At 48.1% G+C, this 137,086-nt stretch overlaps 9 protein-coding genes across 35 annotated transcripts; 4 read left to right on the top strand and 5 right to left on the bottom strand.

Moving 5' to 3' along the window:
• Positions 1-21,106: 21,106 nt before the first annotated feature.
• On the bottom strand, positions 21,107-27,811 carry TSACC (TSSK6 activating cochaperone). Of its 3 annotated transcripts, none has more exons than XM_086393329.1 (4): positions 27,467-27,811; positions 26,851-26,910; positions 22,715-22,837; positions 21,107-21,337 (listed from the first exon to the last, which is right to left on the bottom strand). In XM_086393329.1, the coding sequence occupies exons 2-4, from the start codon at positions 26,885-26,887 to the stop codon at positions 21,120-21,122; spliced, it is 378 nt and encodes a 125-aa protein (XP_086249455.1). In that variant the 5' UTR covers positions 26,888-26,910; positions 27,467-27,811; the 3' UTR covers positions 21,107-21,119. The 3 variants fall into 3 exon arrangements, with proteins under 3 accessions (XP_086249455.1, XP_086249457.1, XP_086249454.1); XM_086393331.1 differs by having other exon boundaries at positions 27,748-27,811; XM_086393328.1 differs by having other exon boundaries at positions 27,786-27,811.
• Positions 27,812-28,046: 235 nt separating this feature from the next.
• On the top strand, positions 28,047-42,748 carry CCT3 (chaperonin containing TCP1 subunit 3). Its single transcript, XM_086393324.1, has 14 exons — positions 28,047-28,198; positions 30,197-30,258; positions 30,943-30,993; positions 31,083-31,145; positions 32,188-32,284; positions 35,284-35,401; positions 36,844-37,030; positions 37,664-37,813; positions 38,795-38,927; positions 39,108-39,189; positions 40,262-40,442; positions 41,170-41,415; positions 41,671-41,802; positions 42,415-42,748. Exons 1-14 carry the CDS (start codon positions 28,168-28,170, stop codon positions 42,517-42,519), a joined length of 1,638 nt encoding a protein of 545 aa, XP_086249450.1. The 5' UTR covers positions 28,047-28,167; the 3' UTR covers positions 42,520-42,748.
• A 5,220-nt stretch (positions 42,749-47,968) lies between these two features.
• On the top strand, positions 47,969-50,841 carry GLMP (glycosylated lysosomal membrane protein). 2 transcript variants are annotated; one of them, XM_086393325.1, is made up of 6 exons: positions 47,969-48,103; positions 48,556-48,813; positions 49,019-49,219; positions 49,344-49,562; positions 49,966-50,222; positions 50,336-50,841. In XM_086393325.1, exons 1-6 carry the CDS (start codon positions 47,990-47,992, stop codon positions 50,499-50,501), a joined length of 1,215 nt encoding a protein of 404 aa, XP_086249451.1. In that variant the 5' UTR covers positions 47,969-47,989; the 3' UTR covers positions 50,502-50,841. The 2 variants fall into 2 exon arrangements, with proteins under 2 accessions (XP_086249451.1, XP_086249452.1); XM_086393326.1 differs by lacking the exon at positions 48,556-48,813.
• A 267-nt stretch (positions 50,842-51,108) lies between these two features.
• TMEM79 (transmembrane protein 79) lies at positions 51,109-57,185 on the bottom strand. The gene is made up of 4 exons (XM_086393327.1): positions 57,064-57,185; positions 55,466-56,268; positions 54,996-55,209; positions 51,109-52,095 (listed from the first exon to the last, which is right to left on the bottom strand). Exons 2-4 carry the CDS (start codon positions 56,223-56,225, stop codon positions 51,882-51,884), a joined length of 1,188 nt encoding a protein of 395 aa, XP_086249453.1. The 5' UTR covers positions 56,226-56,268; positions 57,064-57,185; the 3' UTR covers positions 51,109-51,881.
• A 1,693-nt stretch (positions 57,186-58,878) lies between these two features.
• On the top strand, positions 58,879-86,542 carry SMG5 (SMG5 nonsense mediated mRNA decay factor). 5 transcript variants are annotated; one of them, XM_086393296.1, is made up of 23 exons: positions 58,879-59,079; positions 62,629-62,727; positions 63,246-63,369; positions 63,972-64,128; positions 66,000-66,089; positions 67,254-67,343; positions 68,037-68,115; positions 71,901-72,026; positions 72,125-72,193; positions 72,366-72,468; positions 72,654-72,862; positions 73,506-73,643; positions 73,781-74,380; positions 75,869-76,044; positions 77,203-77,278; positions 77,718-77,893; positions 78,934-79,092; positions 81,904-81,963; positions 82,289-82,448; positions 82,846-82,936; positions 83,759-83,833; positions 84,800-84,938; positions 85,118-86,542. In XM_086393296.1, the coding sequence occupies exons 10-23, from the start codon at positions 72,440-72,442 to the stop codon at positions 85,199-85,201; spliced, it is 2,172 nt and encodes a 723-aa protein (XP_086249422.1). In that variant the 5' UTR covers positions 58,879-59,079; positions 62,629-62,727; positions 63,246-63,369; positions 63,972-64,128; positions 66,000-66,089; positions 67,254-67,343; positions 68,037-68,115; positions 71,901-72,026; positions 72,125-72,193; positions 72,366-72,439; the 3' UTR covers positions 85,202-86,542. The 5 variants fall into 5 exon arrangements, with proteins under 5 accessions (XP_086249422.1, XP_086249418.1, XP_086249419.1 ...); XM_086393292.1 differs by lacking the exon at positions 72,366-72,468; XM_086393293.1 differs by lacking the exon at positions 72,366-72,468 and having other exon boundaries at positions 58,879-59,096.
• Positions 86,543-87,566: 1,024 nt separating this feature from the next.
• PAQR6 (progestin and adipoQ receptor family member 6) lies at positions 87,567-92,652 on the top strand. Of its 9 annotated transcripts, none has more exons than XM_086393314.1 (8): positions 87,807-87,891; positions 89,316-89,391; positions 89,836-89,963; positions 90,096-90,301; positions 90,411-90,537; positions 90,917-91,013; positions 91,213-91,363; positions 91,680-92,652. In XM_086393314.1, exons 2-8 carry the CDS (start codon positions 89,341-89,343, stop codon positions 91,952-91,954), a joined length of 1,035 nt encoding a protein of 344 aa, XP_086249440.1. In that variant the 5' UTR covers positions 87,807-87,891; positions 89,316-89,340; the 3' UTR covers positions 91,955-92,652. The 9 variants fall into 9 exon arrangements, with proteins under 9 accessions (XP_086249443.1, XP_086249437.1, XP_086249440.1 ...); XM_086393312.1 differs by having other exon boundaries at positions 89,316-89,439; XM_086393315.1 differs by lacking the exon at positions 87,807-87,891 and adding an exon at positions 88,593-88,708.
• A 114-nt stretch (positions 92,653-92,766) lies between these two features.
• BGLAP (bone gamma-carboxyglutamate protein) lies at positions 92,767-93,937 on the bottom strand. Its single transcript, XM_086393323.1, is given in 5 exon segments — positions 92,767-92,886; positions 92,888-93,005; positions 93,160-93,229; positions 93,430-93,468; positions 93,722-93,937. Coding segments are annotated over 5 exon segments (396 nt in total). The 5' UTR covers positions 93,786-93,937; the 3' UTR covers positions 92,767-92,781.
• Positions 93,938-95,390: 1,453 nt separating this feature from the next.
• Positions 95,391-117,254, bottom strand: PMF1 (polyamine modulated factor 1). The gene is made up of 5 exons (XM_086393321.1): positions 117,062-117,254; positions 100,477-100,582; positions 99,293-99,393; positions 97,636-97,831; positions 95,391-95,897 (listed from the first exon to the last, which is right to left on the bottom strand). The coding sequence occupies exons 1-5, from the start codon at positions 117,220-117,222 to the stop codon at positions 95,844-95,846; spliced, it is 618 nt and encodes a 205-aa protein (XP_086249447.1). The 5' UTR covers positions 117,223-117,254; the 3' UTR covers positions 95,391-95,843.
• Positions 117,255-117,437: 183 nt separating this feature from the next.
• Positions 117,438-134,247, bottom strand: SLC25A44 (solute carrier family 25 member 44). 12 transcript variants are annotated; one of them, XM_086393297.1, is made up of 6 exons: positions 134,106-134,247; positions 133,814-133,938; positions 133,066-133,245; positions 128,527-129,171; positions 123,548-123,675; positions 117,438-120,101 (listed from the first exon to the last, which is right to left on the bottom strand). In XM_086393297.1, exons 2-6 carry the CDS (start codon positions 133,932-133,934, stop codon positions 119,910-119,912), a joined length of 1,266 nt encoding a protein of 421 aa, XP_086249423.1. In that variant the 5' UTR covers positions 133,935-133,938; positions 134,106-134,247; the 3' UTR covers positions 117,438-119,909. The 12 variants fall into 12 exon arrangements, with proteins under 12 accessions (XP_086249423.1, XP_086249430.1, XP_086249425.1 ...); XM_086393304.1 differs by having other exon boundaries at positions 123,548-123,670; XM_086393299.1 differs by having other exon boundaries at positions 133,066-133,197.
• Positions 134,248-137,086: the final 2,839 nt, after the last annotated feature.

The raw sequence follows: 137,086 nt of genomic DNA, 5'->3' as shown, positions 1-137,086 counted from the left end.
AATACCACAAGGGTTGCTGTGAGGATTAACATCCACAAATCATGGGACATGTAGTACGCCTTCAGCAGTATAGTCACAGTTCTGACTCTCGTTCCTAAGGAAACGTGTCAATAAGCTGTAGAGCATTTCTTTCTTTGCCTTGCATTCCTCCTCTTAGTAGTGGTAGGAGAACTTTTCTAACTGCTAGGGACATGGGGAAAACTTTGCTAACAGCTAAGGACATGGGAAAAACTGGCCCTCAGTCCTTAGTTTTAAAAATATAATTGTGTTCCGCTAATTCTCAAGGGCCTGACTGGAGTCCCTTAAGAGAAAAACCAGGGAGAACGTCCCTGGTGGTCCAGTGGTTAGGACTGGGCCCCTTCACTGCAACGGCTGGAGTTCCATCCCTGGTCGGGGAACTAAGATCTCTCAAGCCGTGTGGTACAGGCCAAAAGGAGAGAGAAAATCCAGAAGGGAATCCAGGGTGCAGTGGACTTGCTTCTAGAAATGGGTCACGTGAAGGTGACTGCAGCTAAAGGGAGCAGGGAGATGGGAAGCCACGTCCTTGCCCAGCTTCCCTTCCGCATTTCTCCTAAGGATTCTGCCACCATCACCAAATCAGCCAAAACCACAGCCAGGAAAGCTCAAGTCCTGCCACCTCCCTCTGCCAGAAGCTGTTGTTCAGGCGTCCAGACATCGGACCCTTCTCCCTCTCCTAGGCCAGCCCCATCCCCAAGTGTGAGAGACACTTTGTGATGAATACCTCTCTTCTCTGGAAAGGGAGCAGGTGAGTAGAAATATTCTTCATATACAACCCAGGACAGGACATTGTGAAGGTTGGAAGCACATCTTCTCTGCCCAGGGCCTGGGGAGGCACAGAAGCGGGGAGCAGCCAGAATGGAGGTCATAAGATGAGTGCATAAGGTTTGACAGGAGCTGCAGAAGGGTGATCAGACTGGGCTGTGAGCCCAGGAGAACTCAGCCTCTCTAGTGCACATCTAGCGACATGGCTCCCTGCTCCGAACTCCCTCCTGCAGCCCCGCCAGCGTACCAAGCTCCTGAGGCACAGGAGAGAACGTGAGATCTGAGGCTCTTAACAAAGCAAGGTCATGACCATTCAGCCGTTCATTTCATAGCTGTTTATTGAGCCATGTGTTGCAAGGTCAAGCAGGCCCTGCTTTCAACCCTGAGTCCAGGGCACCAAACAAATAGACGTTGTCCTTGCCCCCCTGGAGCTGCTGTCCTGGTGGAGGAGACACACAACAAACACACGCACAAATAGATACATTAGATGTCATGAGAGGTTTGCTGAAGAAAACAAGGCTGAGCTAGAGGATACAGTGATGGGGGTTACGAGACTGGATCACTAGGGGAGGCTCAAGAGGGATGGAAGGAGTGAGAGGGGATCACATAGACTCCTAGGTGGAGGGAAGAGCAAGTTCACTGCCCCTGGGTTGAGAAGCAGGGAGGGCAGTGTGGCTAGAGGTCAGTGAGTAAGGGGGCAGTGCAGGAGGGTGTGAGGGCCAGCAGGTGGAGGGCTCAAGGCCCTGGTGAGGAGTTTGGACCTTACTATTAAGATAGTGGGGAGCAATTTGAGGGGTCAAGAGCAGAGAAATAACATGACCTGAAGTATTATTTTAAAGGATCCCTCTAGCTGCCTAAGGAGCATGGCTGTAGGTTTAAGCAGTCACAGATGACCAGTCCCAAGGCTACCATTACAATCCAGGCAAGAGCAGACAGTAGCAGTAACAGTGTGGAAAGTAGCAGGTTCTGGAAGTATTTGGAAGGTAGAACTGACAAGGTTTATGATGGATATCTGAGAGAGAAAGGAGTTGCTATGGACTGAAATGTGTGCCCTCAGAGTCACATGTCTGGGACTTCCCTGATGGTCCAGTGGTTAAGAATCTGCCTTGCAACACAGAGGATGTGAGTTCGATCCCTGGTCTTGGAACTAAGGTCCCACACACCTCAACTACTGAGCCCATACGCCACAACTAGAGAGAAGCCAGCTTGCCACGACTAAGACCCAATGCAGCCAAATAATAATAATTAATTTTTAAAAGTCGTACGTCAAAGTGCTAACCCCCATCGTGATAGTATTTGGAGATGGGACCTTTGGGAGGTAGTCAGGTTGAGATGAGGTCATGAGAGTGGTCCCTCATGACGGGATCGGTGCCCTTATAAGAAGAGACACCAGAGAGCTCCCCCAGCCCCCTGCCCCTTTTGCTCTCTTTCACTCTTGCTTGCTCTGCCAAGTTAAGACACAGCAAGAAGGTTGCTGCCAGGAAGAGATGTCTCAGCAGAAACAGACCATGCTGCCAGCACCTTGATCTCAGACTTCCCGCCTCCACAACTGTGAGAAAAGAAAGTTCTGCTGTCGAAGCACCCAGTTTATGGGCTTTTGTTATGCAGCCTGAGCTGACCAATACAGGAGTCAAGGATGGTGCCCAGATGTTTGATCTGAGCCACTGGTGGGCGGCCCATCTCCAGTAGGGAACTGAGAAGACCCCTCCCCGAAGCAGTCTGTCTCTTCCTCCAGGCTGATATTTGCTTTCCAGACTCTGTACTCTAGTCTGGGCTGTTACCAGAACACTCCTTCTTCTACTAAAACAAGACTTCACCTTCAAGGCCCACCTCAAGTATGACTCCCTGCCTTTGGGTCCTGGCTGCGTGCTCTCCACATAGAGTGCTAGATGCCCCACTGGGATTTATACCTCCACCTCTTCTCTGGACTGGGCCAGCAATGTTGACTGAAGGAAGACAGGACTTTGACTCCGCCAGGTGAACCAGTCCCGATGCTGCTGGGAGTTCTTTCTAGATCTCCACCCTTGAGGGCCTGTCCTTCCCTACTGCTTCCTCTGCCTCCTGCTTTCTCTGCCCGGCCCTCCGCCCTGAGACAGCTGGGCAGCCGGTGGTGGAGCTAAGTGAACACAGGGTCCCGCCTCCCTTTCATAGCACCAACACCTTCACCCTAGGGTTGCAGCTCCAGAGCTCATAGCTCAAGCCAGAAGCAGGTTAGCTCCCCTGGAGCGGGAGGCCCACACCATCATCTGCTGGGCGGTGGCAGCGGACAGGAAAGAGGGGCCCCGCGCCGCTGGCTGGGCTGGGCTCCCTGGCCAGCTCTCCGTGCGGTCTCAACCATCGTATCTTCTTGCGTGCTAAGTTGCTTCACGTCCAACTCTCTGCAACCTCATGGACTGTAGCCTGCCAGGTTCCTCTGTCCATGGGGATTCTTCCAGGCAATGCTGGAGTGGTTTGGGTTATCTTATGTTCTTAGATCAATTTGTAAACAATAGTATCTTTCCCACTTATTCACTCAATAAATATTTATCTAAGTATTTCATTTTATTAGCCATTTAAAAATGCAGAGAGCCAGCAGTGTGCCAGGTACTAATCTACGCATTGGTTACACAGCAATAGGAAAAACCATCAAGAACAGGACAAAAAAACCCCTGAGTTTTCATTAATGTGAAGTTCATTAACGTGTTTTAAATTGTATTGTTTTAAAATGTGTCACTACTGGGAATTCTCTGGTGGTCCGGTGGTTAGGACTTGGCGCTTTCACTGCCATGGCTCAGGTTCAATCCCAGATCAGGAAACTAAGACCCCACAAGCCTTGCCACACAGCCAAAAAGATAATAATAAAATGTGCCATTCCTTGAAACTGGTGATTTGACTGCACCAAACTCCTGCCAGTGAAGTGAAGTGAAAGTCACTCAGTTGTGTCCAACTCTTTGCGACTCCATGGACTATACAGTTCATGGAATTCTCTAGGCCAGAATACTGGAGTGGGTAGCCTTTTCTTTCTCCAGCAGATCTTCCTGACCCAGGAATTGAACTGGGGTCTCCTGCATTGCAGGTGGATTCTTTACCAACTGAGGTATCAGGGAAGCCCTAAATTCCTGCCAAGTGGTTTGCAAATATCAGGTGAAAAACCCCAAAAGGCACTGAGTTCAGGAAGGGAGAAACTGGGCTGGTGGGGTGGAGTGTCTTGGGGAATTTGTACCCAGAGAACTCCTCCAGGATTCTGACTCTCCCCTTCTGAACTTTATTTTCCAAGCTCTGGACACACCTGAAGCTCTGGATTCAGTTAGAGCTGTCACATCTGAGATGCGCAATAAACAGAGAGGCAGGTTCAGATGAAACCAGAGGAGGATGGTAAAGGAACTGGGGCTGCTTTATCTGGACAATGGGTGTCTTAGACTCGGGGAGGGGGGTTAACTGCTTCCTGTCTTCACTGTGAAATTGATTTACTAAGGGCTTGGAGCTGAAACTCCAATACTTTGACCACCTCATGCAAAGAGTTGACCCCCATTGGAAAAGACTCTGATGCTGGGAGGGATTGGGGGCAGGAGGAGAAGGGGACGACAGAGGATGAGATGGCTGGATGGCATCACCGACTCAATGGACATGAGTTTGAGTGAACTCCAGGAGTTGGAAATGGACAGGGAGGCCTGGCATGCTGCGATTCATGGGGTCGCAAAGAGTCGGACACGACTTAGCGACTGAACTAGACTGAACTGAAGGGCTTGGAGAAAGCTATAGGAGTCAGACCCAGGTTTAGGTACAAGAGCCTTCTAGCACCCAGACCTGCTGCCCTGGGAGGAGACTGGGCTTCCTGCAGAGGGGCTGGAAGCTGGGTAACTCCTGGCAGGAGAATCATGGACCCAGAGAGTTAGTGGCCAAAAGCACCCTTATCAGAACCACTGCGGGAAAGTTGAAAAGGCTCAGCAGCTGACTGTGAGAGACTGACATGGCAGCACCCACTCCTCATGTGAACCCTGCTGGCCTGGTAGGGACACTGTCCAGTGTCCCTCTGAATCACCTGGGTTGGGGAAGAAACTCTGAAAAAATACTAATGCCTGGCCCCACCCCTGGAGAAGGCAATGGCAACCCACTCTAATACTTTTGCCTGGAAAATCCCATGGATGCAGGAGCCTGGTAGGCTGCAGTCCATGGGGTCGCTAAGAGTCAGACACAACTGAGCTACTTCACTTTCACTTTTCACTTTCATGCATTGGAGAAGGAAATGGCAACCCACTCTGGTGTTCTTGCCTGGAGAATCCCAGGGAAGCCTGGTGGGCTGCCGTCTATGGGGTTGCACAGAGTTGGACACGACTGAAGTAACTTAGCAACAGCAGCAGCAGCAGCCCCCACCCCACAGAGACTTTGGTTTAATAGGTTTGGGTGGAGTCCCAGCACCAGTATTTTTCTTTTATAGTTCTCCAGACAATTTTAATAGGTAGCCAAAGTTGAGGATTGCTGATCTAGACCAGCAGTACTAGCACCCTCTACCAGGGAGCTTGTTAAGAAGGGCAAGCTCTCAGGCCCTGCCCCAGACCTACTGAATCAGAAATTCCTGGAGAGGGGCCTGCAGTATGCAGGGAACAAGCGCTCTGGGTGATTCTGACACATGCTGATGTTTTGGGGAGCTTTCAGGCCTTTTCTAGCTCTAAGAGTCTCAGAACCTCAGGGAAACACAGCTCCATAACGGCTTACTCTCTTCACCAAGGAGGTGAGTTAATAGTTTAACCCGCCTAGAGGACAAACTAGTCAAACCTGAGATCACAGAATGGCTTCACTTCTTTATCACAGTGTCATACTTCATGAAAAATCCAAACCAAAAACTTGACCCATCTTCAGATTTTTTCAGGAAGTGTTCAGTTCAGAAGCAAACAGTGGTCCTTGAATCAGATATACCCATCACCTCCTGTCTCAGAGTATCTACTGCTTCGGTCCTTTAGACCTGACTGCCTGCTTTGTGAGGTCTTTACCTAAGGGACCCTGCCATCTGGTTGGTTTTCATCCCATCTTCAGGAGTCAAGCATCAGTACATAGAGGGAAGGACCTGCCAAGCGAGAGTTGGCCTGACTCGCCCAGAGACAGAAGTGGTGGTAAAGCCAGGATTGAGTAGAAGACCATGCCTGGCACCTCTGGTTCATTTAGGAGCAGCTTTAAAGGGATGGGGAGACCAAACCCCTGAGTCAGAGGAAGCCTACAGCAGAGGGCTTGTTTGCAAAGAGGGAGTGAAGCACTCTGCGCTGGAGGCTCTGGATAAGACCAGAAGGCTGTGAGGGTCCCAGGATTTCCATCCATCAATTCCCCCCAGTGTAGAAGAGGAGGGACCCAGGCTCCTCTCAGAGATTTTTCTCCAGGTCTTTCTCTTGGCTTCAGAGCAATTAGAAAGGCCCAAGAACCCAAAAGGAATCAAGACCTGGAGAGGAAGTAATGGCAAAAATCTAGGATCTCTGGGAAACACAGTCACGTAAGAAGGAAGAGGAACGGTAGTTAGTGAAATCTCAGCCCCACTGAGGGGAAGCCAGGAGGACAAGGGCACAGGAGGAATGCAGCTCAGGCCCACCAGCCAGCTTCCCTCTGCTGTATGCCTCCCTGCAGTTCCCTCTGAGATACTGTCATGAGGACGCCCCACAGGCACTAGCACGTTATAACAGGCACTTGTTCTGTAAATTCTCTGGCCTTCCCTCTTGCTTCCACTAATGCTGTGGTTATGGTTTCACATAAGTTTCAACCAGCTTAGGGCAGGTCCCACCTGACAGTGTCTCCCCTTGGAATCGGCGCCATACCTCCCATTTCTACCCCTGGGGCTTCTTTGCAAGAACCTACAAAAACTCATGAGCTTCCCAGGCGGTGCTAGCCTGCCAATGCAGGAGATGCAGGTTTGATCCCTGGAGAAGATCATTGGGAAGATTGCCTGGAGAAGGGCATGGCAACCCACTCCAGGATTGTTGCCTGGAGAATCCCACGGACAGAGGAGCCTGGTGGGCTACAGTCCATGGGGTCACAAAGAGTTGGACATGACTGAAGTGACTTAGCATGCAAGCACACTCAAAGACTTATGCACATGTAACCGGGAAGCATGGAGGGGAAGCCAGCGGGGAGGTGCTAGGGACTGAATGTTCGTAGCCTCCCAAATTTCAGATTGAAACTCTAAACTGTACCCCCTCAACATGATGGTATTAGGAGGTGGGGCCTCTGGGAGGTGATTTGGTCATGAGGGTGGAAGCCCCATAAATGGGATTAGTGCTCTTATTAAAGGGACCCCAGCAAGCTCTCTCCCCCTACTTTCACCATGTGAGGATACAAGAAGTTGGAAGAAGACCCTCACCAGCACCCAGATTTTAGACGTCCAATCCCCAGAACTGAGAATTCAGTTCAGTTCAGTCTCTCAGTCGTGTCTGACTCTTTGCAATCCCATGGACTGCAGCACACCAGGCTTCCCTGTCCATCACCAACCCCTGGAGCTTACTCAAATTCACGTCCATTGAGTCTGTGATGCCATCCAACCATCTCATCTTCTGTCATTCCCTTCTCCTCCTGCCTTCAATCTTTCCCAGCATTAGGGTCTTCTCCAATGAGTCAGTTCTACGAATCAGGTGACCAAAGTGTTGGAGTTTCAGCTTCAGCATCAGCCCTTCCAATGAATATTCAGGACTAATTTCCTTTATGATTAACTGCTTCGATCTCCTTGCTGTCCAAGGGACTCTCAAGAGTCTTCTCCAGCACTACAGTTCAAAAGCATCAATTCTTTGGTGCTTAGCTTTCTTTATATGAGAATTAAATTTTGGTTATTTATAAGCCATTCAGTCTGTGGTACTTTTTTTTTTTTTTTTTTGGTTTGTTTTTTGTTTCTTATTCAAGTATAACTGACTTACAATATTATATTAGCTTCAGGTGTACAACATAGTGATTTGATTTTTATTTTATTTTGTTTCGTTTGGCCATGCTGTGCGGCTTGCAGGATCTTAGCTCTCGACCAGAGATGGAATCTGGGCGCTCGGCACTGAGATCGTGGAGTCCTAACCACTGGACCACCAGGGAATTCCCTCAATATTTTTATACAATACAAAATGATCATCACTATACTTCTCTGTTATAGCACCCTAGACTGATTCAGATAGGAAGTTAACCATAGTAGGGCACCTGTGTCTAATGGGGGTCAGGAGCCAATAGATACATTTCCCCTTTGCATTTCCTCTAAGTGGGTGGTTCTGAAATCCATTTCATGAGGCTCCTCAAAAGGTCCTGTGAGACTGAGCAAGAGCCATGTGCTATGGTAGCTAACTGAATGATACATCTTTATATCATCTTTTCCCTTCTCTCTTTCACGCCGCTTGCTTTGCATACCATTTCTCTGGATCAAATTCCCAAATAAACTACCTGCATGAAAATATTTGATTCTTGCTTTTGGGAGAAACTGGCTAAAACAATTGGTTCCAGACTAGAATGGGATTTTGGAGCTGTATCACTCTTTAGTCAGATGTCGAAAAGGACTCCATTGCTGGTAATTCCTGGTGTATGATCGCATCAAGATGACTAAGATCCTCAGCTGTGGTGGATTGGGATGTGGTAAAAGGTGAAGTGATAGGCATTTGTGATAGCTATGACCCTTGGGATAGGGGCAACAGTAATTACGAGGATTGGCTGGTTTTCACCTGTTTTGAAAACCTTCAAAAACAGAAAATTATAGGCTCAGGTCAACCAACTAACAACTCAAGGTATACCATGCAAGTCAGAGAGCCTCTAGGAAGACTCTCATCTAAGCTGCAGGGCAGACAGTGAAAAAACCAGATATGGGGTGTAACTGAGGGTAGCACGACAGCAGAGGAGACTGAGTGCATAGCATCAGCAGGTCTCCTATGTCGGAGTCAGGACCCTGAAGGGAAAAGAGTAAGACTAAAAGACCCAGAAGGAGACATCTGGGGATGCAGGAACCTGAGAATTCTGAAACTCCAGGTTGACCTGAACACTCCAGGCCAGCAGAAGCAACCCTCTTCCCTTGCAGATTAGCATCATCATCAAATACTTAAAGGATAATAGGATGGTAGTTTTGTTGAGATTAAGTGATGGATACACAAGAATTCATATATTATTCATTTGTCTGGCTCTTGCAGAAGCCAAGCAGATGAGAATGAGTTACCACAAATTTAACCACATGGTAGCCCCAATCATAGCGGCCACACTGACTGTGGTATCTTCACCAGCCAGCTTCTAGCATCGATATGTGACTGTTGGTCTGGAAAGCGTGTTCTCCATCCTCCTTGGTAAGGATGGGCAAAAGCAAGTGGCCTTTATAGGGGAAGGACAGCAGCACATCATCTCCATCTCGCCACAAGATCATATTAACTCTCCTGCTCTCTAACCAACAGTCTGCAGGAAATCCAATTGTCTTGACACTGCCCAACACATGCCAGTCCACTGGATTGATGATGTACTACTTGGACTTGATCATGAAAGATGGTAAGTGGTTTAGGAAGACCAGAAGATTCAGGTTCTTGGCTGTATAGCTATTAGCAAACTGATGCCCTCTTGGACTTTCGGAGTTTCTCCTTTCCTTTCATTGCTCCTATCCAGGACTGTAACGTGCAGCAAATCATTTCTCTGCCACCAAGGGCTTTTTAGCTAATAGGTATTGCCTAATAATCACGAGGACCAAGTAGCCTCTATGCTCTGTTAGACCCCAAACAATGATGAAGAACTCTCCTTGACATATTCCTCATGTCCACAAGACTACTTATCCATTCACAAATCTTAACTTAGGAATGTATGTCTTGTTTTCAAGCACCTATCCCCATACCCTAGGTTAACTATAATATTATCCCAGTGGCCCCTCTGTTGTGTGGAGTACAGCTGTGAATGCTTCTGGATCATTGCCCACCCAATCCCATTCCCACTGATTTAATCACCACTGATCCGCTGATTATATATGGAGCCTCCTGCTTCATTTTTCAGTCTCAAGATGCCTTCTCAGTTTGGTGGGCACTTTTTATTCCCTCTGTCCTCCAACACTGACACACTGAAGAAACTTTAAGGGATCCAATAATCTGAGGCATGCCAGAACATCTCCTCTGTAAAGGACAAAGAGCTGAATTTGTATCTCCTACCACTATGACCAATCTAGATAACATATTCAAAAGCAGAGACATTACTTTGCCAACAAAGGTCCGTCTAGTCAAGGCTATGGTTTTTCCTGTGGTCATGTGAAAAAAGCTGAGCACCAAAGAATTGATGCTTTTGAACTGTGGTTTTGGAGAAGACTCTTGAGAGTCCTTTGGACTGCAAGGAGATCCAACCAGTCCATCCTAAAGAAGATCAGTCCTGGGTGTTCTTTGGAAGGAATGATGCTGAAGCTGAAACTCTAGTACTTTGGCCACCTCATGTGAAGAGTTGACTCATTGGAAAAGACTCTGATGCTGGGAGGTATTGGGGGCAGGAGGAGAAGGGGACAACAGAGGATGAGATGGCTGGATGGCATCACTGACTTGATGGACATGAGTCTGAGTGAAATCCGGGAGTTGGTGATGGACAGGGAGGCCTGGCGTGCTGCAATTCATGGGGTCGAAAAGAGTCGGACATGACTGAGCAACTGAACTGAACTGAACTGAACTGAACCACTAAGAAGAGTAGTAACTGGCAGAACTCTTTAGATTTTGATGGCAGCCTATTCCACACATGGGAACTTTGCTCCACACCATTTATGAGGTGACTTGAAGGGCTATTAGTTTTGAGTGGGGTTCAAAGCAAGAGAGAGAGAGCTGTACAGCACATCCAGACTGTGATTGAAGCTATCCCATCTCTAAAGCCCCATCACACACACACAAACACAATGAATCCAAAGGAATTTACAGTGGATTAGAATATTGGAGAAGGAAATGGCAACCCACTCCAGTTTTCTTGCCTGGAAAATCCCATGGACAGAGGAGCCTGGCAGGCTACAGTCCATGGGGTCACAAAGAGTTGGACATGACTGAGTGACTTCATGAGCGAATATTATAGAGTCTCTAGAAAACCCCAGTAGAACTGTTAACACAGACTCGAGGTTCTGGAGCAAAATTCTGCCAAATGTGAATGAGAATGACTTGTCATTTGCCAAATGGGCTATAAGGCTTGAGCACAGACCCAGCACTGACTATGGGACATGGAGACTATTCATCTAGAGCTGCTCATCTTGACTGGGCGTTATCAGATCCGTTCAGTCATAAGATGGGGAGGGCACTGCAACAATCCACTGTACGGTGGGGAAGTGCAGATTTGGTATTAGGCCTGAGCAGATCCGAAAGACGCTTGGTAATTAATTACATCAAGTGGTGGTCCAGACTGTCTACGCCCTTTGCTCCAGTGCTTTTTCCCTCAACTCATATCTATGGCCTCACGGAAAACTTTCCAGGACAAACTGACAGAGGAATAAAAACTCAGGTCTGATTTTGAATACATCCTGGATAGTTGATATTAATGTACTTGATACATACTAAAATATTTACAGTGAAATTACATAATATATGCAACTTGTTTAAAATATCACGAGGAGGGGAAAGAATGGGACAGGCCAGGCTTAAGGAGGGAGTGGCCATGGTTAAGCATGAGTTAGGGATAGATGAGAGTTCATATACTATTCTATTTACTTGGGTGTACATTCTAAATTCTCTTTTTTTAAAAAAAATTTATGTATTTTTATTTTTTGGCTGCACTGGGTCTTTGGTGCTTTGTGCAGGCTTTCTCTAGTTGTGGTGAGCAGGGCTTCACTGCAGTGCTGTGGCTTCTTATTGAGGTGGTTTCTCTTGTTGCAGAACACAGGTTCTAGGTGATCGGGCTCAGTAGTTGAGGCTCTTGGGCTTAGTTGCTCTGCTGCATGTGGGATCTTCCCAGATCAGGGATTGAACTATTGTCCCTTGCATTGGCAAGCAGATTCTTATCCACTGTGCCACCAGGGAAGTCCCCTAACTTCTTTGTCAGTCAAAGTTAAGAACAACTCAGTCTGGACCAGAGATGGGTCAGCACGATACACTGAGGTTATCATGATACCCTGGGCTGCTGCTGTATCACAGCCTTGTTCAGGGGTGGTCCTAAAGGACACCAGGCAGGGAAATACACGGAGGGCCAGAGCCTTGAGCATCACACCCAGTTGTTCACTTTATATGGCAGAAGTGGCCTGAGGTTGAGTATACACAGAGTTCTGGACAGTAGTGGTGAATGGCTTGGCGAGTTGATCAGGGGCCTGCAGGAGAAAAACTTGAAAAATCAGAGACAAGGAAGTATGGGAAAGAAAACATTGGTGGAAAAGGATTAGAGTGACTTCTGTTTCCAGTAATCACATTATGTTCCTAATGGTGAAGCAAGGGTTACTTGGCCTTTTTTTTTTTGCCATGTTTCACGCCATGTGGGATCTTGTTTTTGTTTTTAATGTTTATTATTCATTTTGGCTGCACTGGGTCTTAGTTTCAGCACACTGGATCTTCCACCTTTGTTGTGGCTGAGGCATTTGGATCCAGTTTCCTGGACAGAGATTGAACCTGGACACCCTGCATTGGAAGCTCGGAGTTGTACCCACTGGACACCCAGGGATTTCCCGGGCTCTTTCATTCTTGAACGTGTTTTCATCTAAGACTATCTTAGCTTTTCTAATCAAAGCTAAGGAGAGTAGAGTCTGAAAGTAGCTCTTCCTTTCATGGAAGTCTTAACCTTGTGGTGCCCAGAGCTGTGTTCTTTGCCTCTTCATTCCTTAGCTCCTCCAGTTCTGTGGCTTTCAATATCATTAACACACTGATGTCCATAGAATTTTAATCTCCTCCCCACTGCATTCAAGTCATGTATCTACCTGCCTGGCGGACATTTCCACTTAAATATGTAACAGGCATCACAGATTCCACACAGTCAAAACCTTCCTTCTGTATCCACCCCTTTTATTCCTTTCCAGGCTTCTCCATTGCATCATTCCAAGTGTTCAGGTCAAAAATCTAGCATCATCCTTGACTTCTCTTTCTCTCACACATCATACCTTCTATCACCAAATACTGAGAGCTATACCTTCAAAATATGTTCCAACTCCAAACATTTTCACCACCTTTGTAGCTATGACCCTGTTCCAAGCCACCTTCACCTCTTGTCTAGATTATCAAATAGTGTCCTCCTCCTCCCTTTGCCTCTATCAATTTTCAACTCAGCAGCTACAGTCATTCTGTAAAAATATATTTCTGGGATTTCCCTGGTGACCCAGTGGTTTAGAATCCACCTTCCAATGCAGTGGGCTCAAGCTCAGTTCCACTAAGTTTCCACACGTTGTGGGGCAGCTCCAGGGCAACTAAGCCGCGAACGGCAACTAGAGAAGCCCACGTGCTGCAACTACTTCATCTAGAGCCAACGCTTTACAACAGAAGCCCTTGCAGCGCAACTCAGACCCAGCACACCCAAAAAAATAAGGGCATTTCTGACCACATGACTCTTCACAATCCTCCAGTGGTTTCCCATTTCGCTCAGCGTAAAAACCAAAGTCCTGAAAACATCCTGCAGTGCCCTACACGTCGTCTGGGGTTCTCATCCCTCTCTGACCTCACCTCCTTCCACTCTTCCTTGCAGTGATGTCACTGCAACCATTTTGACCTATCTGTTCTCCCAGAATTCCAGGCACTCCTCATAGCCTTTGCACTTTCTGTTCCCTTGGTCTGTAATGTGCTACTCCCATATGGCTCATTCCTTCTCTACCTTCCCATCTCTGCTCAAATGCTACTTTATCAGTAAGACTTCCACTGCCTCCCACAATCTCTCCCTTCCCCTCGTTATACTACACCAAGGGTTTTCACACGCTGATTTCAGGACCCCTTTCCACCCTTAAAAATTGAGGACCCCAAACAGATTTTGTATATATCTTTCAATATTTACCTTGTTAGAAATTAGAACATTTAAAAATATTCATGTATTCATTTGAAAATGAAAGCAACCTCATGTTAACAAATATTTTAATAAAAATATAGTATTCAAAACAAAATTAGTGAGAGCAAGAGCACTATTTACCTTTTTCAGTTCAGTTCAGTCTCTCAGTCGTGTCCGACGCTTTGCAACCCCCATGGACTGCAGCACGCCAGGCCTCCCTGTCCATCAACTCCCAGAGCTCGCTTAAACTCATGTCCATTGAATTGGTGATGCCATCCAACCATCTCATCCTCTGTCATCCCCTTCTCCTCCTGCCTTCAATCTTTCCCAGCATCAGAGTCTTTCCCAATGAGTCAGTTCTCTGCATCAGGTGGCCAAGGTATTGGAGTTTCAGCATCAGCATCAGTCCTTCCAATGAAAACTCAGGATTGATTTCCTTTACAACTGACTGGCTTGATCTCCTTGCAGTCCATGGGACTCTCAAGAGTCTTCTCCAGTACCACAGTTCAAAAGCATCAGTTCATTGGTGCTCAGCTTTTTTTATGGACCAACTCTCCATACATACATACATCAGATATCCATACATGACTACTGGAAAAACCATAACTATGACTAGAAGGACTTCTGTCGGCAAACTAATGTCTCTGCTTTTTAATATGCTGTCCAGGTTGGTCACAGCTTTTCTTCCAAGATGCACGCGTGTGTGTGTGTGAAAGTCGCTCAGTCATGTCCAACTCTTTTTGAGTCTGTGGGGTCGAAACCAGGTCTCCCACATTGCAGGTGGATTCTTTACCAAAGGAGCAAGTGTCTTTTAATTTCATGGCTGCAGTCACCATCTGCAGTGATTTTGGAGCCCAAGAAAATAAAGTCTCACTGTTTCCATTGTTTCCCCATCTATTTGCCACGAAGTGATGGGACCAGATGCCATGATCTTTTTACCTTTTTACCAATCTCTTTAATGTCTGGCTTAATAGAAAAGTAACTGGATTCTCATATCTGTTTCCAATCTGTTGTGATCTCACATTCCTGTCACCTCTGGAAGATCCCACTGTATACTGAGAGAATGAGAATGCAGGCAAATAATGTCTTAGTATTACTTATTACAAAAATTGTCTTGACCTCACAGACCCCCTAAAAGGGTTTTAGGAACACTCAGGAGTCTCTGGTCCCACTTGGAGAACTATACACTATATTTTAATAGTTCTTATTGTCATCCAACATAACTATTTACTTGTTTTCTTACTATCAGTCTCCCTGCACTAAAACGAAAACTCCATGAGGTGGAGAGTTTGTTCTGTCAACCGTTCTATCCAGCTCCAAAATCAATGTCTGCCACAGGCATTGTGAGAGGCACCAGTAAATGAGTGAATGAAGAAATGAAAAAAAAGGAACAACTGTTATCATTTTTAGGATTATCTCATCATGAAGAATGCAGAAATGCTGTAAAACACCTCATTTTTAAAACAATTCCATTGATGAGTCTATCCTAAGTCTGAAGTACCTATCAAACAGATAAAACAATGAACCACTTGTGACCTATTTCATCCACACCCCAAACAAGGTTCTTTTGAGGCAAACCACAAACATCATCTGCATAAGTTTCTGTATGTGTCTTCAAATATACCGATCTTCATTTTCAAAATTTTATGATGAAAATATTCAAAATTACATAAAAGTTTACTTTTTTCCATGAAAACTCATAGATTACCACTACCTAAATTTTATAATAATATTTTATTCTATTTGTCACATAAATATTTTCCCATCCTTCCATCTGTTTTTTTTTTTTTTGGGGATGCATTTCAGAGTGAATTGTAGACATCACTAAACCCTTCTGTATGGACATCATTGCTGCTACTGCTGCTAAGTCACTTCAGTCGTGTCCGACTCTGTGTGACCCGATAGACGGAAGCCCACCAGGCTTCCCCATCCCTGGGATTCTCCAGGCAAGAACACCGGAGTGGGTTGCCATTTCCTTCTCCAATGCATGAAAGTGAAAAGTGAAAGTGAAGTCGCTCAGTCGTGTCCAACTCTTCTCGACCCCATGGACTGCAACCCACCAGGTTCCTCTGTCCATGGGATTTTCCAGGCAAGAGTACTGGAGTGGGGTGCCATTGCCTTCTCCGATGGACATCATTAATTAGAGATTAATATTTGTTTAGTTTCTTTCTTGTTTATTTAATTTTTAAATTTATTTGGCTGCACTGGGTCTTAGCTGCTTAGCTGCATGTAAGATCTTTAGTTGTGGCATGGAACTCTTAATTGCAGCATGCAGAACTTAGTTTCCTGAACAGGGATTGAACCCGTGGTTCCCTGCATTGGAAGCTCAGAGTCTTAACCACTGGACCATCAGGGAAGTCCCTACAGTTTTATCTTTTTAAATTAAAATTTACATCCAATGAAATGCACAAATCTTAAGTGTATCATTTGATAAATTTTGACAAATGCATACACCTGTGTAACCCAACCCTATATCAAAATATAGAGTCATCAAACAGAAAGTTCTCTTTACCCGTTCCCAGTCAATTCTTATTCCCACTCCATCCCCAGAGGCAATTGTTGTTCTTAGGTTTTCTTCCATCGTATATTAATATTACATGTTTTAGAGACTCAAATAAATAAATGGTACAATGTATGCTCTTTGCTGCAAGATGTCTTTCCCTCAGTATAATGTAATGTTTTTGAGATTCGTTCACCTTGTTGCATGTATCAGTAGTTTGTTCCTTTTTATTGCTAAGTAGCAATGGCACCCCACTCCAGTATTCTTGCCTGGAAAATCCCATGGACGGAGGAGCCTGGTAGGCGGCAGTCCATGGAGTCGAGAAGAGTCGTACATGACTGAGTGACTTCACTTTCACTTTTCACTTGCATGCATTGGAGAAGGAAATGGCTACCCACTCCGGTGTTCTTGCCTGGAGAATCCCAGGGACAGGGAAGCTTGGTGGGCTGCCATCTACGGGGTCACACAGAGTCAGACACGACTGAAGCGACAGCAGCAGCAGCAGCACTCTATTGCTTGAATATAACAGTTTATCCTGACTTGTCATTATGAAATGTCACTCTTTATCTCTGGCAGTATAAATTTGTCTTGAAGTCCACACCATCTGATACTAATACAGCCCCTCTAGCTTTCCTCTGCTGTTAGCATTGTAGTTTTTTTTCCTACCCATTTACTTTCACCAAAATATATTTTTACAAGTAAAGTCTGCCTTATTCAGATTGACTCCTGAGTTCTTCCAACAGAATTCTTAAACAGTTTCTTCCTACCTGATACGATAAGATATTCCAGGTCTATCTTGTATTTTTCCTGCCAGAGAACTGGAAATAGTCATTTCTTTAAGGAATTCTGCTTCCTTTAGTTGAAAAAAGTGGCACTTAAAGGCTATATTCTGGGTGCTAGGGGTATTCATTGCTTCAGAGTTGATCAGTTCTGGGGCCTTTTCAGTGAATATGACTTTCTGAGAAAGGTGTAAGCTCAGTGTAGACTCACTTTATTGCATGTGGATGTCCAGTTAACAGTTTAGAAAACACTATCCTTTCTCCATTGTATTGCCTTTACTCCTTTGTCAAGGATCAATTGACTATGTGGGTCCATTTTTGTGTTTTCTCTTCTGTTCCACTGATTTGTCTTTCATCAATACCATACTTGATTAGTGTAGCTTTATATGAAGTCTTGAAGACTTAGTAAGTCTTCCTCATTCTCTCCCCTCCTCCTCCTCCTCCTCCTTCAATAGTATACTGGCTATGCTTAGTCTTTTGCCTCTTCATATAAACTTTAGAGTCAGTTTGTCAGTATTAACAAAGTAATCTGCTGGGATTTTGATTGGGATTGCATTGAATCTATAGACCAAGATGGGAAGAACTGACATCTTAACAAGACTGAGTCTTCTTGAGACTTCTCTGGCAGTCCAGTGGTTAAGAATCTGCACTTCCAATGCAGGGGATGTGGGTTCCATCCCTGGTCAGGGAACTAAGATCCCACATGCCAAAAAAAAAAAAAAAAACAACTCCCAAAACCCAAGATTGAGTCTTCCTATCCACGAACATGGAATACCTTTTCATTAAGCATGATTATAAATTTTTATTGAATATATTTGACAAATAACATTGTGTACATTTGAGGTGTGTGCGGTATGTTTTGTTATGTTACTTTTGATATCTTATGTTACTTTTGATATCTTTATATTTTATACTATGATTGCTATTGTAGTTATACTTACCATATTACATAATTATGGTACAATACTGTTGTCTGTGTTCATTATAGGGTACATCAAGATCAGTAAGGCTTCAGTTTAGTTCAGTTCAGTCACTCAGTCGTGCGCGACTCTTTGTGACCCCATGAATCGCAGCACGCCAGGCCTCCCTGTCCATCACCAACTCCCGGAGTTCACTCAGACTCATGTCCATCGAGTCAGTGATGCCATCCAGCCATCTCATCCTCTGTCTTTCCCTTCACCTCCTGCCCCCAATCCCTCCCAGCATCAGAGTCTTTTCCAATGAGTCAACTCTTCGCATGAGGTGGCCAAAGTACTGGAGTTTCAGCTTTAGCATGATTCCTTCCAAAGAATACCCAGGGCTGATCTCCTTTAGAATGGACTGGTTGGATCTCCTTGCAGTCCAAGGGACTCTCAAGAGTCTTCTCCAACACCACAGTTCAAAAGCATCAATTCTTCGGCGCTCAGCCTTCTTCACAGTCCAACTCTCACATCCATACATGACCACAGGAAAAACCATAGCCTTGACTAGACGGACCTTTGTTGGCAAAGTAATGTCTCTGCTTTTCAATATGCTATCTAGGTTGGTCATAACTTTTCTTCCAAGGAGTAAGCGTCTTTTAATTTCATGGCTGCAGTCACCATCTGCAGTGATTTTGGAGCCCCCCCAAAAAAGTCTGACACTGTTTCCACCATTTCCTCATCTATTTCCCATGAAGTGATGGGACCAGATGCCATGATATTCGTTTTCTGAATGCTGAGCTTTAAGCCAACTTTTTCACTCTCCTCTTTCACTTTCATGAAGAGGCTTTTTAGTTCCTCTTCACTTTCTGCCATAAGGGTGGTGTCATCTGCATATCTGAGGTTATTGATATTTCTCCTGGCAGTCTTGATTCCAGCTTGTGTTTCTTCCAGTCCATTTACTACTTATTGAAAGTTTGTACCCTTAAACAACATCACTTTTTTATCCCTCCACCCCCATCCCCTGATAACTACCATTTTACTTTGTGTTTTTTTAGATCCCATAAATAAATGATATCATACAGTACCTGTCTTTCTCTGACTTCTCTCACTTAGCATAATGTGCTTGAGGTCTATTTATGTTGTCACAAATGGCAAGATATCCTCCTTTCTTATGGCTGAATAATATTCCATTCCATACCACATTCATTTTCTGAAGGGCATTTAGGTTGCTTCCAAATCTTAGTTATTGGGAACACTGCAATAAACATGGGAGTGCACTGCTCTCTTCAAAATACTGTTTTCACTTCCTTTGGGTATATACCCAGTAGCGGAACTGCTGGGTCACATGACGTATCTATTTTTAATTTTTTCAGGAATCTCTCTATTGCTTTCCATAGTCACTGGACCAATTTACATTTCCACCAACAGTGTTTAAAGGTTCCTTTTTCACCCACATCCTCACCAACAACTGTTATCTTTTGTCTTCTTGATGCCATTCTAATGGGAGCATAACTCTTAAAATTTTTAGTGTGAATGGAGAGATCACTGGCTAAGGGAAGAGGGGACCCCATTCAGATCTTACTCAAAAATTGCATTTTAATGAAGATGATGAGATGATGAAATAGACATACTTCCAGACATAACATATCCTTCCTCTTTCCAAGCAGTTGGGTCAAAACTTATGCACAAATGTCAGAGCCTCTTTCTAAAATTACTTTATTTCTCTTTTCTCCACAAATAATAGCTTAATCAAAAATTTTCAATCCCCAACCCCAATTCCTCAAGCTTCACTTCAGCCTTATCCCTGCTGTCTTCCTTTTTTCAACTTTATTTTTAATTGGAGGATAACTACAGTATTGTGATGGTTGATGACATACATCTCTGCTCAGTCTTCCTTATTCATACACAATAAAGAACTCTCTCTGGAAGCAGATTCAAGATGGCACTCACCTTCTCCTGTCAGACCAAGTCATGCACTCATCTCCTTATGCGAGACCATCAAAATCACAACTAGCTGTTGAACAACCACCGAGAGGAGGACACTGGAACCCAACAACGGCAAAGGACTAGGAGTCCCCAGAGAATTTTACTTTGAAGGCCAGCAGGATTTGACTGCAGGACTTTCACAACTGTTAATTGGTTATACCCCAATACAAAATATTAATAAAAAGTTTTTTTTTTAAAAAGAAGTCTCTGAAAAACCATTCAAAGAGTTGAAGCCAATGTGAAATTCTCTTCTCAACCACTGCTTTCTCACTTTCTCATCTCTGAATTCAGGCTTAACTCTCCTTTTATCTTCTCCACATTCCATAGGAAAATAAGCTTCTGGAAAAAGGACCTAGTCTCAGTCTCAAGAATAACTTGCCAACACAAATGTATAAGAAAGCAGTGATCTAATGTGGTCCAAATGACTAAGCCAACCTCTGGTGTCCGCTTCTCAAACACTGAAAACATGTGGCTGGATTTGAACCCCCATGAAAGCTGAACTGATTTCCCAACTTAGAAATTTCAGGATGCTGTCGCTTGGTTCTTCAAGCTCGAGACTAGTCCCTTTCTACAATATAGCTAAGATTTACCCATTGCCTGTCTTTATATCTAAACCCTTTATCCAGACCCTGGTAGTTTCATAGGGGCCTCTCCACTTGCATCCTCCTTCCGCCCCAAAATGTTTTGCCCATTTTGTATCCTTTGCTACCTGAAAGCCTTCAATGGCTTTCCGGCGCTTCAAATAAAACCAGAGCTTCTAACAGTTGTTAGCAGAACAATCCTCCAGGGAAAGCTGCTCTGTTCTCAGCTGCTCCAATTCTGCTTCACATCACATTCTACATTCTGGGGGTAAAATAATCCTCTTTTCCTAATTTTTGATGACTTATTCCCCTACCTCTCGGTTTTTGCCCAAGCTTTCCAACTGACATAGAACTACCTTACTTCATCTGCCCAGGCCATCCAATGTAGCTCCTTCATCAAGTGGCACCACTTCCTCCGGCAAGATTCCACAACTGATCCAGTATCCTACTAACCTTTATCTCTGAACTTCCATTCCCTCTTAGAGTACTGCTAAATTTTACAATGAACTGTCTTTTCTGCTTTGCTAGATAGTAAACTCCCTCCCCACAATTTCTCTCTCTTGTAATATGCATTCCCAAGTGCTTGTACAGCGCTTTGCACTCAGTGAGCACTTAATACGATCTTGCCAACCAACCAACCACATATAGAATATATAAGCCCAGATTCCATCAACGGTTTACTGAGAAGAGAGCAGGGAAAACATACACAATAACTTTGTTCCACAATTCATTTACTGAATTGGGGCAGGTGACTTAACAATAGATTGCGAGATAAGGCTGGGAGAGAAGAGTTCTTGTTTTCTTTCCCAGGAGCCAGTTGTGTCATGGATGCTTGTAAATTTTCCAAAATAGCCATCTGTTGTTGGGCGAGCTGGGTCTGAAGCTGGAGATTGGCATACATACATTCTAGGAGTCCTAGGCATTCCTTGGGCTTGTGGTTAATACCTGAAGGAAGAGCAATGGAGGTGCAAAGGGGACAAAAGAGATTTTATAATTGCACTGAGATGGGAAAGGTTCTACTAAGAAGACCCCTCTAAGCTTTCTGGGCACAACTCAACCCAGATGTAACTATGCTCAACTGTCACCTTCTCTATGAAGCCTACCTGGCCAGCCTATTTGAAACCAATACACTGGAATTTATTATTCACTCCCTTGCTTCACTTTTCCCCTTAGTACTTATGATTATTTGGTTAATTGTTGGCTAATTCCCCCTTCTAGAATGTAAACTCCAGGAAGGCATGGATTTTTGTCTGATTTGTTCACTTGTGTGTCCCCAGCATCTAGAAGGATACCTGTCATGTAAGTGTGCAACAGATATTTGATGAGTGAATGAAATGGTTTGAGATTGAGGCCTAACCTCCCTTTCAAGAGCTCAGGAGATGCCTCAGCCTTCTTCTCTCTGACCTGACACAGTAAGGTCATTAGCAGTGACTCGAAGTTCTTCCTGCTTTCTAACTTCAACGAGTCTTGCTGCACCCATTTTTAATGTTTTTAACTATATTATACACATCCAGCTCTGCCAGTTAACCCCGGCAGTTATTTATACCTTGTATATTCATTGGTCTTGACTTCTTTATTAAACCCTGAGGTCCTCAAACTCAGGAGTTATGACTCTCTAGGAGATCAGTCCTGGGTGTTCATTGGAAGGACTGATGCTGAAGCTGAAACTCCAATACTTTGGCCACCTCATGCAAAGAGTTGACTCATTGGAAAAGACCCTGATGCTGAGACGGATTGGGGGCAGGAGGAGGAGGGGATGACAGAGGATGAGATGGCTGGATGGCATCACCGACTCGATGGACATGAGTTTGAGTGAACTCTGGGAGTTGGTGATGGACAGGGAGGCCTGACGTGCTGCGATTCATGGGGTCACAAAGAGTCGGACACGACTGAGCAACTGAACTGAACTGAACTGAACTGAGTGCTCTGTTTGGCTTCCCACAGGTATGCTAAACTTGCTGATTTTTCTGTGGGAGGATGAATAACTGAAATGCAAAGAAACTAAGCTAATAGTTACTATTTCTTTCCCTAGTCACTTTTTAACTAACATTACTAAACAAGCAATGAAAGTCTTGTTTCAGTCCTTCCAGTCTAATAAAGGCATTAATAAGCAAAACAAACAAACAAATGAACTGGTAAAATCAGGAAGAAAATGAAATCAACAGAACTGAATAATCAACAAACTACCAGCGAAAAATCTAAAGGTGCTTGGACCCAGAAGTCAGCACCAAAATCAATAAAAGAAACCTCTAGCCACCTTGTCCAGAAAACCCTCCCTGCTGCTGAGTCTATTTGGGAAATCCACCCTGCCTCCTTCCTTACCTGACGGCAACTTTGTTGGCAGGATTTTCAGTAAAGTGACTGGTGGGGAACTTGCTTGAAGATTAATAAAGCTGGGGGAGGGTTTGGCTCGACAAAGAGGCACAGTATTACCCTCCTCTTTGGCTGGAACAAAATCAGAGGCAACTAAGTCAGAGTTCATTTTGACTAGGGACAGCCTAATTAGAATCCTGCATCTGGTCTATGAATTCAAAGTGCTGAGGCCCTGGCCTGAATGTCTCCAAAGAAAGTTATATAAGACAAAAAAAGAAACCACAGTGAGACTAAGGGAAACCAAGCAGAGATGGGATAAGCTAAAATCTAATTTGCTTACATTTTACAAGTTCTTATTGATCTGTGCTACATGCTGACTACTGCACTGAATGCTAGAGCATAAACATGACCCAAGACATAGTTTCATAGGTGTTTAATCAGACACTGGTGAAATGGTGATATAGCAACACAGAACATAAACAGTGAGTCTGATAGTCTTGCATGAAAATAAGTCCTTTTATCTTTTAGTTATACTGAAATGTGATCAAATGTAAAAATGAATGTTTTTGAAAGGGCAGGGGAGAGGTATCAACATGAGCACAATAGACAAAGACAACTCCAGGCAGGTGGAGGATATTTCCTAGACCTTGAAAACAGGAAGCTTCGGATAAGTGGAAAAGATAATTCAAGTGGGAGGGAAAAAGATGGTATGAGCAAAGACAAGGATGCAAGAATGTGGCTAGAATGATAAGGAGCCCTAGGAAAGTGGCCAGAATTAGGGTGGGGAGAGTGGGAAAAGCAGGATGGGTCATGGAAGACCCTTTCCAATATAAATCTGAGACTCTCTCAGAAAATCACTGAGCCTTTTTAGGGTTAGAAAATATGATACAATTTTTAATCAATACATTAGGATTAAAATGGGTTGAACATGGAAGTTCTTAATGGGGAAAAATAGATTACCTTTGGCAAAAATAGTTAAGTTAGAAGGAAGTTTTGATTTGTAGGAAGAAAATGACGAGTGTTATAAGAGACATATGTTATTTCTGTCTACTGAGCCACCCTTCCTCTGAGAAGCTACTCGTTCTCCAGATTCTAGGTCATACATACATCAGGCCCCTCTCCCTATTCCAATAGGAATGGACATGTGACCTAATATAGGCCAATCATGGTAGCCTATCCCACTTGGCAACTGGGACTGATCCAAGGGGTAAGCACATGAGGCAAACTGGGCTTGTCATGCCTTGGGACTGATAGGTAGATTCTGTGTCCAGGCTTGCTTTCCTCAATTTGCTCTGCTGGGAAGATGTAAAGCTGGGGTCAATGAAAGCTAGTGAATTTGGCTAGCATGCTTTAAGAAGCAGGTATAAGCAAGAGATTAGAGAGAAGAGACAGTATAAGAGAAAGAGAGATAGATGGGCAGATAGCTACAGGCACTGAATCCTCAGTTCCAGTCCCTGTGGTCCTCATCACTCTTATTCATTCTTATTCTCCAGCTATCTCATCAACCCTCCCAACTGCACAAGCATCTGAATTTCCTTTTTCACTCAAGGAAATCTGAGTTTCAGTAATATCATATTAACATAAATCACATTTTGGACATATTGGATCTGAGATGAGACAAGGCAGCCCAAACGCCTAAAAAACAGCCAAAGAGATGGTACTGAACTCAGGTGAAAGGTCAAACTTCCAGGCCAGACACAAAGAGGTGATGAAGGAGCTGCAAGAATAAATTAGCTCTCCAAGGTCAAAATCTGGGAGAGAAACCTGGACCTCTGGGGAACTCCTTCCCAAAGTTTGCAAGATGAAAAGGAAGTGGCAAAGTAGACTGAGGAGGGCTTCTCTGGTGGTCCAGTGGTTAAGAATCCACCTGCCGAAGAAAGGGACCTGGATTGGATTCCTGGTCCGTGAGTAAGCCCGAGTGCCACAACTACTGAGCCCACGCTCTGGAGCCCAGGAGCTGCAACTACTGAAGCCTGGGCACCCTAGAGTCTGTGCTCTGCAACAGGGGAAGCCACTGCAACGAGAAGCCAATGCAACTAGGGAGTAGCCCCCACTCACCACAGTTAAAGAAAGCCCATGTGCAGCAAGGAAGACCCAGCATGGCCAACAGTAAGTAAATAAATAAAAATCAAAAATAAAAAATCCAAAGAAGAGCAATGGATGGAAAGGCAGACTATCTGGCTCCACGAAAGAATTAAAGGGATCAAGACAGTGGAAATCCACAATTCACTGTCATAATAAGATCAAAGAAGATAGAAAACTCAAATTTACTCATTCATACATAGAAGACATAGCTTAGTGCTTCTATGTATCAACCACTGAAGATGCTACAGTGCATTAAACAGACATGGCTGCTATTCTCAGGAAATGACAGTATTACACTGTAGACAGTGCATTTTCTACTGAACTGTAAGGTTTGAAGAGTACATTACACACAATCCATATTAAAAGAACTATACTGATGACTACACAATGTATAATAGAGGATGAGACTGGGGAGCAGCAAAAGGAAGAACAGACAAAATAAATATAAAAAGTGATCTACATACATTATACATTTCTCATACTGACCCTATGAAGTAGGTAGCCTGTGGAAAATTCTTCAAGAGATGGGAATACCAGACCACCTGATCTGCCTCTTGAGAAATTTGTGTGCAGGTCAGGAAGCAACAGTTAGAACTGGACATGGAACAACAGACTGGTTCCAAAAAGGAAAAGGAGTTCGTCAAGGCTGTATATTGTCACCCTGTTTATTTAACATCATGAGAAACGCTGGACTGGAAGAAACACAAGCTGGAATCAAGATTGCCGGGAGAAATATCAATAACCTCAGATATGCAGATGACACCACCCTTATGGCAGAAAGTGAAGAGGAACTAAAAAGCCTCTTGATGAAAGTGAAAGTGGAGAGTGAAAAAGTTGGCTTAAAGCTCAACATTCAGAAAACGAAGATCATGGCATCTGGTCCTACCACTTCATGGGAAATAGATGGGGAAACAGTGGAAACAGTGTCAGACTTTATTTTTCTGGGCTCCAAAATCACTGCAGATGGTGACTGCAGCCATGAAATTAAAAGACACTCCTTGGAAGGAAAGTTATGACCAACCTAGATAGCATATTCAAAAGCAGAGACATTACTTTGCCAACAAAGGTCTGTCTAGTCAAGGCTATGGTTTTTCCTGTGGTCATGTATGGATGTGAGAGTTGGACTGTGAAGAAGGCTGAGCGCCGAAGAATTGATGCTTTTGAACTGTGGTGTTGGAGAAGACTCTTGAGAGTCCCTTGGACTGCAAGGAGATCCAACCAGTCCATTCTGAAGATCAGCCCTGGGATTTCTTTGGAAGGAATGATGCTAAAGCTGAAACTCCAGTACTTTGGCCATCTCATGCGAAGAGATGACTCATTGGAAAAGACTGTGATGCTGGGAGGGATTGGGGGCAGGAGGAGAAGGGGACGACAGAGGATGAGATGGCTGGATGGCATCACTGACTCGATGGACGTGAGTCTGAGTGAACTCCGGGAGTTGGTGATGGACAGGGAGGCCTGGCATGCTGCGATTCATGGGGTCGCAAAGTCGGACACAAGGGAGCGACTGATCTGATCTTATCTGAAGTTAGGAAATTTGCTTAAGATTTTTCACTGAGGCAGTGCTCGAATTAAATCCAGGCCTATAGATGCCAAAGTCATGTTCTTTACCACTGCACAATATAATCTGTGAAAAGAGCTAGTTCACTTATGTTCACGTTAAGACAGTACAGACCTCTCAGATAATCTATCCCACCTACAATTAAGTGAATAGGCTCTGGAGTCAAATGGTTTCAGGCACTTCCCTGGCCACTAGTGGGACTGTCCCACTCAGTTTGATTATCTGTTCACTCGAGTCAATAGTATGTCTTCTGTCCTAAATATTAAGAGATGCAAAGGAATAATAATACACTTCAACTTATAATTACTGAGTATCTACTATTTAATAGATCCAGTTCTAGGCACTAGGAATACATTTAGTGGGAAATGCATAACAAATACAAATACTTTCCGACTAAGTAACAGGAAAAAACCATACATACAACTAGTTTCATTTCCCCAAAAGCTGGGCAATTAAGGTCTGGTTTTAAGTGAGAGGAAGCAGGGCATCTGACACACACCTCTTCTGTTAGTAGGATGACTAGGAAGCTGCTCCATCTGAACACCCACAGGTGTGGTGCCTGGGGAAAAAAATCATAGTATCTCATGACTGACAACCCATCTTACTGTTTTATTATTAACAATTTAAGTTCTCCCCAGTAGACCTCAGGCTGTTCCAATTTGGAGAGGGAAAAGTGTGAAAGGATGTACTGTCTTAGTTTATGGCGAAATAGAAGTAACTGTTCTTGAATTGTTTTTGGTCTCAGGGCCCTTCCTTTAGTTTGGAAAACAGCTATTTCCTTTTTTTCTGGACAAAACAGTACTTTAACCACGCCTAAACCTTACAAGTCTCCTATGAACAGGCAAATATTCCGTGTTCTCTCGTTTTAATTTCTGTAATATCAGTCCTTTTCTCATTCTGTAGGGTTATTTTAAAACTCGTGCTCTCCAGCAACTCTAATGAACCTGCACTGCAGTTGAGGCGATGAGGAGGGCAAGGGAGGAAATGGGCGTGGAGAAAGAAAATCCTGAGAGCACTACAGGGAACACTTGAAAAAGTCTTTTGGATAGGACAACTCGGGGAAAAACTTAAGCCACCTCCTGGTACCGCTGACAGCCTCAGAATAAAGCATTTACCTAAGAAAGGGAAAGTCCACGCACAGCAACGAGTCAGAGACAATAAACCACAATTCCCAGCGTGCCAGGAAGGATAGTCACCGCTCAGCCCAGCCGGATTGGACTACAACTCCCATTTCCCAGCATCAAACCGGCCAGATCTTCTCTCAACAGCCGGTTTAAATCCCGCCCCTCTATCGCTCGCCGTTGCTAAGGCTGGAACGAAAGCGTGGAAACTGCCACGCCTTTCTTGACCTTCGCGGCCCGAGAGAAGCCTAGACGCCAGAGTTTAATGACCTCACCTGCAGTGTTAATCGAAAGCCTCAACCCCAGCACCCACCCTTGTTGTTGATACACATGCGCAGTGGCGTGCCGGCCAACTGCCGGAGCCTCGGCGCTTGCGCTGAGGTTCGCGCCGCACGCGGCCGGGAGCGGCCACCCTATTGCGCAAGCGCCTGTGCCCTCGCATTTCTATCATCGTGCTTTCTCTATCTAACTTGCCCTGCGTTCTTACGCAGGGGGTGGGGCTAAGAATGTCAATTGGTGTGTTTTCGTGCCGGTCAGTGAGATGCATGCAGTGATTGGTGGTGACTCAGAGAGTAGCGGGTTTAGGTGTGAGCCCCGAGGAGGCAGCGTTTTCTGGGCTTCTCTCTGGTTCTCTCTCTCCAGAAGGTTCTGCCGGTTCCCCCAGCTCTGGGTACCCGGCTCTGCATCGCGCCGCCATGATGGGTCATCGTCCGGTGCTCGTGCTTAGTGAGTTGTGGGGAAGGTTGGGAAGGGACTCCCTTCGCCGCCCTCCCCTTTCGCACTTAACAGCCTTGCCCCAGCCCAATCGCGCCCTGGTTCGGCCGCGGAGCCTTCCAGTCGTTCATTTTGGAAGCCCCTTCTCCCGTTTCCCTCTTTCCTTAACCCATTCCCCTGTCTTCGCAAACGCCAATTGACCTTACCCTCGCCGAACGCGAGGCTCTGTCTTTCCGGGCAGTGACCTCGGAAAGATGCTTCCCACTCGGCGTTCCGTTCTTCACTCCCAACCCTTGCCCCTGCACGCTTCCTTGAGCGATTTTCAGTGTGTAGCTGAATGAATAAATATTTTTTAATTTGGCCTAGCTTTATAATCTTGGTCCATCCTTTAATAGTGGTGTGGTTTCGGCCAAATAAAGATCGAAATAGTTCCATCTTTATTATTAGGGTTAACAGTATTTCCTCGTAGAATTGTGAGGCTTAAATGAGATAAGTAGATACAATTGTTTAAAAGAGGGTCTGGCAAACAGCGAGTTTCCTTGGCCATTTTTTTTTATGATAACTGTTGTCTTGAATTTTCATTTGTTAACCCCTGTTCCTGATGTAACCCTGCTTCTCTCACTGATCATATTATATTAGATGTAATTATCCCTGCAAATGTCTCGTCCGTTGTAATCTTTCCCACTTACGAACTGAGTTTTCCCAAATTTCTTAATTAGTTCTTTTTACCTTCGGGAACATCCCAGATTTCTTATTTACTTATGAGTCCCATTTCACTTGTCTTCCCCTGGTATGTTTCTACCCTGTGTAACTTCTGTACCTCATCCTGCATGATCACTTGACATGCTTGACTAGCCATTTTGCCTTTCTCACCATCTTCTGTGTAAAGAATGCTGTTCCGAGATTTTATCTATTTTCTCTACACCTGGAAAATAACTATTTTAAGACAAGCATTCGCTTAACTCAGAAATAAAAAACTATTTTTTCCTGATGAATCCATCAGAAAGATCCATGCAGGATTTTAGTTAACAATGCCTGAAATAGGGATCTAAATCCAGAGAGTTGTGTTTAGATTTGATGGGACGGGATCGAAAATTTTACAACAAATTGTAAGGAAAATATAATTTGGAGAGAGGAGTGAGAAAAACAATACATTGGTTCAGTTATGGCCATTGGCTTGTCTCTCATTGAAAGGGCCCTAGGGTGAGTTAGTGGTGCATTGTGCAACCTTTCTGAGGTCCGTGTTAATCCTTGGCAGTAGCAGCTGTAACTGATTGTGCTCCCTATTAAAGTATATAGTACACTGTTACTTATGGTAAGTGGGTAACTGAGGCATTCTGATTATATCCAAGCATGAAGTGACCATATCTTGCAAACCCCAATACTTTTGAGTGTGTGTGCTCATTCCACAGCACACTGGGGGTCACTGTCAATAATTTATGCTGGGACTGTGGGTATGGTTCACCATATCCTAGTGTGAGAATGTAAATCCCCAGACTCTTTCCCTTGTTATATAAAGAAGAGATTCATGCTTTTTTAGGGACACCAGCCCTTTGAGAATCTGATACAGCTCAGATTATGAATCCTTGCTGTAAGTACATGAATGTTTGGTTAGAGGGAAAGTGATGACCAAGATTCTGAAGTGAAGCTTTGTGGATTGTTCTTATTATACCAGGAATTGAAGTAAATAAGTAAGTAGCCATAAGTACATGTGTTTATTTTTTAACAGTTTGTTGAGGTATAATTGATATTTAAAGAGTACAAGTCGATAAGCTTTAATCAGTGTATACATTCATGAAACCTGGGTGTGTGTTTATTTTCAAAGATTAGGAAGTAGCTTATATACAGTGGAGCAATACTGGTGTGTCGCCTTTTTTTTTTTTGAAGGATAATTGCTTTACAGAATTTTGTTGTTTTCTGTTGAAACTCAACATGAATCAACCGTAGGTATACGTATATCCCCTCCCTTTTGAATCTCCCTCCCATGCCTTTTGTTTTTATCTGTTTTAGGCCAGAACACAAAGCGTGAATCTGGAAGAAAAGTTCAATCTGGAAACATCAATGCTGCCAAGGTAGCATATTTTTTTAAGTTGTTTATAATAGTTTGCCTGTATTTGTATTTCTGTATTTGTGATTTGGTGGAAGAAAATTTGATTTCCTTTCCTTCAGGACATTTCCCTTTTGGTGGTAAGGAGAAAGAAGCCTTCCCTCTCTGAGATGTATCTAATGGTCTTCTCATATTGTGCATATTATATTGCATGTTTGTGTTTGCCTCCCATACTAGACTGAATTACTTGGGTAAAAGAACTATATTAATTCCCTTTTGTATTCCTAGTACTCACTGTAGATCCTGGATAGGTATATTCAGTAAACATTTGTTGAATGAAAGAATAAAATAGCCCTGGATATAATTTAGCATGAGGTGGAAGCCACTATCATGGAAGGAAGTACAAATATGTGGACTTTCAGTTATCTGTGGACTGCTGGGAAACTGAAGCTGTGAGAGCTATGTCCCTTTTTTTTCCTTGTGAAAAGTTATTTCTTTGCATATCCAGAAAACATTCCCAAAGGGGGAAAGACAAAGAACAGAATCTAGCCATATGACACCCTATACTGAAAGTTAGTTGCAAACCCTACTTTAGAAGTGTCCTTGTTAAAACACTGGCTCTATGAGTTGCCCATGCCCCTCCCCCTAAAACACACAATCACCATCCTCTGGTTTGTGCTTAACGTGTTTTGTATTTTCTTTCCAATAGACTATCGCAGATATCATCCGAACATGTTTGGGACCGAAGTCTATGATGAAGGTAGGCTTATTTCATACTGAAACTTCAGCTACACGTTTTCCCTTTCTGTTTTCTGGGACACTTAAATATAATCTTTGCTTTGGTCCTAGATGCTTTTGGACCCCATGGGAGGCATCGTGATGACCAATGATGGCAATGCCATTCTTCGAGAGGTAGGACTTTTCATTTTGTTTTCTAACGTTTTACAAAAGACACATAAAGAGATAAGGTAAATAATGGTTAGTTTCTTTGGGCTACTTAGAAGTTACCACAGACTGTGTGACTTGAAACAACAGAAATTTATTCTCATGAACTGGAGGCTGGGGGTCCAGACACAGTGTGTCAGAAGTGACACACTCCCTCTGAAGGCTCTACGGAAGTACCCTTCCTCTTCTAGCCTCAGAATCTTGACCACATTCTTTGGCTTATAACCTGTCATTCTGTCATACGGCATTCTCTTGTGTGTCTCTACCATCCCAGTGGTTGGATTTAGAGCCTACCCTGATTTGTCCTATAACCTCGTCTTAACTTGATTTCATCTTCAAAGACCGTATTTCCAAATATGGTTGAATTCACAGTTTCCAGGGAGTGAGGCATCAGCATGTTCTTTCAAAGGCCACAATTCAACCACCACAACGGTGCTCCCAATAAATTAGCTAAAAGATACTGTTCTGTTCTCAAGAAACTTTAATAGTTAAGTTGTCTAATGCGTTCCTCCTCCTTCCCTCTGCCCCACTGCAAAAACTACTTGAAAAAGTGGTTTACTTAGATATCTTGGAGGCCAGTTTTAATCTTTAAATCTGTGATCAAACAATAAAAGGGAGTAAGTGGAAGCAAGAATCTTTAAGAGTTAGGACCAAGCAGAATGGGTTAAGAGGTCTTTGAGTAGTGTTGATTCAATGAATTCTACATTTTTCTTTTTCTAATTATTTATGGCTGGGCTGGGTCTTCATTGCTACACATGGGCTTTCTCTAGTTGCGGTGAGCAGGAGCTACTCTTCATTGCAGCGTGAGGGCTTCTCATTGCCGTGGCTTCTCTTGTTCCCAACTACAAGCTCTAGGGAAGGCGGGCTCAATGGTTGTGGCACACGGGCTTAGTTGCCCTGCAGCATGTGGGATCTTCACGGACCAGGGATCAAACCCATGTCCCCTGCATGGGCGGGCAGATTCTTTAACCACTGGACCACCAGGGTAGCCCTGTACTTTTCTTTTCAGATTCAAGTGCAGCATCCAGCAGCCAAGTCGATGATTGAAATTAGCCGGACACAGGATGAAGAGGTTGGAGATGGGACCACATCAGTAATTATTCTTGGTAAGAAGAGAATGGAAGGTTGATAAGGAAAATTAGATTGAAACATTAGATTTTTGCCAGAGATAATGTCAGTCTTTTTTATATTTTTGCCACACTGCTCAGTATGTGGGCTCTTAGTTCCCTGACCAGGGATCAAACCAGCACTCCCTGCAGTGGAAGTGCAGTCTTAACCAATGTACTACCAGGGAAGTCCCCTGAGTCATATTTTAAGAACATTTTTACTAATCCATTAATTATAACTATTTAAAGAACTTGTTGCTAATTTTCTATGTATTCTTTCCCAACTGAGCATAAAATGTTCATCATGGTAAAGAATAAGTTTTTCAAATGTGTTAGAGTAAATTACAGTCTATTCTCATTACAGTAAATTATTTTCTATAAAGTCACCGCAAACACTGAATTAGTACTAAACCATCGCTCCCGGAGAAGGCAATGGCACCCCACTCCAGTACTCTTGCCTGGAAAATCCCATGGACGGAGGAGCCTGGTAGGCTGCAGTCCATGGGGTCGCTAGGAGTCGGATACGACTGAGCGACTTCACTTTCATGCATTGGAGAAGGAAATGGCAATCCACTCAAGTGTTCTTGCCTGGAGAATCTCAGGGACGGGGGAGCCTGGTGGGCTGCCGTCTATGGGTCACATAGAGTCGGACACGACTGAAGCGACTTAGCAGTAAACCATCACTCCAGGAGGTAATATGGGGTTAGATGCCTTTGAGCCTCTGGTCACATATTTTATCAAGCATAAATATGTGTTTTATGTTTTGTTTTAAAGTGAAGTTGCTCAGTCGTGTCCAACTGTTCATGACTCCGTAGACTGTAGCCCACCAGGCTTCTCCGTCCATGGGGTTTTCCAGGCAAGAATACTGGAGTGGGTTGCCATTTCCTTCTCCAGGGGATCTTCCCCACCCAGGGATTGAACCCAGGTCTCCCGCATTGCAGGGAGATGCTTTACCCGCTGAGCCATTAGGAAAGCTCTGGATGTTGTTTTTAAGTAAACATGGTTTGTTTTAAAGATACTGTATTTAATGTGCATTGTTGACTCATTAACATTGAACTCATGCCCAATATCACTGTAACTCACACCTGAACTAAGCTTATCTAGTAAGTTCATTGTCTTTACAAGGCACATCAGAGCCTTCTTGCACGTGGGAAAAGTAGATAGTACTTAAGGGCTTTCAACAGTGAAATCACCAAGAAAATGCACAAATTTGAGGAAAACTTACCACTAAATATACCACATAAAGGACACTTTTTTACAAGATGAGAGCTGAAACAAGGCAGAGCATTCAGTCTTGCCTGGGAATTGTATGCATTGGGTGCTTTAAATTTTTCATCTCTGCCTCTCTGTGAATGACCATTTAAGTGCAGTAAATACTGATTTTGAGATTACAGACTTTAGTGAGTAGTAAAATAGAGAAATATAGAATCTTAAGACTGAGTCTTAGCTATACATGTTTTAATGGCCTAATCTTTCTGCATTCTGTGGGATCATAAAACATCCATTTGAAAACTTAGCGTGTTGCCTTAGTTTCATAAATTTTAAGTTGATTGTGAAATTTTTATAATAGCATTCATTTTGAAAATATCTGTAGCAACATGAGAATTTTCTGATGGTAATCTTACTGGCTCAGTAATAGAGAATCCTTGGCCACCTCATGCGAAGAGTTGACTCATTGGAAAAGACTCTAATGCTGGGAGGGATTGGGGGCAAGAGGAGAAGGGGATGACAGAGGATGAGATGGCTGGATAGCATCACTGACTTGATGGATGTGAGTCTCAGTAAACTCCGGGAGTTGGTGATGGACAGGGAGGCCTGGTGTGCTACGATGGGGTCGCAAAGAGTCGGACACGACTGAGCGACTGATCTGATCTGATCTGAATAGAGAATCCACCTGCCAGCGCAGGAGGCTGGGATCCCTGGGTTAGGAAGATCCCCTGGAGAAGGATGTAGCAACCCACTCTAGTATTCTTGCGTGGGAAATCCCATTGACAGTGAAACCTGATGGACCATAGTCCATGGTGTTGAAAAAGTTGAATACCAACAACAGCAATCTTAGTTGAATCTTCTGAAGATACTAAATAGGTTAACTATCCATAGGTCTAGGTATTTTAGACATAGCTATTTAAAAAAACACCAAAATATTGCCATTTCTGAAGATAACTTCTATGATACTATTCTGGCTGCTGTTTAACAGCGCATAGTCTTTTCTAAGTTATTAGAGCATCTTTTACAATATTTGATTATATTTTAATATACTTAATAGTCACTTATGAATTCTAAAGTATCAAAATCAAACATTTGAGCTCATGTCAGAGAGTAGATAGGTGAACTTTGACACATTTGTGTACATTTTAAGAATTACTGTCAAAAAAAAAAGAATTAGTGTCAGTGGACCTGATAATATAAGCATTTTGTAAAAGGCCCTTTTTTGACCAAAATTAATGGTGTTTTAGAAGCAAACTTTTGTATGTCAGTGTGTATTTGTATTTCTCTGTGTTTGTGTGTGTTTTAATTAGAATTAAAAGTAAGGACAGTTTTTAAAAGAAAGAGGCATTTTACCAATAATCCTCTTCCAAAGGGTAAGATTTTAATGGGTATTCTCTGGGTGTAGAGTTTTGGTGGGGGGGTTCAGTACCTGCAGTTTGACTACATCTTAGGTATTGAAATAATAAGCAAATCGATTTTCCTTTATGTATTTTTCTTTCTTTTTAGAGTCTTTGGAAAAATATTTACTGTTTAAGAAACTGATAACATAAGTAGTTAGATCACAGAATTAAGTAAACCCTAGGATCGATCTTTAGTCATTTAAAATGTATCTGATTAGTACTTTATTTCAGAGTTGGCTTGTACAGAGTACAAAATTTGAAATAGTGTTGGCATACCTTTGGGGCAGACCTGCTTTAGAAAAAAAGAGCAGGTATTTTAGAAGCTTTAATGAAGTTGTTTTGAAATCCAGATACTTTTTAAGATGTTATGGTATATATATCTTTTTTCAGCTGGGGAGATGCTGTCTGTGGCTGAGCACTTCCTAGAGCAGCAGATGCACCCAACAGTGGTGATCAGTGCTTACCGCAAGGCATTGGACGATATGATCAGCACCCTTAAGAAAATAAGGTATTGGAGGTGGGGACCAGAAGCGGGTGGTGTCGACCAAGGAAGGCCTGAAGACCGATCTGTTCTTAGGTGGTAAAGGAAGGCCGGGCACATCACCAGTAGTTCGTATTATTTTGCAAGGAGAAAGAGGGGAGCAAAATGAAGGGAAGGATAAGGGGAATAAAAGTTTTTAGAAAACGGCCAAGGATCCAGAACAGACAAATAAAAGGAGCTAGGTTCAGTTCTTCAAAACATGCTTTGGTTACATGCAGCCTGCTAGTTTCCATGTTATGCCTTGGGGAATGTATAGTAAGTGAACTAGAGTTTCACTCCAAAGTTATAGATTGTAGTAGGAGAAACAAGGAGTTAGATAACTGTGATTATTGAGGACTTAATATTAAAATATCCTACCATCATGTATGATTATAACTAATCCAGTCAGTACTCTCTGTAATACACAGCATTGTATAGGATAATAGTCAGCTATATTCATTAAAACGAAAAGGATGGTACTGAAAATGCTGTTTGAATCCAGTCTAGTTATCACAGAACTTGCCGTTGGTCTGTGTTTGCTGAGTGCTATAAGGTATAATAAAAAGAATATAAAAATGTGTGACTTCTACTTAAGGGAATGTCAGTTAAATGAGAAGATACAAAATGCAGAACTTTTTTATTAAAACAGTTGTTTAAAAAATAAAACCTATAATCTACTCATATTCTTGGGTTGTTGGATGCACAAGTACCCCGCAGTGTGGAAGCTTTGTATTGTACCGCCTGCTATTAAGAAACAAAGTGCTTGATAACTAGCACTCCTAGAGAATGAGGTGTTTGATTGCAGGTAATTTTATGAAGTAAGCTTTGTAAGAACGTAGAGATACAAAGAATTTATTGAATGTTGGGAGCTGAGTCATTAACATTCTTCTTTTTATCAAGCAATAACTTTTGAAGCTATTGCTTTTTTCTCTAAAATACATGATTCAACAACTATTTGATGATTGCTTATTGTGTGTCTTACACTGTTAATAACAGGGATTTCAGCAGTATGTGAAAATTCGGACAAGATAGTATCCAAGGTCTTCTACAACTTTCAGGATTTTTTAGTTAAGGGATGAAGTTTCAAAGATGAAATATGTCTTGACTCAAGTTGTTAAAGTTATATAGAGTGTATATGGTTGGAGTAGACAGGAAAGAGAATATTGTACTGTAAACTCTTAAGTAAATGTGGAGGGAGCAGATTATTCAGGGATTTGAGACACCTTCCAGGGATGGGTTAATTGTAAGCTTTCTGAAAAGCAGAAGATGGACAAGGTTACTTCTTGATAACACTTTAGTTTCCTATGAAGAAACAAATTTCCACTTCTTCTGCCTGTTGGCCCACTGTTATAGCCATCAAGATGTAGATGAGGGATTTCTTAAATATCCAAGATCCACCTGACCATATTACCCGTTTTTCTTTTCTCCAGTATCCCTGTCGACACCAGTAACCGAGATACGATGCTGAACATCATCAACAGCTCCATTACTACCAAAGTAATCAGTCGGTGGTCTTCTTTGGCTTGCAACATTGCCCTGGATGCTGTCAAAACTGTACAGTTTGAGGAGAACGGCCGGAAAGAGATTGACATCAAGAAATATGCAAGGGTAGAAAAGGTAAACTCTTCAAGTGTGTACTTTGCTTGCGGAGGAAGTAAGTTTAAATCAGAGGAAGATACCTTTGTTATTAGAACCAGGAAGAAGAGTATTTACTACCTGGAAAACAAAAATCTTGAAAAAGAAGGTACTAAAGAGGTATCTGAAATAATTCTGTTAGCTTCACTGCTCTCTCTACCCACGGTTTACAGGGGCAAGGGAAAGCCTTTTTTTTTTTTGTCTGTATTTGTGTGCATATCAGACACTAGGTCAGGAAATAAGGGCTCTACACCATAGCACTAATAAAGCTTTCTCCATCTAAGATTTAAAAGAAGCATTAATAACTTGTGACCAGTAGAGGGAGCCCTATACCTAAAATTCGTGGAACTCTCTTTCAGGAGGTAGAGATATATGCCCCTTTAAATCTTTGTGAATCACTGAACTTCTGTTTCAGCCAACCTTCAAATTGTGTGTCATGGTCTAAGATTGATGTGCTTCCTAGAGAGAAAGAAAGGTGATTGAAGCTGTAGTTGTTTTTGAGGTTTGTGGAAAATTTAGAAATCTGAAATGGTGGTTATTTGGGAAAAATGAATGTCTGAAAAGGAAGTTGAGAAGTGTCTCCTGGTTGTGGATTAAAGTAATTCTTTTGCTCAGATACCTGGGGGCATCATTGAAGACTCGTGTGTTTTACGTGGAGTCATGATTAACAAGGATGTGACCCATCCACGAATGCGACGCTACATCAAGAACCCTCGCATTGTGTTGCTGGATTCTTCTCTGGAGTACAAGAAAGGAGAGAGCCAGGTAAGGGCATCGGCCCTGTTCAGTAAAGTTGATGTAAGACTCTGTTTCTATACCAAGGAGGTAAGAAGTGCTTGGTACATGCCTACTGTGTGACCTTTACAACAACCCTTAAGAGCAAATGATACTGACTTTCATTTTACAGATGAGGGATCTGTAGCTCAGAAAAGTTAGGTTAATTGCTTCAGGAACATACCTTGTATTGGCCAAATCAGAATTTGAACCCAGCTCTGTTTGGCTTCAGAGTATCATGCAACCTTTTCTAATGCATTAGTAGAACATGGAGTAGGAGTTAATTGAGCTTTGAAGTGCTAAAAAATTTCCAAAGGACAGGAAACTCAAGGCTCCATCACACTTGAATAAAAGTAACTGAAGCTTATCAAACGGTGATTGGGAACAAGAATCATTAGAAGTTGGGAGAATTAAGACCCTGAGTTACCCTGCATGCTGACAAGTCAGAGGAAACATTGAACTAAGTGGCTATAGACCTTAGCCAAACTCTCCACTAATTGCATGTGACTTTCCTTCCAGTAAATAACTAAATGGGGTTAAGCTAGATGTAGATGATTCTTGGAGCTAAACTGGTGTACAAAGGTGTTGGATCATGGTTTATTCCAGCTCTTGCTTTCTGGGATACATGAGAGGGCTAAACAGAGGGGTCGGGTGGGAGTGTGTGTGTGTGTGTGTGTGTGTGTGTGTGTGTGTGACTTGCTCGGTCTTGTCCAACTGTGTGTGTGTGTGACTTGCTCGGTCTTGTCCAACTGTGTGTGTGTGTGTGTGTGTGGTGTGTGACTTGCTCGGTCTTGTCCAACTGTTTGCAATCCCGTGGACTGTAGCCCGTTAGGCTCTTCTGTTCGTGGAATTCTCGAGGCAAGACTGGAGTATGTTGCCATTTCCTTCTATACCAGAGGGAGTGTAGTAGTAGCTAAAGAGCTTCACCAGTTCAGAATTTTTAATTCATGGTGACTTTTCTTCACCACATAGACTGACATTGAAATCACACGAGAGGAAGACTTCACTCGAATCCTCCAAATGGAAGAAGAGTACATTCAGCAGCTCTGTGAGGACATTATCCAGCTGAAGCCAGATGTGGTCATCACAGAGAAGGGCATCTCCGGTAGGACTCCATTCATTTTTCCAGACTGCTGTTGTGGTAGAAGAGGATGGGTAATTTTTTTCATCCCATGTTGTCATATACTGAACATAATTGACGGGTGATGGTTAGGGTACATGGAAGATAAAAGCAGTTCAGAACCCGGAATTTCTGGCTTCCAACTTGACATCTCTATTTCCACAGATTTAGCTCAGCACTACCTCATGCGAGCAAATATCACAGCCATCCGCAGAGTCCGGAAGACAGATAATAATCGCATTGCTAGGTGAGTAGGTCAGGTAGAAATAAAATTGTGCTCCTTCCCATGTGTTTTTATTTTGTAGCTTCATAATGTAGTCATCATTATCTGATAAAGCTTAACAGGATACAATCAGCCAAATCATTTACAGGTGGAAATAACCTGGGATTAGCCATCTGCCCTCTTCAGAGGTCCCCCAGAGTAACAATTATCTGCTGCATGAGATTCTGTTGCTCCTAACCAGAAGTGAACAGCTTATGCTTAGACATCTGTGATCACCACCTTGGTATAGGGGTCCATTTCAGAGTCGTCTGTTTTAACTAGCTCAGAATATGATAGAACCAATAATTAACTTGATTGGATCCTCAGTTACTGTAATGCAACCTTAGATTGCATTCACTACTTCAGCATGGATATCTAGGCTTAGGTCCATCTTTTTTTTTCTTTTTTTTTTTAATGTTAAGTCTATCCTAACATCACATAATACGCCATAGATCCAAATGTGATTTTATACTTAAAACGCGATTTTATTCTTAAAACGCTTGCTCTGAAATGGCGCGGGGCATGCATGTGTATATATAGTTGACTCTGCATGCCCATGAGGCGGGGGGGAAGAATGACATAAAAAATTAGCCCTACATTCATTAAAATGGGGTCAGACATATATTTACCTTCCTTCTTGCTTGACCTTTGCTTTGTTTTTAGTGTAGTCCTGTTATTGGCCTTGAGATCTAACTAGGCAATATAGGACAAGTTCAACATAGAAATGACCACTATGTAACGTGCATAAGAACTCATTTGTCCAAATTTTAGGGTCTACTGAATATACTTTGAATTAAACAGTATCTCATTATAGTAATTATCTTAGGTATGTACACTTATAAAACTATATTAGTTTAAGGAAACTTTACCTCTGTATTTGGAAATCTGTTTCACCAGGCAGCCAAGACCTCTCAAGTTCGGTAGAAATGTTACTAGCAATCCACTTTTGCCCTTCCTTTATCCCCCACCACAGACTCTAGGGACCAGGAAGGTGAGTCAAAGTATCTGACATCATCTGGTCTTCTCCCTATCCCCCTCCTCCCCATCTAATCATTAGAGCCTGTGGGGCCCGGATAGTCAGCAGGCCAGAGGAACTGAGAGAAGAAGATGTTGGAACAGGGGCAGGCCTGTTGGAAATCAAGAAAATTGGAGATGAGTACTTTACATTCATCACTGAATGCAAAGACCCCAAGGCCTGCACAATTCTTCTCCGAGGGGCCAGCAAAGAGATTCTCTCGGTGAGTCAGCCTTAGAAGTGTGACTGAATTGAAGTAGGTCATTCCATTTCTTGAGAGTTTCCCAAAGGGCCTAAAATTTTCCTGTTTGCCATTTATAGTTATTCAGTTGTCATCTGAAGCTGCAAATGTTTTTATTTTAAATTGTGGTTAAAATTTTTTTAAATGTAACATTTATTGTCTTAACCATTTTTAAGTGTATTAGTTCAGCAGTGTTAAGTATATTCATATTCTTATGCAACAGATCTTTAGAACTTTTATTTTGAAAAAGTGAGGTGCTATACCCATTAAACTCATCGTTTCCCCATCCCCTAGCAACCATTGTTTTCTTATTTAAGTTGAAATGAATAAATATTACCTTTTTTTTTAATGAGGTTAAATAACTTACGGAATGCACATAGCTAATAAGTACAGAGTTTCCACTATGCTGTGCAGCCTCCTAGAGTATACAAGTAGACAGGGCAGAGTAGGGTATAGGTCTTTCAAGCACAGGGGACAAAAGCCTAATATCCCAGGGTGACACCTCCTCCCCGTGGCCTTCTAGGAATTGTAGTTAATGTGTTTTTCCACAGTTATAGCATCTACCCTTCCCAAAAGGTTTGAAGGACCTTTCTTAGTCTGCCCTCTTTGGTGGTTTACCAAATTTGGCAATCAGGAAGTCCTTTGATGCTTCCGGTTTGTTCCTGAGTCATCGAACTTTGGCTTTATACTGTCGGTTTGCTTTCCCAAGGAAGTAGAACGCAACCTCCAGGATGCCATGCAAGTGTGCCGCAATGTTCTTCTGGACCCGCAGCTGGTGCCAGGGGGTGGGGCTTCTGAGATGGCTGTGGCTCATGCCTTGACAGAAAAATCCAAAGCCATGACTGGTGTGGAACAGTGGCCATATCGGGCTGTTGCTCAAGCCCTGGAGGTCATCCCTCGCACCCTTATCCAGAACTGTGGAGCCAGCACCATCCGTCTGCTTACCTCCCTTCGGGTGAGTTCCTTTCCACGCTGTTCTCTTAGGTAGGAAAAGCTGTGTTGGGACTAAGGGTGGTTCATGTCTGTCCCCCCAGGTTCTCCTGGTAGCTTCTTCCCTTAAAAACTCTATCTTAATTTTTACCTTATTTGCTGTCATTGGCATTTTCTCTTATTCCTACCTTATCAATCAGTGTATTTGGTTCTTGTCTAATGGTCTCTGTCAGTTCCTAATATTTTCCCCTTTAACTGTTTATGCTTGTTCCAACTACAGGCCAAGCATACCCAGGAGAATTGTGAGACTTGGGGTGTAAATGGTGAGACAGGCACTTTGGTGGACATGAAAGAACTGGGCATCTGGGAACCATTGGCTGTAAAGCTGCAAACGTATAAGACAGCAGTAGAGGTGAGGCAGTCAAAATCATATGCTGTGCTGTTTGAGTATTCTTCAAAAGATCTCCCCGGGAATTCCATCCCCCTGCTTATTTTTAGCTCACTTAAAAAGCAAGGTAGTGGGAACTTTCCTGGTGGTCCAGTGGTTAAGACTTTACTCTCCACTTCAGGGTGCAGGTTTAGTGTCTAGTTTGGGAGCGAAGATCCCACATGCCTTGGGGCCAGAAAACCGAAATATAGAACAGAAATAATATTGTAACATTCAGTAAAGACTTTTTAAAAAATGATCCACATGAAAAAAAAGTCTTAAAGAGCAAGGTAAGGAATTTCCTGGCAGACCAGTGGTTAGAACTCTGCTCTTTCACTGCCCAGAGCCCAAGTCCAGCCACTGCTCAGGGAACTAAGATCCAACAAGCTGTGTGGCACAGCCAAAAGGGAAAAAAAAGTTAACTAGCACAAGTAGCATCTCTTGCTTAGGGAGAACTCCATTTACATTCAAGACTATTGAAGGGTAGATTTCAGATAAAATGATAATTATGTAGGAGGAGCTGGGTGATAATGTCTAAAAGAAAACAAGTGTCCTTCCTGTCTGCTGACCTCTTTGGGGCTGTGGTTTTTCTTCTAGACGGCAGTTCTGCTGCTGCGGATTGATGACATCGTCTCAGGCCACAAAAAGAAGGGTGACGACCAGAGCCGGCAGGGCGGAGCTCCTGATGCTGGCCAGGAGTGAGCAGTGGACAAGGCAACCTCAACGCACAGAGCCAACAGAGTCTCCCCCTTCCCTGGGCCAGACTGCCAGGGACACTGTGGATATCTTTGTTTGGAAGGGATCAGGTTGAGGGGCAGCCCCAGTCTCTTTCTGTCCCAGCTCAGTTTGCAAAAGGCACTGACATGTAATTCTTCTCTATTGTAAGCCTTCCATTTAGTTTGCTTCCGATGATTAAATCTAAGTCATTTGAGATGGTTGTTATGTGTTTTTCAACCTTGGGTCATATCTCTGCCTCCTGGCAAGGAGGGAGAAGGCAAAAAACCTTACTGGGGAGAAAGAAGGATGGGGATTGAGGTCATTAGGTAACTTTGTCTTCTTGAGAGGGTATTCTTCACTCTTCTCAGTAGATGCTAGTTGGGATTGCTCTTGAAATTCAAAGCTTGATACTGTAAAGCTTAAAGAAGCACAACTTTGCATTCACCACCCAAAGAACAGGAAGAACCTGTCCCAACTATGATATTCCTTGTGTGTGGTTGTATGTAGAGCGACACCCAATATGTGCCAGGGCTCTGGCGTTCATCCTCAAGAACATAGAGCATGTGTTTTTTGTACTGTATCCTGTAGCTTTGCAGATCTTTCCTGTCATACCTAGAATTCTTTCTTAGCTGTCTCCCAGGGTTCTTCCTGATTCCAGTCTATTCTGGCTTGCTGGCTTATTTTCCTGGTGTGTTTGTGTCACAGGAGGATCTCTACTTTCCCTGCTAACATTAACAAAAGATGTCCCATTTTGTGCTTCATTTTTATCAAGACAAAAAAAACATCTTGTGACCCTGAGACTCTGGAGGCTAGGTGGGGCTAGCCTTTGATTTCTTCAGAGACCTTCCTCTGCGCCGTTCCCTGTTCCCTTTGTCCTCATGACTCATGCAACCAGATTGTATCTCCTCCGTGACCACAAGAGTTAGTATTACTAAGTTTAATATCAGGTGGCATGATAATGGCTAGCACATAGTGCTTATTGTATAATGGCTGTGTTTTGGTCACTTTGCATATATTGGCCAGTCCTTAAAAGGACCCTGAAAGATGGGTAATAACCCTGTTTTATTAGGAATCCAAACCATAAAGTAGTTTGTCCAAGGGTCACAAAAATGATAAGTAGCAGGCCTAGAATTCCTGTGTAGATGGTCTGGCTCTAAAGTTGCATTTACAACTAGCAATGATGACTGAACAGAGGTGTGCCTGAAAAGGGTCTTTGGAGATCTGCTCTCATCACACCTGGTATTTAACTTGCTGTTTAACCCGGTCTAAAGGTTTCAGCTTTTCCTTTTCTATGAGAGGCTCTGAAACAAGCCTACCTACCTTTTGCTGAAATCCCTGCCTCTACATGAAGTATTAATTCCCTCAAGAGTTTTCAGACAAAGAAAGATAATGAGTTAATTCTCAAAGATCTTGAAGAGATGGTGGGAGGAATTGCCTCCCATTTGTTCTTTACAGTTTTCTAGGTCCATTCTGGTTTTACCTCTAGTGGTTAAATACATGGATAATTGTACATAGTAGTCTAACCTATGGAAATTCCTCCTGGAATGTTAGATCAATCTCTATCCTTCATCAGAGCTTTCAGAGCCACTTTGTGATTTTCCAAGCCTTTAAGTCATTACCCAAACAATTGTTGCCTGCATGGACTCTAAAGTGATTCCATGAACACAGTTTTTGCTGCCACCTTGACTCTGTCATGATTCTCTGGCAAATTCCTGGATTCAACTAAATTCTATTCTGCACCTGCCCCCTCATAAAGCAGTGTTTTGGGGGTGGGGAGAGCCTTGAATCCTGTTAAACACTATGTACTCAGCCAAGACACTTGCGTGTATCCTCACATGCCAAGCCTAGAGGTGACCCTTGAGAGGTGCAACTATTTTTTTCTCAAGGAAAGGTTTTTAAATCTTACTGAAGTATAGGTGATGTACAGTGTTAATTTCTGTTGTACAGCAGAGTGACTTATATTGACATATATTCTTTTTCATGTTCTTTTCTGTTCTGGTTTATCACAGGATAGAGAATGTAGCTCCCTGTGCTGTACAGTAGGACTTTGTCCATGCATTCTACGTGTAATAGTGTGCATATTACTAGTCCCAAACAGCCGATCCTGCTGTCCATCCCTAACAACCCTAAGTCTGTTCTGTATGTCTGTGAGTCTGTTTCTGTTTCATGAGTATGTTCATTTGTGTCATTTTGGGATTTTTTCTTTTTCTTTTTTGGATGTGCAACACAGCATGCAGGTCCTAGCCTCTCTGGCCAGGGATCATGTCCACACCCTCTGCAGTGGAAGCACAGATTCTTAACCACTGGACCACACCAGGGAAGTCCCTTTGTAGACATTTTTGGTGTGACATGGCCATGGTGACTGGTGTGTGTGTGTATATATATAAGCTCATAGTCTATAATTTTTATTGGAGTATAGTTGATTTAATCTAGTTTTGATTTGCATTTCTTTAACAGTGTGATGAGCATCTTTTCATCTGCCTATTGGCCATTTGTATGTTTTCTTTGGAGACACGTCTGTTTAGGTATTCTGCCCATGTTTCAGTTGGGTTTTTTTTTCTTGCAGTGGAATTGTATTACCTGTTTGTATATTTTGGAAATTAATCCCTTGTCAGTCACATCATTTGCAAATATCTTCCAGTACATAGGTTGTCTTTTAGTTTTGTTTCTGGTTTTCTTTGCTGTATAGAAGCTTGTAAGTTTGATTAGGTCCCATTTGTTTATTTTTGCTTTTATTTCTGTTGTCTTGGGAGACTACCCTAAGAAACCATCCGTATGATTTGTGTCAGAATGTTTTGCATGTGTTCTCTTTTAGGAGATTTATGATGTCTTAAAATTGTCACCTCCCTAGTGACTCAGATGGTAAAGAGTCTGCCTGCAATGCAGGAGACCTGGGTTCAATCGCTGGGTTGGGGAGATCCCCTGGAGAAGGAAATGGCAACCCACTGCAGTATTTTTGCCTGGAAAATTCCATGGACGGAGAAGCCCTGGTACAGTCCTTGGGGTCACAGAAAGTCAGACAGGACTAAGTGATTTTCACATACATATGTTTGTCTGTAAGTCATTTGAGTTCTTTTTGTGGCTCAGCTGGTAAAGAATCTGCCTGCCATGCGGGAGACCTGGGTTCAGTCCCTGGGTTGGAAGATCCCCTAGAGAAGGGAAAGGCTACTCCAGTATTCTGGCCTGGAGAATTCCGTGGATTGTATAGTCTATGGGCTCTCAAAGAGTCAGACACAACTGAGTGACTTTCACTTTGTGTATGGTGTGAGGTGTGTTCTACCTTCTTTGATTTACGTGAGACTGTCCAGCTTTTCCAACACAGCTTGCTGAAGATACTTTGCTTCATTCTATATTCTTGTTTTTTTGTCAAAGATGAGTTGTCCATAGGTGTTATGTGTTTACTTCTGGACTCTGTTTTGTTCCATTGATTCATATGTCTGTCTTTGTGCCGGCATCAAGCTGTTTTGATTACTGTAGCTTCGTAGTGTTGTCTGATGTCTAGGAGGGTTATGCCTCCTGCTTTGTTCTTTTCCCTAAGGATTGCTTTGGCAGGTCTGGGTCTTTTATGGTTCCATATAAATTTTAGAGTTTGTTCTAGTTCCTGTGAGAAATGTCATGGGTAATTTGATAAGGATCACATTAAATCTAAATAGATTGCTTTGGGTAGCATGGTCAGAAAAAAAATGAAAATTTTCAGGAAACTTGAGTTTATCCTAGACTAGCCATCAGAGGGGAAAAAATGAAATTGGATCCTTTCTTTGTTTCTTACAGCAAAATTAGTTTCTGGCAACTGAAAGATTTAAATATAAGAGCACTAGAAAAAAAACATGAGATTTAAAAATACGTTCATCAGGATTTCCCTGATGGTCCAGTGGTTAATAATTTGCCTGCCAGTGCAGGAGACATGAGTTCCCTGGTCTGGGAACATTCCACATGTCTTGGGGCAACCAAGCCTGAGCACCACAACTCCTGAAGCCCACACACAGCAACAAAGGCCCAGCACAGCCACAAGTACATTTTAAACTATATGCTTACATATCAGGGGAATTCCCTGGCACTCCTTGGGACTCCATGCTTTCACTGCCAAAGGTGCAGGTTCCATCATGGGTCAGGGAACTTAAGATCTTGTGCTGTGTGGCAATAAATGAATGAGTGATAGGGACTCAGAAAAATAGGCAAAAGGTATAAATAGCTCCAGGGAAGCAAAAATAAATGACTAATAAAACGTGGAGAAGTGTTTGATTTTATTCATTGGGAAATACAAATTGTTTGGTAAGCACTCATCAGAGTGTGGGGGAAATGGGCCCTCAAACATGGTGTTATCAATTGAACTTCATAGAAGGCAACTTGAGGCAATTCTGCTGAGTATTAATCTTAAAGATTTGGTTACAAATATATGAAATGCTGATCATACAGGGATATTCTTTTCAGTGTTTTTTGCCTGTAGCAAAATGTTGGATACTATCAAGGTTCTAAGTATATCCGTGGAATATCCCCCCTGCAATGAAAGACTGGAGAGATACAGAATAGTCCTCAATATATGTGAAAAAAATTTCTAGACAGTGGATTCCATGGTATCCTATTACACACATATATGTATATAGTATTATTAAGTATGTATGTATATATGCAGTCCAGTGGTTAAGACTGCTTCCACTGCAGGGCATGGATTCAATCCCTAGTTGGGGAACTGAGATCCCACATGCCATGTGGTGTGGCCAAAAAAAGAATACATAAACATGAGCACGCATAGAATATTTTAGGAAGGACACATAAGAAACTGGTAATAATGGTTGTCTCAAGGAAGGACCCAGGTTGCTGATATCTTCTGGTACTTTATAAATACTGTACCATATGCATTTTTTTTAGCTAAAATGACTAGGATTAAGGAACAAAAACCAGAAGTGCATTCATTCAGCCAGGCATGCACTGAGTTATATATTCGGTTCTATGACAATTATGTATCACTTTCATGTCTTGTTTTCTGAGGTTTCTTTTCTCCACAGTAAAATTGTGAGCTCTCTTCCAAGACAAGAACCTGCATAGCCAGGGGCTCAATAATTACTAATAATTGACAGAAAGAACCCTCTGAGGTGTGCTATTCCCTCACTGAATTCTTTCAAATTCTCTGCGCCTTCCCTGCCACAGTCGTTCTGTAGATTCCATTTGGATGTTTGAATCCAGATATCATGCCCCCTTGTAGGTAACTTTAGTGGAACCAGTTGGGTAGGAGAGGTTAGGAGTGTGTCTGCAAATCTAGTCTGAGATAGCTCACTTGCTAGCTCAGTTGGGGATGACAAACTCCTAACCTTTCTGATTCCATTCTTAATTCAAATACGGAAGGGAGGCGGACTCTTTAAGAACTGTTGTGACGGCCCCGCCCTTTTAAGAGATCAGCTGAATCTGTGAGTCACATGACTCCAGCGTCTCTTCCGCCCTCTGAAGTTGGGACCACATGAGCGGCTATGAAAAGCCTAGCCGGGGTTGGGGGTTCTGTGCCCTCAGCCCCGTGCTCCTGAGTCTACTGATGGCAGCTCCACTTGGCCTGCTAGGGGAGGAGACCCGCCAGGTGAGGGGCTACAGCAATAGGTGTTTCAGCATATGCTGCCTTGAAGGGTGGTTGGAATCTAGGACAACGGAAGGGTGGGGATGAAAGGTGCTTGCATTGACGAGTCGGGGCAGCCGTGGGTCACGGTACAGGATTATGGAGTAGGACGGATGTGGTAGAATCTGGACCCTGACTTAGCCCTGAGTCAGCCAGGTCCAAGCAAGTGTTGGATTTTTTCCTTCCTCTCAGCCATGTGCCCTGATCTCTCCACCAGGGTTAGGGCAGTTTGGGCTCTCCCTGCCTCTCCTCCAACCCATGTCTGCCCTTGACAGTGAGGTTCTCTTAGCTCCCACAAACATTCCTCTTGCACTCTTTCCCCATCATTTTGCAAGCCCCCTCTCATCCCCAGACATCTTTGTCCTGTGTCTCTCCCTGACCCTGTTCCCCTGACCAGCTTCTACTCCTTGTTCCAGGTGTCTCTGAAGGTCATCTCTAACGGGCTGGACTTTTCCCAGAACCTGCTTCACATTCGGGCAGTGGGCACCAATTCCACGCTGCACTATGTGTGGAGCAGCCTGGGTCCCCCAGCAGTGCTCTTGGTGGCCACCAACACCCCCAACAGCACCCTGAGTGTCAACTGGAGCCTCCTGCTCTCCTCTGATCCTGACGGGGGCCTGATGGTGCTCCCCGAGGAGAGCATCCAATTTTCTTCTGCCCTTGTCTTTACCAGGGTGAGGAGGTTGGGGGAGATCCGAGGGGAAGAGTGCAGAGGAGAGGGTTCATTCTAGAGGGAGAAATTGAAGACTGGGAGTAGGTGAAGTAGAGTCGTGTGTGAGAGCCTGGGGTGGGGCCAGTGAGTGCGGGGTCGTGATTCAGGAGAAAGGTGGACTCGGGCAAACCTTGTCCCTCCCCACCCCTTCCCCTCTCCCCCCACAGCTGTTTGAGTTTGACAGCACCAACATGTCTGATGCGGCCTCAAGGCCTCTGGGAAAATCATATCCCCCGTACTCCTTGGCCAATTTCTCCTGGAACAACATCACTGACTCACTGGATCCTGCCACCCTCAGCGCCACATTTCGAGGCCATCCCATTCGCGACCCCACTGGGGCTTTTACCAATGGCAGCCTGGCCTTCAGGGTAAGGATATAGGGAATTTGAACTCGAAAGGCTGGTTTATGAGGGTGGGAGTTAATGATAGGGGTCGCCTTCAAACATGTGCATACACCTGCTTCCCACCTCTCCCATGCCTCTTCCATCTTAGGTCCAGGCCTTCTCCACATCTGGCCGACCAGCCCAACCCCCTCGCCTCCTGCACTCGGCGGACACCTGCCAGCTAGACGTGGCCCTGGTTGGGGCCTCTCCCCGGGGAAACCGCTCCCTGTTTGGGCTGGAGGTAGCCACCTTGGGCCAGGGTCCTGGCTGCCCCTCAATGCAGGAGCAGCACTCCATCGATGACGAGTATGCCCCTGCTGTGTTCCAGGTGAGGCTTCCAGCAGAAAAGCAGACAGGTGGGCGTGTGAAGGGGGACTCTATCAGGACCTCAGAATCATTCAACAATTTACTATTTAGCAATACTTCATTCAGTTCCTTTAAGTGCTGAATGCTATGCTAATGCATTTAGCCCAGAGGAAAGGCGGTGCAGTGTGACTCTTGCTCTGACTGGTGGGATGTGCAAGGGCCTGGGGTCCCAGAGTGGGGAGCTGGTGCAGGCTTGCTGAGTGTTGAGACTGGGAAAGGACTCCGTGCCACCCAGCTGCGAGTTCTAGAACCAGGCCTAGGATTCAGGACCGCTCATGACAGAGGGAGGCTGTGAAAGGGCAGGGGAACAGAAGGGCCAAGCATCTTTTGTCTTCCTCAACCTGTGTGTTTGCGTTTCTCCTCAGCTGGACCAGCTGCTATGGGGCTCCCTCCCATCAGGCTTCATGCAGTGGCGACCAGTGGCTTTCTCCCAGAAGCGGGGCAGCCGGGACTCAGCCATGCCCTGCCAATCTTCCCCGCTTCAGCCCACCTTGGCATACCTTCTCCCCCAGTCACCCATTGTCCGAGCCTTCTTTAAGACCCAGGACCACTCCTGTGCCTTCAATCTGACATTTGGGGCTTCCACAGGCCCTGGCTACTGGGACCAACACTACCTCAGCTGGTGAGAGTCAAGGCCTGGGCCTGGGTTTGGGAGGTTGCAGTGGAGGAAGGCTGGGCCTCTCGGCCTTCCCTCCTAAGCCTGACTCCCTCTCTTTCTCACTCTGCTTGCTCTAGGTCCGTGCTCCTGGGTGTGGGCACCCCTCCAGTGGATGCCTTGTCCCCACTAGTCCTAGGCATCATGGCAGTGGCCCTAGGTGCTCCAGCACTCATGCTGCTGGCAGGAGGCCTGCTTCTGCTGCTGGGCCACAAGCGGGACTCTGAATACCAGTCCATAAATTGAGGCCTGCTCTCTAGAGGAAAGGACATTACTGGACCTGCCTTGCTGGTCTGCAGGTTTGAGGGTCAGTATTCCCAGCCAGCTCCTCCTCTTCCGTATCTTCCTTTTTGGTAGAACCTCAGATCAGCCTCAACTTCCTGGGGGACCCAGGTGGGGCTTCCTTCCAACTCTGAGGAGGGACCAGACACAGAATGATTGCTAGAGGGAGGGTCCCCTCCGTGTGGCCTCCCCGTTGCTCCACCATCCCGTTTCCCTTGAATGGGACTCACAGGCCTAAATGAGAGAGGCCTTCTGACTGTTTGGTGCCCTGGAAGGCATGAAATAGACTAGTTTTTTTCCCACAGGGCTTGTCTCTCAATGTGATGCGTTGTTGGGCAGGTTTGGACCTGGTTCCAGGGAATGAGAGGGCTGGAGGAGGGGCGTAGAAGGCAAGTTCTTTTTGAAGCCTCATTTCCTCATCAGGCCTAGTTCTCTCCCTTGCCATGGGACCAGGCTCCTGCCAGCCACTCTTCAATATGTAGAGCTGGGAGGTTTCTGGTGCAGTTTGAATCAAACAAGGAAGGGACACTTGAGGTTGAGGGGCAAACCCGACAGAAGAGCCAAGAAAGTCTGTGGTATTAATCGTTTATTATTATATACACATTCAGACGGGGTTAACATCAACCACCATGCCTTCCAACCACTCCCAGCCACCACACGTGTGGGCATGCACGCACATACACACACACACACACACCTCTTAGGAAGCAGGTTTCCCTGTCTGCTCCTCTTCCCACAGGAGAGAGATGACTGGGCACTTTGGAGGTGCAAAGTTACAGGGACCTAAAGGGTTGGAAGAGAGGAGTCAGCCACTCTGGGCTGGAGCAGCTGCAACTGACTTGGCTGAGGCTAAAGGGCCTATGAAGGCCAGTCATGGACGGTCCTGAACCCAGGTCCCCAGAAGGGTTTTCACCAAACAGGAAAGTCCTATTTGATCTGATGCCCAGCCTTCACCTAAGGCATAGGCAATGTTTCCAGTCTCTTGGAGGCCCTCTGCTCAGACACCCAGCACAGAAACGGTCAGAGTTTTGGCTATGCCCTGCCGGCTGCCTCAGGCAGGAGGCTGCAGAGTGGGGAGCAGAGTCCAGTCTCTGTGGGCCCTGGTGGCAGCAGTCAGAGGCTGCTAAGAAAGGAACCATGCCTCTGCCCCTGATCCCGTGTCCTCAGCATGGGACAGGAACATGGCTGTCCACCTCTTTCCCTGAAAGACTGTTTAGGTCCCTCCCACATAATTGTCCCAGGCTCCTAAGATGAAGGGGAGCACCCCACACTCTGATTGGATGGCACCCCTGTCGGGGCAGTAGGTAGGTTCATCCCACCCAGGGACAAAGCGGGTGGGGCAGCTCAGCCCCGGGAGCGGGGCCTGTAGTCTGAGGCAGAGCGGGCGTGGTCAGGGTAGTCCAGGCGGCTCTCGGAGGCAGTGAGCATGCGTTCGGGCTCCACCACGAACATGTAGTAGAAGTTCCACAGCAGCATGGACAGCAGAGGCAGGAACGTCAGGCCGTAGCCAAAGCCTCGGAAGGAGCGGCCCACAGCGAAGGTCAGCCAGTATATGAGCCTGGGAGGCGAGAAAAGGTCGGGCTTTCCTTGAGGGAAGTGCACCAGCGAACAGGTTGATGATACGGAGAGTGGAAAGTGAGGGAGGCAGATGGGGGTTGGTTGGCACAACTGATACCTCTAAAAACAACCAGTGTTCATGCACTGACATATGTGCCAGGCATGGTACTAATGACTTGAGGGGCACTATTTAATTTAGACCTCACATCTCTATGAAGCGTGTATATTATTCACCTCCCTCTTTGTATACTTCTCAAATTTGAATTAAAAAGTTTTGAGTAGGCAATATACATTTACACGGTTCAAAATTCAAAGGCACCAGTGAATATAGTAAAACGTCTTCCTTTACTGATTCCCAGATACTCTGTTCTCTTCCTTCACCTCCTCACCTCTATTCTACTCCCACCCCAGACATCATCCGTTATTATGGTTTCTTGTACATCGTGAAGTTTTCTGTGTATATAAGCAAGAAAATTTATGTTTTCCTCCCCTGCCTCTTTTTTTTTTTTTTTTTTTTTTTGAGGTTTGGGAGCATACTATTCCATTGGGGTCACAGAGTCGGACATGACTGAGCGACTGAACTGAACTGAACTGAGCATACTATAGAGACTATTCTGCACATTGACTTTTTCCCCCCATTTAATGCATCTTGGAGATTATGTCATTGTGTGTGTGTGTGTGATCCATTGCTCAGTTGTGTCCGACTCCTTGAGACTCCATGGGCTGTAGCCCACCAGGCTCCTCCTCTGTACATGGAACTTTCCAGGTAAGAATACTGGAGTGGGTTGCCATTTCCTACTCCAGGGGATCTTTCCAACCCAGGGACTGAACCCACATCTCCTGCATTGGCAGGTGGATTCTTTACCACTGACCCACCTGAGAAGCAATTGTGTCGTATCAGTATATAAAGAGCTTCATTATTTCGCAGCTACAGTACATTCCATTGTGTTTATTTCCCCTTTTATAGATGGAGAAACTAAGATTCCAAAAGGTTAAGACGGGTCCAATGTCACATATTGGGGAAACAGTAAAACCATGATTTGAACCCATGCCTGTTCATCAGCCTCTCTCCTGCCATTTTAGAGGGGCTGAGGGAAAGAAGAGACTAAGGAAGCCAGCTTCAAGAGAGCTTGAAGCCCAGAGGGATGAATCAGGCACAACTAAATTTCCCCTTTTGGAAGATCCATTCAAAAATACACACCCCTCAGTGGGAGGAGGGCAGCGGTTTCCTCTTAACTTACGAAGGACCATCTATTACAAAATTGAGATGCCCCTATATTTTTACCTGTAATAGAGGGAAGAGTACATGCTGCCAGTAACTTGCCCATAAAGAAGGACCCTGGATGAGAGAGGGAAGGGACTGGGGTTCTAGTCCTGCCTCTGCTGCTGACAGACCTATGCAACTCTTCTCCCCCAATCTGTAGTTACTTCCTCTCATAGTCATTTTCTCTCTGTAAAATGGGTAAGATGGACCAGACAACCGCTGGTCCTTTAGCTCCCTGATGATTCTTGCTGCTTAAACCAAATTAAACCAACTTCTTATCTGAGATCAGTGTTCCCTGAGAAGGAGATGGGAGGTTGAGTTACATGAGCAGGAACATATTTATCTTGGAAAACATCTTCTGGAAGAGCACGCACGGCTGCATGACGGTCAGGAGACTGGCAGGACAGATGACCATTAGACTACACTTAGAAGGGACAGGAAGACAGATGTTAGCTTAATAGGAAGAATGCTTTAGCAGTTAAAGCCACCTGGAATCCTGTATGGAAAATAACGGGACTTCCCTAGTGGTCTGGTGGTTTAAGGACCCACCTGCCAGTGCAGGGGACACAGGTTCGATCCCTGCTCCAGGATGCTGAAGCATGGTCCTACATGCTGTGGGACCCCTAAGCCCCTGTGCCACAACTACTGAGCCCCGGCCCTGGAGCCTGCGAGCCCCAGTCGCTGAGCCCGCATGCTGCAACCACTGAAGCTCGCGTGCTTTGAGCCTGTGCTCCGAAACAAGCCCACACGCTGCAGCTAGAGAAAGCCCTTGCTCAGAAACAAAGACCCAGCACAGCCATAAGTAAATAAATATGATAAAATATTTTTAAAAGGAAAATAACAAAAGGAAATGTATTAGGGGGAAGAAATGGAAAGATCTGCCTTTCTGAAAGACTTCAAAAATTCAAGGGTACCTTTCTGGGTTAACATAGTTTACATGAAAATACCCCTAAGGATCTTCAAATTCTAAATGAAAGAGTAATGAGGCTGCTATGAGACCTATGTGCCCTCAGTTTGGATGAACAGGACAATCCCATGACCAGCCCCCACCCCCTCCCATTTGACAAGCAGAATTTCCTGCCTAGATGGAAAGAGACAGGCTAGAGAAGGGACCAGGACCATTTAGCAAAGTAAGCACTGGGAGAGTAGACTGTTGGGAGTCAGAATTGAGAGCTATTGTCAAAGATCTGAATTGACTAGAAAATTCCAGAGGTTAGAATCAGGGCAGAAGTTTTCAGCACAATAAAGAGAACTTTATAAAAACTAGGACTTTTGATAAATAAGACTGCCTTACAAAGAACAAAGCATTTGGTCACAGGGGATGTTCAACCAATGTTCAGCCAATGGCCACCCGACCAGAGTGTCATAGAGGAGTGGTTGCAATGGGTGGGAAGTTGGTCTAGGTGACACCCGAAAGCCCTTCCCTTCCCGTTCTAGGTTGATATATGTGTCTTACGAAAGACATAGGAGCTGCCAGGTGAGGTAAAGTGCAAGGCAAAAAGTGGACTCAACTTTCCAGGGTGCACATTTGGGCTGATTCAGAATCCAGAATCTCCCCGGCTCTCCAGACATTCGGATGCCCAGGTCCCTTAAGCACCACTACTTCCCCTTGTGCCCCACCCCCAGCCCCAGCTCACCGGGAGATGGCAAAGAGACCAGTGAGTAGAGGGAGCAGTTTGAGGGCATCTTGAGGCAGGTAGGTGGAAAGCACGGCCAGGTTGAAGAAGTAGAGGATGAAGAGCTGGACCGACTGGGCCACATATCGCCGGTGGATCTCCACCTCCCGCCGTGGCTCCCCAAAGGGCCGAAGGGCAGAAAAGCACAGCAGGCTCAGCCCGTACACCAGGATCCCTGGGTGGGGTTGGAGAACACACAGGATCAGGTGAGGAAGCAGGCGGCAGAGTCTGTAGCATGGGCATGGGCTCTGCACCCTGGGTGGGGCTGAGGTGGTCCTGAGTGGAGGTGGGCACACAGGGTGACAGGGTGTGGGAGGCCCTGAGGGTCCAGGTCTAGTGATGGAAACTTTCCTGCTCTCCAAGTCAGGCAGGCCCTACCCTCCAGCCCAACTCCCAGATGCCCCCTCCCTACCCACAGGGCCCAGGCTCACCCAGTACAATGGGGAAGGTGGCAAAGACCCCACAGCGCAAGGTGTAGATGAGGCGGGAACTCATGGTCGGCAGGCGTGGGGCATCGAAGGGCAGGAAGGCGTACGCCCCGTAGAGCAGGCAGGGGAAGAGGATGAGGGCGGCTCCCACTGAGGCCACGGCCCTCAGCGCCTCTCGGCCTCCACAGCCCCCACAGCCCCCACAGGAGTGGCCAGGCGGCTTCACCACTGCTTCGGCCCACTTGCACTCCGGGGGCTCAGGGTGGGTGGCCCGGGGAGGCAGGAAGGTCCGGCGGTGCTCGCCCTCACTGGCCTCACAGCACACAACGAGGTCCTCCTGGGGCCGCCGCTCAATGCACTGTAGGTCGATGGGCACGAAGGCCCGGGCTGCCTTCTCGGGCAGCCAGCTGGCTTCATCTTCAGGCAACTCCTCTAGTTTGGTGGGTGGCTCTGACTCGGGGGGCTCAGGCTCAATGTTCCTCCAGCCCGGGGGATCTGGGAACGGGGCACTGGGCTGGGGGCCAGTTCCCCAAGGCAAAGTGGCAGCCTCACTTACTGTGCTGTCTAGACCATCCTCGGTCCCCTCTCTGGCTGTGGGAGACTCAGCTGAAGACCCCACTCTAGAGGACTCAGCTCCAAGGGACTCAACCTCATCTTCCCCTTCCAGCTTCCGGCCATTGGGGACCAAGGCCTGGGGTGGGCTCTTCTCCAGGGTCTCAGGCCCCTTCACTTCCAGCAGGGCCAGGGTCTCGGGTTCTGTCATCCTGGGACCTGACTTCTGAAGTCTATCACAAAGTCATGTCACCCTGGAGGGAGCAGAGTTAAGTTCTGTCAGAAGCTGCCATCCTCTGGCCCTTAGGAGGGGTTGATAGAACTGCAACTCTCCAGGGCAGCTGGCCTCACAGGCTTTAGCCCCTTCTGGGATCTTAGAGAGAACCTGATCTGGAGGAAGGTGTTCAAACAGTGGGAGGCAGGAGAGAAGTGAGCAGCTGAAATGGAGGCACCCTTTCGACATCAAATGCTATTCAGCAGGAGAGGGTGAGTCAGGGGGCACAGGCCCTGGCAGCTATGGCCTCAGCCAGCCTCTACCCACGCCTTCTACCCACTCCACCAAAACCCCTGGGGTCATGGCCACCCTAACACAGGAATAGGAGGAAAGGGAGATATTTAGAATTTTGCCAAGGGCTTTCTTCCCATGAAGGAGCTTGTGAACAGAGAAGCTGCCCCTTCTCCTCCACACCTCCCCTTCCCATGCAGATCCCCAGCTGGAACTTTCCTGGCAGCTGACACCCATGATTTACCAAGAGATCTGTCCCAAGGAGCTGGCAGTGGCAGTGCACCCTGGTCTTTTGTCTCCAATCTGGATACTTGGTCTGTTTCCAAACTTCTCAGTAACCCACCCCCTACGTCTCTGGAGGGCCCGGGTGGATCCATTCTGACCTCTAAGTCTAATGAAGGTTGTTTCCCATGCCTCCTCTCTGATCTTTGTCCCCTCCCTGCTGTCCTCCATCTCACTGCTTCTGGATGGGGCTGATTTCCCTCTCTTTACCTCCCCAAGGACCTCCTACCCCCTACTGTGTGGACCCATGACACCCTCTTACTTTCCATCTGGAGAGAGGTAGAGGGTCCCCAGCGTCCAGGAAGGAGCTGCCCAGCTCTTCTGCTGGCTCTGCAAGTATTCCTTTCGGTCTCCCTCCCTTTACCTGTGTCTCCAAACCTGTCTGACCAGAGCAGGTGGGGCCCAGTTTAAAGGGGAAGGCCCCGCCCTGCTGAATCTGCCGACAAAAAAAGCATTAAAGGAGGACGTCATGCTTTCTGAGCCTAGAGGTGTGTGTTCTGGGAACATGGGATGTGTAGGAACTCCCAGCACAGGAAAGCAAAGGGGGCAGAGTGGGTTTCTGCATAAAAGGGCTCTTGAAATAGATTGGGATACCCCAAAAGAAGTAGAATTACTACCCTTATTCATTCAGCATTTACTGGGCACCTATTATTAGTTAGGCACTATTCTAGGGACAGACACAGGAAAGAACAAGATGACAGGCAAAGTCTCTGTGCTTAAAACCTGGCTCTATTGGGGTAACAGATAATCAAGAAGCCCAGCAACTAAACCAACATGACAATATCAATAGGGAGACACCTCTTTGCCAAAGTGATCGTTGAGCTGTGACCTGATGGGAAATCTGGAGAATAAGTGTTCCAGACAGAGGAACAGCAAGTGAAGGGCCAATGAGTGGGAAAGACAGGTTGTTTCAGGACAGAAAGGTCAGCTGATGTCCAAAAAGGGAATTTATGTTCCCACTACAGCGTGTACATGGGTCCACTGAACACTTTGCTTTTTAGGTTAGGTTTAAGGTTAAGAACAGAGAAGGCAATGGCAACCCACTCCAGTACTCTTGCCTGGAAAATCCCATGGACGGAGGAGCCTGGTAGGCTACAGTCCATGGGGTCTTGAAGAGTCAGATAGGACTGAGCGACTTCACTTTCACTTTTCACTTTCATGCAGTGGAGAAGGAAATGGCAACCCACTCCAGTGTTCTTGCCTGGAGAATCCCAGGGACTGCGGAGCCTGGTGGGCTGCCATCTATGGGGTCGCACAGAGTTGGACACGACTGAAGCGACTTAGCAGCAGCAGCAGCAAGATTAAGAAAGCAATAGGAATCCAAGGTGATCTTTCCCATGGAAAGACCAGGCGGGCAGAAACATAAGGCACATGCAAACATAAGCAACAATGTTGCTTCTCATTCCTGTGGATCTTTTCCCCTAAAGCCATTTGAGCTTTATGGGGGGAGGGGCAGTGTCTGAGTTGCTCATGCCTGCGTCTCCAGAACCCAGAACTGTGGCTGGAAGACGGCAGGGGTTCAATAAATGTTTGCTGGGCTGGTTGGAGATTAACAGCAAATGGAAATCTTTGAGTTGGGGTAGGGGAACTGAAGGGCCCAGGTACAGAAGTTCTGTATTGGATGTACTTTCTCTTATGTCATGCTTGACTGTCCAAGAAATTTTTCACATACACGTTTTTTGTTTAATAGGGAAAAAGGGAGAATTTGAATCAATCTATCCAGTAATCTGAAAGAGGCTCGGCTCAAACGGATGGGCCAAATGACCACTGTCGGTCAAAGCAAAGTCATGCTCCTAGCTGTGAGCCCATCTGCCCAGATCCAGCTTAGCCTCAGCACCCTCACCGCAGAGGCCACTGCTTGTTGTCTGGTTGTCGGGAGGCTGTGTCAATAAAGTTTTTCGCAAGGGCTCACCGAAGCCGAAAAGAGGCGAGGCTGCCCAGAGTTAGTTCTGGCAACTTCCTGGGAGGGAAAAAGAGTTTCGCGAGATTTGGTAGCAGCAGGCCACTGGCCCGCCACCTGCAGCCGCTATCGCGAGATTTGGCAGGCGGAGGAGGAGCTGTCGCGGTCAGCCGCCTCACAGCGATGGCGGCCGAGCAGGGCCGGCGGCGGCGGCGGCTGCGGCTACGGCCGGAGACAGCAGTGGTGGCAGTAGCGGTGGGTGGCGGGGGCCTGTGACCGGGAGCCACCCCTGGGCCCGGGCATCATGAGCCAAGGCCCCCCCACAGGGGAGAGCAGCGAGCCTGAAGCAAAGGTCCTCCACACTAAGCGGCTTTACCGGTGAGAGGGGCCACGGCGTGAGTGCAGCCGCCAAGGGAAGTGGGGGACAGCGAGAGGCGGGGCCTCCCGGACAGGCGGGCTCCGGTGCCGGGCTGGGGTATGGGTGAGGGAAGAGGGTGCAATTTTGGAGGGAGCAAAGGGGGCGGGGCCGCGTAACCCGGGATTGAGCTGAAAGAAGGAATTGGGTGGGTGGGAGGTTGGGAGGGAAGCACGTGGAGGGAATCTCTTCCGCAGTGAGCTTGGGACGGGCACCGAGCTTTGCGGATTTGGGGTAAGAAGGTGGAAATTGGGACTGCGGGGGCTGAGAAGGTGAAGGTGGGGTCACAGATGGGAGAAAAACCCGGAAGGGAATAGTGCGTAGAACCCTGTAAGGATTTACAGGGAAGAGCCCTGGACTGAAATCAAGAGAGGTCTTTGCTTTGCCGTTCACTGTGTGACCTTGGGCCTTAGTCTTCTCATCCTTAAAAGGAGAGATCTGGATTTGATAGGCTTTTAGGTCTCTTAGGGCTCCGAGTTTTGGGAATCTGAATGAAAATAAAGAGGCTGTAAAATTATTTGTGTTAGACTGGAAGGGAGGTGAAGGACTTTGAGTCCAGAGTTTTCGTAGGTCATCGGAGCCCGTTTCCGGGCACCTGGGGACTCCTGAGCCCTGCTTTCCTTCCAGCCTCATGACTGCGGTCTCTTGCCAGGCAACTCCATTCCTGGTTTCTCATTTCCACAGTGCCACTCACGCTCCTTAACATCTTCATTCAGCCTTTCAGCCCTCTGTTGGGAACAGGCCGGGGTGAACATTTCCTGCCCTGAGTGGAGGATATTTTTGTGTGGGGCAGCTAGAACACGGGTTCTGGATGTGGATCAAAAATAGAATGACACATAGAGACCAAACTGAGTTTTCCACTTTCTACTAGGAAGTTAGGAGTTTGGGGTTTTAATTTGGCTAAGGCTCTGGAACCAGAGGTGTTTGCATGAGAAGACTACCGTCAGAGCCATGAGCCCCATCTTGGCAGTGAAAGAGTCAAGAGCATGTTGTCTTTTCCTCCCTTGTGTAGGCATCCTGCCTGGTCTGGCTTCCTAAGCCAGAAGGCAGAGGGGAGTATCGGCTGCTCCAAAAATAGAAACGTGATCCAAGCCCTCAGCCTCTGGGCTCCCACTGTGGGCTGCCCCAAGCGGTCTCCGGGCGGGTGAAGAGACTGGAGTGGCACGTGTGCCTCCTCATGCTGCCGAGTGTCAGTGCTGCCTGTCAGACAGAGCGTGGGCAGTGTCTGTGAGATTCCTCTCTTGTCTCCAGCTTTTGGAAATGGCTTTGGTCATCCTTCTTATCATTCTCAAATCTTGTTTTTTCTCAAGCCACTGCCCTCACAGAACTGACTGATTTAAGCTGATACGTTTGCATGTGTGGCTTACATGTATGCACAGGGGTCTCTGCTGGTAATTGTGCGTTGTTGGCTTTGGGTAGGGTGGAAATGTGAGGCAGCACATCTTTTTCTATCGTTTATTATAGCAGTGGTGATTGGTGGGAAGAAATGGGGGAAGAAAGTTTGATTTCTCGGCCCAAGGTAAATATGTTGTTGGGCTATGAAACTGGCATTGGAGCTTCTGTAAATTTGGGAAATTCCCACAGTCTGTTTATAGAAATGAAATTCTGAAATGTTTGAAGCTCCTCAGAAAAGGCAGCTGGAAAAGGGATGCTGAAAGGGATGCAAGCACCAATTATTAATAATTAGGCAAATTTTAACTACTTTAAAAAATGTTTTAAACATGTTTTTCTTCTTTAACTCTGTGCTTGACCTAAGATTACAGTAGTGAATGAGACACAAGACTGGTTTTTGCAGTTTTTGTTCTAAATGAGATTACAGTTTAATGGAGGAGCTTATGGTCTGATGGGAAATGTAAAAGAAAGTGTGGAGTCCTCTAAGGTGTAAGAGCTTGCAATTAGAACTCCCTGGAGTAGTGGTTTTGAATTGAGAATCTTAAGGAAGGCTGTGGGGCCTATCCATGAAAACAGCGCCCCCCTCCCCCCTGCACCCCCGCCCCAGATCTGTGCATGGCCCTTTCCTGGGGACGAAACTGGCATATCACTGATGGCCGCCTGGTGCTGCCTTTGGCATTGAGAGCCTGGCTGGCTAAAAGAGCTTGGCTTCCATCTCTAGGCAGCCCAGGAGGTGTTTGGAGAAATGCTGGGCTCTTAAGATTGTCTTTGAGAAGGCCTTGATTACCATCCTACCCACTCAGCTGGGTGTTGGTGATCACTTCCCAAGTACAGGACAGCTTTTAGGGGTGCCGACTGAGCCACCACAAGATGCTAGCCTGCTGTGGCCCACTTTTCCTGGCCCAGGAGCACGTTTCAGTATTCTGAATCCATTTTGGACTATTTTAGGAATTGTAACTCACTATTTTTCAGTTGTTTTGTGTCCAAGAGCAGTGCCTGATTCATCTGTTCTCACAGCTGCTGTCTGTCATCCTCTGGGTTTTTCCCTTCCAGAGATGATACTTACTTAGGTACCTCTTGGCCATCCATTGCAGAGTTGCCCTGAATTTTTCTCTTAAGGCCTGGAGTATCCTCAGGATGAAAACCAACACTTACTAAACACTTACTGTGTACAAGGCATTGTTATGAATGCTTTATGTATTAATTAATTTGCATAAAATAAGTGATGTTACTAATCCCATTTTATAGATGAGAGAACTGAGATAAAGAAGTTAAATATTTGACCCAGGACTGTATAACTGGTAGGAAGTAGAGCTAGGATTTGAACCCAGGCTGTCTGATTCTAGAGACTGTACTCTATATTAAAACAACTGTTTGCTTCAGCAGAATCCAGGAGACTTTAGGAACTTCAGGGACACTCTCATTCCCCTTTCTTTTACCCCATTATTGCAGAACGGAATTTTATGTTAGGAATGCTTTTCCTTTATATCTGATAATAAGCCAGCCTTTTAATAATAATAATTCATTTCACCAGTATATATCAAATGCTCACTATATACCAGTGTTGTATTTAAATTATTTCATTTACTCTTCACAACAGCCCTTTGAGGTAACTACTCTTATCTCCATTTTTATAAATTGGTAACTAAGCCTTAAAGAGGTTAGGTAATTTCACCCAAAACTATAGAGTTAGTAAGACACAGCCAGATTCAAACCCTAGATTTTCTGCCTGGCATCAGAGCCTATGCCCTTTCCATTGAGAGAGCCTGCCTTCCCATATCACAGAGTTTCTCTACCTCGACAGTGTTGGCAGCATGATAGTTACGATGGTGGACTGTCCCGTGTATTGTGGGGTGTCTAGCAGCGCACACTAAATGCCAATAGCAGCGCCTCTCCTTCCCCTCCCCAGGGTTGTGACAATCAAAAATGTCTTCAGCATTGCCAGACATCTTCTGAGGGGGCAGATGTATCAAGATGGAGGCTCTGTTCATCTTGTTTTGAATGGAGCTCAACCTGCAGCCATTTGGTTTCCCTACCCCTAATTCTGTAGCTTTTCCTGTAAGATTAGTATATGGACCATATACATGGCTCAAGGGTTGTTTGCCTGTGATTCCCTGCAGGGCTGTGGTGGAGGCTGTGCATCGACTTGACCTCATCCTTTGCAACAAAACCGCTTATCAAGAAGTGTTCAAACCGGAGAACATTAGCCTGAGGAACAAGTAAGCTGAGACTCTATACACATCCTTAGAGTTTCTCTTTTCCTCTACACCTGAAACCCTGTCATATACAGACATATTCTCTCTTATCTCCTGACTTCATGGTACATAAATGGTCTGTGACATATCTGGCCTTCCTAAGAGGGAGAGGGGATCCCTCACTTTCTGCAGCTTCTATATCTAACAGACCGGTGCCATTAGAGTGGTGTTTGAGTTGGGGGAGTTGACTCTACTGCATAAGGAAAGAAAGAAAGAGATACAGAGGCTGAGTAGAAAGGAGAGAATGGTGCAAGGGAAGAAGATGAAGATTGTTAAGATTCTTACTGCTCCTGCCTGTATCTTGGGGCTCCACTGCCTTCTAGGACTGCTTGTCTTGTGTCCTACTGAGTGGGCCTGGATGTCTAATGGGAGACACAGATGTCTGTCAGTTGGGGTGTTGGCAGGTGCCTTCTTGCCCTCAGTTCTTGTGTCCCGCATGAAGGGATGGCCAGTCCCTCTCAGGCTTCTCTACATCCTCATAGGCTGCGTGAGCTCTGCGTCAAGCTTATGTTCCTGCACCCGGTGGACTATGGGAGGAAGGCTGAGGAGCTACTGTGGAGAAAGGTATACTACGAAGTTATCCAGCTTATCAAGACTAACAAAAAGGTAAGTGGAGGGCTTCTCTGGTGGCTCAGACAGTAAATAATCTCCCTGCAGTGCAGGAGACCTGGGTTAGATCCCTGAGTTGGAAAGAGTCCCCTGGAGAAAGGAATGGTTACCCACTCTAGTATTCTGGCCTGGAGAATTTCATGGACAGAGGAGCCTGGCAGACTACAGTCCATGGGGTCACAAAGAGTCAGACACAATTGAGCAACTTTGGCTTTTCAAGGGGAGGTCGTAGAGCTTGGAAAGAAGTTTGTCTAAAGAGGGGAAGCTAAGGAATGAAAAGAAAGCTAGGCAACTGGCCCAGAGCATGGCTGTAGGTAGCGATATCAAGGAAGCGATAGAAAGGAGGGAGGAAGTCATATAGAATTAGGATTAGGAGAGGAGGGGAGCCTGACCCCAGGTAGGAGACCAGAGAAGGAGATCTAAGGGTATAGGGTTGACTCGTGAGTAAGAGGAGATGTGGATAAAGTTCCAGACTTTATCCAGTTTCCAGAGCCAAAAAGATATGTTTATTTCTTCAGTGAGATAAATAAGATTAGGGACAGGGGAGCAGAACTCTGATCTTGCTGCTTAACTGGCCCCTTCTTTTTCCCTATCTCCAGCATATCCACAGCCGGAGTACCTTGGAATGTGCCTACAGGACACACCTGGTTGCTGGTATTGGCTTCTACCAGCATCTCCTTCTCTATATCCAGTCTCACTACCAGCTGGAACTGCAATGCTGCATCGACTGGACCCATGTCACCGACCCCCTCATAGGTCAGTGAAATCTGAAAGGTGGGGTGGAGGAGCAAGTTGGTTTGTTTCTACTTTGGCATTCTTATCCCTCAGTATCTATGTACCTTGTGACCCAGCCAGGCTGTGAAGATTCTAGAAGACATACAAATGCTTCATGAAATTTGGATTTAACCAAATAAGCATGTGAGTTGGGGTAAAGATCTTAAGGAAAGAGAGAGGCCTCTTTAGTTTGGGGTTATAGACTGATGTAGAGCCAGTGGGAGGGATGGAATGATCTAGAGGAAGTCTGGCACTGGAAGATGATATTGATAGCATTTTTTTTTCTCCCAGTTGGATTTGACTGGCACTTTCTTTTAATTTTAGAAATTGTTTCCTAGTATTTGATGAAATTACTACAGTATTTAGAAATATTGGGAAAATCATGGACAGTCTTTCAAGATAGTGCAAATCTCTTCTTTATTTTCTGAGGTACTGGAGCTATGGTTTACCTCCTTCTCTAGTTGATGGTTTTCTCTTCAGTTTTGACTATCCTTTGGAGCTTCTTCCCTCTTCCCGCTTCCTCCAACTCCCCTTGCTCTTCATACCTCCTGCCCTCCCCCAGCCCCCTGCCCCTCCCCTCACCAGCAGAAAGACATTCTGGGTCAGAGATGGAGGTTATGTCTGTGCCACTGTGTGGCAGCATTCTCTGATCAGAAGGCACTCTGTTTTATCCATTTGAAACACTTAAGAACAAAACAATGGAGGGTTTCCTGGTGGTCTAGAGGTAAGGACTCAGCACTTTCACTGCCGGGACCCTGATCGATCTCTGGTCAGGGAACTAAGATCCTGCAAGCTGCATGGCCAAAAATAAAGCAATGTTAGTCCAAGGCAGAATTCATAGGTGTCATATGAGATTGCCAGGAGGGTCCATAGCCTGAACGAAGATAACGAACCCTTATTTCAAAGAATTACTTCCCCAAACAACTTTATCTCCTTACAGATATTTCTCATTCAGCCAACTCAGCAACGTCTCTATAGTAAATATTGGGGAGGGCTTCTCAGAATGGGAGCTGCATACCTAGGAGAGTGTCTGCAAAGTGCAAGGGATACATGGATGGCCTCGAGCCAGATTGTCATTTGGATTCCAACTCTGTCACTTACCTGTTATGTGACTTTGATTTAACTGTAAAATGGAAGTAATAAGAGTAACTTACCCCTTGGGGTTGCCTTGAGGATCACTTCAGTTGGCCTTGTGATACACTTAGATCAGTACCTAGCACATAGAAGAACTGCCTCCCAAATAGCTGAAGCGCTTTGAAGTCCCAGGGCTGCCTGGGTAAAGGGAGCAGTGAGAGCCCAGGCATCTGTGGCTCTGGCCACCACCTGTCCTCAGGTCAGACAAGTCTCCTCCACGGATGGGCTCTTCAACAGGCTGCCTTCTCCGTGACCTCCTCCGCCAGGCAGAAGGCAGCATTTCCTTTGGCCTCATCTATATGCCATTCTTCCTAGGCAAGTTTCCCATCTTTACCCAAACTTTTTACCCTTAGGTGGGGAGTAGCTCCCCAAGTCACCCACATACTTACACTTGACTTCACTTCTTCTTCCTTTCTAGTAACCTTCCTGTGATGAGCTTTCACATGACCTTTCCCCAGGCAGCTGTCCTAGGTTGAGGACCCTAGACCGTCTCTTCCAGTTCCTTCCTATCCTGTGAATGACTTCTACCCAGGAGCCTCTGTCCCTACCTCTGTCCACCTGTGAGCCTGTGTCTTGGATGGGCGTCATCTCTGCCCCATAAGGCTGGGCTCCAGAACTAGACCTGGGTTCTTGATCTCCATTCTCCACCTAGGAAAGGTGTTTTCCAGAGGTAAGATCAGAAGAATGCGCTTATAAACCTCTCTCTCTCTCTTTCTCAGGATGTAAGAAGCCAGTGTCTGCCTCAGGGAAGGAGATGGATTGGGCACAGATGGCATGCCACCGATGTCTGGTGTACCTGGGGGATTTGTGTAAGAATCAGAACCTTTCATTTGTCTCTGTTTGGGGCTCCACGACAGGCTCCAGCTGTTCAAATTGTTGGTACCACCCTTTAAGCGACTGGAGGGCAGGAGGAGTAGTTTGGGCTCTGATAACTTTTTCCCTCCAGTCTGTTTAGTGTTTCTTTCTCTTCACTGTTCTTCCATGAGTCAGAAAGGATGAGTGAATGCAAGAAGAAGGGGAAAATGTCTTTGTGCTTTAAGAAAGTCAGGGTGATAACCTGGTTTTAGTAGTAAGTTCGGAAGGTTTTAATTTGATGTCCTCTTTTGGAGTTTTCTTTTTCTTCATAGATTCCTAGGGGAATTACGGTTAGACCTCAGGGAGGACTTACCTACCTGAAGTATGTTTCTCAGAATGGAAAAGGACTCTTGCTTTATGCCTCCTGAGTCGCTAATCCTGATAGACAAAGACCTGTAGTCCTGTTAGGCTCCTGGTGTGTGGCTTTTGGATGCATTATCTGTAATTGACCTGAGGTGCCTCTCCCTGCCCTTATCCCACTCCTGAACCCTTTACAGGTGGGGGCACGGGGAGAATCAGGCTTCCCAGGTGGTAAAGAGTCCGTCTGACTGTGCAGGTCCCTGTGTCGAGAAGGGAGGAGGAAATGGCAACCCACTCGAGTATTCTTTTCTGGAAAATTCCATGGACAGAGGAGCCTGGTGGGCTGTAGCCCATAGGGTTGAAAAAAGTAGAACATGAGTGAGCAGATGCAGGCACATGTGTGCACACACACACAGAATCAGCTGCTTCACAGTAGATTGACCTAGTGTCATTAGTAATGTCTTCTCTCTAGAACTGAGCAGTTGAATTCCAGAACCAAATATCAGAAGTCATTTCAAGCATTAATATATGCTGTAGCTCCCCTTCCTTGGGAAGAGATAATCAAGAAGAGCCTCTTTACAAACACTAAATATTCTTTACGTTTTGGACCTACCAGCAAGGAAGTGAGAGTTGAACAATTTGCCCATAGTCATGTAGACTTCCAACTGTGCCAGAGACCCAAACAGCCTGCCTTCTAGCTCAGGTATCTTCCTCCCAGGCTCCTATTACAGCTCTCTAGAGTGGACTTCCAAACTAGGGGAGGTGTTTTCTGAAGCATGGAATTATCGTATTTCTTTTCTTCCTCCCCCTCCTTACAGCACGGTATCAGAATGAACTAGCTGGCGTAGACACTGAGCTGCTAGCTGAGAGATTTTACTACCAAGCCCTGTCAGTAGCTCCTCAGATTGGTAAGTGGACTCCCCACTGGGGCCTCCCAACCCAGCAGCATTTTCTAAGAGGAAAACAGTGTTGAGATGGCAGGCAGGTATACTCACTTCCCTCTAGGTCCTCCTCACTCAGTTCTTTCATACTTCACGTTGGTTCTGAATTCTTTCCCAAGTAACACACACTCAGAAGATGGTGGAAGAGGAAGAGAAATGGGAGAGTCTTGAACTAAGAGGGAAGGAGGTAGAAAAGAAGGGAAAGAAGATGGCTTCCTCATGTCTGGTGTCTCTGTAGAAAGAGGAGACTGTGCTTCAGCTGCCACTATGGAGGCACAGTGAGGGAAGAGATGAGGCTAAATTACAGGAAGAGATGGGGACTAGCATGTCAGAAGGAGAACTCAAAGGCAAGAGACTGAGCCAAGATGAGAGGGTTCCAGGAGTTGAGTCAGTGTTGGAAGAGCCACAGCTGCTGTTGAAGGAGTCGCACCCGTCAGTGCTGAGTCCCTGAGGGCCAGGTGGGATTAGACTGGTAGGACGTGAGTGTGGAATCAATAACCCTCTGGGGGAACAGGATTAGCTGCTGACCACCTGAGAGACCAGTGTCTCCCGCAGAGCCACTGTTCTCCACATGAGTTCTCTGATGCTCAGCATGGGTTGGGCCGGCAGCTTTCAGTGAGTGTTGTGGCCACAGACTGTGTGACTCCTCTTTCTCTCCAGGAATGCCCTTCAACCAGCTGGGCACCCTTGCAGGCAGCAAGTACTATAATGTGGAAGCCATGTACTGCTACCTGCGCTGGTGAGTGTTTGGCAGCTCTTTCCCAGCTTTCACGTCTGCACAGTTCCTGCTTTGTCCTCTCTTTCCGTTCTCCCTTCTCTAGCTCCTGAGGAAGACAGATGGGAGAATGGTGAGGCCGGGGGAGCCTCCTCAGGGACCCTGCTTCCTGGCAGCCCTACTGCTTTTCACACAGCCGCCTGGATTTGTAGGCACTTGGGCAGCTCATGTAGCTGTCTGCTATCATGAAAGCTAACAGGGTAGCTACCTTCCCGAAGAAGGAGATAAATTGGATGCAGTTGGTAAAATCGTACCAAAGTAACCTCTGACAAGAACTTCAAATTGTAGAGCTTTAGTGTCATGAAGTGACAGGCATGACAGACAGCATGGGGGGATCAGTTTAGCAGGGTGGATTACTGCTTCCCTGGATCTCATTCTTATTTCTTAGAATTAAAAAACAACAACAAAACACAGTTTTTTCAGGGCACCCACAGTTGGTTAGACTTAGTTTACTGAGTCACCGTAACCAAACGCACGTGAGACTGACAGGTAAGTGAAAAGGCTTTGATTAAAGTTTAGTGAGACGTGGACTGCCGGGAAGCGCACTGTTGCCACCTCATGAGGGCCAGCGTCTACCTGAGAAGCCAAAGCAGTCTCGGTAGTTACATAGTGAATTGGCTTTCAAGGCCCAGAGGGAGTAAGGTGGTCTTATAGCTTAAATGATCGACTACTGAAGTGTAAATTACGATACCTAATTCTGCCGTAGAATTCCAGGCTGTGGTCCTTGATTCACCTGGTCAAGGAAACCTTTTTTCAGTATCAATAAATATTTGCCCTTTTCTAGATCAGGCACTGTATTTTTATTTATTTTTTAATTGAAGTATAGTTGATTTACAATGTTGGGTTAATTTCTCCTGTACAACAAAGTGATTCGGTTATATATACCTTTTTAAAAATTTTACTTTTGGTTGCTCTGGGTCTGTCGCCACGAGCAGGCTTCCCTAGTTGCGGTGCCTGGACAGTTCGTTGCGGTGGCTTCTCCGGTTGTGGGGTACAGGCTCTCGGCGCGTGGGCTTCAGGAGTTGCAGATGTGGGCTCAGTAGGTGTGCCTCTTGGACCCTGGAGCGTGTGAGCTTCAGTCGTGTGGCTCACAGGCTCTAAGGCGTGTGGGCTCAGTAGTTGGGGCACAAGGGCACAGTTGCCCTGGAGCATGTGGAAGCTACAAATGCCTGGACCAGGGATCAAACCCCATATGCTCTGCCTGGGCAGGCAGATTGCTATCCCGTGTACCACCAGGGAAGTCCTGTACATTCTTATAGTCTTTTCCCTTATGGTTTATCACAGGATGGATGCTGAGCATAGTTGCCTGTGCTGTACAGGAGAACCTCGTTTATTCGTTCTGTATACAATACTTTGCATCTGCTAACCCCAAACTCCCAGTCCATCCCTCCCCCACCTTCCCCTTGGCGACCACAACTCCCTTCTCTAGGTCTGTGAGTCTGTTTCTGTTTCACAGATACGTTCATCTGTGGCATATTTTAGGTTCCACATACAGGTGGTATCCTATGGCATTTGTCTTTTTCTGACTTACTTCATTGAGCATGATAATCTCTAGTTCCATCCATGTTGCTACAAATAGCATTATTTCATTCTTTTTTTATGACTGAGTAGTAGGCCGTTACATAGTATAATATATGTGTGCCCTGTCTTTATTCATTCAGCTGTAGATGGATATTTATGTTGTTTCCATGACTTGGCTGTTGTAAATAGTGCTGCCATGGCACCAGTGGTAAAGAACCCACCTGCCAATGAAGGAGAAGTAAGAGGTGTGGGTTTGATCCCTGGATCAAGAAGATCCCCTGAAGAAAGGCATGCCAGCCCACTCCAGTGTTCTTGCGTTTTTTTGGTGAATCCCACGGACAGAGGAACCTGGCAGACTACAGTGCCTGGGGTTCCGCAGAGTTAAGCACAGCCAGGACAACCTAGTGTGCGCGCACGTGAGCACCGGGGTGCGTGTGTCTGCTTGGCTTACTGTTTTGTCTGGGTATACTCCCAGGAGTGGCATTGCAGGATCATGAGGCAATTCTGTTTTTAGTTTCTTGAGGAATCCCATACTGTTTTCCATAACGGCTGCACCACTTTACATTTCCACCAACGGTGTAACGGGGTTAGCTTTTTCCACCTTCTCCTGCATTTATTATTTGTGTATTTATTCTTACATATGATTACCAGGTTTCTACCCTCCCATTGAATCTTTCCCATTCCTTGTATGCCTTCCAGGGAATGCCCCCCTTTCTTGTCCTGGATCCCGTATCACATTCATAATTATGATTTAGGGTGAGTCACTTGCAGAGAGCCAAGTACATCCAGGTTTGGGAGGTGCCCACTAAGGTCCTCTTCTACGATGCCTAAACAGTTATATCTCGTGTTTTGTGGGTTAGGCATTTGCCTAGGGTCAGTCTGGCAGTCTTCCTCCTGGTGGCACTGTCTAGGGTCAGGCAGTGGTATTCGGCTGGTCTGGTGTCTGATGTGCCTGGAGAATTGGCTTATCTGGACGCCTTTCCCTCTCCTTTTAGTCTTGGGGCCTCTCCATGTGGTATCTTCCTCAAGGTAGATGGACTTCTTACATAGTGGCTCAGGACTCCCAACAGCAAATAATGACCCAAGAAACTTGAAACTAGGGTCTGCACGTCTCTTAAGGCCTGGGCCTGGAAACTGGTGGCGTCACTCCTACAATGCGTTCTCGGCCAAAGCTTTTCAATGGTCGTTGCTTCCCACCCCCACCCCCCTGCCAAGGTTGAAAGGAAGGTGACATAGAACCCACTTCTCAGTGGGAGGAATATCAGAAAATGAATAGCTGTATTTCATTCACCTCTAACATGTATTTCTTCTTTTCTGTACCTTGCTTTTTATAGTTCAAGGATGTTTCAGGGACTTCCCTGGTGGTCCAGTGACACAGAATCAATCTCTGTTTGGGGAACTAGGATCCCACATGCCGTGGGGCATGACCAGAGGAAAAAAAAAATAATAAAAAAATTTTAAAAGACATTTCAAACAACAAGACATTTTTAAAAAGTATAGCATGCTGTTAGTCTTTGTGGTAGGGAGGTCGGGGTTGGAGACTGAGCGGTACTGTGTTTAGCTGTGTGGCCTTTGCATTATACTCGATCTCTCAGGCTTCATTCCCTTGTCTGTACATGTGGGCAGTAGGAGGGTGCAGTGCCTGACAGAGTGGGGTGCTCAGTATATATTTGCATTTGAATGAATATTGTGAAGATTAACTAAAATAGAATATGTAAATACCCTTAATGCTTGTTAAATGCCACCTATTAAGTGCTCTGCTTTTAAAAAGATGAAAAATAGTGTATTTCAGCGATGGTGACTAAGTTATGTTTGTAACATTGAATGGGATTAATTGTCCCATATCTGGATGCAGAGGAGATACAGATGTCATCATTACTCTGATTAATCTGAAAGTTGTATGTGTGTGGTTTTATTAGGAAAGATGGTTTTCACCCTCAGTCTGTATGTGAAAGAGGCGGCTGGGGGCAGCCTGTATTTACTAGAAACAGTGCTCCTGGGACATCCCTGATGGTCAGTGGCTGAGACTCCACACTCCCAATGCAGGGGGCCCAGGTTCGATCCCTGGTTGGGGAACTAGATCTCACACGCCACAACTAAGACCTGGCGCAGCTAAGTACAGAAATAAATATTTAAAAGAAAAACAGTGCTTCCTAAATCCCTGGAAAACTGACATTTCCCCTCTCCTCCTCTGCCAAGACTCAGTAGCTCACCTCTGTCTCCTTCAGCATTCAGTCGGAAGTGTCCTTTGAGGGGGCCTATGGAAACCTCAAGCGGCTGTATGACAAGGCAGCAAAAATGTACCACCAGCTGAAGAAGTGTGAGACTCGGAAACTCTCTCCCAGCAAGAAGCGGTGAGCGGGGCCTGTGGGAAGAGGGGGTCTTCCTGCAGTTTGTGCAGTAGGACCACAGGGAGCTGTTCGCCATCTACCTTGGGCTCCTCTTATTTCAGATGTAAAGACATTAAGAGGTTGCTGGTGAACTTTATGTATCTGCAAAGCCTCCTGCAGCCCAAAAGCAGGTGAGTAGAAGAGAGTGTGAGCAAGAACTGTGTCCTGGGAGCCCCGTCCACAGTGGCTCCTTTATGGCAGGGGACTTGGAGAGGAGGGCGGGGGCTGGTGAATTCTGTCTCTCAATTGGAAATTCTTGAGCTGGTTAGTCCTTTCTCGGCATCCCTCACTGTCTCACCCTAGGTTCCATGCCCATTCTCTGGGTGGCTCACCCTCTGGCAGATTAGGCGCTTACTGGAAGTTGAAGGAATGGCCGAATGGGAAGCCCACCCACATCCCTTCCACTGTATGTCTGCCCTTCCCGTGTTATTCTGTCTGCTTTAGAGATCAGCCAGCACTGAGTCCCCCTCCTCCTCTCTGAAGTCTCCCTTGTAGGATCCCATAGTCTTTTCTCTGAATCCTGTATTCCCAGCTCTTTGTGCCTGCCTCAGCCCCCATCACTGACCTCCCATTACTCCTGCGCTTCCACAGCTCCGTGGACTCAGAGCTGACATCACTTTGCCAGTCAGTCCTGGAGGACTTCAACCTCTGTCTCTTCTACCTGCCCTCCTCACCCAACCTCAGCCTGGCCAGTGAGGATGAGGAGGAGTATGAGAGTGGATATGCTTTCCTCCCGGATCTTCTCATCTTTCAAATGGTCATCATCTGCCTTATGGGGGTGCACAGCTTGAAGAGAGCAGGTAACTCTCCCTATGTCCCTCTTTTCTCTCCCACTGGCTTCTGGGATCCTCACTACCCTTTTCTGCAGCTCCTTATCCATAAAGTAGCTTCCACAAGTAGTCCCTTCACTACCTGTGTCTCTGCCTGTAGGAGAGAGCCCTGAAGGAGCTCCTAGTGAACAAACAAAGGCAACAGCATATTCCCACCCCCTCCACCCTCCCACACGCACAGATACATGCACCCTTGTCTGGGACCAAGGCAGACAGTGGTTGAGATGCTTAACTGTTGATCCAGATGGAATTCAGACTTGGTGGCAGTGGGGCCGGGGGCAGTTAGTTTCTGCCAGAGGTATATGTAGAGCAAGGTTGGATGGAAGGGAGGGAGAGACGGGACTGGGTGTGAACATGCTGGGGAGGGGCCTGTGTGAACACATCAGAGCTGGGCAGGATGAGGTGGGACAAGAGGAAGCAGGATGAGCTGACACATTGCACATTACATGGTGGGAGTGCAGAGACCTGAGAAATCTTTTTTTACCTTAGAGAAAGTTTTTAGAGGTAATTAAATCCTTGGGAGAGTTGAGAACAGGTGAGATGAGGTTGGAATTAATGGTGCTTCCTACTCTTCAGGGCCATTAGCCCCTAACACTGGCTTTCCTGGGTTTAGGATCCAAGCAGTACAGTGCAGCCATTGCCTTCACCCTGGCCCTCTTCTCCCACCTCGTCAATCACGTCAACATCCGGCTGCAAGCTGAGCTGGAAGAGGGCGAGAATCCCGTCCCGGCGTTCCAGAGCGATGGCACAGGTACAGGGATGGGGGGGTTGTGGCTGTGGAAAGGTTAGCATGGGGTGTGGGGATCCTGGGAGGGGAACACAGGTGTGGCGGGGTGGGGGCTGTCAACGCCTGCCAGTGTCCCAGCGTTGACCCTCCTCTTTCCACAGATGAACCGGAGTCCAGGGAACCCTTGGAGAAGGAGGAGGAGCCGGGGCCTGAGCCTCCTCCTGTAGTACCTCCAGAGGGTGAGGTCAGAAAGAGTCGGAAGTTCTCCCGCCTCTCCTGCCTCCGCCGCCGCCGCCACCCACCCAAAGCAGGTGATGACAGTGACCTGAGTGAAGGCTTTGACTCGGACTCAAGCCATGACTCGGCCCGGGCCAGTGAGGGCTCGGACAGTGGCTCCGACAAGAGTCTTGAAGGTGGGGGAACAGCTTTTGACGCTGAGACAGATTCAGAAATGAACAGTCAAGAGTCCCGATCAGACCTGGAAGATATGGAGGATGAGGACGGGACACGGTCCCCAGCCCTGGAGCCATCTCGGGCCAGGTCAGAGGCTCCTGAATCCCTCAATGGGCCTCTGGGCCCCAGCGAGGCCAGCATTGCCAGCAATCTACAAGCCATGTCCACCCAGATGTTCCAGACCAAACGCTGCTTCCGACTGGCCCCCACCTTCAGCAACCTGCTCCTCCAGCCCACCACTGAAGCACCCGTCTCGGCCACCCTCAGGCGCTGTGTCAATGGAGATGTGGACAAGCCTTCAGAGCCAGGTATGTGGGCCTCTCTCCATTGTCCTGCGGGTCCACACCTATGTACTGTCAGCACTCACTTGAGAGAGGCTGCTCTTTTCTCCGAGTACTTCTCATCCCTACCCTTGCTGCCTTGCTTCCGGCCTCTGCCTGTAGTGTGGCCCAGGAGCTTTTCCCTGGAGATCCCCTCTCCTGCTCACTTGGTCATTCTCAACTCCCAGCTGATTTTGTGGTCCTATTCTCCTCCCATTCCCACCTTGCCCTGTGGGTTTGGGGTTTTCCTCCCCACACAACACTGTAGCAACAACTTCTGTGCTATCCCAGGTGCTGCCAGGGCTCCTGGAAACTAGAAAATCCAGCACCCACTAGGAGGGCAGGTAGATTGGAACAAGACATTTCTTCTGAGGGCCTTCCCCTGAGGTGCAGAGGGAGCACCTGGTGAGCGGCCACGAGCGTTTGTGGCGTCTACACTGTGTAAGCATCAGGCTGCACTTTTTAGGGTCTTGGCTTATTTAACTTTCACAGCAGTCTTTTTTTCTTACGAGTTTTTTGTTGTTGTTGTTTTGTGTTTTTAGTTTTTTTGGCCACACCTTGTGACATGTGGGATCTTAGTTCCCTGACCAAGGATTGAACCCGTGCCTCCTACATTGGAAGCACTGAGTCTTTACCACTGGACCCCCAGGGAAGTTCCCACGGCAGTCTTGTGGTGGGAGAGTCATCATCCCTGTTCTGAATGCTGTCCCACTAAGCTTTTGTGCAATGCTCCTTTATCCTGGAACATGCTTTCCCTCTCTTGCTCTGAGTGTGTTGCTTGGCTGATTCTCACTTGCCTTCTAGATTTTGCCTTATGAATCACTTGGTGTGGGAGTCCTCCGAGGGTCAGCTTCCTGTGGTCTCCTGTAGCTTCTATACCTCCACAGCTTCCAGCACTTTCCCATTCAAGTGATGATGTCCGTTGGCTTGTATGTGTGCCCACCAGTACCATGAGCCTTTTGAGGGCAGGGCAGTCCATGTTTTGTCTGTTGCTGTATCCCCATTACCAAACATAGGGCTTGGCACAGTGCTGGGGCTTAGGAACTACTGAATGAGTAAAAGAAATGAGGAGGCTGATGCTCAGAGGTGGAGTGTGACCTGTGTCGTGTTCTAACCTGCAGGCTTACAGAGCTGGGAGCTGGAAGTAGTTTTAAATTCTGTACCCTTTTTCACCCTACCTGTAGCTCCTTTCTGTCTGCCCTGCCTTTTGCACAGAATGAGCACATCATAGATGTCAGTTGAGTGAGTAGCTGTAGATCTCACAAATTAGTTCGTATTTTAAAAGGCACGAGGCTCTTGGCTTAAAAGCAATCAGTTAGTGGACCTAGAGAAATCAGGCCGGAATCTCATTCCTCTCTTCTCACGTCAGAATTCTTCAGAAGAGTCCAGGCAGGTGGGCGCACGCGCCTCTCAGAGCTGAAGTCTTGCCGTATGTCTGCTAGTTGCTCATCCCAGTTCTCTGTCTCCCACTCCCAGCCTCTGAAGAGGGCTCGGAGTCGGAGGGAAGCGAGTCCAGTGGGCGCTCCTTTCGGAACGAGCGGAGCATCCAGGAGAAGCTGCAGGTCTTGATGGCCGAAGGCCTGCTCCCTGCTGTGAAAGTCTTCCTGGACTGGCTGCGGACCAACCCCGACCTCATCGTTGTGTGTGCGCAGGTGCGTCACCCCACGCCACTGCCCTCTTTAGGTCCCAGGGTGTGAGGGGAGGGCTGGGCCAGCCTCAGCGGGGCGTGGGAATCCCCTCAGCTGGGCTGGGCAGGCAAAAGGTGTTGTCAAGTACCTGTTGTGTGCTGAATCCTAATGCTTTTTACAGGCTAGGCTTAGGCATGACCTTTACCCTCAAAGAGCCTGTGGCCTGGGCTGGGATACAAGTCTTGTGGACTGGGAAAGTGAGAAAGCTGCTTATTCGGCTTTGTGTCCCCAGCGCTAGGCATAATGCCGGCTGTAGTGAGTAATGTTGGTGAAAATACATGTTCAAGGGCTAACCTTGGTAGGTAAACATCAGCACCCAGAGAAAAGAGAGGGCACAGCGTGGCGACAAGAGAGATGGGCCTAGGCAGGGACAGGGTGCACAGATGAGGCACAGCTGCTATGGGCAAGGAAGTGGCTTAGAGAGTTCTGCAGCTGGAGCGAGCAGTGTCAGAGGTGGGCGCCCATGGAGGCTGGCTGGGTTGATGGCGGCCTCCTTACCTTCTCAGGTTCAGAGTCTTCATCTCAAGCCTCTGGTGTTCTGAGGCTTTTCCTCAATGTGGTTTTATTCCAGAAGCAGACCTGCCTGCTGTGGAAGACCCTTTTCCCTGTCAGTTGCCCTCTTCCCTCAAAGAGAGAGTTAGGTCAGGGCCAGGCACACCCTGGGGCGTGTGCTTGTGCCTGAAAACAGCTAGTCAGTCACCGTTAGTCATCGAGGGTGGTGAAGTGAAGATGGCGGCGGTACAGGCCGCTTCCCCAGAGAGCTGGCCCCGTGTGCACCTGGAGGGCTGAAAGGAGAAGTTTGTGCTAGAGAGACGCTTCTTCCAGCGCTCTAGCTTTTTCCATTACCGTGAACCAGAGAGTTCCTCCTGTGGTTTCACACCTTCCCTTTTCATGAAGCCCTCAACTGCTGATGAAGCTCACCGAAGCTTCAGGGTTCCCCTTCTTCATTCCTTCCTGTTTTCCAAGTCCTCTGTAAGCCCCACTTTTGTTAATTTTTTTGTTAACGCTTTTAGGCATGTGACCATAGCCCTAGGCCTCCCAAATCTAGTGCTTCTGTGGTTCACTGCCAGCCTCCAGTACTGCCCCAGCTAAAGACTTTCTCTTCTGTCTCTCTCTCTCAAGAGCTCTCAAAGTCTGTGGAACCGCCTGTCTGTGTTGTTGAACCTGTTGCCAGCTGCTGGCGAACTCCAAGAATCTGGTGAGTGAGTCCCTGGCACTGCCCTCCCTTCCCCTCTCCCTCACTGGCCACGGACCCCCCCACCCCCCTACCCCCCTGGTAACCTGGCGCTTAGGGTAAGGAGGTTAATGCGATTCACTGTGTCACCTCCCTAACACACAGCAGTCATTGTGGTCTGGGCTTCTCTCGTTCCCTGCCCGGACACTGCCCCACTGTGGGCAGGTGGCCTGGGCCACCAGGGAGTGTGCTTGCCGAGCGGTCCTCTAGCCCTTCCAGTTTTGGTCTCCTAAATCTCTGCCTGACGGCCCTGTGGACCATCTCTCCTTTCCTCCCTGCATCTCTCCCCACCGTCTGTCCAAGGAGTATGTCCTGCCTGGGAGTTCCCAAAGGGAAGCACTGTGTCCCTCCGACCGGGGGCTCTCACAGCGCAGGGGCCTCATGTGTCCTCTTTTCTCCCCAGGCCTGGCCCTGTGTGCTGAGGTCCAGGAGCTGCTTGAAGGCTGTGAACTGCCTGACCTCCCATCTAGCCTGCTGCTCCCAGAGGACACGGCCCTTCGCAACCTGCCTCCCCTCCGGGCGGCCCACAGACGCTTTAGCTTTGATACAGCTCGGCTCTTGCTCAGCACCTTAGAGGAGGTGAGGCCGGCACTCCTCGTGCCACAGGCTTTGTCTTTGAAGATTCAGTAGCAAAGCAGGAGCTCGGGCTGGGGGTGGGGCTGGGGGGCAGGCTGGCACCCCTTCTATCCAGACATGGAGCATGTCCCTGGCTGCAGCTCTGAGTCCTTTTTCACTCAGTGAACCATCTGTCATTCTTGGCAGGATGTCCATCCACAGTGTCTCCCTTTGTAGAACAAGCCATCTTCCCCTTTCCCCACCTTTTGGAGAGGACAGAACGAGTAAATTATTAGGGCTTTAAAATCTCTGTTGATCTCGTTTCTCTTCTGAGCCCAGCCTCCTCTAAGCTGAACAGCACACAGAGAAGGTTGGAGCTGGATGGGAATGTGCTGCCCATTTAGTCCAGAGACTTTCACCCTTGAGTCTGTGTCACCACATGGGCTGTCCGGGGGCAGCAGAGGGAAGCCAAGTGGACTGGCATACCAGCACCATGCACACAGGCGCGCGCGCGCACACACACACACACACACACACACACACACACACAGTACACACACGCCCTTTGGTTTCTCCTTCTCCAGCCAGAGCAGGTTGGCTTTATGCTCTGTTTTATATTTTAGCACTCTAGGTTAAGACTTTTGTTTGATTGGGAAAGAAGGGTTTTGCTGACCAAGAACTTAAGTTGGAAATGGTGACGTAGTCTGTCCTCTCGTTGTACACGTTAGGATCGAGCCCTAGAGGAGAGAGATGCATGAGAACCCAGGTCTCGTGTCTCCCAGCATGTGGCCTTGTCGCTGTCTCTCTTCTCAGCCCTGAGTCCTGCTTCTCCAGTCCTTCTCAGAGTCTCCTCCCCCTGTGTGGTCCCTCTCTTTCTGGTAGCTACAGGCTCTGGGCCTCGGTGCTCCTCTTCTCCCTATACACCTCAGGCCTTTGCAGGGAGCCCGTGTTGCTGAGGGGGCTGGACTGGCGGAGGGCGGGGAGGGGAGGAGGAAGGAGCCCTGGCGGGGGCAGGTGAGCTTGGCAGACTCTGCTTAGCCAGGCTGGCTCCCGTGTCTCCACAGACAGTCGTGCGGATCTGCTGCATACGCAGCTTTGGCCACTTCGTTGCCCGCCTGCAAGGCAGCATCCTGCAGTTCAACGCAGAGGTCGGCATCTTTGTCAGCATCGCCCAGTCTGAGCAGGAGAGCCTGCTGCAGCAGGCCCAGGCCCAGTTCCGCATGGTGAGTCAGGCTGCCCCTCCCTGTCCGCTCTGCTCCCACAGGCTCACTGAGAAACCACGGCCAGAGGCTCAGACATGCTGTGGCCCTCAACTGAAGAACCTGGTCACTGGGGCCAGGGCAACAGAGACCGAGCCTGGGGAGACCAGAGGGCCGGGAGAGAAGTAAGGGCAGATGGGGAGTGAGAGGTGCTTTGAGCAGGGGCAGCCTGGCACCGCCGCTGGATCTCGACTGACTGGGGATTGAGGGCCATTTCTGTCACCTCCCAGTCTGAATTGAGCAAGTCACTTAACCTTGCTAAACCTGTTTCCTCATCAGTTACGTAGGAATAGTACAATCAGCTTTATGGGGTTGTTGTGACTAAGGCATGGTAGTGAACGTCAGGCACTTGGCGTGTTGTATTAGGCAGTGTGTGTGCTCAGCAAATGCTCCCTGACTGAGGTTCCTGCATCAAACACCATGCAGGAACCTCCCATCCCACAGGAGCCCCGAAGGGTAGGAGGCGGCCTCTGTGATTTCTTTCCCATTCAGTCGTTCGTTCTACAGATATTTACTGAAAATCTGCTGTGTATCAGTAGCCTAGGCCTGGGAGTTACAGCCGCAGACAAGACAGGCCTGTGTCCTGTGGTGCTGGTGCTTTGTGGCAGCAGCCGGGCTCTGGGGCCTGCGCAGCCCTGGCGTGTTGTCCTGCCCCAGCTCAGTGGCACCGGCACATTTGGGTGGTGGTGTCTGGCACAGCAAACACAGCCCGTGTGTCCTGGTGAGCCCAGGGCTTCCTCATCTCAAGCCAGTCTCCTCCCCCGTGTTCTTCCTTTCCCCATCCACAGGCTCCCCCACCTCTGAGCACCCCCTTCCTGCAGATGGGAAGCAGCACTGGCTCCCCAGAAACTCCCTTCCTTGCTGTGTTAAAAGCAAGCACATTTTGTTAAAAACTAACTTTTTATGTTAAGACTTTTATTCCTATCCCATAGGGGAAAACAAGGGGCCTTACAAAAATAATTATGGGGAAGTTACACAGCTTCAGAAAATGTGGAGTGTTTGCAGGCATTTCCTTTGGCCTAGAACTCCTGAAGACTCCTCCTGGGGGCGGGGAGTGCTTGAGAGCCCCTCTGGTGTGCTGCTGGACCCACAGGCCGCTCTGGAGCCAGGCCACACTGCCTGCTGAGACTGCATCCTGCGCCACCCGAGGCAGGGTTTCCACCCTAAGGGGTTCAGCTCCCAGTGGTGACAGCAGCGGCTCCTTGTCATACTGCCACCTCCCATCGTGTATCGAGTTCTCCGTGTGCAGAGCTGCTTTGCATGCGACATCTCAGGTGCCTGCATCCTCACTTCATAGGCGAGGATGCACAGAATGTCAGAGGGAGGTGTGGGCGGCTGAGCCAGGGCCCTGGAATTGGAAAGATCTGGCTCCTGTCCTTGTTCTAAGCTGCTCTGGGGGCTCAGCTTCTCCACAGGCCAGGGGGGCCGCTGCTCTGCTCTCCAGGCTCTCATGTCTGCTTGGGTTAGGGAACCCCTTGTTCCCCATCGCCCGGTCTTCCGCATCCCTTCTTTCCTTTCTCTACCAGTGTTTCTCAAAGGGGATACTCTGGACGGGGGTAAGAGGTGGACACTTCCTACCGATAGTATAATTACCAAAACTAAGAAAATAGGATTGGTGCAGTACTGTCAACTACAAGCTTTATTCAGATTTCACTAGTTTTCCTGCAAATCTCTTTTTTTATTTTCCCCGAGGATCCCACATTACATTTGATTATTAATGTCTCCTCAGTCTTTGCTTGTCTTTTATGATCTTGACACTTCTAAAGAGTACTGGTCAGCTGCTCTGTGGAGTGACCCTCACATGGCTTTGTCTGGCATCTTCTCATGATCAGGAGGAGGCTTACATCCCAGGTTATTGTTTTAAATCCTCACTCTGATGATGCCAGTTTGTTCATCAGAGAGTCTTTAATGGTTCCCCGTGTCTTCTAGAATAAGTCCCCATTCTTAATTTCATCTTTAGACCATATTCATCTAGAAGACAAAGGAAAACCATCACGGGGCTTTTAGTCAGGGCCATGGTGGACCACGGATGGTTTTTGAAAGATTTCTTTGGTTGTCAGCAGAGAAAATGGGTTGGAGGCAGAGAGCAGAAAGAAGGTGGTTTTAATAGTCTAGGTTGGGGGTACTGGCTTAGGCTAGGGTTGTGCTTTGAAAATAGAAGGATGCAAAGGGGTGTGCGTGAATTTTTTTTTTAAAGGAGGTACAGTTGACAGGACTGGGAGGCTGATAACTTCTGGGGCTGAGAGGAAAAAGTCGAAGCTGGTTATCTTTCTGACTTGACAGATGGTGGTTTATTTAGCAAGCTGGGGAACATGGGAGGATTAGAAGCAGCTTTGGAGAAGCAGATCGGGCTGTTGAGTTGGGTATATACTTCTCAAACTCAGGAGTGGTCAGGTCTGGGCTGCAGCTGTAGATTTTGGAAGAAGTTTGCAGGTGGATGGTGACAGAAAGTGAGGGGTTGCATGAATGGTGTTCCCTGGGAGGAAGGGAGGATGAGGGGGCCAGAGGTGAGACCAGACAGGTGCTGGCCCCGCCTTTCCTTCCTGGGGGCGTGGGCTGCTAATGGGAGGTGTTCGGATTGCACCAGAGTGGTATTTTGGCTCCCACGCCTACCTTCCCCTCACTTAGCAGAAGCAATAGAGAGTTGACTTATATAAGGCTGTACCTATTCCAGACCTGAGGAATCCCTTTTGGAATTCTTGATCACTGGAGAAAGGAATATTCCCCCAGCTCCTTGTCCCAAGCTTAACACCTGTTTCTTTCCCCCTTTTGTAGGCACAGGAGGAAGCTCGGCGGAACAGGCTGATGAGAGACATGGCCCAGCTACGACTTCAGGTAGGAAGCCAGGGCCCAGCACTGCTTTTGCTCCTGACCTGTTGCTGCCTGAAGTCCCCGCTGTGGCCCTCCACCTCGCCCTGACTACCCTCAGCCTCGTAGACTGCCCCCCACTGCGACTGGTCACTGAGCCTTTGTGCTCCCGTCCTGCCTTTACTTCTCTTTTCCTTCTCTTCCTCTTAACCATTGTTCCTGTCTACTTTTCCTCTGAAGCCATTCGTAGGAAATGGCAGCAGGAGGAGTCCCGTAAGAGCCACCTTGAGAAGCATTCTCCCCCAACCCAGCCCGCACACAGCTCCCCCCCGACCCTGCCTTCTCTCAACAGCTTGAGGTCTCTCAGCTGGAAGGGAGCCTGCAGCAGCCCAAGGCACAGTCAGCAATGTCTCCCTACCTCGTCCCCGACACCCAGGCCCTCTGCCACCACCTCCCTGTCATCCGCCAGCTGGCCACCAGTGGCCGCTTCATCGTCATCATCCCAAGGACAGGTGAGTGCATTGGAGAGGTCGGGGCACAGAGTAAGGCTGAAAGAGAATCTGGCTGGGGATTGAGAGGCCCTTATGCAGGCCCAGCTCACACACAGTGCCCTTGGTCAAGTCCAGCCACCTCTCTCAACTTCAGTCATGTCATCTGTGAAGGGGGCATGACCATCTCTGTCAAACCCTGACTTACAAGGAGGTTGGGAGAAGCAGGTGAGAAAATCTGAGGGAAAGCAGTTGGTAAGTTCCCAAGTGCACTGTTGGCAGGAGGTCAGTCAGACCTTCGGGGCTCCTATGGGGGCTGCAGTGTGTCCTGGAGCGAGCGCAGGTGCTTCTGCAGAGCTCTCATCACAGCAGCCGGAGCTCATCTGTTTTGTCCTTCCCCCACCCTCACCATGTCCGCCAGTGATCGATGGCCTGGATTTGCTGAAGAAGGAACACCCAGGGGCCCGGGATGGGATCCGATATCTGGAGGCAGAGTTTAAAAAAGGGAACAGGTGAGTGCAGGCCTGGCTGGACCTGTCCTGAGCCCAGGTCAGCACAGATGCCTGTGTGTTCCTGGTGTAAGACACATGCTCGTGGTCCCTGCTCACACTTGGCTCACGGCCTGGGGAAGGAGGCCAAGGATATAATTATTAGTCAGGGGGTTAGGTGCTGAAATAAACAATGATTGGAGGAGCCAGGAGCCCTGTTGGGGAGCATTGGCCTGCTGTCCATCTGCCTCTGGGGCAAACATGGGATCAGTGTCAGTGGGGAGAGGGGAGCAAGCCCCCAACTCAAGCCATGGGCGCTTTTGCAGGAGTTTCTCCTGCTTTAGGTGATCAGGTTGACCAGGGGGTTCCCACGGTTCAGGGGTGAGGGGTGGCAGCGTGTAGGTGCTCAGCCCAGCACAGGCCCTTCCTTCTGGCCTTTGGGGCCAGAAGAGGACTAGGCACTGGGTGTTGGGAGGAGGGAGAGAGCTCCCCGCTCTCTGCTGGCTGGCCCACCCTCCTCTGCATCTGCCCTTGCCTGGCCAGGAAGCCACACAAAGCCTTCTTGTTTGGACCTTGTCTCCAGAAGCACTAACTTGAAAAGCATCCGCTGCTTCTCCCCACCCAGCTCCTCCCCAGGGAGGAATCAAAGAAGTGATGTTATCAGGAGGAGGAACAAGCGGGGCTCAGCAGCTGGGGAGCCACTTAGAATGGCTCCAGACGGACCTGTGACATGGGAGAAACCCCTTCCCCTCCCATGACACGGGGTCTCTGTGCCACAAGGGCCCACTTTGTGTGAGCTGGGCACCCCCACACCCCTGCCCCTGCCACTCTCCCATCTCCCTGCAGGTACATTCGCTGCCAGAGAGAGGCGGGGAAGAGCTTTGAGCGGCATAAGCTGAAGAGGCAGGATGCCGATGCCTGGTAACATTTCTGCCTGTGCCCCTGGAACCCCATATACGCTGCCTGCCTTGCTCCTCTGTGGGCACGCCCCAGGAGAGAGGGATAGGGCCAGAGATCCAGTCACAGGCAGCAGGACCAGCCTGGGGCCAGGTGCCTCTGTGGATCTCACCCTAGAGGCAATGAGAAGTCACCCCAGCTCTGGAGCCCCTGCGGTCCTGAGATCCTTGGGCGCAGGGCCCTCCCTCATCGTATCTTTGCCTGGTTCCTGGAGCTCATCCTCCAGGCCAGCTCCCAGAACCCACTGCTTCGAGCTGCCTGGTAGCTCTTTCTGTCTCCTGGGCCCCTCCCCATCCCAGCTTCCCTTCTGCCCTGGGGATGTGGTATTCAGATCAGATCAGATCAGATCAGTCGTTCAGTCGTGTCCAACTCTTTGTGACCCCGTGAATCGCAGCACGCCAGGCCTCCCTGTCCATCACCAACTCCCGGAGTTCACTGAGACTCACGTCCATCGAGTCAGTGATGCCATCCAGCCATCTCATCCTCTGTCGTCCCCTTCTCCTCCTGCCCCCAGTCCCTCCCAGCATCAGAGTCTTTTCCAATGAGTCAACTCTTCGCATGAGATGGGCGAAGTACTGGAGTTTCAGCTTTAGCATTATTCCTTCCAAAGAAATCCCAGGGCTGATCTCCTTCAGAATGGACTGGTTGGATCTCCTTGCAGTCCAAGGGACTCTCAAGAGTCTTCTCCAACACCACAGTTCAAAAGCATCAATTCTTCGGCGCTCAGCCTTCTTCACAGTCCAACTCTCACATCCATACATGACCACAGGAAAAACCATAGCCTTGACTAGACGAACCTTTGTTGGCAAAGTAATGTCTCTGCTTTTGAATATGCTATCTAGGTTGGTCATAACTTTCCTTCCAAGGGGTATTCAGTGTTGTGCTAATGCTGGAACTTGGCCCTCCTTCCCCCTCCCCTCCCCGCTCCAGGACGCTCTATAAGATCCTGGACAGCTGCAAACAGCTGACTCTGGCCCAGGGAGCAGGTGAGGAGGACCCGAGCGGCATGGTGACCATCATCACAGGCCTTCCACTGGACAATCCTAGCACGCTCTCAGGCCCTATGCAGGTGGGTTACGGGGTGGTTCGGGAAAGAGTGGAGTGGGGAAGAGGTACCGGAGTCGACTCCCTCAGACCAGACAGCTGCCCTTTTCCTCTTCCGCTACCCCTTCCCCAGCCCCTCAACGACTTGTCCTGTAATTTAGGAGGTCAGGCCCTCCTCAGTCTGTCCTTCCCACAATTCCACAGGCAGCCTTGCAGGCCGCTGCACATGCCAGTGTGGACATCAAGAATGTTCTGGACTTCTACAAGCAGTGGAAGGAGATTGGCTGAGACTGAGCCCCAGGCCCTGCAGCGGGGCTGACTCCAGATCTCTCCTGCCCTCCCTGGCAGCCAGGACCACCACCTGTAGTCACCCCACCACACGCAGACTCACGCACGCACACAGGAAGGAAGCCCAGCTGCACACGGGCTGCAGGGAGGGCCCAGGAGCCAGCTGGGAGGGCGGGGTCCCCCTGTTGCCAAGACAACGTCAGGAAAGCAAGGAAAGTGCTTGGAGCAGGAGAGGCCTGTGGGCCCCTAGCCAGCCTTCCTGCCTCAGCCCCCTGCTTTCCCCAGGGGCAGGTGGCAGGTGCGGTGTCTGTTTGATTGGAGTGGTTCCTGGACCTCTGAGGGGAAGGGACAGCAGAAGGGGCCCTTCCTCACCCAAGACGCAGGGTGGGTGGTGCCAGGAGTTGGGGCCCTCGGGGTCTGGGGCAGAGTTGGGTAACACCGGGTGTCTGGGTGGTTCTCTGCAGACCCTTCCTCTCCTCAAGGACCACCCGCCCCTCTCATCCCCCTTTGCAGGGACAGGCAGCTCTGGAGCCTTGGGGACTCATAAGGAAGAGGGGCCTGGGGCTGCTGGCACCGACAGCAGGGCAGGGCTTGGATCCCCTCCTCCTGCTGCGGGGGCCGCACACCGTTGCCCCACTCGTTTCCTGTCTCCCCTCTTCTGGCTTCCAGTGCAGGGAGCAGGCCCGCAGCAGCTACAGGCAGTCTGGCCTGTGTGCCAGGGAGAGCTCCTGTGCCCACCAGCCCCCGGTCACTGTGTGTTGTGCTCTGGGCTGGGACAGAGTGGGGTGCCAGTAAGAGAGGGGGCAAAGTTTGAGGCCACCACCCCCCTTACTATTGAGGGAGGGGCCTGAACTCAGATGGGCAGCAGAAAGGAGAGGCCCCTTGAAGTTGCCTGGCTGGGTGTCCTCTGCCCTAACGGGCTTCCCTACTTCTGTCCTTCCCCAGGACTGAAGGCCTGGGGGAGCCGAGCGTGGGGCTAGCTTTTGGAGTGCCAAGGTGAATGTGAGAGCAGAGATCATGGATAGCTCAGGGCAGTGAGTGGAGCCACAAGAGCGGGGCTGCATGAAGGAGGCTTTGGCCAGGATTTCCTCGGCCCCTCCCACCTTGGGCTGCACACATAGCGTGGGCTGGGGGTTGAGGGAGGGGGGTCTCAGCTCTGCTGTTCCCCACCCCAGTGCTAGCCCAGCTTCCCAGGCTGTTCTCGGGACAGCAGGCTTCCTGCATCCTTCCTCTAAGAAGGCAAGTCTGGGACAGCCTAGGGGGAGTGGGGTCACTCCCACTTCCAGTCCCTGGCAGAGACTTGAGACTAAAGCATCACTTAATAAAGACCCCCTGAAGCCCTCCCTGCCTCCCGGTGCCTTTCTGTACAGTTTTACTGGAACATGGGAAAGATCACAGGCTGAAATGGCAGTTTGGAAAGGTTTCTATGATGTGGCCCAGTTGAAGCAGGAAACCAGCAGTTGAAACACAAACTCCAGAAGCAGTTTTGACAGCTGTGAAGTTCATTGACTGCACTGAGCTGGTGCCTTCACAAGGGTGCCGTGTTAGTCTCTCAGTCGTGTCCAATTCTTGTGACTTCGTGGACTATAGCCTGTCCATGGAGTTCTCTAGGCAAGAATACTGGAGTGGATTGCCATTTCCTACTCCAGGGGACCTTCCTGACCTAGGGATCAAACCCGGGCCTCCTGCATTGCAGGCAGATTCTTTACTGCCGAGCCACCAGGGAAGACCAAGGCTGACGGGTGAAGGCTATACAGATGACCATGAACAACATGTGGTTTTAGGGCACTGACCCCCATATAGTCAAGCATCTGCACATGGCTATCCAGTTGGCTTTCTGTATTCAGTTTCACATCCATGATTCAAACATGGACCATGTTGCACTGAGCACATATTTAGTGAAAAATTGTTTATAAATGCAGTTCACACCCATGTTCAAGGGTTAACTGTTTTGAAGGTGACAGCCTGGGGGTGGTTGGCTGTCTTCAGCTGGGTCCTCTGAATCAAGGACAAGCCGCCTCACAGGAGAGATGAGGGTGAATCTTGAAACCAGCCTCTTGAGTCTTCCATCACCTGTCCTTTCGCTAGGATTGACACACCTCTCGTGTGTCTGGGGAGTGGAGAAGCTTGGTGAACCCCTCGTGGTTTAAACCAACGTTTACCAAATGCATTTGCTCTGAATTCTGTCCAGCACCAGGCACTAAGGCAGCAAAGCACAGTGAGAAGTGATTTTGGAAAATCCAAAGTTGGGGTTGGAATTCCTCTGCCCAGCCTACGGCAGAGTCCCCCATCCTCAGGTGCTGGGAGAGCCTTGAACCCTGGAGCCATGGGGCAGCCTAGGCTGAGGGGTCCCTCCATACCACCCTGGCTGACTCCTGGATAGGGCCTGGGCCTCTTCCGGCCAGTCTGCTCTCAGTGGGGTGGGGTCAAGCTGGAGGGGCTGGCTGTGTGCTGGAGGCCGAGTGAGCTGCCTGCTAATGGGGCTGGGCCACCCTGCGCTGCTCCCTGAAGGCTGGACAAGGCTAGGATTGTTTCCCTGCTCCCTTTGTCTCCCACACCCCGCCCAGGCCTGGCCCGCCTGCCTGCCGCTCCTCTCCCTCCCTTTGGCCCGGCTGGCAAGAGCCAGGGATCCGCCCGTGGAGCCCGGGGCCTGCCGACCCTCTGGCTTAGGAGCGCCCATCAAGCTCTGGGTAAGGAAGCTCACCTGGGGGACTAGAGGCAACGTACCTGCTCCAGCTGCACACCGCACTCCCCCCTACCCCCATTTCCTTGGCTACAGCTGACCACTCCAGAGACCTGACCCTAGTGCCGAGGGGAGGACCCTGAGGGGACTAGACCCCAGCATCGTCCTGGTCCACCCCTCCCCAAAGTAGCTGGGCTGCACCCAGGGTAGGTCAGGACACCCCCATCCCCGTCTTGGGAGGGGTCGGTCATCTATCTCGGGTAGTTTTTTGGATGCGGTCCGAGGCTTGTGGGGTCTTAGTTCCCGGACCAAGGATGGAACCCAGACCCTCGGCGGTGAAAACACGGAGTCCTGATAACTGGCATGCTAGGTCGCTTCAGTTGTGTCTGACTCTGTGGCCCCAGGGACTGTAGCCCACCAGGGAAGTCTAATCACTGGATGGCCCCGGAATTCCCGGGGGGTAGATACCTTAAAGCTCAGCCGGGGTGCAGACTAGGGACCAGATCTGCCTTGTGTCCAGCAGGGTCCCCAGCATCCAGCTCAAGGGCAGAGGCTCGGGGTTCGGGCTGGCTGTGTAAGGCCCGGAGTGTGTGAGGCGCAAACAGAGCAGGCAAAGGAACAGCGGCAGGAAGAGGGGTGGGTCTGGGCTGGAAAGTTTTCGCCTGGAGAGGTGGGCGGGGTGTCCTGTTCTCCCTCCTCCCAGGGCAGTTCCACCCACCCTGGTGGCCCAGCCCCTCCACTTGTGCCAAGGAATGTGCCTGGGAGAGGCGGCCTGGGAGGCAGGCGGGGCAGTAGAGCCGCGGCCACCCGGAGGCAGCACACAGGTCTGAGGCTGAAGGGCGCGGGGCTCAGGAGGGACAGGGACCAGAACACCCCCGGGGGTGCAAGTGTAGTCGTGGAAGAGCTAGGCTTCCCCCAGTCCCTTGCCCCACCAGTGGGCATCTGGCCTTTCCCAGAATTCTTCCTAAGCTCCCTGAGTTTTCTGTGTTCAGCCCAGGCACTGGGGGCCAAGGGGCTTTTTGGCGGTGGCGGCAGCGGTGGTGGTGGTGTGCCTGGGCTCTCTCTGTGCTGTCCTTTGTAAGTCAGGGTTCTTCTGAGACAGAAATTTGGGGTTAGGGACTTGGATCCAGGGTTCCTGAGGCAGCCTTCTGGCTGAGGAGGCCACTCCACTCCTGATGGATCAGTCCCTCTCCATGGGGGAACTGAGTGGCCCCAGGTTAGGCTGAGGAGGGGCTGGGGTTATGACCACCGGGGAAGCTGGGAGAGCCTCCCCAGGCCTGAAGGAAGCAGCTTGGTGGCCAGCTACCACTGCACGCATGCCTGTACACAGCCCACCCTGGGACTCAGGGATGGGGTCCAGCCTGGGCCTCGGTGAAAAGGGACCCATGGATGGGGGCAGATACCTAATTCCCCTCTGCCCTTTGTCTCCAGGTCAACGTGGAGGTGCCGGGCCACCATGCTCAGTCTCAAGCTGCCCCAACTCCTTCGAGTCCACCAGGTCCCCAGGGTGAGGGATTCACCAGCTCCTACTTCCCAGGGTGCTGGCTGGCCGGAGGTGCTTCTCTTTGTGCAAGTGCAGAAATCTTTGCTACAGGCTACCTCATCCCTGTCAGTTTGGTGTGGGGCTCCTGTTCTCTAAGGAGCAGGGTTTGTGACCTGCTTCCTGGAGCCCAGACGCTGCTTTATCTGGAGTCCCCAGCCTCAGAGGCCGTGTGTCCACCGACTCCCAACCCCATCTGGTCCCCTCCCTCTGCCTCTTCTGTTTCTCGCCTGCTCTCTGGGTTCTGGAACCTGTGGTGAGATGGGGTTGGATTTAGTTTGGCTTTGGCACCATGGTGATCTCCAGACCATTCCCTTCAACCCTGCTTCCAGAGATCTCTCTTGGAGAGAAAGGGTGGAGCACAGTGACTCCCCTCTTCTCCCCCCACCCCGCCCCCACCCACTACCCTAGGTGTTCTGGGAAGATGGTATCATGTCTGGCTACCGCCGCCCCACCAGCTCGGCCTTGGACTGTGTCCTCAGCTCTTTCCAGATGACCAACGAGACCGTCAACATCTGGACTCACTTCCTGCCCACCTGGTGAGGGAGGCTCTGTCCCAGGCTTGGGCCTCGAGCTCAAGGGGGTACTCAGGCGGGCCAGGACTGCCTGGGCCCACGGGCTGCAGTGGGAGTCGCCGGGGCTCCGGTGGCCTGAGCACGTGCCCGCCGCAGGTACTTCCTGTGGCGCCTCCTGGCGCTGGCGGCAGGCCTGGGCTTCCAGTCGGAGCCCTACCACTGGCCGCTGCTCGTCTTCCTGCTGCCCGCCTGCCTCTACCCGTTTGCATCGTGCTGCGCGCACACCTTCAGCTCCATGTCGCCCCGCGTGCGTCACATCTGCTACTTCCTGGACTACGGTGCGCTCAGCCTCTACAGCCTGGGTGAGCCCCACGGCGTGGCGGGCAGGGGGAGGGGCGTTTCGGGCAGGGCGGGGGTGTGGCACGGGGGTCCTGGGGCGGGGCCTCAGTTCCTGCCCCGCCCCGCCCCCAGGCTGCGCCTTCCCCTATGCCGCCTACTCCATGCCGGCCTCCTGGCTGCACAGCCGCCTGCACCAGCTCTTCGTGCCCGCCGCCGCACTCAATTCTTTCCTGTGCACCGGCCTCTCCTGCTACTCCCGGTGGGTTCTCGGCCAGTGGTGAAGGGGAAGGCGGAGGGGCAGACCAGGGCGCCCACAAACACTTGGACACCCAGGACCACTGGGTGTGCCTGCGCCCCACTGCTCCTGAACAAAACTAGTGGCTGTGGGGCCGTTTATTGAGGCCTTAGTCTGCCCAGAGCCTGTGCACCAGCACCACCCCGGCTCTGTCTCTCCCACAGCGACCTAAGCGGCCCGTGTCTATCCCCATTTTATAGCTGTTGTCACTTACAGAGGAGTTACGTGGCCTAAGGGCTTTCGAAGCCACTAAACATTCCATGGTGGCCAAAGGTCCCCTGCCCTCCTCTCACCCCCATCCGAACATAGTGATGGTGACCAGCCTTTCCCTCTTGCCTCCCAGGTTCCCAGAGCTAGAAAGCCCTGGGCTCAGTAAGATCCTCCGCTCGGCCGCCTTCATCTATCCCTTTCTGTTCGACAACCTCCCGCTTTTCTATCGGGTAAGGCTCCTGCTTTCCTATCCTGACCCTCACAGTGCCCAGTCCCACCCCCTCGAGCCCTGACCCCAGCCCTGCCACCCACCCTCCTAGCCCAGCATCCAGTCCAGCTGTGCACCCCACCCCCGTCCTCACCAGATCCCAGACACATGATGTCCAGCCCCGAAGCCCTTCCCTGCCAACCCTGCTTTTCCTTTGCCAGCTGGGACTGTGCTGGGGCAGGGGCCGCAGCTGTGGGCAGGAGGCGCTGAGCACCAGCCACGGCTACCACCTTTTCTGTGCGCTGCTCACTGGCTTCCTCTTTGCCTCTCATCTGCCTGAGCGGCTGGCACCAGGACGCTTTGACTACATCGGTGAGCGCAGACCTGGCCTGGCCGGGGGGCGGTCAGGGAGACAGCTCCCCAGAGCCCTGAGCGAACTAAGAGTGTTCCTGGCAGGGCCCTCAGGTTAACAGCAAAACCAGCAGCACGTATGCCAGGGGCTCTGTGAACAGCAGCTCACTCATAGTTGCTGATAACTCTGGGAACCTTAGGAAACCCTGGGTTTCTTATTCCCAGTTTTAGGGGAGTAGCAGGCCCAGATGATGGGATGCTCGCCATGGATCACAGTACGAATTGGGGCAGCTCTGGGGATTGGATATGTGTCCTCACCTGCCCACCCTCCCCACAGGCCACAGCCACCAGCTATTCCACATCTGTGCAGTGCTGGGCACGCACTTCCAGCTGGAGGCGGTGCTGACTGATATGGGATCTCGCCGAGCCTGGCTGGCCACGCAGGAACCGCCCCTGGGCCTGGCAGGCACGGTGGCCACTCTGGGCTTGGCAGTGGCTGGGAACTTGCTCATCATTGCCGCTTTCACAGCTTCCCTATTTCGGGCCCCCAGTACATGCCCCCTGCTGCAAGGCGGCTCACTGGAGCGGGGTACAAAGGCCAAACTGCAGTGAGGTCTCAGCTCTGAGTCTGCCCTGGAAAGAGGCAGAGGCCAGGCAGGCCCTCATGTAGGGGAGGAGCCCAGACCCAGGCCTGATAAGATGGGGGCACATCTGAGCCTGGAAGCAAGGGTGGCTGAGGACAGAGCGTGGAGGTGAGAAGGGAACTGGGAAGACAGAGGCGAGGAGAGGGCCTGGGAGGCTGGGAAAGAGCAGGAGGCTCAAGGAGGGGGCTCTTGATGGGGTTGGGAAGTACTGAGGGTCTGAGAGGGGAGGTGCGTGTGTCCAGGCTGGAGCTGCCCCACCTGCCATCGAAGGCTGGGGTGGGAAGCGCTGGGTCCTTTTATCTGGTCCCATTTCTGGTGCTCCTGGAATTTCTGCACAGCCCAGGGAAGAACTAACATGGCTAACCCAGGCCCCCCCCGAATGCTTGTTAACCCAGCTCGGAGGCCCGCTTGTGCCCTACCCCCAGACCAGGCAGCGCTGGCCGCCGGCAGTTCTTGGCCTGTGGCCATGAGGGCATCTGTCCTGGTCCCAACCGTGGACTCCGCATCCAGGCCTCTGGGATCTGGTCTGTTTGGGTGTGTCATGGATGGGGCAGTGGGTTGAAGTGGGGGGAGGGTGCTGGGCTAGAGAGAACCCTAGCTAGACTTTAGGCAGCTACCTTCAATGCTTCTGGAATCAGGCAGGGATAAATAAATAAATCAACAACAGATTTTGGGACACACTTTCTGGGACTGAAAAAGGGAAAACCTCTGGCTCCACTCGCCATCGTCCCAACGCCTCCTCCTCACACTCCACAGATGGACAAAGAATCACAGCCCCAGTTCCTCTTCTGGAGTTTATTCTAGAGCAGCGGGGATGACGGGGAGGGGAGGGGTCCTGGAGAGAAGCCAGAGCTGGGGGCTGCCAGCCAGGTGCGCAGGGCTGCAAGCTCTAGACTGGGCCGTAGAAGCGCCGATAGGCCTCCTGGAAGCCGATGTGGTCAGCTAGCTCGTCACAGTCAGGGTTGAGCTCACACACCTCCCTCTTGGGCTCCAGCGGATCTGGGTAGGGGGCTGGGGCTCTGAGAACCCACCACACCGGGCATCAGCCTCCATGCAAAGTGCCCGCCCCTCCTCCCACGGGACCTGGGGCTCCAGGGTGCCCCCACAGCAGCCGCTCCTCCCAGCCCATCCTGCAGATGCAGGGCCTTGGCCCAGCACCACCCCTCCTCTCACCCCAGCCCGTGATCCAGGTAGCGCCTGAGTCTCTTCACCACCTCGCTGCCTTCCTGCTTGGACATGAAGGCTGTGGAGCACAGGGGCAGGGGTCAGGTGGCTCCCAGTTTGGGTGGATAAGATGAGGAGCAGGCTGGCCTTCCTGAGAGCCAGATGGGAGGGAGCAGGAGGGGAGAACGGGACTGAGAGGACTGGGGTAAGAGCGGGTGCTGGGAGTGGGCAGCACCCTCGGAGATATGGGGCATAGCCCCCGTCCAGCCCACTTCATACCTGCGCCTTTGCCCAACTCTGCATCACCAGGCTTTGCATCTGCAAGGAAAAGGAGCCCAGTTCACCCCTGCTCATCCCTAGAGCCCTCCCCACCCTCCCCTGCCTCTGGCAGCTTGCTCTTCCCTCCTCTTCCTCCACAAGCAGAGAAGGGGGCAAATGGATTAAGACTACAGAAAGCTAGTTAGACTGTCACAGGGACTGCCCGTGGAAGGGGTGAGGAGAGCGTGAGTCCATGGCACTTACTCTCCCAGCTCCCATGGGCTGGATCTGGGGCAGGGGTTGGGGCACTCACCTGCCCGGCCAGCGAGGCAGAGTGTGGCCAGGGCCAGCAGGGCGAGGAGCATGGGGGTTCTCATGGTGTGTCTGTCAGCGGCTGCGTGGACTTGGCCAGTCTGCTTCTCCCGGCCTCCAGCGCCGTTTTATACTCTCTGGGCTGTGCCCCAGAGGCAGGGGTGCGGGCGGGTCATGGGGGAGTCTGCCAGGGCTGTTTGGGGCTCATCTGCCTCAGCTCTGTCGGCCAAACCCCAAAGGAGGTTGTGGTTGGAGCTGTGGCTCCCTGGGCAGGCCCCCAGAGTGATGGAGGAGGGTTCGCCTCAATCCAAGACTGCCAGCCTCCAGAGAGGGTCCCCAGCTCCTCCCCGCGGGGTCGCCCCAGGTCCCCCAGCCCCTACTCTCCCTCTGAGCCCCAGCCTCAGTTTGAGCCATCAGTGGGGCAGGCTGGGAGGGGAGGACGGGGAGCCTAGAGAGGAAGGGAGGCCGGGGGTCTAAAATAGAACCGTGCGGAGTTGGGCTGCAGCCTCTCAGACTGTGATTTCCACCACTGGCCCCGTGGGCAGGAGCCAAACCCCAGGGAGGGCGGGCCTGCTGGCAGATGCCCTCATTCGCCCCGAGGAGCCCTGTCCTAGAGAGGCCTCGACAGCAGGGGCGGCTCGGCTCTGTGCAGGCCCTGGGCATCAGGACACGGGAAGGGGTTGGGGCAGCACGGGGCCAAGAGCCAAAAGCCAACACGGGTGGGGCCGGGCCTGAGGTTAAGGACAGCCCTTTGGTCTGCCGCAGGCCAGGTGGGCCCTAAGCTGAAGACCTCCTGCCCCGTGCCCCTCACAGGCAGGGACGCAGGGTCTGCGTGGGGCAGGAAGATGGAGAGCACCCCTGGGCTCCTGACCACCCCATCCTCTTCCTGCCCTCACAGCCTCCTCAGTGCCAACCCTGGGGACCTGTCCTCCAAGGGACAGAATATCCAGCTAGAAAACCCGAGAGCTGCTTCTGCCTCAGCTCAGGCTGGAGAAGAGGGGTATGCTCACCCACCCCCGCTCACCGGGTGGAGGCCTGGCAGACACAGCACTGCCCGCCCACCCCCACCTGCGGCTGGGTGTTTGGATACCTCCAGGAGAGAGGAGCCACTGGGCTCAACGTAGGGGGTGGCGTCTGAAGAGGGGCCACCCTGACATCTCCCCAGTGTCCCTGGTGCTCCCAGACAGACCAGCCAGGCCTCTGTCCACAGTGAGGATGACGCTCTCACCCATACCCCTCTCACCCTCCAGTCTGGAGGAGGCACCCACCCCACCTTTGGCCAAGTCTCTCCTGATGCCCTGTGGCCCTGGCTGGGGAAGAGGGGGCATGACAAGCCAGAGGACAAAGTCCCAGCCTTCTGGAGGGCCCACCACAGAGCCTCTCTCAGAAGCAACCCAAGGGAAAGAGAACGGTGGGCTGGCTTGGACAGAGTGACACTCCGCGGAGGCTTGTCCTGGCCTCAGGGAACCCAAGGGTCCTGGTTTTGGTGACAAGGGGCTTACCAGCCCTTCTGCACATGATGGTCAAATACAGCCCCCACCCGCCCTCCCCAAGACCTCTTGCAGCCCTGCAACCAAGACCTCGATGGGAGCCAGGGCTCTGGTCCAGGGCGGAATCTTGGCCTTGGAGAGTCCGGGGAGAGGCCCAGGCGGAAGCAGCACCCTCACAGATTACAGTGTAGTGGAGGAGGTTTATTTGCGGATGTGGGGAGAGCATGGCAAGGGTCCCTGGGGCTGGCCAGCAAGGGGGCAATCAGGAGACTGGAGACAGATTCCCTGAGCCAGGTCCGAGGGCGGGCTCAGGAACTGGCGGTGTGTGTCAGGGGGGTAGGGTGGCGGGTTGGCCCAAACCTATACAAGAGGAAGCATGGGGCCTGCCTCCCACGGCAGGAGCTGGCCAAGAGTCCTCAAGTTAGGAGAAAACAGGGAGGAATCTGAACGTCGTGTGTGTTTCTGACCCCAAGGAGCCCCAAAGTACAACAGCAATGGAGAGACCTCCTTCTCCAGCAGATTCCATCACTGCTGAGGGACTGTTCTCACATGCAGTTCACTCAGGCCCAGCATCCTGGACCACAGGCCCTTGACCTTGACTGCCCTCTGCTCCTGGGTCTGGCCCTCTCCTCCTCACTCAGGCTCCTTTAGTACGGCCAACAGCTCCTTCTGTTCTCTGTGTAGAGCCTGACATCAATGAGAGAGAACAGACAGATTGGGAGATGAGAAAACCCAAACCCCTTTCCTCCACTGTCCTTGACTCCAGGCCTGAGTTTCTACCAGGATGATATGGAAGGTGTCTGTAACTCATGTCATGGGCCCAGCAGAGCATGTTAGGAAATCCACTCCACTCAGGTGTTTATGGCAGGTTGGGTGGCAGGCTTGGGGCTCCACCTAGGCTGGGCCTCCACAGAGAAGAGCTGACCTTCAGAAAGGTCCCTAAAGTGTCCCCCTGACCCTCTGACCTAGTGGAGATTGCTAGCAGAGACGCTTTCTTAAATGGACTTTCAGCTGGGCTAATGGTTTAGTTGCTAAGCTGTATCCAACTCTTTTCGACCCCATGGATGGTAGCCTGCCAGGCTTTTCTGTCCATAGGGATCTCCAGGCAAGACTACAGGAGTGGGTTGCTATTTCCTTCTCCAGGGGATCTGCCCAACCCAGGGATCAAACCCATATCTCCTGCTCTGCAGGCGAAGCTTTACCACTGAGCCACTGGGGAAGCCCTTCAGCTGGACTAGACATGGAAATTGTGGTAGAAGGGGCTCTTTGGGCTCACACAGGACGCAGCGCTGAGCACACCTGACCCACTTCAGACAATGGCTAGGATCTGCACCTGTCGGGGAGAGGTATGGCTCTAAGAGCAGGGTGCGTCCTTCGTCTTAGAACAGAAGCACCAAATGTCACAGCTGGCAGGGCTCTGGGGATCACTGTTTGGCCACTTTGGAAGCCAGAGCCCAGTCAGGGAAGTGACCTTTGGCCTCACAGTGATGGAGTGGCAATGTCAGAGCAGCCTGAGGACCCAGCAAGGCAGCCCTAAGAGCACCCGAGACACAACTCTGAGCCATGGAACCCGCCCCAGGAGACAGGACCAGGCTGAGGGCCTCGGCTACCCGTCCTGGGCCCTGCCATGCAGACCTGGGCCACTACACAACACGATGCTGCACGACAGTACACCCCCAGGGCCGGAGGCTGAGGAGTGAAGACAAGAGGAAGCAGAGCAGGACACAGCCTTTCTCTCGCCGCCGCCTCTCTGAGGCCTCGGCGCCTTGCTGAGGCTGGGGCACAGCCTTCAGGTTCCCCTGACTGGTCTTGGGAGGAGACCAGGGAACCCAAGAGTCATGGATCTGGGGACCTATCCTGCTCAGGATCAGGAGGGTTTGCCCCAGGAAGGGAGCTGTCAAGTGGCCACAATAGACACCAGCTGGACATCTGAATGGTGGACAGAACCCACCAGCGGTTGGGTTCAAGCCCCACTAGAAGCCCTCTTTGGGAATCGTGCTTTGAGCAGCAAGGAAACCCCCCTCATCACTCTGTAGCCACACTTGCCAAGGAAACCCCCCTCATCACTCTGTAGCCACACTTGCCGTCTGTGTCACCCAGCCTGTCACCCCTTCCCTCTGTTTACCAACCTGGCCCCAAGTGACTGGGCCACTTTCAGAGTAGAGTTTACCCTCAAGGACATGCTTTTTTTACAGGGAGGCTATGTTGTAGGTATGCTGACACTCTAGAAGTTGTTCTGAAGCACACATTTTAAAGGTACCGGGCAGTGGTCACGTGGAGTTGAGCCGCCATGGCTATGGAGTGTTGACCCTGACTGCGACAGGCAGAAGCCGCCCCTGGGCACGCCACTTGCTCTCTCTGGGCCCATTTTCTCCTCAGCTGCCACAGGGGACGGCGGGCCTGAGGGCCGGGCTGGGGCGCTCACCTGCCAGGCCTGCTGCCGGGCCTGAGCCTGCAGCTGCAGCTCCTCCAGCTGCCTGCGCCCAGCCAGGACGGCGTCCGCCAGCTGCCTGTTCTCGGCCTCCTGCCTCTGCACACGACGCTGCAGGGCATCCCGCTGCTGCAGCAAGTAGGGCGCCATGGCGCTGCGCAGGTCCTTCTCCGGGATCCCACTGGGGCGCCTGCAGGGGGCGCAGGGGTGGGGACAGGGAAGAGGAGGTGGTGGGGTGAGGCCTCTCCTCCAAGCCCAGGTGGCACGCCCACCTTCCGCTGAGCTGAGCTGGCTCTCGAGGCCTCTCCTGTGGTCCCTCACTCCCAAACCCAATCGCATGGCTCCTGCTCCTGAAGGGAACGCAGACCCCTGTCCCTCAGCTTCCGCTCCCAGGAACCCACCTCTCCCCTTTTCACCAGTCTGCACCCTAGCCTTCCTCCTTTCATCCACATACGCTCTCCCCAGCTCTACCCCTCCAGGGCTGGAGGCAGCTTTCCTCTGTGCTTGTGACCATGTGACCATGCGCCTTGCTGGGGCGTCCCCGCTGTCAGACTGTAAGCTGGAGAGATGGGCACAGGGTGGTGGCCCGAGAGCAGGCCCAGACCCCCAGAGGCCATGGCTGGCTAACGTGGGAAGATAAGGAAAGACAGATCTGAGAAGGCAAGATTACAGGGGGTTCTGAGTGCCCAGAGTGAGGAGATGGGTCCGTTCTGATGGGCAGGGGCATAGAAGCCACTGTAGGTTCTTTAAAAATCCTTTGTCAGTTATAAAAGGTAATTCTCTTCAGTTATAAAGAACATAAAGCATTAAACTGAAAAGCACAAAAAAGGTTTTCCCTCCTCCTGACCTAGGCGTCTGCTCAGGCAGGGAGTGGGGGCAGGAGCTCCGGCCACTGTGATTTCGGTGGCCTCAGCTCTGCACTCCCGTCCCCAGGGCCCCCGCTCTGTCCTGCCCAGGACAGCCAGGCAGCGGGTCTGCCCCCGGAACGACAGCTCCCGGACAGCAGGTCTTTCCTGTCTTAGTCACTGGCGAACCCCTGGCATGAAGAACAGTTCTGGGCGTAGAGTAAGTGCTCCTAAAATATTTGTTGAATGAACAAATGAATAAAAACCAGATGCTTGGGCCAGACTAAACGACCTAAGAGTCCAAACGTCTCTATTCCACCTCATCCCACTCCCTCTGTCTACCCTCTCTCCCACAGGCCACGTGGGTCCTGAAACGAGCTGCCTGGGAAGATTTCTCTCATCCCAGGCACCTCAGCCCCCAGGATGACACACGTTTGCCCCCAGCTCTCCCTCCCCAGAGGGGCTACGCATTTGTCTCTCTGTGCCGGGGCACTGTTCGGTGTTGGCCCTCTCCACCTGTCCCTGTCACAGGGTCCTCTCAAGGGCCGTGAGCCCACAGTCTCATGAACGTGGTTCCACCAGAAAAGCTCCCTCAAAATGCTGAAATGCTGGGACTTCCTGGGTGGGCCAGTGGAGGCCCGGGTTCCATCCCGGGTCACAAAAGTAGATCGATCCCACATGCCGCGCAACTAAGACCCAGCACAGCCAAATAAAAAAAAATTTTTTTTTTTTCTAAGATGCTGAAATGCTGCCTCTTTCCCTATGAGCCTGCCTGTGGCCAGGGGAGCAGGCAACGCCCTTCTCACCAGGCTGGCTCCTTGCGGTCTTTGCTTTCTTCCACAATCGCGTCCAATGCAATCAGGACAGCTTCCAGGTTTCCCTCAGCTTTGATTTCAGAGATTTCCTCCTGGAGGGAAAACAGGAAGGAGCTATAATGATACTAGACAATTCCATATGCTGAACTACTAACGGCACTTAGTAAAATTCTGGCTGATTTAAATTCTGTCTTCATACAAGCAGTCCAACTTTCCTACACGTGACTTTTATAAGTAAGGAAGTACAACACAGAAAACACTTAAAAGAGTCTGCATGGGCTTCCCTGGTGGTCCGGTGGTTAAGAATCCGCCTGACAATGCAGGGGACGCCGGTTCAGTCCGTGGTCCAGGAAGATCCCACGTGCCACAGGGCAACTAAGCCTGTGTGCTACAAGTATCGAGCCTGTACTTTGGAGCCCATGAGCTGCAACCTCGAAGCCTGTGTGCCACAGAGCCCGCGCTCTGCCACAAGAGAAGCCACTGCAGCGAGAAGCCCGAGCATCGCAGCTAGAGAGTAGCTCCCACTCCCCACAACTGGAGAAAGCCCACAATCAGCAACAAAGATCCAGCACAGTTAAAAAAAAATTTTTTTTTTAAAGAGCCTGCAGCAATACGCCCCTCCTGCCCATCATCTCTGAAGGCTGCAGCCCCTGCAGTTACCCCCACGCCCGAGCGCCCCCAGCTGACAGCACACACACATTCTGATGCTTAACGAGGCCCATCCTGGAGCGTGCCAGCATGGAACTGAGACTCCCCAGGGAGAGTTAAAGGCACCCTGTCCTTTCCTGTGCCCCCTCCAGCATGCAGTTCCTGTGAATTCAACCATTTGCTAAACGCCTCCTCTGCCAGGCTTTGCAGCAGGTGCTGGAGAAACACAGGGAAAAAAAAAAAAAAAAAACACAGGGAAGCAGAACCAGGCCTGCCCTCGCTGAGCTCCCAAGGTCAGGTGGGACAGCAACTATAACCACCATTACAGCACAGGACAGGAGGCACTGGAGACACCCACATCATTTGGAGGGAAGGGAAGGCGGCCACTGCAGCCCCTGGGCACAGGGGATAGTCCTGGGGACTGAGGGCAGATGGAGGCTGAGGGCAGGGTCCCTGCCTTCAGGGGGCTGACGACCTGGAAGACAGGACCCGAACCGAGAGTGCCTGCGGGCATTCTTGCCACTCACCTGGATAGAAGTCTGCAACTGAGTTACAAACTTGTCATAGATGCGCTGGGTCATCTCAGGCTGCAACTGGTAGAAGCGCTTGTAACAGTCAGTGAACCTCTGGAAGCTGGTGGGAGGGGAGAAGGCGCAGGTTGGGGATTCAGAGTCATCAGCTGGCGCCTGGACAGCCCTGCCCCTCATCACAGGGCTCAAGGCCTCGTCTCTATGACTCTGGCTAATGGCAGTGGGGGCAGAGTCTCATCTGCAGCTCTGGTCACTGAGGATGGCTCAGCCCCTCCAGTCTTCCCACTCCCTCTCAGCAGAGCCCCGGCTGAGTTCAGGTGTCTCCCTCTGAAGGGTGGGTCACAATCGGGCCAGCCACAGTACTTAAACTCGACCTTACCAAGCACCAAATCACCAGGAGGGCTGATGAAGACTCAGACCACTGCCCCCGCCCCCATTCTGAACAAGCTCCCAGGCGATGCTGATGCTGCTGGCCTGTGCCCCTCACTTTGAGAATCTCTGGTCCTTCCAGTGCCCTTGCAGGGCTGCATTAGGACAGGGTATGTGGCCGCTGGGAGAGGTTTCCTTACTCCTAAAAAGAGCCACACAGGAAGAACTGATGCCCATTCTGTGGGACTTAACTATACCCAGGTGATGCTCCAGCCCCCAGCAACCACAGAGGCAGAGCAGGAAGAGGGAAAGAACCGGGTCTCAGATCATCAAGCTGCTGGAAACATCAAGCTGGAGCCATCCTACCTCGGGGCTTCTTGTTAGTGAGGTAATGGATTTCTCTTATTGTTTGTGGCATTTAAAATCAGGGCTCTGTCACTGGCAGCTGACACACTCCTTGTAGCTGCAAAGGTCAAAGGGTGCCCAGTATACTCCCGATGGCTGGCTCCTCTTGGGCAAAGGAACTGAAATAACAAACGAACTCTCATGGCTGTTTCCTCTCCCCGCTCCACCAGCCTCTCTGCCTCTCTCTCAGGCCCTTCCCATCCACAAGTGTTCACTTAGCATCTGCTATGTGCTGGGTGCTCTGGGTCAGCGAGGCTGGCACGGCCCTCCTGGTGCTTCCAGTGGAGGAAGAGATGGCAGGAAGTACAGAAACTCACAGGCGAACGTGGGGATGATTACTAGTGGAGAGTGCTTGGAGGGAAAAGGGCTGGGAGTTAGGGGCTCAGAGAGTGCACCGTGGGGATCACCTTTAAGTGTGGGGGTGGTCAGTGAAGGCCTCTCTGATGAAGGAATGTCAAGGGACCTGCAAAGAGTGGCTGAGGAGGTGTCCGGAAACACACCCTGAGGCTTCACTGTGGGCTCAGATATTCCTCAGCCGTCTGGGCCAGTAGGGGCTCTGGACAAACAGGACGTTGGGTACCTGGAGCCCAATGCACAGGCCCCACTGCAGCCAGGGCGTCACTGCTGGGTCCTCCCTTTCTCATGGCTCTCTGGGCCTCCTGGCCCCGTTCCTGCCACCAAAACAGAGTCCTCTGAAACGGACGCAGAGAGTGGCGCAGTGGTGTGCTGCGGCCAGCTCACAGTGGTTGCAAGAGATAACCGTTAAATTTCCAGGAAATCTGTGAGGCAGTTGTTAAGCACAGTAATTACTGAAAATTAAATTAGGTAAGACTATAACGAATCACACTAAAAACAAAGGTACTGGGGCTTTCCTGGCGGTCCAGTGGCTAAAACTCCGCGCTCCCAATGCAGGGGGGCCAGGTTTGGTTCCTGGTCAGGGAACCAGACCCTGCATGCTGCAACTAGGATCCGGCACAGCCAAATACATGCGTAAGTATTTTCTAAGAAAACCCACAAGGTACTACCTGCTCAAAACACATGATGTCCAAGTCATTCTACACACTTTACTCTGCTCCGGAGGCCGACCCCATCCATGGTCTCCATCTGTGGAAACACTGCTGCCCGCCCCTCCTCTACCGTATGCAGAGATGCTACGCTGCTAGGCTTATTTACACCCAGGAAGCTGGCAGACACCGTGAGCCAGGGCTTCATTTCTGGAGGGCTGGCTGTACACACCTACCAGCGTACCTCTGGCTACGGGCGACCGTCTCCCATCCTCTTGAGGGTACATATTTGCTATCCGTGCACTTTGGGGGAAAAACTAAGGTACCAAATACAAAGACGACAGACGTCCTTTCACCCTCGAGAGCCCCAGACATCCTGTTGTTTTGCCGCGGGCCCCACGAGCCACGCAGTCTGCGGCTACACAGAGGAATATGGAGGGACACACGATGCCTGAAAAAGCGCGGCTGGAATGGAAACCGGGTAATTGTGGCCTGAAATGGGTCTGGCTCAGAAATGGGAGATCCTGTTCCTCCTCCCAGCCCTCTCAGCCCAGGCTGGCAGCAGACAGGGCCCAGGGCAGGATAATTCTGCTCACCAGTGCCGCTGGTCAACTCTTCTGGTATCCCCTTCCTGGTCTGCGAGATCAGTGAAAGTGACGGACCCAGAAACACACACACTGATACAAACACACAACACGGGAAACGTGCTCCAAGGATGTGGAGAGAGAGCAGTCAGGCTGGAAGTGGGGAGGAAAGTGGTTTCTTTTCTTTTAGTTTCACTGAGATGCAATTGACATATGGCACCCTGTAAGTTTAAAGGGTACAGCATAATGACTTATATATACTGGTAAATGATTACCACGGTAAGTAAACATACACCATCTCAGAAACAAAAAGGACTTCCCTGGTGGATCAGATGATAAAGAATCCACCTGCAGTGCGGGAGACCTGGCTTCAGTCCCTGGGGTGGGAAGATCCCATGGAGGACGGTATGGCAAGCCACTCCAGTATTCTTGCCTGGAGCATCCCCATAGACAGAGGAGCCTGATGGGCTACATACAGTCCATGGGGTCATAAAGAGTCGGACGTGACGGAGCGACTAAGCATACACAGAGAAACAAAAAAGAACAAACAATTGGATTTTCCTTGTTATGAGAACTTGCAGAGTCTGCTTTTTAAACAGCTTCCACACACACCACACAGCAGTGATAACTGCAGTCACCAAGTTCTGTGGCATTCCTAATGCTGATTTGTCTTATGATTGGTAGCTTGTATCTTCAGACCACCTTCATGCAATTCCTTCTCCCCTCAGCCCCCAGGGATTCCTTTCTTGAGAGCCAGTGTAGACTTGGGAATACTGTGAATGCTCTTGTAAATTTCCTGAAAAAACGCACTCACAGAGAAATGATGCATTTTAGAAAACATTCATGGCCACTACCGCCAAGTGTCACCTTTTATCTTCTCACGTAAATTCTAGTATCTCTGTGGACAGGGATGCCATCCACAATGGCGCTGGGATGTCCAGGGTACCCAGACAGTGTTAGAATCACAGCAGCACGCAAGACAAGCTGCAGACCAGGTGAGTGCGACTGCGCTGAGGCCCGGGCTGCCCGGCCTCAGGCGTGCTCCATTCCCAGCCACCTCCCCTACCCCGGACCCTAGGGTACCAAGGCTTGGGCTGCTTGATCAGAGGCGCCCTCTCCACAGAGCGTCTCCATCGGCCTCTCTGCCAAGTCCTCCTGTGCCCTGTGCTGGAATGGTCTTCTGGCCTTGGCCTCCTGAGGGTACACAGGGGCCCTCCAGCTGTCTCTGCCGGGCGAGTGCACCAGCTCTAAGGCCTGCCTGTCCTTTTGCCTGGGTTCACATCCTGCCTCTGCCACTCATCAGCTGAGTGACCCTGGACAACTTCTCTACCTTTATAAGCATCGCTCTCTATCTCCATCAAACAGAGATAGTAACTACCCATAAGTCACAAAATTACTGTGAGGATTAAATGAGGTTACATATGTAAGCACTTAGTACAGCGTACAGGGAAATGCTCCACGTTAGCTACAATTGTTATTACAATTTTCAAAGCAACAGTCCTCACCACCCCTGAAAAATGTAGAACACAGCCAGTAACTGCATTTCCCAGGGCTGGGAAGTCTGAAGAAGGCAGGTTAGTAAAGCATCTTGATTGCAACTGCATGTGCAGGAAGAACCCCCTGACCCCACTGCAAAGAAAAGGCTACACTGTGGTCCCCAAAAAACGGCCACATTTTTCACCAATGAAAGTATTTTCTTATTGGAGTATAACTGCTTTACAATGTTGTAACTTCCTGCTGTATAAGAAGTGAATCAGCTGTATGTACGCATATATCTGCTCCCTCAGACGTTCCAGCCAGGCCCCACCCCGCCACTCTAGGGCCTCACAGACCACCACGCTGAGCTCCCTGTATCACACTGCGAGTTCCCACTAACTCCCTGTTTTACACATGGCAGTGTATTTATATCAAACCCCGCCTCCCAATTCATGCCGCCCTCTCCTTCCCCCGCTGCGCCCACAGTCCGCTCTCTATGTCTGTCTCTGCTCCTGCCTTGGAACTCGGTTTATCTGCACCATTTTTCTGGATTCCTCATACACACTGGCTATATATATAAAACACATATATCGTTAATATACGATATTTGTTTTTCTCTTTCTGACTTACTTCGTTCTGTATAACAGATTCTAGGTCCATCGATACCTCTCCAAATGACCCAATTTCGTTTCTTTCTGTGACTGAGCCGTATTCCATTGTATTCATGTACCACGTCTTCTTTATTCATTTCTCTGTCAATAGACCCTTAGGTTGCTTCCATGTCCTGGCTGTTGTAAATAGTGCTGCAAGTAACTTTTAAAAACTGCACTTACTGAATTTCAAAACAGAGATGACTATACATTCACTGATTTTAACCTGTTTTTTCCTCTTATTATGCAATATCTGAGTCACCATCACTGTTTTTGAACTCACCAAAAAAGCATGTCATTCACAGCACTAAAAATTAATCGCAGGACTTCCCTGGTGGTCCAGTGGTTAAGATTCCACATCTTTCTGTTGGGGGCCTGGGTTCTATCCCTGGTCAGGGAACTAGATCCTGCATGCTGCAATTAAAAAGATCCTGCATGCAGCAACTAAGACTCAGTGCTTCCAAATATAAAACAAAACAAAACCAAACAACCTCACTGTAAACTGAGTTTTCACATATGTTTAACTTAAAATATTTAAGGTCAAAATCAAGCTCTAGTGGCTAGTCAATCTGTCAGTTTACATACGCAGATAAATTGTGCAGGAATGGAAAGACAGAGGCATAGACAAGTAAACATGTGTACTGCTGCTGCTGCTGCTGCTGCTGCTAAGTCACTTCAGTCGTGTCCGACTCTGTGCGACCCCAGAGACGGCAGCCCACCAGGCTCCCCCGTCCCTGGGATTCTCCAGGCAAGAACACTGCAGTGGGTTGCCATTTCCTTCTCCAATGCATGCACGTGAAAAGTGAAAGTGAAGCCGCTCAGTCGTGTCCGACTCTTAGCGACCCCATGGACTGCATGCAGCCTTCCAGCCTCCTCCGTCCATGGGCTTTTCCAGGCAAGAGTACTGGAGTGGGTGCCACTGCCTTCTCATGTGTACTAGTGCTAAAGAAACCCGGTGTGCCCTCCTCCACGGTAACCAGCTTGTTGCCTGCCTGCCCGCCTGTTCCACAGACTGTCCACCAGAGGGCGGGTGAGAACTGGCGTTTTCGTTCAATAAAGGCATGGAGGGTGAAGACAGAGCAATACAAATATACAGAAGCTGGGGAGCACTGTGACAGAAACCCATGCTCTCCACCTGCCACCCGCCACCTGTACAGCCGCCCTGTTTTATTAAGAAATGTTTCTCTAAAATGAAAAAAAAAAGAAAGAAAGAAAAGAGAAGAAAGAAATATTTCGCTGCTTGGTCTTTCCCCCTTCCCCCTTTTCAGCCTCAGGACTGAGAAAGGAAGGGGGGCAATAAAAACCAGAAGTGTTCCCTGATGAAAACAAGAGGTCAGTCAGCCGCATGCAAATCCAGCTAGAACATTTGCTCACACCATACATAAAAATACACTCAAAATGGCTTAAAGACTTAGATATAAGACCTAACACCAAAAAATTCCTAATAAAGAACATAGGCGAAACATTCTCTGACACAAATCATACCAATGTTTTCTTAGGTCAGTCTCCAAAGGCAACAGAAATAAAAGCAAAAATAAACAAATGGAACCTAATCCAACTTACAAGATTTCACACGGCAAAGGAAATCAGAAACGAAATGAAAAGACAACCTACGAAGTGGGAGAAAATATTTGCAATGATGTGACCAACCACAGGGTTCCCTAGAGGAAGAAACGTCCAAGAGCAGCAGGAGTCTTTGAGGGAAGGACAGAAGGCCCGGCAGCAGCGTGAAGATTAGAGTGCACGCACGCCTGGGGTGCAGATGCCGTGACGAGAAACACGCACGGGGTGCCGCCTGAGCCAGGCACTCTACGTGAAGCAACTCACTTAGTCCTCATGGTAACTGAGGAAGGGTCTACTCTCGCCGTGCCCATTTTTCAGATGCAGACGCTGAGGCAGAGAGGAGCCTGCCCAAGGTCACAGAGCTGGGACATGGTGGAGCCGTCAGCTCTGGGTCAGGCGTCCTTGGCCGCCACACAGTCTGCAGGCTGGTGGGTCAGACACACACAGTCTACAGCATATCATGATAGGAAGAGCTGGAGGAGGGGGCTTTGGGCAGGGCTGGGGCAAGATCAGATCTGTATGTTAGAAACCCCTCTGGCTGCTGGGAGGGGGACTAAGGAGGCACAGCTGAGGTGGCGGCCGACACAGTGGGGACAGGGTGAGGTGGGTGATCTGGAAACACACGAAGAGCAGACAATCAGCACGACGGGCTGAAGCCACACACAGCAGTCTGTGAGTCACACCCACACTTCAGAAACTAGCCGCTGCCAACAGCACGCGTCATCTGCACATTCAAAGAGTGCAAGATATTTCTGAAGCACTTACTTAATCAGAATATTTTAAATATCAAACCACTCTTTTTCCTGTGAAGAACTGTTTCCTATGAACACCAACAGTCTCTGCCATTCGTTTAAAACTCAACCAGTTCACGTACACATGCGATTAGCTCTCCTTCCTTGGTCCCTGTCAGACACAGGCTTCAAGTCAGTTTCTACACATCACCCTCTGTAGCACGTGTTGGGAAGGAACGGCACCCGGACAGGCACTGGGCCAGTCTGGCACCTCAGACTCAAGAACCATCAGTCACCGCTCACTCCCTCAGTGCCCCTGGGACGAACACCGCACGTGGCACCACTGCCGGGGGCCGTGGGGACCTGTGGCAGACTGGGCGTGCCCTCAATGGTGCCAACTTCTACCGGGGCCCCACCAACACCAACTCTAAGCAACTGTCTCTCTTGGCGGGTCCTGATTTATAACAAAACACAGCAAACCTCATCTACTTGCTTTAGCTAAACAGGAAAACAGCTGTTTCTCAAGGTCCAGGAGGCTGTATGGACAAAATGAACCCTTCATTTTCAGAAGATAAGGGAGAGGTCGCATATGGTAAGCTCCAACGGGGCCACATTTCTATGTCCTGAAGCCTACGAGAGGACAGATTTGGACGTCTCTGCCTCAGCTGATCCAGTGAAAGGAAGACACCCTAACTGAAGACAGGGGTGTGGGTCTGTGAGGTCTGACAGCCCAGTGAGGCCAATAATCTCCCAGTCACTCTGGAGTGTATCATATAATTTGCCCCTCTGGTCAAGCTAACATGGATGGAAAAACATGAGTTGTAGAGGAATTCAATCTGCAGTTTGAAATATCCCTTTGGATAACTGACATGTGAATAGACCAGCTTTTACTCTGTAGAGATTCCTGTCCTCTGTATAAATTCTTGGTCTTTGGGATTGAGGACTTTTAATGACTTGGGAGAGGGTCAAGCATTTGGATACATCTTAAAAGGCTGTATTCATACATGACATTTGTTGAGCCCTTTCTAGGTGGAAGCCAGCCGTAAGTTCCTACTTAACTGAGAGAGGGGAAGGGCGTTCTAGCAATGAGAAAAAGCAAGTGGAAAGAGCGGGTGGCAAGGGTGGGGGACAGTAGCAGCTCTCAACGCCTAAGAATTCATGTGCATGTGTTTGCACACCAAGTGTGCCTTGCTGCACACCCACAGCCCTGACCACAGCTGGAGAGATGGGAAGGGCCAAGGGGTGAATGGCCTTTACACTAAGCTAAGGAGCTGAGCAGTCCTGAGCCAACTGAACATTATAAGCAGAAGGACATGCTCAAATCTGAGCCATAGACTGGAGGGAGGGAGCAAGATTGAGGATGGAGGGCCATTTTGGAAGCTGGTGCAATAATTCTATGAGAGACAGTGAGGGCCTGGACTGAAGCATTTGCATGACGATGGAGAGGAGATTGAGGAGAGAGGCTGAAACCAACAGGGCGTGGTGGCTGACTGGAAGCAAGGGGTCAATGAGGAATCCCAAATCTCTGGCCTAGAGAATGAGTAGATGGTGGTATTTTCAACCAATTTGGGGACCACAGAGGGAAGAGAAATCCTGTTTTGCTGAACGTGATGGTTCTGTGGGATACCAAGTAGAGATTTCTAGTAGTAGACTGTTAAAGATAGAGGCCTGAAGCTCGGGAGAAAGATGTGGCTTGAGAATCCTCACTTATTCCAAAGCTATTTACTGAATGTTTACTATGTGCCAGGCACCATAATAAGCAATGAGCAGAGAGTGATGAATAAGACAGATAAGATCCTGTCCTCAAGGATCTTACGTTTCATGTGGGGAAGACAGACCACAAACAAACAACAGAACAACATACTATGGTAAGTCTTTACAAAGGAATGAAATAAGGTGTTGTGATAAAGAATAACCAGGGGAGAAAGGTGGCTTTAGAGAAGATCAAGAAAACCATTTCTGGCAGAGCAAACATCAAGTGCAAACAGCCTGAGGCAGGAAAGCTCTTGACACTCTAGGGAATGAGAAGGTTAGGATGACCAAGTATAGCTGCAGAGGGGAACAAGAGGCAGGCAGGGGCTAGAACACGCGGGGCCTTGAAAGCCACAGTAAGGAGCGATGAACAGCCACTGAAGGGCTTTCAGCACAGCAAGATACCAAATGGGCTATGATCTGCACACGTGCCGGTGAAGCAGGAGAAGGGCAATGCTCGCACATTTAAGGGACAAGTGGACGAAGAAGAGCCCGAGAAGGAGCAGCCAGTGCAGTAAAGGACAGAGAATGGTGTTGGAAGCCAAGGGAGAAATTTCAAGGACAGACAAGTGGTTAATAGTGTCAAATGCTACAAGGAGAGCAAGTACATTAAAGATGAAAAAAAAATCCAAAGTATTTAACAACAAAGAGTTATTATTGACCTTGAAAGGAAGGTTTTAGGAGAATGGTGTCAAACTCCCCTAAGCAGAGGGAAAAAACTGGAGATGGAGAACTAGAAGCTGGGAATGCAGAGACCCAAGGTCACAGCCTGGGATGTGAAGGGAAGGACACTGACGGGGAGGGAGCTAGGAGGATGCAAGACCAGGCATCCCAGCCAAGTTTACAGGTGTCTGAACCCCTGCCTGGTGTCTCTATTCTCTCTGTGGACGAGGTGTTGAGGCCGTTTTCAGTGAGCGTGTAGAGGTAGCAGGGGAAGGGCCTGGGGGACAGGGTAAACATTTTAAATATTAATACTTCTGTGGAGAAGGGGAAGAGAGCTGACTGGAGACATGAGGATAATGGGCTCGCTGAGCGCCCAGATGAATCCCAAGAACATGGCTGTGTGGAAGCACCATTTTCCACCATGGGTGAGACTCTACAGCTGCTCAGAGGTTGAGTGCAGGGGCAGAGGAGTGCAGGCAGGACCCTGAAGGTGGGTTTCGCAGCTGGTGGGGTAGGAGGATGAGGGGGCAAAGGAGCTGAGATACACAAGTGTGGCTGCCTTGCATCTCCAACTGAACCTATCCAAACAGAGGTCTTGATCTCCAACCCCGGACTCATTTCTCTCCCCCAACTCACGGGGGAGTGTTTCTTCCTCATCTCAGTAGATGGTAAAGCTGCACTCAACCACCATCAGGAAGAGGCAGCATCCTCCTGGAGGTCCCCTCCCCCTCACCTTCCCTTCCAATCCAATCCGATTCTCTCTCTGATCAGCTCATATCCACCCACCCCTCTCATCTACACCACCTCTTATCTGGACCGTTTCAGCCCCTACCATGCAGTTAGCATCCCAGGCACAGGACCGTGACCTGACAAGTAGGGCAGACAAGATGATTTAGACTTAAAAATAATGGGAACGGCTTCAAAAATAAAAGCTCAACACTGACCTAATAAGTGTCATCTTAGAGTAATAAAAAATATAACACATCACCTAGTCAACTACAATTTTAATATGACTAGATAAAAATTATATTTAATATGGGATACAGATACTTCTCCCCATGACATAACCTGATTTTTAAACTTACCGTTATAACATGATCATTTTTTCCATAAGTCAGTATTATTCAAAATGGAATTTTAAATAACTCCATAATCATGTGGCATAGGAGATCTTAGTTCCCCGACCAGAGATCAAACCTGCACACCCTGGGCAGTGGAAACATGGTGTCTTAACCACTGGACTGCCCTCAACAGGATTTTACTAGATAGTTATTATACCTACGTAACCACCATCCTTCAAATGTTGAACATTTTTGGTGGTTTTCAACTGTTTTCTACTGAACATGCTGCATAGATATTTTTTGTACTTTTTATGACGTAAATTTTTTGACAATTTTATTTTGAAATAGTAATAGATTAGAGGAAGCTGCAAAGAAATGTGCTCTCCCCAATGTTAACATCTTACACACCATAGTACAATATCAAAACCAAGAAGCTGACACTGGTACAATCCACAGAACTCATTCAGATTTCAACAGTTATACATACATTTGTTTCTATTTGTGTATCTTTACCACATGTGTAACCTTGCATAACCACCACCTCAGTCAAGACACTCAATGCTTTTTAAATATATCTGTCATGATATGGGTTGAGGTCGCAAAAAGAAAAAAAAAAAAATCAGAGTCTAGAAGCCTAGAAAGACCTTAAGGTAATCCTACCAACAATCCATTAATATCCTGCACAGCAGTCAGAGTACCTTTAAAAGATCAATCACTGTATCAGAGCATTACAAATAAATAGATTTTTAAGCCCGTGGAGAGCCATCTCCTAAATACACACACACACACACACACAAAAGGATCAGTCATGCCTTAAAAACATCAATGACTTTCCATTTCTCTTAGAATAAACTCCCTTGCATCCAACAAAAAATAATAACCCCTATATATAATGTAACAAAGACAGACAACGGGAAAAAAGAGATATAAACAGTTGTGATGAGATTTTTTCTTTTTTTAACTTTTTAATGTATTTAAAAATTTATTTATTTTTTAACTGAAGGATAATTGCTTTACAGAATTTTGTTGTTTTGTGATGAGAGATTTTTAAAATAAAATGAATGGCTCAATCAAGACCATTTTTAAAATGAGTATATTCTCTCTCTACACACACACGTGCGCGCATGCCTTTGGCCACATCTTGGGGCCTGTGGGATCTTAGCTCCTAGACCAGGAATCAAAGAACCTATGCCCCGGGCAGTGGAAGTGGAGTCCTAACCACGAGACCACCAGGGAATAACTAAAATACTTTAATAGGAAAATTTAGAAGCTCAAACTAATAAATAAAATAAAATTCTATACCCAGGAAACACAAACTGTATACTCTTTTCAAGTATACATGGAATATTCACAAAAATTGCCCGTAGACTTAGCCATAAAGAGTCAAAATGTCAAAAATTCCCACAAAATCAGCATCACACAAACTGTTATTTCACCACAAGATGATAAAATTGGAAATTACAACAAAAGGATAACTCTTTAAGAATTACATGTCTGGGAGCCAAATAACATACTACTAAATAATCACTGGGTTACAGAGGAAATGATAAGGAAAATTACAAAGTACATAAAATTAAATGACAATGTCTATATGTAAAAAAATGAAATTGGATCTCTTTCTCATACCATACAAAAACTACCTCAAAATGGGTCAAAGACCAAAATGTCAGAGCTAAAACTATAAAAGTCATAGAAGAAAATATACATATAAATCTTTATGACCTTGAATTACACAATGGTTTCTTCAGTTCAGTTCAGTTTAGTTGCTCAGTCGTGTCCAACTCTTTGTGACCCCATGAACCGCAGCATGCCAGGCCTCCCTGTCCATCACAACTCCTGGAGTCTACCCAAACCCATGTCCATGAGTTGGTGATGCCATCCAGCCATCTCATCCTCTGTCGTCCCCTTCTCCTCCTGCCCTCAATCCCTCCCAGCACCAGAGTCTTTTCCAATGAGTCAACTCTTCACATGAGGTGGCCAAAGTATTGGAGTTTCAGCTTCAGCATCAGTCCTTCCAATGAACACCCAGGACTGATCTCCTTTAGGATAGACTGGTTGGACCTCCTTGCAGTCCAAGGGACTCTCAAGAATCCTCTCCAACACCACAGTTCAAAAGCATCAATTCTTTGGTGCTCAGCTTTCTTTATAGTCCAACTCTCACATTCATACATGACCATTGGAAAAACCAGAGCCTTGACTAGACAGACCTTTGTTGACAAAGTAATGTCTCTGCTTTTTAACATGCCGTCTAGGTTGGTCGTAACTTTCCTTCCAAGGAGTAAGTGTCTTTTAATTTCATGGCTGCAGTCACCATCTGCAGTGATTTTGGAGCCCAAAAAAATAAAGTCAGCCACTGTTTCCACTGTTTCCCCATCTATTTCCCATGAAGTGATGGGACCGGATGCCATAATCTTAGTTTTCTGAATGTTGAGCTTTAAGCCAACTTTTTCACTCTCCTCTCTCACTTTCATCAAGAGGCTCTTTAGTTCTTCACTTTCTGCCATAAGGGTGGTGTCATCTGCATATCTGAGGTTATTGATATTTCTCCCGGCAATCTTGATTCCAGCTTGTGCTTCCTCTAGCCCAGCGTTTCTCATGGTGTACTCTGGATATAAGTTAAATAAACAGGGCGACAGTATACAGCCTTGACGTACTCCTTTCCCAATTTGGAACCAGTCTATTGTTCCATGTCCAGTTCTAACTGTTGCTTCCAAGAGCTTATAAACATTGATCTAACTAAATCCAACTATATATTTTAAATACATCATATTCAAGATTTATTCCAAGAATGCAAAGACAGTTTAACTTTCCTAAAATCTACCAATGTAGATCATAACATTAACAAACTGAAGAAAAATGACAAGATCTTCCTAACTGAGGAAGAAAACATCTGATAAAGTTCAACACCTAATCATGATCTTCTTAATAATTCTCAGAAAACTAGAATGAGACAGGGACTTCCTTAATTTGCCAAAAATATGTACCAAAAACTGCAGAACCCATATGCACTGGCACAAAGACAGGCAAATAGATCAGTGAAACAGGAGAGAGACCCAGGGGCACTAAATGCAGAGGGACTTGCCATATGATAAAAGATGAATGAACTGCTTAGTTGGCAATGACTGGGAACACTAAAAAAAAAAGTAAGAGTAACTGAAACTACCATTTTACACCTGTGATCAGACAGATCACAGACTGAAAGAGTAAAATGATAAAACAGCCAATAGAAGAAAACACTGCATATCATCTTTGTGATCTAGGTGTGGGTACAGCCTCTATAAGCAAGATATCATAAGCACAGGCCATAAGATTAAACACAGGAAAATTGAGGGTTTTAAAATACAAATTGATTAGGTGATACCTAACAATTTATTAGGACTGTTCGAGGGATGTGGACTTAGTGCAAAGGCTGAGTAGAGTCATGAGTATCCACATAGCTTGGGAGAAGGCCCCCCTGGGATGACTACATTTCTCTTTCTGCCTCATCTTCCTGGGGTAAAGTGTAAATGATTAAAATCTGCAATTTTAATTTAACTAAGGATTTCTGTTACTCAAAGGACATGATAGACAAAGCTAACATCTCACAGAGATTGCTATTTCCTCTTCAGTCTAAAACTGACAAAATGATTGATATCTAGACCATACTGCGAACTCCAGCAAATCAACAAGATAAAAAACCCAATTCTAAAAAAGTACAAAAAAAAATTACAGGAAATAAGTAGGCAGTTCACAGAAAAGGAAGTCAAATGACTAATGAGGTATACAAGGAATTGCCCACAGCTTATGAGGAATTAGAAATGTGCAAATTAAAATAATAATGAAATACCCTTTTCACACCTTCAGAATGGCAAACAGAATGGTGGATTTGGACCAGCTTTTCCGGAAAGCGCTCTGACAAAACATAGGTAGGTGTAAACCCTTGGATCCAGGGATTTCAGTCCACTGTACACCTCAAAGAAATTCTAGCACTAGTCTGTGAGGGGAGGCACCCTGGCATAATCTGTGGAGGAGGGAGTTGGAAGCAATCAAGAGTTCATGATTGGGAATGGGCAAGTGCTGGACGTGTATCATGAAATGATAAACAGCACTGAGAAGCTATGAACCACATGCATTTACAGTATACGGTTATATCTTAAAATCAAAAATCTGTTGATTGAAAAAGACATGAGCACGATTATGATTCATGTAAATGTAAAACCTATACAAATTTACCGACAAAACAACACACTTTACAAAGGCACAAACTTACTCAAATGTCAGGTCCTTGCACTTACACTAACCCAGACCTATCCCTATTGCTCTCTATTCCTTTTTGCTGATTTATTTTTCTTTATGGCACAAGAAAGTCTATTCCAGGAGAGCAGGGACCTTCCTATCTTCATCACTGCGGTATTTCCAGTTCCTAACACAGAGCCTGAGACACTAGAGACATCCAGTAAATATCTGCACATGAATACATAAAAAAAATGGAGGACACACAGCGAGTGGAGAACAGGGCCTATGGGGAGGGGAGAGGAGGGCAAGAATGAGCAAGAGAAAGCCAATTAATCGATCAGTAATAGAGCCTGCCTGGACATACAATGATGGCGTGTCATGAATGGTCCATAAACATGATTATAAATTATTTACCAAATGTATTACTATGGAAACTGTGCCCTGCTGGATAAGCCGATCACCTGCCTGTCCAGCCTCCTCTTATTGTACTCTCATTTTGCTACTTCTTAGAATCCCCTGACCATTTCAAGGCCTTTGCACAAGCTGTTCCTCCTTCCCACAAGCTTTTCCTCTAGTTCTTCAGAAGGCTGGTTCCCTCTCATTCTTCAAGTTTCAGATCAACGTCACTTTCTCAGACTGGAATCCCTATCTTATCTAGTGTCTTCCTTTCCCCTAATTTGCCTCTTCATTAGCTTACCAAGCTCTGTGATAATTTTGCTTACTTCATGTCTCTACATATTGAAGGCAAGCTCCAAGACAGGGGCCTTGTCTACTTTATTGTATCCCCAGCACTTGACACAGTGTTTGGCACAGGCACTTAAATATTTGCTAAGTGAATCAATGAGTGATGAAATGGATCCTAAGGTCTTGGTGGGAAACAAAGTCCTAAAACTAGGAAGGAAATCAGAAGATGAGAGTCTTGACGAGGTCAAAGAACAGAGGTAGTAGGGACATAGAGGGTGGATGGAGAATAGGCTGTGGTCAAACCCCTGAAGGTCCTGTTAACAGTGTTTCAGTACTAATGTTCTGGGTATGCGACCATGGACAAAACTCGTCCTTTAAAGTGTCCAATACTGTCGTGACCGGCTGGGACCTGGGTCCCTTTGCTGCAATGCTTGCACCTGGGCAAAAGTCTCCTCAAACAGCAGAATACAAAGAAACTATAAGGAACTAAAACTAACCACATACAGGCACAGTTAATGGCAAGTTATGAATAAGATACAAAAAGACCAAAAATTCCAACCGTTACTTCTGAGCTGTTGGAAGTAAAAGCTGGGTACTGCACATGATCCCGGCACACAGCACCACTGAAGGGGTAGGCAGAACACTTAAGCCTCCTCTCCAAGCTGGACCAATGGATCCACCCCTGTCCTCTCCGCATTTAAGGGACCAGCTGCCTCTCCCACAGGAAAACCAGCAAGGACTCCTACAACTTTTTTTCAAGCCCTCCTGCTGCACCACAGGTCTCAATAAAGGCTTGCCTGAATTTCTCCTCTTACCAAGCTCTATTGTTTGAAGTGTTCAATAACCCACGTCAGTAACATTGTTACAATACTGTTCAGACAGTAGACCGGAAGCGTTTCTTTCTATTGTAAGACATTCAGTCCTCACACCCACCCAGTGAAGAACGTATTACTATTTTCATAATAAATTCTATGATTCTAATGCTTTCTACGTGGCCGGCACTGTTCTAAAACCCTTACGACTATTTACTCATTTAAATCTCGGAAAGAAACTATGAGAAAGGTACTATTGTTGCTGTTTTATTCACGCTGAACAGAAGCACAGAGCAGTTAAATCTTTTTCATTTTAAGTTGGGCCATGATTTGAACCCTAAATCTAATTCGAAAGCCTGTAACGTTCCTTCCAACCACCTATAATCAACACCAGGTTTACTGGAGAAAGGAGTAGCTAGAAGTTAGGTCTGCTCCACAGTACCTGTGTTAGCAAAAAACCAGTGACCCGCCCCCAACCCCCAAACATCCACGTGACTCAGCTCTTTGCCCCCACCCACCCATCACGGGCCGTCCTGATCTCGCGAGGTTTAGATTCCAGTGGGACAACAATCTACAACGAGATTTACACTCGGCCTCACTTCCTCTACCTTACCTCCCGGCAGCGACCAACTTCTGGAGGAAAGTGTCCACCATGGTGTCGAAAAGCTTCACCCTCGAAATGATAGTGCCGGGGCGCGCAGGTTCCTGAGACAATTCCTCGGGCCCTTTTTCTTCACAGCCGCTGCCTACGTTGACGCTGCTCGCTTCAGCCATGTTGAAATAGAACCGCCAAAACCGACTGACCCGGCCGCCCCGCCCACCGAAGCCTCCGATTGGCCGCTCCCGACCGTTGGGCGCCTCCGATTGGAAGCAGCAAATGTCTATCACCCAGCCGTGGGGAGGGGACACTGCCGGACGCGGAGGATTATACAAACACAACAACCGTAGTCCTTTCTTGGCGAGAAGGCAAAATAAGCTCGAAACTCAGGGACTCAATAAAAACGTTTAATTACACTTTTTAGAGAATTCGTACAGTGTAACAGTGAATGTTCGCCGTTAATATTATTCACAGGAGTCCATTTGATCAAATGTTAACTATCTGCATTTTTATTCCCCTGTTCTTCAATACTCCCATCAAGTTTCCCGTCTTGCCCAGTCTCCCGGAAGTTCTTCCAATTTGGCTACAGACCAATACATCACTCCAATTGGTCCGATCCATGGTCCTGGGAAAATGGAAGGCCACGGTCCCATCCCCACCAAGCCATATTTTAACCAAACCCAATACCAGTCCCTAAAATATTAGATGGAAAAGTAAGAGGCCATGGGTCCCTTTTAGTAATATGCACATCACCTTTTAAAACACCCGTGCGCGTGTGTATGTGTGTGTGTGTGTGTGTGACAGAGAACAGGAAACAAGATTCAAATACTTTACAAGAAAACAAAACAGAAGAAAAAGAGTTGAGGAGTCTGGGTCGAGAAATAATCTAAGACAAGAGAGGAAGGAGGCTACCTGTTGTCCATAATACCTCCTTACTCACTTTGCAATGGTGGGGAAGAACTGAATATAAGTCTCTAGGAAGGGGAAGGTGTGGCGCTGAGAAAAATCAACCTCCAAAGGTCTCAAAAGAATGAGTTTAAAGAGAAAGAAGGGACCCCTGGCTTCTCTTATCTCATGGTTCTTAGGGTAAAGGAATGACTGAGACACATAAGATTCAGAATGACGTGCAGACCCAACCCTTTAGATGACCATTTGCGAACAGAAACTGGAGGACTCTTGACAAAATCTAAGAAGGGACAAACAATGAAATGAATGAAAGAGAAAATAACCTTCAAAGAGCACAAGCTGGGACGTGGTGGTAAAGATAGAGAATTCAGATTCTGATCTAGCCCGGGGGGGATAGACTGTGGGGCAGCCATAAGAAATATCAAGGCTTCAGGTAGCTAGCACCTTTCAAATCGGCACCGTGGCCTCTCCCAAGGGGTGGGACCAAATAAAGTTTGAAGGGTCATCCAAGTCAGATGTTTCAAGCAGAAGTGTGGGTTTGATATGCCTTCTCATTCCATTTGCTGCACCTCTCCTCACCTACCACACTGACTTGGTAGAGGAGGTGTATGTTGTTGGGGGGAAGGATGAGGCAGGAAAGAAGCACTCATCACCTAGCTCCTGAGAGCTTCAGTAGATAATCTCGGCAGTATCAGGCTGGTAAATGCAGTGGTCCTGGTATTGAGTGACTTCCCAACCCACCCTTTACCCTCCTCCAAGCATCGCTCCAGAGGGTACCATGACCGGGATGTCTCCTTACACTGGGGAGAAGAAAACCAGTTCCACATCTCAGAGATTCCCATTGTGAGACAACATCTGTTTCTGTGAGTCCAAGTGATTGGGGTCTGTGTGTGTGTGTGTGTGTGTGTGTGTCCGCGCATGTGTGATGACTGCCTGGGGTTAAGAAGCTCCACTACCCTCTGCTAGGAGCTGGTCAAGGGAGATGCACTGGAGCATACATATCCTTCTGTCACTTTCCAAACCAACTACTCTCTCAACCAGACTTTTCAGAGTAGTGTTCCAAGTCCAGTGTGTCCCAGACAGTCTGATTTACTTAGAGCTGTGCCCACCACTGTAGTCATCTGGGCCAGGGGAAAACAGCAGCTTGTTTGTCCTAGGGCTGCTGGGACTGGAGGGACTGGGAGGGATAGGGAACTGGGATTGAGGGAAAAGCTACATTACATTTTTCACCTGTCTGAGGAAGGGGTAGGCTCTGACTGCAGGATTGGTGCTTTAGCAGGACTTAGACAGTAGCCTGGTTCACAGAAAAATATACACACAAAATAAAGTATCAACATTTCTCCCCAACCTAATAACTCTCCAAAGAGAGGACAAGTGCTCTGGAGAACCAGAGGTTGTTGCTGCTCCTACTCCCTGTGTAAAAGTGCCTGGCACCTTGTCCCCAGTGGCAGAGAAAAGCAGAGGAGTCTGGTGGGCAGCTCAGTCCCGAAAGAAAAATTAGCAAACCTAAGAGATGAAGGGCTGATGGCAGCTGCTTGGAATTCGGACTGAAAGCCCAAAAGGAAGAACTAGTGCTAGTAACCAAGTTCTGTGTACAGCTCTTCTCAGGACCTCAGGGACACAGATGGAGGGAGAAGGCAGAGAAGGGCTAGCACGGGATCCGATGGAGTGGGATTGGCGGGCAGAGTGGATTTCCTTAGGGCAGGACTGAGTTACCTGGACTGAGTGAGGAAGCCCAGCTTGGCAAGAAAATTAAAAACAATGAGGATGGGGGATCCAGGCGTGGAGCCTCTTCAGCAAGAGCAGTTCAAAGTCTCTGTCCCCGTCCCAGACAGGCCACCTGGCCCACAGCAGGACTAGGTCTGCGGTGGGGGCACTTGGAGAGGGTGCTAGCCTCTCCTCTCGCCCCTGACCCAGAGTAGTGTAGGAAGCAGCAGGCTTCTCTCCCCATCACTGGTTACCAGTGTCTCGAGTCAACCAGCTCAGGTCGGAGGCTGAGTTTCTTGAGGCTCTCATAGCCCACCACAATGACAATGGTGGAGGGCGTGGCCGAGATGATTCTGGCGGACAGGCCTTTCATGAGCCCCCAAGGCCCCTCTTCTGCCATCAGCTGTCGGAAGGTCAGGATGATGGAGTTCTTGCCCTCAACCTGGAGAAGTCAACACAGTGGAGGATCACAGTCTGCAAAGTCCCTACACCCAGTCTCTCCTATCTGAGCCTAAAAGTGGAAAGAATTAAGACTTGGGAGTCAGAGGGCTGGACTCTGCTTCAGCAGGACAGCTCAGCACAGTGAATGAGTGTGGCCTCTGGTGCCAGAATGCCTGGTATGAATCCTGCCCCCTAATTTACTAACAGCATAATCTCAGGTAGTTTACTTAGCACTTTGCATCCCAGTTTCCTCAAATATATAATAATAATGATAGTACCTACACCGTACAGTTGTTTTATGCAATAAGCAAAAGAATTCTTATAAATGCTGAGAACAGTGCCGGGCAGACAGTAAGTATTCAATAAATGTTAGCTTCATTAATATTACTACATAAACTACATAGTGATGAGTCTGGACCAGGTTCCCCTCTCTGGTCTCAGGGAGGCTGGATTAAATCACCTCCAAGGCTTCTGCAGACAAATTTTGATTCTGATCATCTCAATTCCTCCGAACCCACATGGCTAGAGTCCTCCCCTCCGTCCCTGCCACCTCCCACCCTGTGACCTGCCTTCCCTATCGCACCAGAAGAGTGGCCAAGGCAAGGATCTTTTCTCTCTTCTTTCCTAATACTCTTGCCCTCTTCTCCATACCTACAACCAAACACATTTAGAGACCACCCCACTCAGACCCACAGCCAATGCAGGACAGAGACCCTGTTATACCTCTCCCTATTCCCAAGGTGGGCCCATCTTTGACTAAGAACATCTCCCCATTCCTCTCTGCCTCCTTTAGCACCCGCCTCCACATTCTCTCATTCCCTTCTTCCTCTGACCACTTGTGCACCTCTCATCTTCCACTTACCTAGACACGTGAAGGACTTTTTTAGCTATGGCCCTGGTCCTCATACGCACTTTTTCTCTTCTAGCTTGGGAACGCCTCAAAGTAGTTGTTTAGTTGCCAAGTCATATAGTAGGGAAATGTTCTTTCCCTTGATTCTCCTCATGGAACCCCCATAACAAGGCTAGGAGAGAATAAGGATGGAACTTGTGCACTTTACGATTTGTAAACCGATCAGACACCATTCATTTTAAAATGTATGGGTCATAGCAGGGACAATCTTTCCTAGAGATAAATATACAACTGACCCTTGAACAACATGGGTTTGAATGATGTGAGTCCACTTATATGCAGTATTTTTTTTTCAGCAGTAACACTATTAACAGTACTAATAAAAATTAAAAATAAATAAAAAATAAAATAACCAGAAAGATTTTACCATTGCTTTTTAACCTCTATGTATTGTATATTTTGAAACATATCAAGATATATTCTTGTTTCTCTAAAGTATATACTTGGTTAATTTAAGAATTTCATGCTTATACTAACGTTAAATTTAAAGAGATTATTTAACTTCTCTGGAAATAAATAAAAATTTTACATAGGTAGCAGAGTTATTACATAAAAAATTGAATTTAGGGAATTCCCTGGCTGTCCATGAGATCATGGCATCCAGTCCCATCACTTCATGGGAAATAGATGGGGAAACAGTGTCAGACTTTATTTTTGGGGGCTCCAAAATCACTGCAGATGGTGACTGCAGCCATGAAATTAAAAGATGCTTACTCCTTGGAAGGAAAGTTATGACCAACCTAGACAGCATATTAAAAAGCAGAGACATTACTTTGTCCGTCTAGTCAAGGTCCGTCTAGTCAAGGCTATGGTTTTTCCAGTGGTCATGTATGGATGTGAGAGTTGGACTGTAAAGAAAGCTGAGCGCCGAAGAATTGATGCTTTTGAACTGTGGTGTTGGAGAAGACTCTTGAGAGTCCCTTGGACTGCAAGGAGATCCAACCAGTCCATCCTAAAGGAAATCAGTCCTGAACATTCATTGGAAGGACTGATGTTGAAGCTGAAACTCCAATCCTTTGGCCACCTGAGGTGAAGAACTGACTCACTGGAAAAGACCCTGATGCTGGGAAAGATTGAAGGCGGGAGGAGAAGGGGACGACAGAGGATGAGATGGTTGATGGTATCAGAGACTCAATGGACATGAGTTTGAGTAAGCTCCGGGAGTTGGTGATAGACAGGGAAGCCTGGAGTGCTGCAGTCCATGGGGCAGCAAAGAGTCGGACACAACTAAGCGACTGAACTGAACTGACTGAACTGGCTGTCCAATGGTTAAAACTCCACACTTCCACTGCAGTGGGCATGGGTTTGATCCCCAGATGGGGAACTAACATCCCACATGCCACGGTGGGGTGGCTAAAAAAACCTGAATTTCAAACTGAACTGCCTGCTTATATTACCTACAATGTAATTAAATGTCTTTATGACTGTAACCGATACCAAAATTGTTTAAGTAAAAATTCATCTTTATTTATACTTAAAAAAAACACCTCCCCCCCAAAAAAATCCTGCAGTACTATACAATCTGTGGATGAGGAGCCATGGATTTAGAGGGCCAAGTTACACTCTGATTTTCAACTGTGCAGAGTGTCGGCCTTCCTAAACTACATGTTGTTCGAGGTTCAATTGTACCTAGATTTACCAATCACCCCCGTCCTAACATCCATATCAGAAAAGCTGACTTCACCTCTAACCTGTTTTAAGGTTATCATCCTTCCTTCTCCTCCCTCATTCTCGGGCTTCCCTAGTGGCTCAGAGGTAAAGAACCTGCCTGCCAATGCAGATGTTGGAGCCGCTGGCTGGATCCCTGGGTCAGGAAGATCCCCTGGAGGAGGAAATGGCAACCCACTCCAGTATTCTTGCCTGGAGAATCCCATGGACAGAAGATTCGGATGGGTTACAGTCCATGGGGTTACAAAGAATTGGACATGACTGAGTGCGAGTGTGTGTACGCGTGCACACACACACTCCACCTAAAGCTTTATAGAGCGAAATGTATCATTTGTATATTATATATTATTATCTAGATTCAATTTCTTTGGCCTTCAGGTTGTGAAACTGTCACTGAGCTGACTAAAGACAGGGTCTATAATTTCTGGACAGCACCACCAAGGCCTTTGTCTGTATTTGTGCTGAGTCCATACAGAACCATCTGTGAAAACTGTTCAAGAACAGTCACTCTCACTGTAGAGAGCTCATAGCCAAGTGGAAAAGCCAGAGACACTTATGAAATAAACTAAAATCGTGTTTCTAGTATCGACAAACCTGCAAGGTAAGGAAAAGGTGGTTGATACGCTATGCTAGGGCTTCCCTGGTGGCTCAGATGGTGATCTAATAGGACAAAAGCCTCAAGGACAGCAGTAAGAATTCCTGGGGGCATGGGCAAGGAAAAGAGGCAGCAAGGTGGTAGACAGGGTGACAGGAACATCTGAGGTGGTTCAAAGTGCTCAGCTGGTTTCTGTAGATGGTGAGTCATAACCACAGGGAAAGGCTTCTCGTGGCTTATCTGGCAGCTGGGGAGAGAAGAAGACTGGTCTTACCTGTACTCGGGTTCGGATGACGTCCATGGGATTGGTGAGGATGGAAGCAGTGGCTGCAGCCAGAGGCCCCGAGACGGCTTGAAAGACAATGTGAGGGCACTCCTTTGGGCAGAGGGATGAGAGCTGCTCTGGAACCGAGGGAAAGACAGCGCCTCAGGACACGAGCCGCCAGCCCACGTGCCCCTCACTGCTTCTACCAGTTGGCCCAACGATGACAAAATTTCCATCCTTGGCCACCTTAGACCCTGTAACTTCCGTCCTGTCTTTTCTTCACGTCCATCAGAACCAACAAAAATTTATAAATCTCAGGCCCCTTCCAGAAGTCAATTTGAATAGGACAAAAATTCCTCTGGAGAAGGGGATTTCAAAATCCCTTTGCTTGCTGACTCCTTTCATTTGCTGGACAGAAATCCTTCCTGATGTGAAACTCTTATGCCGATACTCCACTTCCTCCAACTCACAGGCTAAAAAAGCAAACACTACATATTTTCTTGTATGTGCACTGGATAACTGGTAGAATACATGAGAAACTGGTCACACTGACTGTCTCCACGGAAGGGAGCGGGGTGACTACGGTAGACGAGTGTTTCCACCGCACACCTTTCTCCTACCTTTTGAATTTCAAACCATGTGAATATTTTTAAAAATAAAAAACAATTACAATTAAAAGAGAAAATCATATCCTACAGTGAAAACTTTTCTTCAGCCTGTATCAAGGAAGGAAAATTCATTTTTCAAAATGGTGACGGAGCAGATGCAATAACACCCAGATTCACCCAACCCCAGTGTCACTCGGAAGTTCACCTGCAATTGAACTCTTTTGCTTTTTCCCTCTCTGGAGGTGAGAGATGAGAGTCTGTTCATTTATTCAACAAAGATTCACTGAGTGACTACCAAGAGCCAGTCAGCTTGGGTTCTGAGGAAACAACACTAATAAAAGAGCCTCAAGTCAGAGTCTGAGGAGAACACATGGAAGCCACAAGAATCACTGAGCCCTCTCCCGGACCTGGCCATCCTTCTCAACGCTCCACAAACAGTATGATGTGGCCTGTCCCCACTTATCTCAGCAACTTCATTTCCCTCTCATTGTACATTAATGAGAAAAGTAAAGTTGCTGTCAATGCTTGCCACTGGGGAGCCTGCCTCCAGCTGCTCCTGGGACAGACCTGACCCAGGAAGGGCCACCCAGATGTGTGGGTCCTGAAGGGCGAGATCAGAGGTCCAAATTTTTATCTAGTTAAACTGGGGCTATGTATAGGAATATTAAAATTTATCAGATTAAAAAATCTAAAACAACCTTACAATATTGAGGAAGAAAGTGACAAGAGAAGGAAAAAGAACTTTTACTTCACCAAATAGTGTGTATTTCAGGGTGGATTGTTTTTTTTTTTTCCAACTTTTATAAATCCAAATTGTAATGTTTAAAAAAAAAAAAAGCTTCAAATCCCTGCCCTTATGGAATTTACACTCTTCTGCTGCTGCTGCTGCTAAGTCGCTTCAGTCGTGTCCAACTCTGTGTGACCCCATAGACGGCAGCCCACCAGGCTCCCCCATTCCTGGGATTCTCCAGGCAAGAACACTGGAGTGGGTTTTACACTCTAGTGGGGGAAAACAGACAATAAATAAAAAATAAAATATATCAGAAGGTGATGTATGCTAAAATATACATTTATATGTATATCTTATATACATATAAAATTATGGATGTTTTTAGGTATGGATAAAAATAAAGCAGGAAAAGGAGATAAGAATGCCAAGGGTAGAAGGTGAAGTTTAATCAAAGAGTTAAAGCAGAGTGTAAGCCTTATCGATCTGTGGAAAGAACTTTCCCAGCAGAGGCAACATCCTATGCAAAGGCCCTGAGGCATGCGTATGCCTGAGATCTTCAAGGGGCAGCGAGGCCAGTATGTCTGGATGAGTGAGGGGAAGAAAAGCAGATGAGGTCTAAGAGGTAGGTCATTTAGGGCCTCGCAGCCATTGCATGGACTTTGGCTTTTACTCTGAGTGAGACTGAGGGTCAAACAGATTTAAGAAAAAAATTAAGAATTCTTTTCTGGGAGAAGGGGCATTATAGAGGTAGGGGATTAAAAGGTACAAGCTATTGGGTGTAAAATAGCTACAGGGAAATATTATATAACACAGGGAATATAGCACATATTTTATAATAACTACAAATGGAGTATAACCTTTAAAAATTGTGAATCACTATATTGTACCCCTGTAATTTATACAATATTACATATTAACTATCAGTTTCAGTTCAGTCGTTCTGTCATGTCTGACTCTTTGCAACTCCATGGACTCTTTGCAACCCCATGGACAGCAACACACCAGGCCTCCCTATCCGTCACCACCTCCCAGAGTCTACTCAAACTCATGTCCATTGAGTATGTCCATTGAGTCAGTGATGGCATCCAACCACCTCATCCTCTGTCGTCCCCTTCTCCTCCCACCCTCAATCTTTCCCAGCATCAGGGTCTTTTCAAATGAGTCAGTTCTTCGCATCAGGTGGCCAAAGTATTGGAGTTTTAGCTTCAGCATCAGTCCTTCCAACAAATATTAACTATACTTCACATTAAAAAAATAATAATAACTTTTTTCTCATGCTCCTACTTTTGGTAATTTATGGCCAGGCAACTAAAGATTGGAAAACAAGTAGGAGGGTAGAGGTTGGCAGGGCAGAAGCAAAGGCTTCCAAGACCCAGCGGCATGACAGAATTCCTTAAGCCCTACCAGAATCACCTCTCCCCTGATTTCTGATCACTTTCTTCCCCAGGGTTAGAATACAAACAGAAACAAAGTGAACTGGCAGCTGTGCCTCAAGGGTGTCTTGCTCTCCAGAAGAGAAAACATTTCACAAGCATTAGAAGGTAGCATCTGGACTGCCACTGCCAGCTTCCTGGGGCCTGTCTGCATTGGCATCCAAGCCAGCAAGCTGCAGTGGGATTCAGATTCCAATTCTAATCACTCACATATGCCATTTTCCCGGGGTTTAGGAAGAGGGTGAAACATCAAAGACAAGAGGGTGGGAGAGAGTCCCAAGTCTTTCCTTCTCCGTTATTCACTCAACAAATGTTTATTGGGCATCTATTATCTGCAAGGCAGAAGATAAACCTAGGCTGACTTGGTTTAAGTCCTTCCTGGCTAAACGACTTTGGGCAAGTAATATAAATGAGCATTTATTTAATATTTACTATATGCCAGCCACTGTGAAAGCACGAGGCAGAAAACAGAGAAATGGGCAGGGAAGTAACTTCACGGAACTTACAGTCTAGTTAAGGAGCTGCGTGGGAGCTAGGGATAAAACAATTGCAAATTATGATAAGTGGTCTAAAGGAAAAGGTGCTGAAAAAGAAAACAGGAAGCGCGCTCTTTCCAGTTGGGTAAAGGTAGCGTGTATGCCGATGCCTGAGGCATGAGAAGGGCCCGGCCACATAAAGAAAATGGGGAAGGGTGCTGCAGGCAAAAAGAACAGTATCTGCAAAGGCTAGGAGGTGAGAACGGAGCTTGCTGTATCTCGGGAATTGAACGAAGGGCAGTGAGGGTGGACCAGAGTGAGTGAAGGGAGAGGAGCGCAGGATGGGGCTGGAGAGGGAGACAAGGACCAGGTCACACACACCTGTACTGACTGTGAGAAGCATTCGATTTTATTCTAAATACCCACATGGAAGCATTGGTAGATTTTAGCAAAACGGAGTGACAAGAACCAATCTACTCGCTCGACAAGTATCTACTGAGCACTTACAGTTCATCAGCCCCTGAGACACAGTGTCACAGAGCCTGGCACACAGTGAGGGCTCAATAAATGTTAGTGGGGACAAGGACGAGGCAGGGGCCAAGCGCGACGCGCAAAGCCTCCATCTCGCTGATCTGGAGAATAACCTGGCCACTGACACCTGAAAGTCAGTCAGAAAAAGAAAAAGTTTGGGATGAAAAATGTTATAGTTGAGTAAAATTTCAGAGGTATGTGCATGCCTTCAAGTTGAAAGGTCCAACACTCAGAATATCTGTCCAGAGCTCTGGACAGGTTAGTTTGGGAAAAGAAATAGAGATTTGGACATATTAGAAAAGGACAACCCTAATTGTAGATGAAATCAAATGAGGAGACAAGGATGAAGACAGACTCCAGAGAAAATTTTTCCTAGGATGTTTCTCTAACATTAAGATTACCAGCATCTGTTCCAAAGAATCTGATACAAAGGGTCAAGGTGGAGTCCATGTATTTAAATTTTACCAAATACTCTAGATGAAAAACTGTTAAAAGAAAGAGACAAAGTTACAACGCTGTGGATGTTTCAGGGTAGCAGCGCCTACAGGTCCTGCTCTTGGCAATATGCTTTGCCCTTTCAGAAGGAAATCTGGCGGTATGTTTATTAAGACCCTCAAAAATGTCATCTCTTGGGACTTCCCTGGAGGTCCAGTGGTTACGATGTCGTGCGTCCAATGCAGGTCTGAACCCGAGTCAGGGAATTAAAACCCCAAATGCTGCGCGGCCATTACAAAAAAAATGTTATCTCTGGACCCAGTAATCCCATTTCTAAGAAATACTTGTGAACAAAAAATACAGGATTATTTTTCAAGATTATATTACATCTTGAACTTAAATTTAAAAATACCCAGGAAAGGCATCCAACTCAAAAGCTCACACTATCACCACTGATTCCATCTTTAAATCCCATGGATTTTGTCCCTCTCCACCCATTCTCTGCCAATATTCCACAAATCTTAGTTGATCCTGATGCATGGAGAACATACTCAATGTTCTACAGTCAAAGATTTTACTTGTCTGATTCCCTCCACTATAATATTAGCTCTCTGAAAGCAAGAACCATATCTTACTCATCTCTGAATCCTCTTGAATTCAAATGTTTGCTGTATGAATTCTCCCATTAAATCTCCGATTCGAACATGCCCGGGGCGATAGCGTCTGTCTCATTAGTAACCCATCCTCCAACCTCAGCCTCCTAGTTCCCGCTTACCTGCATAGAAGTGGTAGAAGGGCCACCAGACAGCACTGTTTGGGATGTAAGTAAGCAGTGAAGCCACATAGCCTCGGTAGAAGCCACGAAGTCCATCAGCCCGCAGGATCTGCCTGATGATGTCCTTGGTTTGGCCAAAGGCAACTACCCCTTGTCCCTCTGGATTCCCTCGCACTTGGAAGCGGCCCATTTTTTCACCCTTGCGCTGCATCATCAGATGCTGGGAGACCACGTCAATGGGCACTGTGATGCTCTGGGCCACGAGAGAGGCCGAGCCACCAGCCACCAGTGATTTGACTGTGTTGCTCTGGCTGTAGTCAGCTACGAACTTCCGGGTGAGCTCATAAGTGGTGACATAGCACTGGCCAGATATGAGGGTGAAGGTGTTGACCAGGAACCCCCGGTAGAGGCCAGTCACACCATCCGCCCGTAGGATCTTGATGAAGGCGTCGAAGGTCCCATGGTAGAGGCTCCTGCCTTTCTGAACCTGCAACCGAGTGCGGATGAGGGTGAACGGGTAGACGCTGACGCGGATCATCATCGTCATTGCCACACCGAACACGTAGAACTTCTTCTTGTCCAGGTGCTCCCACTCGATGATCTGGATGTTACGTTTGTCCTCCATTGTGCCTGGAGACCTGGGGGCTGGAGCAGGATGGAGGGAATATGAAGGAGATCAGAGTTCACACTTTCTCCTCTTGGCTAGGCTCTGAAACGCTATTCTCAGGCTTCATCTCCTGGGGTACTCACCTCCCAAAGCTTAGACTTCAACTAATCTGGCTCTGCCAACCCCTGCCTGATTCTTCCTTCACAGATCAAGATGCTCCCCATCCCTTACCAGTCCGCGCATATTCAGGACCCCTCCTGCGAAAGCTGTTTCTCACCTCAGGGACTCCCCTGTCCCCAGTCCCACCTCAGCTCCCTGCTCCCAGCTTGCTGGACTCATCTGCTCTCTCTGCCTCTGCCCAGGCCCTGGTGTCAGGCCATACTCTTTTTCCTTCTCTCACTCACCCAGACAGCTCAGGATGCTGTGGACAAACCAACCATGTGACAGGAGGCAAGACCTTTAGGTGGGCTAATGGGATGTCACGAAGCGACATTCCAGGGGTTCCTAAAACCTCAAGGGAAGCACTCCATTTCTGACGCCCCTAGGCCTACTGAGAAGGCAAGGCTTTCAGCCTTCAGCCACCGAGCCTCAGCAGACTACCTCTTTTAGCACCATTTACCAGCTGACTCACCTGACTTTATTTCTGGTTTCCTGCGTTGGCCCCTCTGAGCTTCCCTGACCCACACTCACTACACTTACATTTTCTCTGGTCTGCATTAGAAGAAAATGTGAGGAAGAAAGTCAACAGGGCTTTCATACCACAACCACCACCCCCTCCCTCCCTCCCCTTTAATGAAAGAAATTAGGAAGTCAGGAACAAGTCAAAGGTCAGAGTCCTCTTTGGTTATTAGATAACTCACCCGAGAGAAAGAAATGAACCACCTGAGAGCTAAGTAGCTTCCCTGAAGAATCTTGACAACTGTAGAGAACATGCGTGGCCCCCTTATCCCCAAGCACAGAAACAGTAACCTCAGCCCTAGACAATGAAGGGAGATTCCAGTGACAGAAGACAGAGAGACTCTGCCTTTGATACACTCAGTCTCTTCAAGGAGACTCAGTATCCCTCTGGGGAATGGACATAAGAAACAGAGATAAAGCAACCAGGGCAAATTAAATACATGTGGCCCTCATGTTACGTGTATCCAAAGAGTAAAGTTTCAAACAAAACTCATAAGCTTACAACTGTAATAACTATATAAAATCAGGAGCTTCCAACTTAAGAAATGAGACCACATCATATACTGGACATAGACCCAGTGACAATGTGATGTGCTCCTGTGTAGGATACTGGACATTTGCAGCCAGAAGGAGAAAGTGGAAAGTTAAATTCTAGGAAGTGAGAAGTCAGGGGCTCCCCAAATTTTAAGTAGCTTCTTGGTTTACAAGGTTAGCTTTTTGGAATTCCCTTAGCTGGACTGCAAGGAGATCCAACCAGTCCTTTCTGAAGGAGATCAGCCCTGGGATTTCTTTTGAAGGAATGATGCTAAAGCTGAAACTCCAGTACTTTGGCCAACTCATGCAAAGAGGTGACTCATTGAAAAAGACTCTGATGCTGGGAGGGATTGGGGGCAGGAGGAAAAAGGGACGACAGAGGATGAGATGGCTGGATGGCATCACCAACTCGATGGACGTGAGTTTGAGTGAACTCCGGGATATGGTGATGGACAGGGAAGCCTGGCATGCTGCGATTCATGGGGTTGCAAAGAGTCGGACATGACTGAGCGACTGAACTGAACTGAACTGAGTTGGACTGTATCACCTTCATTAAAATACAAAATACCTGCAGTATAAACTCAGTACATGTGAGCTGAAGGGAAAACCTCAGCTTCAAGGTGAGACATGCATGAGGCACATGTAACCAAGATAGGCTTCCTGGAGGAGGACAAAGCAGGTGAATGGAGAAATACATGTGGACAGTGGAAGGGAGAGAAAAATGGCTGAAACCACGGAGTTAACCAGAACAGAGAACTGAGGTCATGGGGAATGAACTAGAGATTGAGTTCTAGGAAGAGAACCTTTGGAAACTGATGTCCCACTTGCTGTGGGCCCTTCCTCCAGCCTCAGCCTACGACACCCACCAAGTCCAGTGGAGAAATCTTCTCCTTTGAGGCCCTTCAAAAGAATGGGATCACTGTACCATTGAAAAGCTAAGTGGGTGTTTGTCATCCAGGGTCCCAAGGTCATGTGTCCATTTCTACTGAGAGAGGAGGAAAGAGAGGGAGATACTAGGATTCACTGAATGCATGTTACCTCATATAATCCATACAACTTAACTTGTGTACAGTTAGACACTTCTGCTAAATGAGAAAGCAGAGATACAAACAGGTTAAAAGAAACAGGCCTAAGGTCACACAGTTGTTCAGCGGTGGAGGCAGGACATGAGCCAAGCTTGCTCCTCTGCTCCATTATGCCCTCTGCCCTCTGGGAGTTGAGGAGTTCCAGCACAAATCACCTCTGTTCTGTCTGAAGCTAAGTCATTCCAACCCTGGGAGGCAAAATTAATGCCCTCACAACTGCCAGTCACGCAAGGGTTAAGCATAAGCTCCTGGCCGTGCAGATGCCCAGGGATTTCTCTCAGCTTTGTTCCGGAGAAACCAAGAGCTGCCTCTGCTTTCCCAGCGTGTTTGTGGAGGGACTGAGCAGAGCGGCTGGGCAGGCCTGTTGTCGTCACAGGACAAATACAGCAGGACTCAAGCAGGAGAGCCTCTGCCCGGCTCATGAGTAGTGCGTGACAGGCAGGGCAACAAAGGACTCTGTCCCAGAACCTGGTTTTGAGGGCACCATCTCAACTTAGGAAACTGAATGACAGAGAACCAACATCTTCTGATTACAGCAGCACCCGGTGCCTCACTTCCCCACTTTCCTCCATCTCCATCTCTCACATGCGCCAGTCTAGTTTAAATTCCCAGAAAGAAAGAAGGACGCTCCATGGCCAAAGCAGGAAGCTTCCACCACTGCCATGATGACAGAGGAAGCCGCTATGGGTCATGCCACAGAGGGCTGAGCCTCTACAGTTGAAGGTGAAGGCACTGCATCTACTCTCCCTATCCCTTTGAAAGGTAGGGCTGGTCCCAAAAGTTGGGATCTCAACCTGCTCTTTGTTCTATAACCTCCCAACGTCATGCAGAAATGTCAAAACCAGTTCCTTCTGTCTGTCCCTCAGGAAAATCCTTCTTGCAGATACCTGTACGCTCACTTCCTGCAGCCTTCCAACTCAATCAGTCCAGCTTCTTTATGACTCTTTCCCAGACCCTCATTTGTGTGGGTGTGGACATGCTCAGTTGCATCCGACTCTTTGTGACCCTATGCACTGTAGCCTGCCAGCCTCCTCTGTCATGGGATTTTCCAGGCAAGAACACTGGAGTGGTTGCCATGCCCTCCTCCAGGGGATCTTCCCAACCCAGGGATCGAACCTGCGTCTCTTATGTCTCCAGCATTGGGAGGCGGGTTCTTTTACCACTGCACCACATGGCTCCAGTTGTGAACTGTCTCCAATCTTTTAACATAGCTTAGACACAAAGGTTAAAGTGCTTCATGTGGAGACCCACCAGATGACCCAGGATGTCCTGAAGTCATCAAATGAGATGTCAGAGGCAGAGGCCTCATTGATGAGCCTATCAGAAGAGAGGGACAAACTGGCCCAGGCAGGTATACTCCCCCTCCACTTCACTCTCCCTGTACCAGAAAAACTACACCAGACTTCACTAGGATCTCAGATAAGGTTCTGGTTCAGGACAACACAGAATCACCTGGAACGTAAGGTCATTCTATGGAAAGAACACTAGTAGTCAGGAGATCCAAGTGTGAGTTCCACTACCATTACTTTCTAGTAGGATTGGAACCAAATCACTTCTTTGAAATTCAGTTTCCTCATCTCTGAAATGGGGCTAATAAAGCCTGCCATAGCTATACAACAGTTTGGGGCAACTCACCTGAGGTAATATGTGTGAAAGCATTTTGTAAACAACAAAATACTTCTATTATTGCAGAAAGCTCTGCTGAACAGTGCTGCTCTAAATCTCTGCTACTCAGAGTGCGGCACAGACCAGTAGCATGGGCGTCACCTGGGAGTTTGTAAGAAATACAGAATTTCAGGATGCTCCACAGACCTGCTGAATAAGAGCCAACAGGATCTTGGGTGATTAATACATATATCAGAGTTGGGAAAGTACTGCCTTAAATATTAAGGACTGTCAGTATTATGACAATGGTAACAACTACTCTAGGAGTCCAGGGTCATCTGACTCCATCCTGACTGGTCACCAGGACTGGGCTCAATGATGTCTACTAGGCTCATTCAGATCTTATCAGTCAACAACCCCCACCAAATCAAATCGACACCTAAAACTTCTGACAAGTCATCTGTGGGGTTTGGGCCCCACTTCTGTGCTGGAAACAAGATCTTTGCTTCCTCCTCTAATCTTACTGAATCTGTCTGAAGGCTCTGCATCCTGGGAGCTATCTACCACATGAATGTGAATGTATTTCCACGCTTGCCCACCAGTCTTAATGAATATGCATTTCCTTAGGGAAGTTCCCTGGCATGCCTCCAACCTCTCCCTCCAAGAGAATCTCCGCTCTGGGACATGAAGAGATTCCCACCCAGCCTTCCTTTGGTCTTTCATAGGCTCCCATGTGATGCTTCACGACAGACACCACATGACAATCCTCTTCACCTACTCCATATGACACACGCTTTAAGCTGCTTCTGTCCTGGCCCCCGAACTGCCGCCTCTGGATCCTCGGACTTGTCCCTCGCCATGCCTCTCGCCATGCTTCTTTCGTTGTCAGCGAACCTCATGCTCCTCCGACAGAAAGAGATGACTAGTTGGAATCGTCCCTCATTCCCCAAACTGCGTGGCGGGCTCCCACTGAAGTGCAGCCGGGCACTGCAGGCACCCGCTGCCTCCTTGACAGGTCCAGCCCCTCGGAGACCTTAGTCCTCAAGCACCCCAAGCAGGTGGTTTCTTACCTCCTCAGATCAGGGTGGTTCCGCCGCGTCTGAGGTGAACTCCAGGTGCGGACCTCTAGGCTGCAGGTCCCATTTTATCCTCTGTTTCTGGCGACTGATGGCCTCCGGTCGCATCTTCCTCCATCTCGACCGGGCTCCCGGTACTGACGGAACCGGAAATTGGGACCTTGTCACTCCCTCCCCTTGAAGGGGCGGAGATGAACGGCGCCAATTCCACCAATGGAGTTCTGAATCTTCAGCCTCTCCCCCCGCCCCCGCAGCTAGAGTGGAAGTTCCTGGAAGCCATCTTGGATTTGGGCAGAGGCCACGCCTTCATTACCTCGGACATGCCCTCGGCTGTACAGCGCATGCGTTTTCTTTCGCCGGCTCTTCTTGAGTATCTTGTTCTAATTGGGTCACCTTGTGTTTCGATGCTATTGGAATCCTTAAATTCAAAGCTAATCTGTTATTTTTCTCATCTGTTGAGCCAAAACAGAGGCTAATGTGCTGAGCAGGAAGGACTAAATTTCGACAACCAATTTTAACGTTTGAGAGCTCAAAGAATTGCAGGAATAGAGGACATCCTGGAGGTGGAGTAGTCTCTCCCAGCTCTAAAACAATTTGCCTATACATGGATTTAAAAGAAGAGGCAGAACCCTTTAAATAAGGGACTGGGAGGTGGGGTATGGGGTGGAGAATAGATTCATTTCAAAAGAGATACTTCTACACCGCCACAAAAAGACAACCCAATTCTTTAAATGGGTAAAGGACTTGAATAGACATTTCTCTAAAGAAGGTGGCCAAAAAGCACAGGAAGAGATGTTCAGTATCATTAGGGAAAAACAAATCAAAATCATAAGATCTCACTTCACACCCACTCGGGTGGCTAAAATTAAAACAAGCAAGCAAACAAGAACCTGGAAAGTAAGGAGTGTTAGCAAGGATGTGGAGGAACTGGAACCTTCAGACATTGCTGGTGGAAATGTAAAGTGGTTTAGCTGGTGTGAAAAAGTTTGATTGTTCCTCAGTAGGTTAAGCTACATTAATATATGACCAAACAATTTCACTCTGAATAAGCATCTGAAAGAGTTGAAAACAGATGTTCAAACAAAAACTTGTAACACAAATGTTCACAGCAGCACTATTGCAATAGCCCAAAAGTAGAAACAAGGGTTCCTTGTTTATCTATACAATGGGGCATAAGCTATTTAAAATAAAATATGGATACATAGTACAATGTCGATGAGAATTTTGAAACCATTATGCTAAGTGAAATAAGCCAGACACAACAGTCACATATTGTGCAATTGTATTTAGATGAAATATGCAGAATACACAAATCTACATAGACAGAAAGCAGGTAAGTGGATTAGCGATTCCCAGGAACTGGAGGGAGGAGGAGTGGGAGTGACTGTTTAATTAATACAGAGTTTCTGTTTGGAGTGATGAAAGTGTTCTGGACCTAGATAGTGGTGATGATTATACAACATTGTGAATGGCTAAATGTCAGCAATAGTAAATTTTATGTTATACGTATTTTATTAGGTGGCACTTCTTGCCTGGAGAATCCCGGGGACGGGGGAGCCTGGTGGGCTGCTGTCTCTGGGGTCGCACAGAGTCGGACACGACTGAAGTGACTTAGCAGCAGTGGTAAAGAACCCACCTGCCAATGGGCTTCCCTGGTGGCTCAGAGGGTAAAGAATCTGCCTGCAATGCGGGAGACCTGGGTTCAATCCCTGGGTTGGGAAGATCCCCTGGAGGAGGGCATGGCAATACACCTCAGTACTCTTGCCTGGAGAATCCCCATGGACAGAGGAGCCTAGCAGGCTACAGTCCATGGGGTTGCAGAGTCAGACACCACTGAGAAACTAAGCATAGCCAGTGCAGGAGATTCGGGAGACATGGGTTTGATCCCTGGGTCGGGAAGATTCCCTGGAGGAGAGCATCAGTATTCTTCAGTATTCTTGCCTGGAGAATTCCACGGACAGAGGAGCCTACCAGGCTACAGTCCTTAGGATCGCAGAGTCAAGCATGACTAAAATGACTTAGCACGCAGGTACAAAGAATTTGATATAGAAACTGTTCTAGGAAAGATCCGTCCTGAACACCAGATTTGTATTGATGACTGCCACAAAATATCTAATGGGCATTTCAAACTTAATGTGAAAGTTAGTCTTATGTCAGTCTGGCTAGCACTAGGAAGGTGAAAGTGAAAGTTCCTCAGTCATGTCCCGCTCTTTGCCACCCCATGGACCAATCCATGGAATTCTCCAGGTAAGAATACTGGAGTGAGTAGCCTTTCCCTTCTCCAGGGGATCTTCCCAAACGGGATTGAACCCAGGTCTCCCGTATTGTGGGTGGATTCTTCATCAGCTGAGCTATCAGGGAAGCCCAGGACTATAATACTTACTCACTAATAGATGTTGCTGTGAAGGTGTTTTGTAGGTGTGATTAACATCTACAATCAGTTGACTCTTAAGTAATGATTACCTTGATAATGTGGATGGGCCTCACCCAGTCAGGCGAAAGTGTTGCCTTTGGAGCAACACTGAGGTTTCTCTGGGAAACCTCAAGGATGTAAGGATGTACAACCAGCAAGGATGTACTGTATAGCACAAGGAACTATATTCAATACCCTATAATGAAATATAAAGTAATACCCTATAATAAAAAAGAATCTGAAAAAGAATATTTATACATATAGCTGAATCACTTTGCTGTATACCTGAAACAACACACCATTGTCAATTAACTACATTTCATTTTTCTTAAGGGTAAAAATAATAAAGACTGCAGCATCAGCACCAGTGTTCATAGCAGCACTGTTTATAGTAACCAAGACATGGATACAATCTAAATGTCCATCAACAGATAATGGATAAAGAAGATGGGGTATACAAACAATAAATCCTGGAGAGGAGGTAGAGAAAAGGGAACCCTATTGCACTGTTGGTGGGAACGTAAACTGATACAGCCACTATGATGAGCAGTATGGGGATTCC

This window comes from Bos grunniens, chromosome 3 (genome assembly GCF_055505025.1).
Source record: "Bos grunniens cultivar Pamir isolate PY7600 chromosome 3, Bosgru_T2T1.0, whole genome shotgun sequence".
Taxonomy (NCBI): domain Eukaryota; kingdom Metazoa; phylum Chordata; class Mammalia; order Artiodactyla; family Bovidae; genus Bos; species Bos grunniens.
The sequence above is the reverse complement of the archived record's forward strand: the minus strand, read 5'-3'. Positions and strand labels throughout refer to the sequence as shown.

Bases quoted from the DNA above. Each gene is read 5' to 3' on its own strand.
- TSACC (XM_086393328.1), bottom strand. The intron at 22,838-26,850 runs GTGTGTGTCAGA...ATTTTGTTCCAG, and splicing joins TCATCCTACTAACAGAAGAG to CCAAAGAGGAGGGTAATACT. The intron at 21,338-22,714 runs GTAAGGAAGGAG...CTCTTCCTTCAG, and splicing joins GCCAACAAAGTTGCCGTCAG to GTATTAACCACAAGCCCAAG.
- CCT3 (XM_086393324.1), top strand. From the start codon at position 28,168: ATGATGGGTCATCGTCCGGTGCTCGTGCTTA. The intron at 28,199-30,196 runs GTGAGTTGTGGG...TATCTGTTTTAG, and splicing joins TCGTCCGGTGCTCGTGCTTA to GCCAGAACACAAAGCGTGAA. The intron at 32,285-35,283 runs GTAAGAAGAGAA...ATCTTTTTTCAG, and splicing joins CACATCAGTAATTATTCTTG to CTGGGGAGATGCTGTCTGTG.
- GLMP (XM_086393325.1), top strand. From the start codon at position 47,990: ATGAGCGGCTATGAAAAGCCTAGCCGGGGTTGGGGGTTCTGTGCCCTC. The intron at 49,220-49,343 runs GTAAGGATATAG...CTTCCATCTTAG, and splicing joins ATGGCAGCCTGGCCTTCAGG to GTCCAGGCCTTCTCCACATC. The intron at 49,563-49,965 runs GTGAGGCTTCCA...GTTTCTCCTCAG, and splicing joins ATGCCCCTGCTGTGTTCCAG to CTGGACCAGCTGCTATGGGG.
- TMEM79 (XM_086393327.1), bottom strand. From the start codon at position 56,225: ATGACAGAACCCGAGACCCTGGCCCTGCTGGAAGTGAAGGGGCCTGAG. The intron at 55,210-55,465 runs GTGAGCCTGGGC...AACCCCACCCAG, and splicing joins CACCTTCCCCATTGTACTGG to GGATCCTGGTGTACGGGCTG. The intron at 52,096-54,995 runs GTGAGCTGGGGC...CTCGCCTCCCAG, and splicing joins GGTCTCTTTGCCATCTCCCG to GCTCATATACTGGCTGACCT.
- SMG5 (XM_086393292.1), top strand. From the start codon at position 59,006: ATGAGCCAAGGCCCCCCCACAGGGGAGAGCAGCGAGCCTGAAGCAAAG. The intron at 67,344-68,036 runs GTAAGTGGACTC...CTTTCTCTCCAG, and splicing joins GTCAGTAGCTCCTCAGATTG to GAATGCCCTTCAACCAGCTG. The intron at 74,381-75,868 runs GTATGTGGGCCT...TCCCACTCCCAG, and splicing joins GGACAAGCCTTCAGAGCCAG to CCTCTGAAGAGGGCTCGGAG.
- PAQR6 (XM_086393311.1), top strand. From the start codon at position 87,679: ATGGGGCTGGGCCACCCTGCGCTGCTCCCTGAAGGCTGGACAAGGCTA. The intron at 87,892-89,835 runs GTAAGGAAGCTC...CCACTACCCTAG, and splicing joins GAGCGCCCATCAAGCTCTGG to GTGTTCTGGGAAGATGGTAT. The intron at 91,364-91,679 runs GTGAGCGCAGAC...CCCTCCCCACAG, and splicing joins AGGACGCTTTGACTACATCG to GCCACAGCCACCAGCTATTC.
- PMF1 (XM_086393321.1), bottom strand. From the start codon at position 117,222: ATGGCTGAAGCGAGCAGCGTCAACGTAGGCAGCGGCTGTGAAGAAAAA. The intron at 100,583-117,061 runs GTAAGGTAGAGG...CCCTCCCACCAG, and splicing joins AAGTTGGTCGCTGCCGGGAG to CTTCCAGAGGTTCACTGACT. The intron at 95,898-97,635 runs GTGAGCGCCCCA...CATTGATGTCAG, and splicing joins CCCGGCAGCAGGCCTGGCAG to GCTCTACACAGAGAACAGAA.
- SLC25A44 (XM_086393297.1), bottom strand. From the start codon at position 133,934: ATGAGGTTCGCTGACAACGAAAGAAGCATGGCGAGAGGCATGGCGAGG. The intron at 129,172-133,065 runs GTGAGTTGCCCC...ATCCTGCTCCAG, and splicing joins TTTCACACATATTACCTCAG to CCCCCAGGTCTCCAGGCACA. The intron at 120,102-123,547 runs GTAAGACCAGTC...TGACTTCTCCAG, and splicing joins TCATCCGAACCCGAGTACAG to GTTGAGGGCAAGAACTCCAT.